The 140,904-nt window shown below is 33.5% G+C and overlaps 9 protein-coding genes across 9 annotated transcripts in view; 5 read left to right on the forward strand and 4 right to left on the reverse strand.

Moving 5' to 3' along the window:
• Positions 1-1,215, forward strand: part of LOC114327120 (ankyrin-3-like) — a 29,970-nt gene extending 28,755 nt beyond the window's left edge. The window contains exon 4 of the mRNA XM_028275623.2: positions 1-1,215. This exon is cut by the window's left edge and continues 1,468 nt beyond it. The gene's annotated coding sequence lies outside the window, so the exon portion shown is untranslated.
• Positions 1,216-8,102: 6,887 nt separating this feature from the next.
• LOC114327147 (uncharacterized) lies at positions 8,103-10,181 on the forward strand. Its single transcript, XM_028275667.2, has 2 exons — positions 8,103-9,800; positions 9,900-10,181. The coding sequence occupies exons 1-2, from the start codon at positions 8,947-8,949 to the stop codon at positions 10,072-10,074; spliced, it is 1,029 nt and encodes a 342-aa protein (XP_028131468.2). The 5' UTR covers positions 8,103-8,946; the 3' UTR covers positions 10,075-10,181.
• A 1,722-nt stretch (positions 10,182-11,903) lies between these two features.
• Positions 11,904-18,720, reverse strand: LOC114327149 (tumor suppressor candidate 3). Its single transcript, XM_028275669.2, has 6 exons — positions 18,520-18,720; positions 16,948-17,238; positions 14,982-15,122; positions 14,140-14,431; positions 12,322-12,487; positions 11,904-11,987 (listed from the first exon to the last, which is right to left on the reverse strand). Exons 1-6 carry the CDS (start codon positions 18,592-18,594, stop codon positions 11,972-11,974), a joined length of 981 nt encoding a protein of 326 aa, XP_028131470.1. The 5' UTR covers positions 18,595-18,720; the 3' UTR covers positions 11,904-11,971.
• Positions 18,721-18,813: 93 nt separating this feature from the next.
• LOC114327148 (phosphatidylinositol-binding clathrin assembly protein LAP-like) lies at positions 18,814-56,086 on the forward strand. Its single transcript, XM_028275668.2, has 3 exons — positions 18,814-20,181; positions 35,745-36,292; positions 43,428-56,086. Exons 1-3 carry the CDS (start codon positions 19,148-19,150, stop codon positions 43,742-43,744), a joined length of 1,899 nt encoding a protein of 632 aa, XP_028131469.1. The 5' UTR covers positions 18,814-19,147; the 3' UTR covers positions 43,745-56,086.
• A 15,841-nt stretch (positions 56,087-71,927) lies between these two features.
• On the reverse strand, positions 71,928-82,002 carry LOC114327151 (ATP synthase subunit g, mitochondrial). Its single transcript, XM_028275672.2, has 2 exons — positions 81,829-82,002; positions 71,928-72,257 (listed from the first exon to the last, which is right to left on the reverse strand). The coding sequence occupies exons 1-2, from the start codon at positions 81,866-81,868 to the stop codon at positions 71,998-72,000; spliced, it is 300 nt and encodes a 99-aa protein (XP_028131473.1). The 5' UTR covers positions 81,869-82,002; the 3' UTR covers positions 71,928-71,997.
• Positions 82,003-96,041: 14,039 nt separating this feature from the next.
• LOC126881741 (synapse-associated protein of 47 kDa-like) lies at positions 96,042-96,878 on the reverse strand. The gene has a single exon (XM_050646210.1). It carries the CDS (start codon positions 96,876-96,878, stop codon positions 96,042-96,044), a length of 837 nt encoding a protein of 278 aa, XP_050502167.1.
• Positions 96,879-100,022: 3,144 nt separating this feature from the next.
• On the forward strand, positions 100,023-100,686 carry LOC114327150 (uncharacterized). The gene is made up of 2 exons (XM_050646211.1): positions 100,023-100,032; positions 100,160-100,686. Exons 1-2 carry the CDS (start codon positions 100,023-100,025, stop codon positions 100,684-100,686), a joined length of 537 nt encoding a protein of 178 aa, XP_050502168.1.
• Positions 100,672-104,865, reverse strand: LOC114327152 (protein C12orf4 homolog). The gene has a single exon (XM_028275673.2). It carries the CDS (start codon positions 104,605-104,607, stop codon positions 103,048-103,050), a length of 1,560 nt encoding a protein of 519 aa, XP_028131474.1. The 5' UTR covers positions 104,608-104,865; the 3' UTR covers positions 100,672-103,047.
• A 212-nt stretch (positions 104,866-105,077) lies between these two features.
• Positions 105,078-118,765, forward strand: LOC114327153 (mitochondrial import receptor subunit TOM70-like). Its single transcript, XM_028275674.2, has 4 exons — positions 105,078-105,849; positions 111,971-112,294; positions 114,760-115,228; positions 118,478-118,765. Exons 1-4 carry the CDS (start codon positions 105,177-105,179, stop codon positions 118,641-118,643), a joined length of 1,632 nt encoding a protein of 543 aa, XP_028131475.1. The 5' UTR covers positions 105,078-105,176; the 3' UTR covers positions 118,644-118,765.
• Positions 118,766-140,904: the final 22,139 nt, after the last annotated feature.

Raw genomic sequence — 140,904 nt, forward strand, 5'->3', positions numbered from 1 at the left:
TTATGACTATTTTGTGTAATATCTGTGTATTGTGTGTTGCATATGTATTGTGTATAAGATTGTATGTGCTATTTTTCAGACTTCCTATTACTCCGCTATTGTTGGTGTTTTTGTTATTGACTTCTACTTTTAGTATTAGCAATCAAAGTTTGCTATATTACGCAGATATTAGGTTTGCTACACATTTTTCTGCGTTAAGTACATAGGATGAGGGCTTCTTTCCTTCTTTGACTTTTCTTTTTAATAATTATTGATGTATCTTTCCATTGTACTTTGTGCTCGTTGTCTCAGGCATGTTTGCATATCTAAGATTTCTTTAAGTCATTTTTCTTTATGTATGTTTCATACTCGTTTATCCTGACACTTTGAGTCTTGCGGTTTTTCCCACATAGAAATTGTGGAGTTTTGACTAAAAATGACTACCGATTGTCATTTATAAACAAGGAATTCCACAAGCTTGAAGACAGGAAACAACAAAATAACACAAGCCATCCAGAAACATCCGCAAGAAGGGACTCAAAGATGACAACAATACTATATTTATGTAAAAGGCTTATCAGAAAAATTGAAAAGTATAGGAAACAATTACAACATCTAGGCCATCCTGTCCAAAACCAAACTCAATAACAAACAAGAAAGTTAAAAAACTGCATCTAAAAAATACCCTGTGAATGCAACAATAGCTATGTGAGAGAAACAGCAAGACAATGAAAAGATGCATCAATAATCGTGAAAGAAACATTAGTGAAGAAGAGAAAAGTCAAAGAAGCTTTCAACGAAGAAAATTGTGTAGCAAACCGTAAACCTATTAGCAGAATCTAGCAAGCTTTGATTGTCGATATTAAAAGAAGAAGTCAATAACAATAATATACCAACAATAGGTACATATGCAATACACAAACACAAATCTACGTTACACAACTACGATACAGATTACACAAACATATAACAAATCAATCAAAATTTGATATTCCTAGGGTGAAAGCACCACCCTCAGATTTTTTTCAACCATATGCATGCTGTTGTGTACAAGATCGAGGCCAAGTATATCAGTATTTCAACATTTTTTTTAAAATAATCTTTTTTGGGAGCTACTTCCGAAGCAGAAATAGAAATATTAGTTAGTTTAAAATGTAATTTTATTACAATCAATAATTACGAATTTATTTTTGTACTTTTTATATACCGTGTAACCGCATTGAACATTATGTTAAATATTTTTATATTAATAAGCAATAAAGTTTTGTATTAAAGAGTGTTGATACTTTAATATACACTCACCGGCACAAAATTCCGCCACTCAAAATTTTTGATTAAGTTTGACAATTTATAACTTTATTATTTGTACCCCGATTTTCAAGATTCTTACATCAGTTTGTAGGTACATATATTGATGTTGTTTGTTATTATTCCGGTAACAAAAAATGTTTGCTTATGATATTATACGGGGGGTGAATGAAAGCGTTTTCTCCCAACTTTAAAAAATTCTGTGGAAAAATTGGAGGGCTGATTTTGTTTCATACTCCTTTGTCTTATCATATCTCTTTTCTCGTAAAAGCTGTAAATAAAAACACTGCTTTGAAGGTTTATTTAATTAAAAATATCAAACGCACTAAAATTAACAACAAAAAAAAACAATTCAATAGCGGGTATGGTTTGTTCAACAGTAAATGGTTGAGTGCAATTAGTGCGGTCGTAAATATTATTAAATTTATCTGACCTGGCCCATTGTTAAGACCCACCCGGAGCGATAAGCAATCGAGGTAGACAGAGTTGGTCTTTTGACAATTAACACTGACTAGACGGTACTCCCATAATAAAGCAAAAGAAATTTTACCAGAAAACATTTAAATTTTACCTGAAACCGGGCCTTTTATACTATTATCGGTTAATCCAAGATGTTTATAGTGGTAACTAATTGAACTCAACCATTTACTGTTAAACATACCATATGTCCACCTCTCATAGCAACGACTACTCGCAATCTGTTTGGCATCGAATAAAGATGTGTTAAACTTGCCTGGGGAATAGCCGGATATTCCTCTACCAGGGCCACAACCGTACCATATACCAAATTTTCTGGATGCCTGGGATGACGGCGAATAGCTTTTTTTGATTCATGCCATAAATGCTCAATAGGATTGTGATCTGGGCTGCATGCGGGCCCTTCTAATCTTATCAATCCAACCTCTATTTAAGATATTTATGTTTATGAGTCAATCAGTGTTTTTATTTACAAAAAATTGTACAGCTCTTACAAGAACAGATATATTCGGATAATTCAAAAATCAAAATGTTAGTAATGCCCCCGGGATAATATGACAAGACTATGAAACAAAATCACCTCTTCAATTTTTCCACAGAATTTGTTAAAATTAGGAGAAAATACAATGCTTCCATTCATCCGCGTATAATGCCATGTAAGCAAAATTTTTTTGTTACCGGAATAACAACAAACGATATCAATACATGTGCCTACCAACTAATGCAAGAATTTTGAAAATCGGAGTACAAATAAATAATAAGTTATAAATTGTCAAACTTAATTAAACATTTTTAGTCGCGAAATTTTGTGCCGGTGAGTGTATTTTCCTTGTTATCCATATTTTCTAAGTTTGGACGATGATAATTTGAGTTAAGACCGACAATAAGTATACAAAGTTGTTTATTACTTTTATACCTACCTTTGGGGACGGACCTTTGGAATCTATTCTACTCATTATTGTGCAATTTTCTCAAGGAATCTGAGATTTTCTTTTAATGGACGATAATTCCTTTCCTCACTGTTCTCAGACAATTAGTCAAATTGTAGAGTCCTATCGAATTCGTAAGGCAATATTAATCAACTAAAAGATCTAGCAATAAAAGAAAAAGTACAAACATGTTTGAAAGAAGAAACCTTGATTCGTACAGAATAAGATATATGACACATCGAGAAATACACACACCGGCAAAATTAGCCGAACATCTTAAAAATGTGACATGTTTGATGTCTCGAATTTCCTAAACCTGTAGACTTAGGCTTTCTTAACATTTTCTTTTTCGATTCATTCGCTTAGGTTGGAAAATAAAAAAGGTTATGTGCTTTAACAACTAGCCATGTTTTTTATCAATAAATCCTCATAGTAGGGGAGGAAAGTATGCTAAATTTGGAGTTACTCGAGCGTTATGGGGACCTATTGGATTGTGAAGAGTGGATAGTGGATGCTAAAACCAAAAAAAGTTAAGCTAAGTTTTCCATAAAGTGTGGGACTCTCCATTTTTTAATTTAATTTTCCATTACCACCAATCGTTTTTTCCGATTATAGCGCCATCTATCCATAATTGGAAAAAATGTTGCGAATAAAACTTGCTTATTTTTACGTCATTGGAAGGAATAATCAGGAAAAGCAGAATAAACATGCAAGAAACGATATTTAAAAACGGCCACCAATGCATAGCATTTGCAGATGATCTGACGCTATTAGCAACAAGCAAAAAAGAACTACAAAAGTTAATGAAAAACATAACAGAAGCCAAAAAATTCGGACTTAAAATAAATGAAAAAAAGACAAAGTATATAATAATGGGAGAGATCCAAAAAGAAAAAGAGAATAACATCATAGTACAAATAGATGGAGAAAAAACATACTCGTTCAAAAGAGCCAAAGAAATTATTTACCTGGGAGCCAAAATAGATGAAAATGGTCATGAAGAAGGGGAGATAAAGGCAAGCATAGCTAAAGGAAATAAAAAATATGGAGCATTAACGCACATTATTGAAATCCAAATATGTACGTATCAAGAAAAACAAAAATAAGAATTTATAAGACTGTTATCAGACCTACAGTAACATACGCATGCGAAACATGGGTGTTCAAAAAGTCAGAAACAGACCTTTTAGAAAGATGGGAGAGAAAAATGCAAAGGAGCAATATATGGAAGTGTGAAAATAGAAGGTCAGTGGAGAAGAAGAACCAATCAAGAATTGGAAGAACTATATCAAGAGCCGACGATCAAAGCACAGAGAATACGATACTTAGGGCACATCGAGAGAATGGGAAGTAAACGAATGCCAAAAATGGTACTCTCACGAAAACCAATACAAAAGAGGAGGAAAGGCAGGCCAAGGAAAAGATGGAAGGACAGTGTGTATGAAGACTTGAAGAAAAGTAACATTGAGAGATGGAAATAACTAGCATTGGACAGAAGGAGATGGAGGGAGGTGGTGAAGGAGTGTATAAAAATACTGAAGTGTAATTAAATAAAATTTATAAGTTATGTAAGTTATATTAAGTTATTTATTAGATATATTATTTATGTAATCAGGAATGTAAACATTTTAGCCCTAGGCCTACTGGGCCTGTTGCGCTTAATAAATAAATATTTTTACGTCAAGGATCCAAATCTGCAATAAAAATTGGGGGCTCCTATTTAAGATTTTAAAGTACCCCCCACCCCACCTCCGTGAGGGGTCGTGTTTGGTGCCACTCGGTAGATGTTTGAAAAATATTTAATAGGTGTATTTTGCAGTTTTACGATCTGATGTTCATTTCGCGAAATATCGCAGGGTTCGTATTTAAAAATTTTAATTTACCCCCACCCCTCTCCGTGGGGTGTCACGAGCCTCCACGGAGGTGGGGTGGGGGATTTAATTTAAAATCTTAAATAGGAGCCCCCAATTTTTATTGCAGAATTGGATTCTTTACGTAAAAATAAGCAACTTTTATTCGACACATTTTTTCGAATTATGGATAGACAGCGCTATAATCGGCGAAAAATGATTGTTTCAAATGGAAAATTAAATTAAAAAATGAAAAGTCCCTCACTTTATGGTAAACTTAACTTAACCTTTTTCTGATTTTAGCACATACTCTTCACAATCCAATAGGTCCCCATAACGCTCGAGTAACTGCCAATTTAGTATACTTTCCTCCCCTACTACTATGAGGATTTATTGATGAAAAACATGGATAGCTGTTAACGCTCATAACTTTTTTATTATCTCACATAAGTAAATGAATCAAAAAGGAAAATGTTAAGAAAGTCTAAGTCTACAATCGAGTATTAATTTTAATATTTTACATATGCTAGAATATTCCACAGGATATTTCAAACTTTAAGAAAAAGACACAGTATGATTGGTACACCCGGTATAAAATGATATTTACCTGTCTAGCAACAATATTATTACAACAATATTCTTAAATAATAAGGTTATAACATACTAAAAGAATCACTCAAATCTGACCACTGGTTTATGAATTCGAGACATCAAACATGTCCCATTTTTAAGGTGTTCGGCTAATTTTGCCGGTGTGTGTATTTAAGTAGATATGTACCTTGTAGATAATCAAATAATGAAGAAAAAGGAACAACTAATTGAGGAAATTTTGAATATGCAGGAAAAACAACTGAAGGATAAGAATAAGAGTAATAATAATATCGTATGGCATTTTCGCCGGGGAGATCCTTTCGGAGAGATTCCGGCGCCAATTACATCTTTAACCCTGCTTCAAGTAAGTGTCGATGTACACACTAGCCGAGGGGGACCGACGGCTCAACGTGCTCTCCGACGCTTGGTGAAACGGCTCGTATATATCATTTTTAGAAATGAAAAATTGATTGTCGTTGGCGGAGTTCGAACCCGTGTGCTCTAACGTATGAGGCCAGTGATCATGCCGTTGATCTACGGCCGTTCAGAGTAAATATAACAAAATAGTTTATCATCATCAATGGTGCTACACCCTGAGTTGAACCTCGAGCTTCCCCAGTTGTTTCTGTTCATCGTTAAGCGTTGCCAGTTTGCAGCTCCAATCGTCCTCGTCCACACACCGTCCCTCCATTTCAGTCTTTGTCTACCTCTACTGCTCCTATTTCATGCCACTAATAGGGTTCGTTTTGTGGGGAATTTTCATTTGCTCTTGACACATGTCCAGTCTATCGAAGACATCCATTTTATGAAAGATATATCTCTTCATTTGGGGTGCTCCCACATAACAATGATGTTCGTATCATGTTCTAAGCATATACTACCAACATTCGTCAGAGTATATTCTTTTTAGTATATGCGTAGTACAAGCATAGCATGTACCTTAAAAAACATTCTAAATTTCATGTTCTTTGCACATACTTTAAAGTATATTCTCGTACCGAATATACTGAGTACATTCGTGTACGTAGTAACTCGGAATATTCGTAAAAGTTTATTCTTAGAATGTACCTTTACCGAATATTCTTAGCACATACTTATAAGTACATTCTTAACACATACTTATAAGTAGATACTATTCTCAGAATATACTTTTACCGAATATTCTTAGCACATACTTATAAGTACATACTTAACACATACTTATAAGTAGATACTTTTAAAATATCTTAAAAATAATATATATGTATGTAAAGGAAGAATAATGTTAGCCTATAGATTATCAACTTCGTTAAGAATAATTAATGAAATTTAAAAATTTATGTATGTAGGTACTATTAATTAAACTACCGAATTCATTATTTAAAATTGTTTTAATTGTATGGTAAAAATGTTTAAGAATTAATTGTATTAACGAAAAAGGAGAAATTGTCGTTTCGCTTTCATAACTGAAATGCATTTACTATTTTGATTAAGTTTATTGAGTATTCTTATGAAGAATTTTATTTTTACATGGAATTGACATTCAGGTAAGCTGTGTGGCTGAGCCAAAACCCACAACCGGCACAAACAAAGCGGAAACGACCGCTGCATACCTGCATAGGGGTTAGCGGGTAGGGGGTTGGGAACAAAGGAAAAATACAAAATATGAAAATAGTTACTGAATAGGCATTTGGCATTTGTGTCTACACTTAACACTAACAATGTCTATGCTGTGTTGTGAGGAAGACCAAGTATTTCAACCAGGAATAGGAACATGCATAATTAAACGTTTTATTTTGTTTGCGGTCAACTTACAAATAAAAAATTCATTTTGGTACTTCAATATTACTTAAATAGTAAGTATGTATATAGGTACATATAAGCAACATATAAATTTTAGTTATTTACATACATATGTTACATAATATTTATTTGGGTACGATAGGTATATGAATATGAATATATAAATTTATATATTCAGCATTTTTATTTTTATATGCACATAATAACTAAATATATATACCTACTTACCTATATAATATTGATATAACTAACTAAAATTTATATAATATTTTATATTTACTTTTTAAGTAATATTGTAGAATGTACTAACTACATTCTCATATATGTAATATGTAAATTTAGTAGAAAGTAGAACCTAGGATGAGATTCGGTGATGCTGAAAACATGCTTCTGAGCAATATAGCACTTCCTTGTAATATTCTTCCCATATACTAAAAAGTACATTCTTCCTATATACTAAAAGATGTGAGGTAGTACATTCTAAGTATATAAATAGAAGGTTTATAGCACCTTCTTAGAATATCCTAAAAAGTATATTCTTGGTATATACTGAGAAGAAGTGCGGTAGTACATTCTAAGTATATACATAGAACGTTTAAGTACTGTAATGTAGTATATACTCAGTATGTGCTCTGCACATTCGCAATGGTAATTACGCATATTCTTAGTATATACTTTTTCTGAAAAGTATGTTCTATGAATCTACTAAGAACATGAAATTGTTATGTGGGCTTTTGCAGATACTCTTCTGACCTCTGCTCTAGCTTTGGTTTTTTCAGTGGCAGAATATTGTGCACCAGTATGGCTAAATAGTGCACATACAAACAAAATCGATGTCCATTAATCAAACCATGAGAATAATCACTGGAACAATAAAATCAACCCCAGTGAGATGGCTGCCTACTTTGAGCAAGATTGCTCCACCAGATCTACGCCGTACAGCAGCATTAGTGAGAGAGTACCAGAAAATTGTAGCCAACATACAATTACCAATCTCAAAACATACCAGACATATCAAAAGAGCGCCAGCGACTGAGGTCTAGAAATCCTCCAATCAGATCTGCCCGAACAATTGGTGATTCCTATGATATACAAAGGCAATGGTCCACATGGATGCCAAAAATAGCAGCAGACTATATTCAGATATCCACCCCAACCCAGGCAAGGGCGCCCCCAGGGAGGGGCCATCGCCCCCCCTGAGAATTTGGCGAAAGCGTGTAAAAAATATTTAGCTCTCTCTTACTTTATATTATAAAATAAATTCCATATTAATCATAATCGCTCACGAGATATGCCAGTTTAAATGTATTTTTTCTCAATCCCTTATCCCTTCTGACTGAGACGCATATGTTTGGATGGAACCGCATCGTTTTCGGTGCGCATGCCGCATGCACTGATGATGTCCGGTCTAGGCTTATCCAGTTGAGAAATGAAATAGGTGGGCTGAACGGCCGATCTGATACGTCTAGTAGTACGGTAGTGCTCACAATTTATATACTGTTATTCATAGAACTTATATTAACGTGTTAAAAGTGTTTTTTGTGCAACGTGTAAGTATTATATAATATACTTTATTTCTCACTTGACCTTAAATAAAATAGGCTTATTTTTACGAGGTAGTTATCTATTGTGTGTAAAGGTAAAAAATACTTTTTTATGAATTAAAATAACATCATTTGCGTCTATGAAGTACAATTACAATATTTATTTCAAAAATTGTGCTTGAAGTAATAACATTTTTTATAAGTACCCTTCCTACTTTAAGAAAATAAGTTATTCCTGTATCGCAGTTGAGATATTCAACTGTGCAAGGTAGGTATTTTAATCTACAAATTTTAATTAACTTAGATGAATTTTTTACTTCTCTAAAAGGTTTTAAAAATATTTTTCAATGCAACTAAATTATCCATTTGGTCTTATTCTGTCCATTTATCGGCCTACTCCCCGGTTAAATGCGTTAATTTATTTGACACCTAACACTTAGCTGATTGAATGCATCAATTTAATTAGCCTACTGTATTTGTAGAAAAATGGACATAAGGAAGTTCTTTAACAAGCCAAACAAGCGGCTGAAAATTGATGATGGATCTGACATACCGAACAGTACCGAAAACAGTAGTATAGTATGCAGTCAAAATGATTTAGCTGTAGCAGGGCCATCTAGCTTGGAGTCAGCTGTATCCGCCTCTCAAAGAGAAACTAACGTTGTAACGGCCACCGCATCGGATAATTTTGCGATTGTTGAAGACAGTTTAAATTTGGATGTTGGGAACTACCTTGATACTAATAAAATGTGTAGCTTGAACGATCGCTTGAAATTTACTTTGTTAACAAACCCATGGAAGCCAGATAAATGTTACAATTTCAAGTATGATATTGACGATGGCAAACGACCATTTATCCATGAATGGTTAAATACGTACCCCTGGTTAGCTTATTCAAAAGAAGTTAAAGGTGGGCTATGCAAGTTGTGTGTACTGTTTAGGCCCCGCGTAACCCATGGTAGTTATCAAAGCGGCTTTATAAATCGCCCATTCACCAATTTCAGAAAGTTTCATGAAAATGCGAAATCGCATATGAACTCTGAATGGCACAGACAAGCATCTGAAAACTCAAGTAACTTTATATCTGTCATGAAAAATGAAAAGAAAAATGTTGAATGTCTTGCAAATTATGGTTTGGCCAAGCAAATTGAATCGAACAGAGCGAAACTGTGGTTCGACCTTTGGAAAAACACGGAGATAGATGCCAAAGCCTTGGAAAAACTGAACTTAATAGAGGTTCTTGAGCATGAGCATGCCTGCTTTTTGCCGTCAGTAGCAAAAGCCATCCAAATAGCTCTTTATCTGCCACCAACAACTTGCACCATCGAGCGATCATTCAGGTAACTAACTATAATTTTATTACGTTATATTCTTATCCATGTGTTTCAGTTCTTCTAAAACTTACATTACAATATAACAACCTCGATACTTTTTTACAGCACTCTCAAACGTGTGAAGACCTGGATAAGGAATACGATGTCGAACAATCGTCTAAGTGGGCTATGCCTGTTATCTGTACACAGAAGAAAAATAAAAGAAAATATAGAAAACTTCATGCAGAAAGTAATTGATTTATTGGCGATGGACACCAGAATTCAATTATTATTTAAGTAACATTTTACTGACACTAACCGTGTTGCGTTTTAAACAGCAAAACAATTTTTCTTGTATTTTTTGTTTCAATACCCTTTGCCCCCCCCTGAGGAAATATCCTGTGGGCGCCCTTGAACCCAGGGTTTCATCGGATCGGGTCTGCCCCGGTTCACCTGGGCGAGGCTTAATCGCATACATACCGGACATGGTAAATGTGCTGATTCTCTGTTGTCAACAGTGCGATTGCGGATCACCTAGACAGACCATAAGTCATTGTGTTTCAGATTGTCTAAATCGTGCTTACCGTGGAAACCTCCAGGACTTTGTGGAATGCCCCCCAGAAGCAATTGAATGGCTGTGTAAATTGCACATTAATATTTAGACTCATTCGTTATATTTTAGTGTTTGAATAATATATTATATTTGTGTATTTATCGTACTGTGAAAGTCCATATGCTAAATAAATAAAATCACATGTCCGAGATATTACATTTCTACGTTTACTATTTCTGTAGGTATACTTCTCGTACAATTCGAAATTATATCGCCTTCTTTAAATACCATACTCACAGATAGCGCCCAAAATTCTTCTTAGTGTCTTCCTTTCAAAGACAATCGGACGATTTTTGCGTCTTTTTTGCAGATGGTCCATGTTTCTGACTCATACGTTAGCACTGGTAGGATGGGTGTTCTATATACTGTTAGTTTGGCTTTTTGCTTAAATTTCTGTTTTTTATGTGCTTGTTTAGCCTAAAATAACATTTGTTCGCTAGCAATGTTCTTATTTTCCTTCTTCAGATGTGTCATTGTCGCTTGTTATAAGCGAACCCAGATAAGTAAACTTATTTGCTATATCAAAATATAATGGTCTCTATGCTGAAGTTTTGTTCGGTGTTTCTAGCTCTATCTTGGAACTGAGGTAGAAAACGGAAAGGAAAACGTAGTTTATATATATACCTACTGGACAAAATATTTTGTCTTACGTTTTGCATGACCTACAAAACGTATTTTGAAAACCGGCCTTAAGACCGATGATATTTCTTATATTAATATTACATTTTTGTGATTTTTTTAATGTTGTTCTGAAGCTATTTCCTTGTGACATTTTTGTGATTAACTATTTTTATGGGAAATAAGCCAAAATTAAATTGAAAAAAATAATTTTTTTTTCATAAATATTGGCAATATCATTTTAAAGTCTTCTACTTTAAAATGTTTAATATATGTATGTCTGAATTGCCAATATAAATGAGTCAGATTAAATAAATTATTAGAAGAATATTTAACTTAGCAACAACATTTTTATTTTAGTAGTATTTTGTATTTTGACAACGACACCCGATTTGGGCGTCGAAACGTTAATAAAATTATTTTTTTCAATTTAATTGTGGCTTATTTCCCATAAAAATTTTTTTAATATCAAGATTATACCAATTAAGTAAGTATACAGTTTTTTTGCAATTTTTGCCACTAACCCCCATTTTTTTCGTCCACGTAGAGCACTTTCAGGTTTTCATCGACCCTTTGGGGTCAATGTAGACCCCCACTTGAGGGTCGATGTAGACGATGTGTACCCCCATGTAGTTGAGTGTATAGCGATTCCACTGGGAATTACTACTATTCTAGACTCAACGTATGTATATATCCCGAGTCTCTTTCTGATGTCCTCATGTTGTATAGAGGCCATCCTATGTACAGAAAGCAACAGATAAAACCACAAGAAGCAGTATTTATTTTTTTATGCAGATTTGATTTTTTACTTTTTTATCGTACTACTAAAGTATATATGTATCAATATTTTTGGTATTGCAACAAGACAATAAAATTGGGAAATAAAAAATATTACTAAACTGTTTTAACAAAACTTTATTCAATCTATAACATCATACAATGACATTTAAATTCCTTCTTTTTAAATTTATTTAAAAAGGAAGCTGAAACAAAAAATATCAATAATTATAAATTTAAATAGAAATATATTAATTGTATGTAGGAAAGGAAAAGTCAAACAATAAGCAATGCACGTAATTTTCCCCTTGTTGCCATATTCTAAATTTAAAAAAAAAATATGACACAGCTGCCAAAGGCCATAAAAGAAGAAGTTTCCTGTTAGACCTAACGGTAGCGAAAAAACTAATATATGAGGAAAAATTTGTTGAATTTGTTTGTCGTCAAGTTTGTACTGGTGGGTTATGAAGTCATTAAATCTATGATGTGCATTCCTAATTGTTCGACTTTCAGTTTATAAAATTATATAAAAATTTTTACCTGTAAGGGTAGCCTTGAGTTTTTGTTCTAAATACAGACAACAATAGAGAGAAGAAAACTGATAGCAGCACTAAGCCAGAGACAGCAAAGATTTTACGCTTTTTGGGGTCGCCTTTGCCTCTTGCTGATTCAGTTAGCAGAATCATTCCCAGTACAACAGCTCCATCTGTGATTATGTTAAGGAAAATTAATCTAAAAGCTGGTAATAGATATGTGTCCAACCCGCTATTTTGATGTAGCAGTTGCTTCTGCTGCTACCAAATGAAAATAGCAATTAAAAATATCTACTTTCATTTCATAACAGTTGACTTTTTAGCATTATTCAACAGTTTCATGATGATGTAAATAAAAAAAACAATCATATTCGTTTGTGTTTCAATAAGCATTTTCGTTAAAAGAACACATCTAAGTACAAACATTTTTTAAATGACAAAAAAATTGTAAGAAACAAAATACATAGTGGTGGTAATTTATAGTATTTATTCAAATTAACAGTCAAAGTGACTGTGTAACCTTATCTGACACTATTACGTCACCTGTTATGACTATTTGAGAAGCCTACATCCATTTATTTCCTCCCTTCAAATTTCACTATAAACACAACATTAAAATTAACAACCAAAGTGATAACAAACAAATTGAATGAAATTATAACATAAGCAGAAGAACAACAAGGTTTTAGGTCGGGAAGGCCATGCACTGGCGCTATATTTATAATGAGGCAAGTTCAAGAGAAATCGTTGGAATACAACAAAACAGCATATTTATGTTTCGTGGACCTTAAGAAAGCATTTGACAGGGTCACATTAAAGAACGTTAATAAAAGTAAAATTGGACGATGAATTAACTGACCCAATTGAAGCCGACAATGGGATAAGACAGGGGGATTCCTTGAGTCCTTTATTGTTCAACCTGATCATAGACGAAATAATAAAAAAAGTAAGAACTAAAAAAGGATACCAAATGGGAGAAAAACAACTTAAAATAATCTGCTATGCGGACGATGCAACAGTAATCTCTCAAAGTGAAGACGATTTACAACGTATGCTGCACCAATTCGACATAATCCCCAGAAAATTCAACATGTTAATTTCCTCACAAAAGACAAAATGCATGGTTGTAACAGCAGATCCAATAAGATGTAAATTGGAGATGGAAGGTCAGATAATAGAACAAGTGATGGAGTTTAAATACCTAGACATCACACTATCTAGCTACGGAAGGCTCGAAACAGAAGTGGAAGATCAAGTGAATAGAGCAAACAGAGTCGCAGGTTGCCTGAATGACATAATATGAGAAATAAAAATATCGGAAAAGAAATGAAAGGCAGAATTTACAAAGCAGTCATCAGACCAATAATGACATACGCGGCAGAAACACGACCCGACACAGATAGGACAAAAAGATTGCTCAAAATAGAGGAGATGAAATCCCTTGGAAAAATCGATGGTAAGACTATGGGACAGAGCTAGAAGTACAGATATACGACAGAGATGCAAGGTGTATAACATTAATAACTGGGTAAGAAACAGAAGAATAGAATGGAATGACCACATAAGCAGAATGACAACAAATAGGATAGTCAGGACAGCGAGAGACGGAATGACAACTTACTAGAGACACATTGAAAAAACAGGCATAATCATGTCTATACAGAAAGAAGAAGAAATTTCACTATTATAAGAATAACCGTTCAAATGATACGAGGGGGAGAGGACTTTTAACTAGCACTGTATGTATTTTCCTGTCCTGTTATTTCTAGTTTACTGTACCTGTATATTAAGTAACATTTTTTTATAAATATTTTAAAAAGGATACTCAAAAACATAACAATGTATGTCTCAAACACAAACTGTCCTTGCGATGATCCATGTATGTAAGCAATTTGACCATTTCCAGTTTTATGTATGAAAGGGGGTCCTCTAATGTGGTTCCACATTTGTCCTGAAGTCATAGCGAAACAGAAAAAGAGAGCTCCTAGTCCCCACATCGTCTTGTTGTACAAAAATTCTAGGTTGTTTCTGCGCAGGTATAAGAATGCAGCGACAATGGCAAAAAGAATAATCAGTGCAAAGGTTCCAGAGTAGTTGGGAGGTCTGAATACTCTGATCTGAAACAAAAAAGTGGATAAAACATGTATTCATAAGAACTAAAAAAAAAGGAAAACAGTAGTTTCTGTGTATGAATGTGATTTGGGAATGTTAGCGTGGAATATTTCAAATCAATTAAATTTTCTTCACGATCTTTAGAAGAAAAATTAAAAGTGCCCGACTTCCTAAACTTTCTCCTTCTAGTGCTGACTTCACTAACGAAGGTTGACTATAACCATTGCAAACTAAACGTAAACCAAATTCGTTAATTACGAATGTAACAAAATGCAAAAGTCAGAATTATAAATGATCATCATATAAACGGTTATGCTTTAGTTTAGTTCGATCGGTTTAGAAGTGCGATTCTCTCATTTGGTCTCCTTCATATAATAGTAACATCTAAAGTATCGAGAGAGTTCAAAATAAATTTTTGAGAGTATGTGCTTAGAATTAGAAAATTGGTTTTATTTGACAGAAATACACATATAACAAATACATATTTATCATGTGTATCTCCTAGTTGTAAATTTTGTAGTATTTTAGTAAGAAGCAACATAGAGACATGCTTACCTGGTTATCAGTTCTTTCTGCTATCCATTTAGCAATGGTTTCTGCACCAAAACCTATCCTTTGAATATCCATGGTATCTGCATTCTTTGGTTTTCCTTTAGGTGGGAAGTGAATAAATACTGGGGCAGTATTCAGTCTTAACTTAAAATGATATAATATTAATATGTCTCAATATAAAAGATATTTTGCAAAAAGAATCGATAAAAACCTGTAGTAATTTATAGTCTAGCAAACCAAAAATGAAATTAGTATAGTAAAATAAAAAAAATTGTGAATTGCATCATTGGCGGAGTGTGTGAAAATATGTTTCCTTGCTAGTCATTTTACACGTTTACGAGAACTTTTCACATTTATGCTCTCCTTTCTAGTACTAGCTTCTTCCATTTTTATTGAATTAAACAATATTTAACAAAAGCAATATATCGTTAAAAATAAAGGCACCTGTATACAACACACAATATAAGTACATACAGTGGAACCTCGATAACTCGGATTAATCGGGACCGCGGCCGATCCGGGTTATCGAAAATCCGGGTTAGCCGGAGAATATAGTAAAAATTAATAAATAACCTCCATTACAATTACAAAAACATGAAACACATATGCACAGTACACATCTAAATTACGTATAGTTGAGTTTTGTTCATTTCTTGGTAAAAAACTCAGTCATACTGTAGAGATGTACCGACACCATAATATGGTAGGTCTGGATCCTGCGTACAAAAAAAAATTGATAAATAGCAAGCTGAAAATTTGTTATTAGCTTAAGGGTGTCTAGTCGGACAAACATTAATATATGGGAACACTGGAACAGGGGAAGTTTTAACTGTGGAACAGGTTAAAAATTTGGAACGGTCAGACCACGAAAACGGCACATGTATTTTTTCCGACAGAACAGACTTAAACTCTCCGAACAGAGATTAAACTCTCATGCAAAAATCAGACTGCTATTTATCACCAAATTGGCGTTTTAATGAGTGGAACATGTAGAATATGTCAAATGACAGGAATTATGACAGGTGATAAATAGCAGTCTGATTTTTGCATGAGAGTTTAATCTCTGTTCGGAGAGTTTATGTCTGTTCTGTCGGACAAAACAAATGTGCCATTTTCGTGTTCTGACCGTTCCAAATTTTTGACCTGTTCCACAATTAAAACTGCCCCTGTTCCAGTGTTCTCATATATCAAAGTTTATCCGACTAGACACCCTTAAGCTATTAATAAATTTTTAGCTTGCTATTAATCAACTTTTTTTTCATACGCGGGATCCAGACCTATGGTAGCATAATATCATATTATGATGCTGCAATAAATTTATTTTAAAGATTCGTCTTTATCAATCCTACCTAATGTTTCTAGTTTCTTTTCCATTGTCACTGCAACATTTTTACGTTTTGTTACCATTACGTAGACAAAGCAAACACAATCTGAAGCACGATTACATTACAGAACGGAAGTGATTAATAGGCTGTACTACACACAATACAAGAATTTTTAAATAGTCACGTCTTTTTTAAACAATGCTAAGACAGTTTGACATAAATAAAGAAAAAGGAATACAGACAGGTGTCTGTTCTTTCCGATAAGCTGAGACGGTCGCTCTGGCTGCCACCGTGTGCATGAATCATTTTTACTATTGTACTTATGTGTTCAAATTACACAAATACACATTATCTCTGAAATATTATTTGGCCTACATACATTTTTATTTGATAAAATTGTTAAATTGTTTATTTGTTAAATTTTTGTCTGATGAAAATCGGTCCGGGTTAGCCGGACTTCCGGGTTATCGGGGGCCGACTTATCGGGGTTCCACTGTACTTATAACTCTGAGAAAACTAATATCCTGACCATATACCCATCCTTTCTCTGCTACTGACATGTCTTGTGGTAAAAGTATGATAAATGGAAGTGATCATGCTTCATTTCATTTTTTATTTGCTGGAGTATAGTACAAGGTACTTACCATCTGAAACACATCTGATCCTTCATCAAAATCAACTACAGCAAAGAATAATTTATTCGAATAACTCTGTGAGTATCTATAAGAGTTTGCCACAATGGCAAACTCTTCACTAGCATGTCTACACACTTGGCATTGCCTTTGAGGAGCCATTGCTGTGAACATGATGATTACTGAATAGTTCCTTGGTGAGGCTTTTACGAAATCTCTAAACTTATTAGCATTAAATCTCAAAACTGGTCGTTTATTAGCCATGTCCGTTAGTTGCTGGACACGCTCAGCCATGGTATGGGGCTGAAAAATACAATCATAATGTTTTCATTTAAAATAAAACTCAAATACTACTACTTATTTATGCATAGATTTTTTAAACTACATTCCATTTGAGATATAATTATAGTACACTAGAACCCTGATTAACTATGTGCAGATTATTCGTGCTATTATTTTCCATTACTCAATTGCATTTTTGAGGTTCTATCTACTTGCGAGCTAGTTTTATTTCATTGCCAACTAGAGAAGAGTCACTACTCTTCTATATACTTAACATGTGTTTCCTTAATGCTAATAACTAGTGTTAAACACACACTAAATAAATATTGGACAATCAGACAAAAACTAGTGATGTGCAGAACAGAAGTGAAAGAGATGAATGTGTCGTATCATTATCACGAATCTATGAAGTTGGCAAGCAAACAATACACCATGTCAATAAATACAATGTGAATCTACAAAATTTTATATATCAGTCTGACTCTTTTAAGAACATATCTGTACGAAAATCATTGAAAGGGTTCAACAACTAGATGAAGCACTTTCTAACCAAGTGGTTTCTGCAGTAAATATCATAGGGTATAATAATCTCTGGGGTAATGTGTGCTAACTGCAAATTAATCCAGTGTACCCAAAGATTTTTCACAAACACTTGAAAATTAAAGAACATTTCAAACTAATTTGAGTCAAAATAAAGAAAGTGATGGGAAAGTATCAATCAAAAGAGTAACCAAGCAAGAGGCTGAGGAATCTGCCAATATTCTACAAGACTATTTTGAGCAACGAGAACCGTCAGACCTTGTCGATATTTTAAACTTGAGCAGATTTTAAAAAAATCAAAGAGTGAAAAAGTGACTGACTTTTTTCAATTCTGTTTTTTTCTGTTATGTATCTTTTTGGGCACACATTTATAACCAAATATCGGATGGAGTGAAGAGGAGAGGCAGGCTCAGAGCACCATTTAAGGACCAGGTGGAAGACAACTTACAGGTATTAAAAGAGTATGAAATTGGACAACCCTGATTTTAGAACAGGCCAAGAGCCACCATAGGTTGTAGATCCAATTATGATTGATGATCTTTTTGTGCAAGTTAAAAGTTATTTTAAACTTGTGAGATTTTCTTTTTGTGTTGTCTTTTCTGGTAGATAGGTAAGTGTGTAAATATGCATTTATAAAAAATAAATGTTTTTTAGATTGTCTGGTTCCTTGGAGCAAGGATAATCAGGGCTCTACTGTATTTCACTATTTTAAACACAGATTCCATTTTAAAATTATCAATTAAAAACGAGTATTTTCTTTACCTGTCTCTTTTGTTGGCCATAAACATTAACTATAGCTACTAAATTTAAAAATAATAATAAATATAAGTACTTCATCTTTATTTCTTTAATTTCCGAAAGACCGAAAATACACCTCTTTAAATTCTAACCATTCACCTACGGCCAACACATCAGTAAAAAGTCACGTCAAGATAAATATTCAACCATTTGCCATTTGTCAATAAACTGACATCCACATCCAGCCAACATCTGTCACTGTCACTTTCTTCTGTTATTTTTGTTCTTCAACTGTACTGACTGCCTTTACTATTGAGAAAACCATCACCTCGATTACATTTTTGTTTGCATTCTTCATCCTGATAACAGTTGAAAATAATATTTAACATAAGATCATTAGGATATTGATAAGAAACAATGAAGCTTTTTAATAATATTTTTTGTGGTTTATCTGAAAACACAATCAACCTTGACATATTTTCTATTCTTAAGGTTGAATGCACTGCTAGTTTTGAATTTTGTTTTATTGATCGCTGTCACCGGTCTCACTTCTTACTTCATACATGATCGACCTAGTGTAAATTTTTTGAGTGATTATTTTTAGAGTTTCAAAAAAATATCGTGAATATAGTGCAATATTTATATAGGAAAAATGGCGGGGCAAACAATTAATGATCGTCTTTTAGCAGCGAAACACAGTTTAGCGGGGCAGGGTCTCGCAAAGTCAGTATGTAAAGCTACAACTGAGGAAATGTTAGGACCTAAGAAAAAACATTTGGACTATCTAATCCATTGTACTAATGAACCCAATGTATCTATACCGCAAATGGCTAATTTATTGATAGAGAGATCACAGAATACCAGTTGGATAGTGGTGTTTAAGGCTTTGATTACAACACATCATATTATGTGCTATGGCAATGAAAGATTTACTCAATACTTAGCATCAAGCAACGTTTCCTTCCAACTTTCAAATTTTGTTGATAAGACAGGTGTTCAAAGTGCTGTAGGAGCCCGTACTGGCTATGATATGTCCCCATTTATTAGAAGGTATGCTAAATACTTAAATGAAAAAGCTTTATCATATAGATCAGTTGCTTTTGATTTTTGTAAAGTAAAAAGAGGAAAGGAGGAGGGTACTCTTAGAACAATGAATACCGAAAATCTCTTAAAAACCTTACCTATTTTACAAAATCAATTAGACGCTCTTCTTGAATTTGACTGTACTGCTAATGATCTCACTAACGGAGTAATAAACATGTGTTTCATGTTGCTGTTTCGTGATCTCATCAGACTTTTTGCCTGTTACAATGATGGAGTAATCAATCTATTAGAAAAATATTTTGAAATGAATAAAAAACAATGTAGAGAAGCTTTAGATTTGTATAAAAAGTTTTTGATAAGGATGGACAGAGTTGCGGAGTTTCTTAAAGTAGCTGAAAATATAGGAATTGACAAAGGTGACATTCCAGACCTCACCAGAGCTCCAAACAGTCTTTTAGATGCTCTGGAACAACATTTAGCATCTTTGGAAGGAAATACACCTACAGCTGCTGCAGCCCAAAAGAATGTCAAGTCTGGTGTGTCTGCATTGTCAAACACAAGCAATGCCTTCGGTACTGCAGTTGATGACTCGTTTAAGCAAGCTGCAGTGGCTGAAGAGGAGGCAGCACTAAATCACTATAGGTAAGTTGATGTTATTTCAAATTTATTCAAAAATATGTGTGTACAACATTTTACATTTAGATCCTATATTATTAGTGTCGACTGACTCAGCACCATGCCTAGGCAAGAGTTGCCTGTTTTGCACTGTACTATGTCAATCGAAACTGTATCAATTGTACATAAAAGTAGTATTACGGTTGGAACTAAGAAGTAACATACCTAACTATTGAAGAGATAATGCAACAGAACAAGATAGACGGTAAACCTCTTTAGCTGCTGAATACTTTGTTAATTATAATACCAATATACACCCAATTTTACTCTGATTATGCTGTCGTTCATACATTAAGACATTGCGTCCAAAAATAATTGTAAGTGGGTTTTTAGATAGGTTTTTATGTATTTTTTAAATTTAAATAATTTAGGTTCTTGTTTGATATGTATAGGAATTATGTTATAAAATTTAGGTCCAAAGAACATCAGGGATCTTTGTGTTACTGATTTTTTGAACTGCTGAATACTAATATCCATATTTGTTACTGATCGAGTTAATCGGTTGTTTTGAAATTTAAATTTGTTTGAGTTTATATAAACATTTAAAACACAGTTGTAGATGTAGAGGGTTTTAACACTAAATATCTTGGATTCATCATATAATTTTTTTGTTGGATACGGTTTTCTTTTTTTTTTTTAATTATTTTTAATAGAGTATTTTGAACTGTTTCTAAAATGTTAAGAGTTTTGTTAAATGCGCCACCCCATGCTACAATACAATATCTTAAGACTGATTCTGTAAGTGAGTTATAAACCATGATTAATTTTTTCCTGGGTAGAATATCTCTCAAGATATAAAATTTATGCATTAGAGCCCTTATTCATTTACTGACATGAGTGATATGGTCTGACCAATGTAAATGTTGATCTATGAAGACACCTAAATACTTTATAGAGAAAACTTTTTCTATTGAAGAACAGTCACAATTTTGTCCTTGACATTTTGCGTTATGCAATTTTATATGAAAATTTGTAGGTTGGTCAACAATTGTTGGGCTGAAGGCGATATATTTTGTTTTATTAATATTTAATGTCAGTTTGTTAAATTTTAGCCATAAGTTTAGCTGTTTTAGGTTCATTTCAGAGCTGGTTTTAACCTCCTCCCATGTTTTCCCCATAAATAATATTGCCGTGTCATCGGCATAACAAACAATATGGCCATTGAAACTATTACTTCTTGTGATATTGTTCAGATAAATATTAAATAAAAGTGGTCCTAATACTGTTCCTTGTGGTACTCCGAATTTTATTATAGATTCAGAACTCAATTCTGGGCCAATTTTTACTCGTTGAGCTCTTTCCGACAAATAATCTGCTATTAGATTTAGTGCAATTCCCCTAACCCCATAATTACTTAGTTTATCTAAGAGAATTTTATGAGAGACCGTGTCAAACGCCTTAGCTAAATCAAGGAAAACCACTAAGCATTTCAATGATTCATCCACAGCTCCTATCACTTTCTCCAGTAGGTTATATTGCAATCATTCCAAATAAAAATAGTAGTACAGTTGGTGGTACTGTAGACTAGCACGAAGCTTCATACTATGTTTTCTTTATTTTTAAATAATATTTTTAAAATATAATAAAGAAATGTTATTATTTATTTATTATTGTTTTTAATTAATTCTGTGGCAGTGCTAACTTTGAACAAAAACCATGGTTTAATTTGTACCCATCTATTGTCTGACTACACATAAATGTCAACAATTTCGAATTTTACATAAATTGTTCTTCAATTAATCCAGCATTTTGCAAATATTATATTGATTCTGCATTGTTTGTGTAATCAATCATAGCAAACACTGCCATTTTGTCAGAATAAAAAAATATAAATTAAAGAAACATTTAAATTTTTGTTTCACATTGTGAAAAATTTGTAGATCATTTAAAATATTTGAAACTTACTACAAAAATTAGCAACCTCACACAGATGCTTTCATAGTTCAAAGCAAATGTCATAATAAAGAGAGCAAAATAGATTATTTTGGAGAATATCAACCACTATTTCATTATAATCCAGTATTCTAATAAAAATTATGAAATATTCCGCATTAATATGATATAAATAAAAGGTTAGTAGAAATACATAGGTTTGTTTTATAAATAAATGAAATGTTTACATTAGTATAATGGACTTCCCTTGTTGAGTAAATTCACTCTTCAATTTGTGTGACTGGTTTGGTCATCATGATTTTTCATTTTACTATAGAGAAAAATGAATGCCACTATAAAAGCTTCACTTTAAAAGTCACTGCATGAAATGTCTGAAAATGCAAATTAATATAATATAGTAAATAGTATTGTCCCTTTGTTAACAATATCCTTTGTCACTGCCAACTTTGCATGATTAGACTACACATTTTAACACTGGAGACTATTCTTTCTTAGTCATTTATTATTTACTTCTTCGTCTTCTTTAGCCCATTTCTATCCAACTTTGGACATAGGCCTTCCATATCTGTCTGTCCTTGGCTGCGCTTTTCTAGTGGGTTCCTGCAGCTCTTACAATATTGTCCTTCCATTGCATCTGAGGTCTTCCTATCCACAGTCTCCACTTTTGTATTTCAGCATTCCATCTTTTATCTTCCTGTCTCATATTGTGGCCTGCAAATCTGCACTTTAGCCCTGTTATATGTTCAGTTATATTTTTTACTTTTGTTTTCTCTCTGATCCATTTGTTTGTCCAAGCAAACAAACAAATGGATTATTAATTACTCCTCTCCAGATATTCATTTTGTTTTTAAATTTTTGTTGATTGATTATTGGTTAGTTGAATTATTTCTTTATTTCCAAGTATTAATAACAATTTATTAAGTAACAATCCAGAAGATTTTTCTCATGACACTGACCTAGCCCAGACACACAACAGTTGTTTTGAGTCGTATGGACCGCCATAACAAGAACCTATATGTTTCCTGCAGTCAATTTTTTCTACTTAATTAGCTATTAACAAATTAAGGTCAAAAAACAGTATATTTTCACTTTTTTTGTCGATCAGAAAAAAGTGTAGCATTTAAAGCAAATTTTAGAGTAAGAAACTTATAATAATTATACATCGTACAAAAATCTTCAGAATATAGCCCGATCAAAGAACAATCTGACCCAAAAAAAATTAAGGAAGGATGAAAATTTGGGAATAGGTAGTTGAAATTGTCTATTATTATATAAGAAAAAGTTTACAATTCTACATCCCCTCCATTTTACAAAAATGGAATAGGTACCCCCCTCTCGAAGATGAAAAAAATACATTTAAAATAAGACCGGAATTGGTAAAATGACTAATTCTAAACAACTTTTCTTCTATAGTTTTTGAAGTTATACTTCTTTACCGGCGATAGAGGGTGATTTTTTATATGTTAAAACCTATCAGCCCGGCGCATGCGCATTATAACTTTGTTCTGATTGGATGTTCAAATGACATGTCAAAAATTATCCGATATGGCAGCTGTAGGACAGCTGTGGTTTGGAGGTAAAGGTAAAGGTAAACAAATGTATAATATATTAGTTTTATTGTTGTGAGGACAGAAACAAAAAAGTTTATAATATTGTAGTGACTTTTAAATAGTTTTTAAAAGCAACAGGTACGTAATAATTGTTAATGTATCATGGGTATAAACCTACCTATTTGATCTGCCAAAATACATACACACACCGGCAAAATTAGCCGAACACGTTAAAAATGGGACATGTTTGATGTCTCGTATTTCATAAACCAGCGGTCCGATTTGAGTGATTCTTTTAGCATGTTATAGCCTTATTATTTAAGAATATCGGCGTAATAATATTGTTGCTAGACAGGTAAATGTCATTTTATACCGGGTGTAAAAAGCATGCTGTGTTTTTTTCTTAAAGTTCGGAACACCCTGTGGAATATTCCAGCATATATAAAATATTAAAATTAAAACTAGATTGTAGAATTATGCTTTCTTAACATTTTCTTTTTTGATTCATTTGCTTATGTTGGAAAATAAAAAAGTTATGTGCTTTAACAACTAACCATGTTTTTTATCAATAAATCCTCATAGTAGGGGAGAAAAGTATGCTAAATTTGCAATTATTCGAGCTTTCTTGGGACCTGGAGTGGATTGTGAAGAGTGGGTGCTACAACCAAAAAAAGTTAAGTTAGGGTTTCCATAAAGTGTGGGACTCTCCATTTTTCAATTTAATTTTCCATTTCCACCAATCGTTTTCTCCGATTATAGCACCATTTATCCATAATAGGAAAAAATGTTGTGAATAAAAGTTGCTTATTTTTACGTCAAGGATCCAAATCTGCAATAAAAATTGGGGGCTCCTATTTAATATTTTATTGTAACCCCCCACCCCACCTCCGTGGGGGGTCGTGTTTGGCGCCATTCGGTAGATTTTTGAAAAATATTGAATATGTGTATTTTGCAGTTTTACGATCTGATGTTCATTTCGCAAAATATCGCAGGGTTCGTATTTATAATTTTTAATTTACCACCACCCCTCTCCGTGGGGTGTCACGAGCCCCCACGGAGGTGGGGTGGGGGATTTAATTTAAAATCTTAAATAGGGGCCCCCAATTTTTATTGCAGATTTGGATCCTTTACGTAAAAATAAGCAACTTTTATTCGACATATTTTTTCGAATTATGGATAGATAGCGCTATAATCGGAGAAAAATGATTGTTTCAAATGGAAAATTAAATTAAAAAATGAAAAGTCCCCCACTTTATGGAAAACTTAACTTAACCTTTTTCTGATTTTATCACATACTCTTCACAATCCAATAGGTCCCCATAACGCTCGAGTAACTGCAAATTTAGTATACTTTCCTCCCCTACTATGAGGATTTATTGATGAAAAACATGGATAGTTGTTAACGCACATGACTTTTTTATTATCTCACATAAGTAAATGAATCGAAAAGGAAAATGTTAAGCAAGCCTAAGTCTACAATCGAGTATTAATTCTAATATTTTACATATGCTAGAATATTCCACAATGTGTTCCAAACTTTAAGAAAAAAACACAGTATGATTGGTACACCCGGTATAAAATGGTATTTACCTGTCTAGCAACAATATTATTACAACGATATTTTTAAATAATAAGGCTATAACATACTAAAAGAATCACTCAAATCGGACCACTGGTTTATGAAATACGAGACATCAAACATGTCCCATTTTTAACGTGTTCGGCTAATTTTGCCGGTGTGTGTAGTATGTAATACTTTTATTTATATAATTTGATTACCATCAAAATTTCTATCAATATTCACCTAATATATTGTTTTCTTACTCTATGTTTTGTTGTATTTTTTCAATTCTAAATCATTTCAATTCAAAATTAAAATAATTTGATCAATTTTCAAAATATCAAAATATCACAAGTTTAATCCGTTTAGTTAGTCGATCTTCGTAAATAATGACACATAGTGTCTGTGGCTAAGCGTAGAAGGCGAATGAATTCCAATACCAACCGCGCTTATCAGCGCTGGTTCGAGTCCCAATAGAAACTTTCTTTTTTGTTTTTTTTTTAATACATTTTATGATTGTAAGTATATTTATTATATAATTGTATTTTCAGAAAATAAGTATTTAGTTAAAAAAAATTTCGACAATTAATGTTCAGACATCATTTGTGGCTTGTTTAATGTGTTTGTGTGTGTTTTATTCTTTTATTATTTTAATTTTTGGCACTGTTCTAATAAAAATGTTTGAGAAGTAGTAAGTATAAATTAGTTTAATATTTAAACAAAATATAAATAAAAAGTATATTAATTTCGTTTAAATCATATAATAGAAGTATAACTTCTTACATGCGTACAAAGTACACACACATTCTTTTTTTTTTTTTCACTAAGTCAATACTTTGCGAGTGAATATGTTCATGTTTAACAAAATAAAACATGTTTTTGGACGGTTTTCCGGAGATAGCTCAAAAAGAAAGTATTTTATCAAAAAGAATATTCTTAGCAAAAATATAGCCCATAAAAAATTGAAAAAAATGGTGTATACATGAGGTCTGTAGACCCAGTAGAAGCAGAGTTGCAGCTAATGAAAAGTAGGTTCTTCTTCGTCAAATTCAAAATCGAATATTTCAATGTGAAATAACCCAAAAACGGAACACTTTTAGGGAAAAATTCATTTTAACTTTTTTAAAGTGTTTGAAAAAGGTTTATTTTGTTTTTTAAAAAAACTTGCAATATTAAAAGTAAGTGAATTAGGCTCAAAATATTGTTCGTCCCTTTTATTTTTTGGTAAAAAAATCGCGAAAATCACCCCCTAATTAGGATCACATATATATTTTAACATTACCACTTCACAAGTTACTTTGTCTATGTATTCTTTATATGATCTGTAAGTTTCATCGGTTCAAAGTGCTTCGTTTTGAAAAAGCTGTAGTTAAAATGGCTTGAACGAGTAACTAATCACAAGTTTAGTCAAATTTTGAACAGCCATAGCATAACCAATTTTTGTCTAACAAGAAAACAAAAAATCAAAAATATTCGGAAAAGCAAAACGTACATTTTTTTACTCTTTGAGATTTTTGGTATTCCTAATTGTTTTTAAGTTAATTCCAAAAACAATTACGATTTTTTTCAAAATAAAAAAAAAATGTTTTATTTTAAACCCAATTTTTTTCAAAACTGAGCACTTTGAACCAATGAAACTTATAGATAATATAAACAATACATAAGTAAAGTAACTTGTAAAGCGGTAACAATTAATTTTATTTGAGAAGCTAATTAAGGGGTGATTTTCGCCATTTTTTGCCAAAAAATAAAATGGACCAACAATATTTTGAGCGTAACTCACTTGCCTTGTAATGTTAGAAGTTTTTTTAAAAAACAAAAATAAACCTTTTTTAGACACTTTAAAAAAGTTGTAATAAATTTTCCCCTAAAAGTGCTCCGTTTTTTGGTTATTTCACATTGAAATATTCGATTTGGAATTTGACGAAGAAGAACCTCCATTTCATTAGCTGCAACTCTGATTCTACTGGGTCTACAGACCTCACGCATACACCATTTTTTTTTCAATTTTTTATAAGCTATGTTTTTACTAAGAATATTTTTTTCGCTAATATTCTTACTTTTTGAGTTACAGTAGACGCCCTCTTAACCGACCTCTCTTTAACCCACTGTCGGCTTAACCGACCGACCCTACTCCTTTTTGGATGATACTATTTTTAGATTAGAGGTCATACAAGTTTCATAATAATTTGTCTTGTGAGTAATATTGTTAATTACATATGTATATATACATCGACGTTCGTTTCACTTTATGTTTTGACTTTATTTGTTTGAAATGAATCGTGACCCATGGGAAAAGTTATAGCGTGTAATGTTATAATGTAACACGTGGTAGGGTTCTTAGGTTAACCTGGAGGAGAGGATATAATGAAACAACTTGTATCTATCGTGTCTAGATTCAGAATGGTTTTATTTCCGCTTCACTGTCCTTGTCACTGTCACGTCACTCTTACAATATTACCAACTTGAGTGCGTTCCGAATACTACCTATTTGCATACATCACATCCCCCTCTTTTTATAATGACAAAATAAACATAACTTTCTTTAACAAATCTTCAAATAAACATTTATAAATTTCCACAATTGTTTCATTCACCCTTTACCCCCTTTTATTTTATAATAAAATTACTTATAAATCTAGTCTATCAGGTTTTTTAACAATTCGACCTGAAGAGGTTTGTGGAGGTAAGTTTATTGGAGAGTGATGATCAGAATGGTTATCAGAGACACTTTCAAAATTTTGTGACTCACTAGTTTCAGATTCGTTATCTGAATGTTCATCGTCAGAAGTTGCAGGAATGCGAACTAAAAATTGTCTATTTCTTGCAATTTCTGACCCAGAATCTCTTAATTTAATCGAGTAGGTTTTATCTCTTAATTTATGTGTGATAAGACCTTCTCTCAATTTGTTTTTATCTTTAATATAAACTTTTTCATTATTTTTAAGCGGTTTTAAATTTATTGTCCCTCTATCATAATAAGCTTTTTGACTGTTTTGTCTTTTCTGAAAATCGCTGATTACTATTTTAGAATTACATAATTTTGGTTTTAGAATTTTGTCAGTGGTGGGAATCTGAGTTCTAAGTACTCGTGACATTAAAAGTTGAGATGGTGATGGTAAATTTGAATCAATTGGTGTATTTCTAAGTTGTAGCAATGTTAAATATGTATATATATACATCTCCAATATCTCTAAGAGATTTTCTTAGCGCTTTTTTGTAGGTTTGAATATATCTTTCACTTAGACCATTAGATCTATGATTTTCTGGGCTTGACTTTATGCTTTTAAATTCCCATTCTTGACAAAATTTAACAAATACATTGGCTGTGTATTGTGGTCCACCATCAGAGTAAAATATTTTTGGTATTCCATGACGAGCAAATATCGATTTTAAATGTGTAATTATAGTTGAACTGGTTGTATCGTTCAACAGACAAATTTCTGGATATTTACTGTAATAATCTACCACCATTAAATAACTTTTTTGACCTATGTAAAATATATCAGAGCCAACTTCCTCCCAGGGGAGTTCTGGGATATTGTGTGGAGTCAAAGGTTCTCTCTTTGCATTTTCAAATTGTGGGCAAATTGGACAACCTTTAACTTCATTCTCAATGTCAACTGTCATGGAAGGCCAATATAATGATTGTCTAGCTAACATTTTACATTTATTTATTCCTTGATGGCCATAGTGAATTCTTTTTAACATTTCTTTTCTCATTACATGAGGAATTATAATTTGACTATTCCTCATCAACAAACTATCAAAGAAGGTTATTTCATCTTTAATCTTAAAAAATGCTTTTAAATCTTTATGTACATTATTTAATTCTTTTGGCCAACCTTTTTTTATGAAAGTCTTTAGATCAATTAAAGTTTTGTCTTTGCTAGTCTCTTCTTTGATTTTTTGCAGTTGATTGTTTGAAACATTAATGTTTAATCTTACTAAACAAATTTGTGATTCTAGTTCAATATCTAAATCATTCTTTATTACAGGCAATTCCGAACAACATCTCGATAGCGTATCAGCTATATATAGTTCTTTACCTTTTTTATACATCAGATTATAGTCATACCTCTGCAATTTAAATAACATTCTTTGAAGTCGTGGTGGCGCATTCATTAAGGGTTTCTTTACTATGGATATCAATGGTTTGTGATCAGTTTCTATATCAAACTTGGAAGCATATATATAATTATGAAATTTCTCACATGCCACCAGAACTCCAAGAAGTTCTTTTTCAATTTGTGCATAATTTTGTTGTGTTAAAGTTAAAGCCTTTGATATGTAAGCTACTGGTTGACCTTTTTGTAAGAGTACAGCTCCTATTGAGTCTTTTGAACAGTCAACCGATATTAAACACTTTTCATTTATATCAAAATGTCTTAATACTGGGCTTTTTGAAATTATTTCCTTAATTTTACTAAAACATTCATCATGTTTATGTGACCAATGCCATTCTACATTTTCTTTAATTAATTCCCTAAGAGGTGCGGTTAAGTCTGACAAATTTTTTATGTGTTTAGACAAATACGTTATCATTCCTAATAATCTCTGTATGTCTTTTTTATTTTCTGGCTTTTTCATATCTTGAATGGCTTTAATTTTATCACTATCAACACTTTGACCATCTTTATTGTAATTAAATCCTAAAAATTTTACATTTTTTACACCAAAACTACATTTTTCATAATTTAATTTGACATTATTTATCCTAGCTCTTTCTAAAACTTGATATAAACATTTATCATGTTGTTGTTTTGATGAGCCATAAACAATTAAATCATCAATATATGTTTCTACACCCTCCATATTAAATATTTTACTGAATCTTTTGTGAAACACTTCACTTGCTGAACTAATGCCATAAGGCAGTCTTAAAAATTTATATCTACCGTAGCAAGTGTTAAAAGTACATAATTTACTACTTTCTTCATCAAGCTTTATGCTCCAAAATGCTTTTGAGGCATCAAGCTTGCTGAAATAAACGTTACCTTTTAAATTTGCAGCTATTTCATCAATCGTAGGGAGTTGAAAGTGCTCTCTTTTGATAGCTTTATTCAAGTCTCTAGGATCTATACAAACTCTTATGGAATTACTTTTTGGTTTTCTTACCAAGACTATCGAGTTGATCCAATCTGTGGGTTCATCAACCTTCTCAATTATTCCATTTTTCTCCATTTCAGCTAATTCAAGTTTTAGTTTCTCCTTTAATTGTAGTGGAATCTTTCTTGGAGGATGTATAACTGGTTGTGCAGTTTCATTTAGCATGATTTTGTATGGCTCATCCAAGCAGCCTATACCTGAAAAAACTTCTTTAAATATTTTTTTCACATCAGAGTAATCATTTTTAAATGTAACTTCTCTAGAATTCAAATTATTTTCAATTTTTTCTATAGTATTGATTCTTTTTAAAATATTTAAAGCTTTACATGTAGGAAGACCTAATACCGTTGGTGAATTAATTTCTACCACATAAAACATTATGTTGTACATGTTATCTTTATACTTGCATTCTAAACTACATTTTCCAATGACCCTAAGTGTTTCATCCGAAAATGTCGTTAACCTGCAGTTTGTTTTCTGTAGTTCAACATTAACTTCTAGAGAATTTAACTTATTTATTGATATTACGTTTGCCATTGCCCCTGTATCTAATCTACAGCTTAATTTACGCTTGTTAACTTCAAAATTTATCATGAAATCATCATCAAAACTGCTATTTTTAGTATTTACCAAGCCTATAAACAAATCATCTGATTCTGAATCATCTACATCTACATACTTAATTTGTTTTTGAAAACATTTTTTTGCATAATGCCCTATTTTATTACATAAATTACACTTAGCTTTATATGCTTTGCATGGTTGGCCTCTGTGCTCCATTCCGCACCTACTGCACCCTGAACTGCTTCCAGATTTACCATTGAACTGGCCGTCTTGGGACTTTGAATGAGTTGGATTCACTCTTCTGTCTTCCCACTGTTCTCTATTTACATATTTCTTATTGAAGTTTCTTTTCTTTATGTAGTGCACCTCCTCTGACTTCATTTTTTCAGACTGGATTTTCGAACTTTCTATACTTTTACACAGATTGATTGTTTTTTCCAAGCTCATCTCATCTTCTTCTAATAGTCTCTGTCTCATCGTTTCATCTGCTACCCCACAAGTTATGCAAGTCTTAATCAGACTGTCCTCCAAATTCTCTAGCTCACAATTTTTTGCCTTGTTTATAATATCTGTTATAAATTTGTCTACTGACTCACCTTCTTCTTGTTTTCTGGTGAACAGGCAATACCTTGCATTTGACACGTTGCTTTTTGGCTTGAAATGTGCTTCAAATTTTTTTATTAACAGTTCTAACTTGTCTTTTTCTTCTGTTGAGAACTTAAACGTGTTATATATTTTGAACCCTTCGTCCCCTATCAACTGTAATAGCTGTGCACACTGGGTTATTTCAGGTTTCTTTGTTAATTCTGTAGCTTGTAAATAGTTTTTGAATCTTTGTATGAAGAATTTCCAATTTTCATACAAGTTACCTGACATTTGCATCGAGTTTATAGCTGCCTTGAATTCCATTGCACTTATATCTTTTCTTAACGTATTCGATCTTGTTCGGCACCATGTAATGTTATAATGTAACACGTGGTAGGGTTCTTAGGTTAACCTTGGAGGATAGGTTATAATGAAACAACTTGTATCTATCGTGTCTAGATTCAGAATGGTTTTATTTCCGCTTCACTGTCCTTGTCACTGTCACGTCACTCTTACAATATTACCAACTTGAGTGCGTTCCGAATACTACCTATTTGCATACATCACATAGCGGACGGACTATATGTACATACTACTTTTTTGTTTATAGATCATAAAATACATATATACACACACCGGCAAAATTAGTCGAACACGTTAAAAATGGGACATGTTTGATGTCTCGTATTTCATAAACCAGTGGTCCGATTTGAGTGATTCTTTTAGTATGTTATAGCGTTATTATTTAAGAATATCGGTGTAATATTATTGTTGCTAGACAGGTAAATGTCATTTTATACCGGGTGTAACAAGCATACTGTGTTTTTTTCTTAAAGTTCGGAACACCCTGTGGAATATTCCAGCATATATAAACTATTAAAATGAAAACTCGATTGTAGAATTATGCTTTCTTAACATTTTCTTTTTTGATTCATTTGCTTATGTTGGAAAATAAAAAAGTTATGTGCTTTAACAACTAACCATGTTTTTTATCAATAAATCCTCATAGTAGGGGAGAAAAGTATGCTAAATTTGCAATTACTCGAGCGTTCTTGGGACCTGGAGTGGATTGTGAAGAGTGGGTGCTACAACCAAAAAAACTTAAGTTAAGTTTTCCATAAAGTATGGGACTCTCCATTTTTCAATTTAATTTTCCATTTTCACCAGTCGTTTTTTTCCGATTATAGCGCTATTTATCAATAATAGGAAAAAATGTTGCGAATAAAAGTTGCTTATTTTTACGTCAAGGATCCAAATCTGCAATAAAAATTGGGGGCTCCTATTTAATATTTTAATGTAACCCCCACCCCACCTCCGTGGGGGGTCGTGTTTGGTGCCATTCGGTAGATTTTTGAAAAATATTGAATAGGTGTATTTTTCAGTTTTACGACCTGATGTTCATTTCGCAAAATATCGCAGGGTTCGTATTTATAATTTTTAATTTACCCCCACCCCTCTCCGTGGGGTGTCACGAGCCCCACGGTGGTGGGGTGGGGGATTTAATTTAAAATCTTAAATATTAGCCCCCAATTTTTATTGCAGATTTGGATTCTTTACGTAAAAATAAGCAACTTTTATTCGACATATTTTTTCGAATTATGGATAGATAGCGCTATAATCGGAAAAAAATGATTGTTTCAAATGGAAAATTAAATTTAAAAATGAAAAGTCCCCCACTTTATGGAAAACTTAACTTAACCTTTTTCTGATTTTAGCACATACTCTTCACAATCCAATAGGTCCCCATAACGCTCGAGTAACTGCAAATTTAGTATACTTTCCTCTCCTACTATGAGGATTTATTGATGAAAAACATGGATAGTTGTTAACGCACATAATTTTTTTATTATCTCACATAAGTAAATGAATCGAAAAGGAAAATGTTAAGCAAGCCCAAGTCTACAATCGAGTGTTAATTCTAATATTTTACATATGTTAGAATATTCCACAGGGCGTTCCAAACTTTAAGAAAAAAACACAGTATGATTGGTACACCCGGTATAAAATGGTATTTACCTGTATAGCAACAATATTATTACACCGATATTTTTAAATAATAAGGCTATAACATACTAAAAGAATCACTCAAATCGGACCACTGGTTTATGAAATACGAGACATCAAACATGTCCCATTTTTAACGTGTTCGGCTAATTTTACCGGTGTGTGTATATTTTTAATATAGTTACATATGTAATGTCTTTCTGAGGGTGGTTTTAAAGATTTTCGGTTTAACCGACTTTTTGATTATCCGACCTATGGGCAGGTCCCGTCATGGTCGGTTAAGAGGGCGTCTACTGTATCTCAGAGAAACCGTCCAAAAACATTTTTTTTGGTTAAAAATGAGAACACATTCACTTGCAAATAACTCGAAAAGTATTGACTTAGTAAAAAAACTCTATAGAACAAAAGTTACTTGAATTAGTCATTTTATCCAATTCCAGACTTATTTTGAACGTATATTTTTTCACCCCCAAGAAAAAATTTTTCACCCCGTATTTTCCAATTTTTGTAAAATGGAGGGGATGTAGAATTGTAAACTTTTTCTTATACAGTGTGTCCATGAATTGGGTGCCCAAGAGGAAAAACTTCTTTATTTTCAATTTTAGCGAAAAATATTATTCTTGATAAAAAGTTTTGCTCGTTTTAAAATCTCATAAAACGAAATAAAATTCAAGCTTTTCAAAACCTGCTTAATTTTGTAGCCAATTTTATGTAAATTCCTATACATTTTTGCACTAAGTTCGAAATCGTAACAATAATCTAGTGTTGCTAAGCTACAATGTAGCCTAGTAACTGTCAACTACGAAAAATAATATGCGAATTGTCATTTTTTTCAACAAAAATTTTAAATTTTTATTTAAAAAATGACAGATAAATTCTTTGTTGAACGTTTAACATTGTCGAAAAAAAATGGCAGTTGGCAAATTATTTATCGGAGTTGACATTTACTAAGCTACATTGTAGCTTAGCAACACTATGGTTTGTTTTTAAATCAAGAGGAGTGATTCAAATTTACCGCGCTGCAATGCTTGTTTGTAATTGGTCCAACCGCAGGCAAATTTACTCAACTGTTATAAAATTTTGACACTAATGAAATTTATCAATTTATCAAAAAAGAAGATTTATTTGGTAATTATTCTAGTGACTTTCTTGGGTGTGAATCTGTCTTTTTAGTTTACTCCTCCTGGTTAAAAAATAAACCATAGATTGTTGTTACGATTTCGAACTTTGTTGTTTTTATGAAAAAATTTATAGGGATTTACATAAAATTGGTTACAAAATTAAGCAGGTTTTGAAAAACTTTAATTTTGTTTCCTTTTATGGAGTTTTAAGACAAGCAAAACTTTTTATCAAGAATGACATTTTTCGCTAAAATTGAAAATAAAAAAGTTTTTCCTCATGGGCACCCCATCCGTGGACACACTGTATAATAATAGACAATTTCAACTACATATTCCCAAATTTTCATCCTTCCTTTATTTTTTTGGAGGTTTTCGTAAAATTTTGCGTTCTCTGATCGGGCTAATAGTGTTTAAGTATTTTCTGCTTAAAAAATTGCAAAATATGTCAGCAATTTCAGTTGTTTATAAATGTTAATAACTATTTTAAACATGAACTTAGAATCTTCATATTACATGCAATGTTGGGTGTGTTGGTGCCCAAAATATGCTCAAAATTTCAAAGAGATAGGTTATAAGTTTATAACATAGTTTATAAGTTATTTAATTTGTTCATTTCAAATTAATTTTTTTGCAAGTTACAGTAATTCTATGGGTAGCTTACGAAAGAAGGTTTATTCTATCAATGATATTAAAAAAATATTATTCTGAAGGTTTTTATATGACTTATAAGTTGCTTACTCTAAAATTGTTTCAAATGCTTCACTTTTTGCTAATTGCCAAATAAAGCAAAAATTGACTGTTTTTGACCTTACTTTGTTAACCCTTCACCACTGACATGCAGTATGACTTACCGCACCGAAAATATATTTTCTTGTAAGACCTGTTTTATAAAATATTCCTAGAACACCATATGTGTTCATTCAAGTGGTGTGTAATTGTATCTGCTCTCAACTGCTGTAGTTTTAGTATGGTTTAGTGTTTGAGCTACGTTGATGTAGTTTTTTGGCAGTATCATGTACCACATCTCAGTGTTTACATTTCTATAGTTAAAAGCAGTCCAGTGTATTCTTTCGCTATTGGTATGGCAGAAACATCATCCAGTTTCCAGATAATACTTTGAAGGGAAATATCTTTATTTTACAGAGCATCTGTGGGCTCTCCATCAGCAGCAAGTACAAATCCCTTCCTCAGTGATGAACCAACAGTGACTGGTGAACCAATCTTGGACCTCTTCTCCAGTGGTCCTGCTCCAGAGGCTGCTAGGCCGGCTCAATCTTCCAATGCCCTTGATGATCTCCTTTCCCTTGGAGGTAATCCTTTTGCTGACTTTTCTGCAGCCCCTGTAACAACAACAGCAGCACCTCTAGGCCAAGATGCTTTTGGATCGACTGCCACAACTACTGACAATAACATGTGGGGTACCAATGGTTTCGGTGGGAACAATCTATTTCAAGCACAGCAGCCTATTCAAGCTCAGCCTTTCGGAAATGCCAATGATCTTAGTGGGTTGTTCAATACAAATGAGCCGTCAGTGTTTGATCCGTTAGGTGACTCTAAAACCATGAGTGCCCAAATCATACAGCAGCAGCCAGTTGCAGCTCAGCCTCCAAAAGCTGTGCCTGCGAAACTGCTTACTGGAGATTTGGAGTCCAGTTTAACATCATTAGTTGACAATTTGACAATGGATTCAGGTAAGACTTATAATGATAAAATTATTAGTTTCAATTTCAATGATGCTAATCGTTGGGCTGAAAAGTTCATAGGCTAACATAGAACGTAATATTTTTTTAAATAAAATTTGATTTTATTATTCAATATAGTTACCTTCGAAGGCGATACAACGATTATAGTGGTCATACAACTTTTCAATATCATTTTTATAATACAATTTGTCTTTAACCTCAAAATAAGCCTCAGTTTCGGCGATTACCTCTTCATTGGTGCTAAATTTCTTTCCAGCGAGCATTCTCTTGAGGTCAGTGAACAGGTGGTAGTCGCTGGGAGCCATATCTGGTGAATACGGTGGCTGTGGAAACAATTCGAAGTCCAATTCATGAAATTTTGCCATCGTTTTCATTTATTTGTGACACGGTGCGTTGTCTTGATGAAATATTTATTTATTAACGTGCATTGCCCACTTTTGGTACAATAATTTACAGTTTAAAAACCTCAATAGAATTAATGTTGTTCTGAAGCTATTTCCTTGTGGCATTTTTATGATTAATTATTTATATGGGAAATAAGCCACAATTAAAATGAAAAAAATAATTTTATTAACGTTTCGACGCCCAAATCGGGTGCCGTTGTCAAAATACAAAATATTACTAAAATAAACTAAAGTGTTGTTGCTAAGCAAAAAAATTCTTCTAATAATTTATTTAATCTCACTCATTTATATTGGCAATTCAGACATATATTATACATTTTAAAGTAGAAGACTTTAAAATGATATTGCCAATATTTATGAGTTGCGTTCCTGGGACGACTTACTGAAAGATAGTTCATTCGATTACATGAAATTAACCCCAACTCAAGAATATCCGTCATAAAAAATTATAGCATGTATAATAGAATTAGTCAAATAATAAAATCTTAATATAAAAACAATCTAAATACAGTCTAAAAGTGCTTAGAAAATAAAGTTAAAGTTAAAATAATAAAACAATACAACATTGATATATAAAACTGACAGGTACAAAATCATTAATTACACGTTATTACAATATACATATCACAATATATCACATTTAAAAATTTATATCAAAATTTGCTTTAACAGGCTCACAAATTTACTATAGCTTTCATTAAAAAAAATCCAAACTATCAGGATAACAGTTATCCATTCGTGACACTCTAGGTTTATAAGAATTAAGGCCAACATTGGTTTTCCTAAATGGCTGATGAAATACGTTAACTGATCTGGTGTTTCTTAATGGAACTGAAAACAACATTGTGGAAATCAATGAAGGACAGTCAATCATGCTATTAATGAGTTTAAAAAATATTTTGAGATCTGCCTGATCCCTCCTCACTTTCAAAGTAGGCAGCAGTGGCGGCTGGTCTGTAAGTGAAGGGGGAGGTCATATTCGGTGGTTCAAGATTTTTTTGGAAAAACAAGACCTACAAATCCCATTTTAAATCATTTCTTATTCCATCATCTGTATTGGTTTCTTATAACTTATTTTGCAATATGTTGTTTAAATTTAAGCGGATCTTTATTTGACAAGTAAATATGAAATAAGTAAAAGGAACAAGTCTTCATTACTAATTGTCAAATAAATCAGATAAATAGTATGATATAATATGTAACTATAACAGCCAGAATATCAACAAACTACTTAAACTCAAAACCTAAAATAAATAAAAACTTACATTTTTATGCGGATTTAAAAAGTAAATCGATTCTTCTGGCCTTAGATTTTGCGAAATGATCGATCACTTGCTCGTTGAAATTTGTGATCGTTCGAATACCTACCGCTCAACAACGAAAACGATACCTACGGTCTACGGTCAATGATCACGATTTAGTACCAACTTGCATATAAGTGCGTATTTTCGTGAACGTTCGGATTCAAAGTGCTGTATTCTCACAGTGAGGTCAAATAAATTTCTTGACCATCGTGAATGTTCGTATTTAGCTGTTTAAGAGTAATATTGCGGTAGTTTCAGTCAAAGATAAATTTGGCTATTCGGTACCGTCAAACAGCTCGTATTTCATGTTTATTTATCGGTAATATTTTGTCGGCATCTTTGTCGCTATATTTTACAACAACAAAATGACTGAAAAGTCAATACAATAAAAGCAAAATTTAACTTTGAACGATACTATTGTATTCCGAACATTTTTAATACAGAAAATTTTCTTTTTTTAAGGAAATAATTACATTATAATCGTTTGATTGTACAATTATTACAGGGAGGTCATTGACGTAGCCGAGTGGTAGTGTGCTAGGCTAGCGTGCCGGTGGTCCGGAGTTCAAATCCTACCGCCGGCAAGAACAACTAGACATTTTTAAAATGTTTATAGGCCCCAGGTCGACTCAGCCTGAATAAAATGAGTACCTTGGGTAAAACCAGGGGTAATAATAGGCGGTTGAAGCGTAGCACTGGCCCTGTTACCTTTCTTGTATACCGTAGGCCCTAGATATAGCAGACTACCCTGCTATACTCCCAAAGCCACGTGAGCGGTATAAAACGGGAGACTATTATTATAGGTCATTGACCAATTGACCTAAAGGGATAACCGCCACTGGTAGGCAGGGAAAATGTATCTTGTAATAATGCAAAATCATATGAAAATTCATTTACACGAGGTATGTTGGATTTATATGCTAGGTACCTAAAGAATTTTCTCTGCACCTGTTCAATTCTGTGAATGTGTGAAGTATAATGGGGGCTCCAAACTGAAGAACAATATTCCAATAAAGGCCTGACAAGACTACAGTACAGTACTCTAATAGCATTAATACTCCTAAAGTCATGTGTGCTTCTCTTAATGAATCCAAGCATCCTAAGTGCTCTAGAAACTATGATGTCAATGTGATTGACAAAAAAGAGTGTGGAGGCCATTGTGACTCCAAGGTCCCTAATAGATCTTGGGACAATGGTGTTCCTTTAATACTATATTCAAAATTAATTTTATTAAGTTTTTTGGTAAAAGTTATGGAGTTGCACTTAGTGATGTTTAGATCCATGGCATTACTCTCACACCACTCATCCATCCAGTCTGGCCAGATCTGATTGAAGTTTAAGACAGTCCTCTGGGGAGGATATTTTGAGGTAGCATTTCAGGTCATCTGAACAAAGACAAATGATAACAAATTTATGACTATGAATCTGCAATCAATCACAAACAAGTCTGGCTAATTGGCTCTGCCAAAGCTATTTTTCAAAAAGAAAAAAAAAAGGAAAATGTTTGGAGGAAAAATGGACAATGGCTTTGGATCAAAAGAACAAATGAAGATTTGAGTGAGAGAGTTATATGGGAAGCCCAGCATATAGCAACTAGAGCTAATAAGAACCCAACAACTAAGATGGCTAGGACACATACAGAAGATGCCAGAGAGTAGACTACAGAAAATGGTACCTACTGTCAAGTACAATAAGAGGACGTCACAGAAGAGGTTGATTCATGACAAGGTGGAAAATGGTTGTAGAAGATGATCGAAAAAGACTCAATGTCACAAATTAGAGGATGAAAGCAACGAACAAGAAGGGATGGAGGAGAATGGTCAATCAAGCCATGGACCTATTAGGCTTAACGCGCTTATTATTATTAATAGAATTTTGTAAATTATTTTGCCCTTTTATAATACATTAGGTACATTTGATGTTTTGTTGCTGATTTTAAAATGACTCAACAAATTACTAGATTCCAATATAGATTTATTAAAAGTCGATATATGTCGATTACAAAAACATTTAAGTTAATTGGGAATAATATTTTGTGTTAAATATTGACCTTGAACCACTTTTCATTTGTCATGCATACGCCCGATATTTGATTACATAAAAAAGTGATAGTATATTAACTGAACTAGATTGTAAATAAAATTATTTTGTTAAACTTTTGAAGAAAATTTTTGTCTATTGTATTGATTCTTTTAAGATTTCCGTTATACAGGGTGTCCCGAAAAGATTGGTTATAAATTATACCACAGATCCTGGGGTCAAAAATAAGTTGATTGAACTTCACTTACCTATATACAATAGGGCACACAAAAAAAGTTACAGTCCTTTGAAGTTACCAAAACACAATCGATTTTTTTTATATATCGAAAACTCTTAGAATTTTTTTATTGAAAATGGACATGTGGCAGGAACATCTTAAAAAAACAGTGAAATTTGTACACCCCATAAAAATTTTATGGAGATTTTGTTCCCTTAAACCCCCCCCCCCCCGCCCCCAACTTTTGTGTGCGTTCCAATTAAATTATTATTGTGGTACCATTCGTTAAACACATTATTTTTAAAACTTTTTTGCCTTCTAGTATTTTTTCGATCAGCCAGTTTTTATCAAGATGCGACTTCTTTTTTAATATGTTTACATAAAAATTTTATGGGGGTTTCGTTCCTTTAAACCCCATAAATGTTTCTGTACGTTCCAATTAAACTATTATTGCGGTACCCTTAGTTAAACACAGTGTTTTTAAAACTTTTTGTCTCTTAGTATTTTTTCGATAAGGCACCTTTTATCGAGATGTGGCTTCTTGTTTAATATAGTTCAGAATATACCTAAAAATGTAAATCTATATAAATAAAAGTGAATGTTTGTATGTATGTATGTACCCTATAGACTCACAAACCATGCATTTGATCGTAAAATGACCATAATCAAAGTTGTGCATGAACCCGGGATGGTTTCTGAAGTGGTACTATCTACCTAAGTGAGAAGGGGGCGTGCCCCCCCGAAATTTTTTTAAATTTTTTTTGATCAAACTCTTTTTTCTTAATTTTATACGATGTAGAACCAAAATATACATACAATCCTAAATTTTCACTTTTTTATCTTCAACCGTTATTTTTTAATAGCCATTTAAATATTTAACATCTATATATGTAAAATTCTCTTTCGCAGCGTTTGTTGCCATACTCCTCCGAAACTACTTGACCGATTTTTATGAAATTTGGCAGTTAGACTCCTTGCTGAATTGGCTATCTAACGGTATATAAATCATTATATATTAAAACGGTATATAAAAATTGAACAGTGTGGTCCTTCTCAGAGGCATTTTTCAGTATGTCACAAGTGACCGCAAAAAAGGTAAGTCCGTGATAATACACATTTATAATATGAAAAGGGTATTGAAGTTTAACCTTTTAAGTTGCAATTTGGTATAAAAACAAATCAATTGTGTTTATTGCATTTATAAAATGGTATTTTCTTTGATTTGTATAGTCTTATAAATTGTACAGATTATAGTCGTATATATAATTCGTAAATCATTTTTTGTTCGATTATAGCGCCATCTATCAACAATTAGTGATCACTTTTTTCTGTCACTTCCAACTTAATGCGTTAGAAAGAAATCGAAAAACTGTGATGCACTGAAAGATGCCTCTGAGAACGAGTATCCACCAACAAGTGGCAAACAACCAAAAAATGGTCATAGAAGATATAGAGATAGTGTTGATAGGTTATTGCGTTTAATAAACAATTATTATGAACCACAAATTAATATCTGTGATTATATACGTGGAATATCACATAATTTGTCCTATTAAATGTACCTCTCTTATATACCTACAAATTTTGCATTATTGTGAATAAATATTTGGACATATAATTTTCTTTTTTATTCGAGCAATTTGTATTTCGATCAATTTTTATATCGAGCAATTCATTTTCGAGCAGTTGATTTTGAGATATTGATCTCTAGCAATTGCGTTCGACCAACTGATCTAAAATTAAAATTATTCCACATTATCTAATTATGACACATTATCTAAGGTGCAACGAAGTTCACCGGGTCAGCTAGTTATAAATAAATTTTCATATTACCACCAGGTCTCTAATTGTACTTAACCGTATACAAATATGTGGTGGATGTGACAAATATTCAAAATATCTCGACAAAAACTGCCTTTTCGAGAAAGTACTAAGAGGCAGAAAAGTTTTAAAAACATTGTGTTTAACTAATAGTACTACAATACTAATTTAATAGGAACATACACAAAAGTTTAGGAGGTTTAAGGGAACAAAACCCCCATAAAATTTTTATGGGGTGCACAAATTTCACTGTTGTGTTTTTAAAGATGCTCCTGCCATAAGAATGCCACATGTCCATTTTTAATAAAAAATCTCTAATAGTTTTCGATATATTGGAAAAAATTGATTTTCATTTTAAATTTCAAAGGGCTGTAACTTTTTTTATGTGCACATTTGTACTAAGGTAAATTAGGTTCAATCAACCTATTTTTGACCCCAGAATCTGTGGTATAATTTATGACCAATCTTTTCGGGACACCCTGTATACAGGTGTCCGGAAACTCTCCCGACAAACGAAGACCGGAGATCCCTCATATAATTTTAAAACAATTTAACTCATTTCACTTAGTACCAAATGGTTCCTAAGGGAGCTAGAGCTCTGTAAAGGTGGCATCTTGTAAATAGTTTTTTAAACTACCTCCAGAACGCTTCTATGTACAGAAACGAAAACTGGGTAGAACTATGAGCATTGAATTGGACCAACTATTAGGCAGGTGTCCTCTGGTGTAAATAGTATTGAAAAAGGGAGTTTTTTTGCCTTTGGGCTCAAGTGCCCATTCAGCCAGTAGCAAATGTGTAACCTATTCTAACTAAACTAACTACACTATTATTCTGGAAATAAAAAGGGAGTTACAACCCTAAAAAAATTCTAATATTTCTAAGCTTGTGTATTTTACTTGGAATGTCGTCAGGATCTGTCGCTTTGTCATTTTTTTGCGGTCTTCAGATTTATCTTAATTTCCTTCATTTTTGTCGATTTTTCCCACTGTTCGTTTAAATTTTCACCCAAACCACAAAAGTTTATAAACTACGGTTGGATAAGTGTCTTCTTCTTCTTTACGTGCCATCTCCGTGACGAAGGTTGGCTATCATCATTGCTATTTTAACTTTTGATACTACAGCTCGAAAGAGTTCAGTTGAGCTGCATCCAAAACATTCTCTGAGATTTCTCAGCGAGGACATTTTTCTTCTACCTATGCTGCGCCTTCCTTGACTCTTTCCCTGCTTTATCAATTTTAGGAGGGTAAGTGTCTGTTGATCGGTAAACCAAGGAGAATAACCGAATAATTTGCTCGAGACATAATCATTTGACATTTCAATGTATTCAAATTCAACAGGTAGTAGAGGTCCTCAATGGAATTCCCCAAAGAACCAAGCAAAGCCAGCTGGTGGCTGGCCAGCTCAGCCGATGACAGCACCCGGGTACCGACCAGTCGGACAAGCGATGGGCCAACCCATGATGGCTCAACAACCGATGATGGGACAAGGAATGATGGGCCAACCCGTCATGGGTCAAACGATGCAGCCGATGATGGGGCAAGTGAACCAGTTCGCGGCCATGCAACAGCCCGTGATGGGCAGCCCTAAGATGAACGCCGGACCTCCACAGCAGCAGCAACAAGAGGTAACTTTTGATCCTTTTGGCGCTCTGTAATGTAAAAACTATTAAAGTATATGTGTAATATGGCAAATGTAAAATTTTAGCAACTCTGATAAGACGATTTATTTTTATTTATTTGTAAAGAGATTGAGAACAATGAACAAATATTTGCCGAACTTGTTTAGAGAACGTTCCTATATTTATATTTTAAGATGAACTAATTTATTTTTAGATTATATCTAATCTTACTATGATTTTTAACTTTTTTAAGTAAAAGGTATTTTATTGAAATAGAAATCATATCTATCTTTGGAGAATGTGGGTAAGACTAAAAAGCGCAGTGTTCAAAAAATAATTCTTTAAAATTGCTCACTCAGTAAAAGACGAAAGAAAGAAACAAATAAAAACAAGGTAAAAGATCAGTAAGTACGTATATGGTCCCTATGAGGCGAAAAAAATCATAAAGATTAGAAACAGACAGATAGACTGATTTCTCACACAGAGAGGAACTTTTAAAGTGAAATCTGCTACATGGGCGAGGTTAACTCAGTTTACTCACACTGTCACTTAACGTGGATACTGTTAATGTTAGTTACGTATCACATAGTACGAAAACTGTTGTATTGGAATGGCGTGTTTTCAAAATAACTATTATCTATTCGTTAATCATCATAATCATCATCAACAGCTGTTCCTTTCATCGTTGGATGTAAGTCTCCCTTAGGTGTGTCCATTCATATCTGTTTGCTGTTTTTTGCATCCATTCGCTTGATGTCATCAGTCCATCTTGTTTGAGGTCTGTCTCTACTTCTTTTGCTTGTCCTTGGTCGCCATCCGAGGATATTTGAGGATATTCGAGGTCACCATTCGTCACAGATAGGCACACCAAAAAGAAGAATTCACTAATTCAACTATGTAAAAAACGATCTCTTTATTTTAATGAGGTTAATATTTAAGATCTCCATTTTTGGAAGTAGCTTTGTAAGTCTTAAGGCATCATTTCTACTTCTCTTAGGACTTCATTTAATTTGTTTGATATTTGTCTGCAATATTATAGGCTAAACACCAATGGTGCAAGTACAGATCCTTGAGGCATACTATAATAGTAAGCTATTTTTTATCGATATTGATATGAATACGAGAGAAATTTATTCCGTATGCAACAGGCACCCTTTCTACATTTATAACATTAATAAAACAATTTTCGGGCTTAAATAATGTTCTTTCTTTTTCTTTAACTGAGTTTCTACCTAAAATAACCATAATATTTTAGAATAACTTTAGAGTAAATTATAATACGTACTAGTCTCATACCTCCTAGTATTACCCTCCATGTTAACGGGCCAATAGTGTCCAATTTTAAAATCATTAATAAGATTGTCCCTATTGGGCCAATTTAAATTCTTGATCGACTGCATAATCTAATGGGCATTGGAAGATTTATTCAATAATTAGTCAAATTGGCTCTGCATAATATAGTTGATCGTTGAAGGTTTATTCTAGAATGAATAAAATTGGCCCGTAGAAGCCTATTTTATAAGTGATAATGGACCTTGGAAAGATTTGTTTATTCGATAATTAATAAAATTGTCTCTCTATAATATAATGGATCTTGGAAGATTTATTCGATAATGAATAAAATTGGCTCCTACGGTCCAATGTTATGAAAGTGTTTTGGCCCCTACGAGCCAATTTTATAAGTAATAATGGACCTTGGAAGATTTGTTCGATAATTAGTAAAATTGGTCCTGCGTAATTCAATGGACCTTGGAAGGTTTATTCGATAATGAATAAAATTGTCTCTCCATAATATAATGGATCTTGGAAGGTTTATTCGATAATGAATAAAATTGGTTCCTACGGGCCAATAATAAATAAAGTGTTTTATAAAATTGGCTCGTCGGAGTCAATTTTATGAGTGATTTTTAATGCTGAAAAATATATATGTATAATGCACGACCAATCAAATTATCAAATGTGATTTTTTAAACATGTTTTTTTGTCGATTTTAACTTATTCTTTATACAAGTTAACAATTAATAATTATTCTAGTAGTGATATTTATCTAAGACTTTTAACCTAAGTACTGAATATTTGTTGATTGTTCCAATAATGTACAGGGTGAAGAAAATCCTTCGTTTGAAGATAGTTCTAGAATACAAAAGTTGCTTGAACTTTCTTCATGCGAGAGATAACTCGTCTGAATTCACTCTGGAGTGTCAAAATATTGTTTGACAGAGCTGTTCGAACTATGAAAAATCATTTACAATACTGGGTGCTACTTCGGCCAAATTATTCTTGAGTAAGCTACACCTGTCAAGTGTTATGTAGTAGTTTAACATTATTTTATTAACAGTTCTGTTCAGGTTTAATTGTTATGAGGACACGGAAGCATTACACAAACTTGGATGTTCCAGATTTTTCAGAATCAGCATCACAAAGGATATCTATTTGGAATCTTGTGGATATCGGTCATTACAGCTTGTTCACGTGAAGGTTTTTCCTGCTTCCTCTTTTTGGTTGTTCTTAATAAATAATATTGTCACTGTATGAACCAATATTTTGGTTGGTATATGTTTTTCGTCTTCTGTTTGTGCCACTAGTCTAGACATCAGAGACGAAAATTCCACTTAACCTCTAAAAATCTAAAGAACAAGCTGAATTTTGCTGGGAGTGTCAATTTTGGAACCCCAACCCTAAAACCCCCCCTCGTACAAGAGGAAAACGGAAAACATTGATTTACCAAGAATCTATGTCGCAGAAAAAAATGTTTCAAACAAGAAATGTAGCTGAGATAATTTTGAACAACAATCTTTGCTAGCGCTTTTTTGTAGAATTAACCGTTCTCTCAGAAACAACGCTTGAAGCGACCGGTGATTTTGAATGTCAGTTACGCGCGCGAAATCAATTTTTTAAATAAAATTGGTATCAACACGACGACGCACGGTAAAAATTCGATATCTTTTGATGAGTGTCCTATCGACAAAAATCAAAATGCAAGTTAAAGGTGAAGAATGCAGCTTTTGTATGCATTTTTTGCATTTTACTGCAAATGAGATCAGTTTCTATAAAGTTGTTAAAAAAATGTAGCGCGATTTTTGCCATTTTTAATGATTCTCATAAGATTAATAAAATTTATTACTTCCATTAACCGGTCGCTATGAAATTTCCATTGTTAGAGCCTAATCTTCAAATTCTATAACATGAAATTTCGATTTTGATTTTTGGCAACAAATATGAGGCATTTGAAATATGCCTAAAAAACGCTGAATTTAAACTTTCACGTTACAAACGATGTAAAATATTTAAAACTGACTATTTCCTATGAAAGTCTAAATTCAGCGTTTTTTAGACATATTTCTATAGCGGTACGCTTTAATTACTATTTTTGCTAATTTTATTTTCTTAATTTTTGATAACTTTTCTCAAAACGAAACGGCATTGGTCATTTAAAATCCACATGTGATATACAAACCATATGCCGTTGATTTCGAGAACGAAATAGTATCCCTTAAACAGATTGTGTAAGATTAATGTTTCTTTCAAGGAAACACTAATAGGTTACGATGCCCCAGATCGCCACACTCTTTATGTCAACTTCTTAAAATACCAAAAAGCTTCTCATCTCTTAAAAGGCAGAGGCAGTAATTTATGGGCCATTATCTCAAAACCGCAAAGCCAGTTGACATAAAAGTGGTGGTCCGGAGGCCAGTCACTACACAGCATGCAAACGATGCAGACAAACCCTCGGCTCGCTGGCAATCAACTCTCGTTCGAGATATAAGCAAACACACCGCTTGTTCACCCTAAATAAATAAATATATTACTGTTCGTCGTTACACTTATTTTTATTATTTTTAATTCCGTCAACTCACCTACCGGAATATTTCAAATGTCTCACATTTGTTGCCAAAACCGAAAATCTAAATTTCATATTATAGGTTTTGAACGTTAGCCTCTAACAATGAAAATTCCATAGCGACAAATTCGATGGAACTGACAAATTTTGTTAATATCATGACTCATGAGAACCGTAAAAATAGCAAAAATCGCTCAACATTGTATTTAAAATCTTTATAGAAACTGACATCATTTGCGACAAATTGCAAAAAGTGCACAGGGCCGCAATCAGGGGTATGTGACTCATAACAATACGTTATTCTTTATGGAATCGATTTGAGCTTCCTTGAACATTTTCTTTGACATTTTTTACATATATTAAAGATTGTTTTGTTCGATGTAGCGCCCAGTGTTTTGTTGATGTGCTTTGTGATATTTTTTTTCTCAAAATATATTATGAATGTTGGGATACATATGCGATCTCATTGTTTATTTATTTTTATAGTGTTCTTACTATTTTATTTATATTTTTAAATTGAATTGTTATTTGTCACAGACGGCACGTTATTGTATTGTAATATATTTTATCGAATATCAGGAAGGTTTTGTGCACAATCAACTCAAATGCTTTCGTTTTGTTTGGCTAGTTTTTAATGCGTATGTAAACATCGTCTTTCAAGACACGTATCCATTGTGTTGGTGCTCCGCGCCCCTGCAACTGCTCCACGTAGTGGATACGTTGGCGCTCCCACAGTGCGCGATCCACCTCGGTGCTTTAATCGGTGGCGGTTTATACGTAGGGGAGCGCATGCCGTATCGATTGGAGCAGTTGCACGGAGCGCGGAGCACCAACATAATGAATACGTGCCTTTACTGAATTCGGTAAGGGATACCGGAAATATGTGAACTACAAATGATAATTAAACGTTTTAGGGGTTGTTTCTAACACATTATACAGTGCTAGCCAAAAGTCCTCTCACCTCTCGTATCTTTTGAACCGTTATACTTACATATTGAAATTTGGAGGGAGTAAATTAATAACCGGACGTAAGCTTCTCAAATAGTCATAATAGGTAACGTCATAGTGGCAGATGACGTTACAGAGCCAATTTGGCCGATAATTTTTAATGGAACCGTATGGCAAGTGATGTCTCTTTTGAAAATATTGAAAATACCTGTTCAATCGTACCAATTTTGTTTGGGTTTACTTGATTTTGATGAATAAAGTAAATAAATACTAAAATTGTAGTTTTGCATTTAATTAATAAAGATTTAAACGTCCGGTTATGGTTATTTGTCAAATAAGTTGACATTGACGTAAAAACAACTAGACCAACACCATAGGCGGACGTTTGAATCTTTATTAATTAAATGCGAAACTACAATTATTTAGTACATATCTATTCAATTTATTCATCAAAACCTTACACTTAAACCAAAACAAAATTAGTATGATTGAATAGGTGTGTCAATACCTTTCAAACGAGATATCATTTGCCATAAGGTCCTATTTAAAATTATCGGTCAAAGTGGCTCTGTACGATATCTATCACTATTACGTCACTTGTTATGATTAGTTAAGAAGCCTATTTCCTCCCTCCAAATTCCACTATTATAAGTATAACCGTTCAAAAGATACGAGGGGGAGGGGACTTTTGACTGGCACTGTACGTATTCGATACAATACCAAGTTTAGTATCTGTTGATGTTAACATCATTGGAAGATTCTAAGATTAAGATTTTATTGAATAATAGAACCGAAATCAGATACTAAAAACTGTCTGAAATAGTCGTTACGCAATTCATCATCCTCAGATGGCGCTATTCTCTTAAAACGTACTTCCATATCTAGTACATACCTGTATTCTCCATTCTTAAGTTAAGAATGTGAGCTTAAGTTTTCTCAGTAAGCTTAAGCCGTCCCTTTTCCGTCCGCAGCTTCAATGGACTCAAAATGGTTCCTTTTAGTGCAAATGCGACCTTAAGACACACGTAAAAATGCATGGTGCAAAATCCGGCAAACGAGGTGGATGTTATAACACTAGAATGCTGTATTTGTCGACCAGGCGTAGCATTTTGATAAACATAGTCGAATTTCGACTTTTATTAGAGAATCACATAGAGTCTTTTGATTTTTTCGAAAGAATTTCTGGCCTGTACTATTTTCGATCTTATTTCTAGATCAGGATTTAGGCTGCTATTGATCCAACACCCCAGGTAATTAAATTTATTGACCTCTTCTAAAATGTGCAAGGTTGAAGTACATTTTGGTTTTTTAAGGTTGACATCACTTTGGTTTATTTTAATACCAAATTGCTCACAAACTGAGTTGGTCCTGTCGATGAGTCGATATACCCAAGTCAGAATCCGCAATCAATACCGTATCATCGGCGAATCTGATACTGTTGATATTTACTCCATTAAAAAATCCAGGAGGAAAATAAACTTCCTGTAGCTGGCTGTATACCATAAATCACAAAAATACCAAGTTTCTTGTAAAAGGTATATATTAAAATACCCTAAATAAGGGTCACAATACAAAACGTTTTCGGATTAAGGAATCCATCATCAGTGTTTAAAAGCCCTAAAATTAAGTATAACCTAATTAAATGAGATAAAAGTTAAAATTGACAGAGGTTTTCAAGAACAAGAGGTCATACTTACAAAATTTGCATGCCTGAGCCACCAAAATGTATCGGGTAAAAACCCTTTAAATGTAAATAATAATTAATTACTTAATTAATACTCCATTCACCTTAATTCCATCCTTGGACTCCTCCAGTGCCTCTTTAAATAGAAACTCGGAATAAAGATTAAATAGCAGGGGTGACAAAACGCATCCTTGTGTTAACTTCTTTCGTAATTTCTACTTATGCGGACGTGTAACCTTAGATCTTAACTCTGGTGTTTTGGTTCCAGTATAAATGTTTTAGTAATTTGATGTCCTTCCCATCGAAACCGACTTCTTGCAAACGTTCTAATAGTAGTTCGTGTCTTACTCTATCAATTGCTTTTTCGAAGTCTATGAAGACTTCTCTCGTTTCCATTCTGGCTCTGAATCCAAACTGTTCGTCTCCGATGATTGTTTCACATTTTTATAAATTCGGTTATGTACGACTTTTAATAGGACTTTTACTGCATGAATATTTTTAAATAAAAACCAAAAATGCATCTTAGTCATGCTTACACTAAAATGTACAATAAAGACACAAGTTTACAGTGTATTCGAACAGTTTAAGGGCTGGTATTTTATGTCCCGGTTAACCCTCGGTTAGCTAACCGGGGTTTAATCGGGACAGAAATATATGCATAACATAGGCATAAACGCAATTATACTTATTATTATAATCATAAATAATTATAATAATAATTATAATTGCATTTATTACAACGCAAGAGACCCTAACAGGTATTTTTACCTAACCGGGGTTTAATCGGGACATAAAGTACCGGCCCTAAGAATACGAATAGTTCTAGTAGATTTTTCAAGGTTAACGTTAATTCTGCGCATTAGTTTATAGCGCAGACAGATGACAGCTGTCATCAAAGTGACTGTAATTGCATATAATACACTTTTATTTTGTTAAAGCTAATACATACAGCAATACAATCTTAATCTTACAGACTCTATGGATATTCTAGACAAGTGTGTTAGATTCTCCCCTTAAGACTACTCGTGAACCGAGGAGACTGACGGAGAAAAAGGCCAGAAACTTGAGATATTATTTTGATAATACGGTATCCTTACATTCCCGTTTATTGAATATGTATAAATAATATAAATTGTTGAAAAGTGCTTCAGATTTTAATATCATCTAATGAAAATATCCGTAGTTTTACATGAAATAAAAGTACGTAGTGAAATATGTAAAATAAGGATTTAAAGTAATCAGTAAACATTATGTTTGAGGTAATTTTGTAAAATATATTGAAGGTTTTGTTTGATCAAGGTGGATATAAACTATATTAAGCATATATCACAGATTATAAATGGGGCTGAACGACCCATATATAGATTTCCACATAAGTGTAGGGCCAACATTTCTTTGAAACGCATAGACTAGAAAATTATATAGTTATTGGAAGAATTTCCTTTTTTAAACTGACTTATGCATCTTTTTGTTAAGAAGCCTTTCCGGTACAGATGTTTGTGACTAATATTGCTATTTTCGCTGATTTGCTGCTACTCCAAATATTCCAGAAAACCACTTCTTCCAAGGGATAGACCCATACACGGACTCTTCTTCCTTATACTTATACTTGTTACTTCTAATATAATCTGCAGTAGGCCATAGCGCCGTTGATTTCTTATTAAGTGACTCACATATTCTGTAGGCCTTGCATGCTAGCTGTGAAGATTATTGTGTCGCCTGTATATCTGAAATTGTTCAGACGTTCTTCATTTATCACTACTTCCTCGTGTATGTCTTTCAGGGCTGGTTTACATATCTTCGAAGTAGGGGCGATAAGACGCATCCCTGTCTGACACCTCTCTTTATTACAACGCCTTCCTTAGTTGGGTGTCTGGTTATGTATACAGGTTACTGATTATTCTAAGACCTGTCTATTGTTTTAGTTTGTTTTACTTCGAACACTGTTTTCTTACATTAGCTTTTTTGTAAAAGTTGTATTTTTTAGAAGTTCTAACGTCCAAATTATTGGTGTTATTATTAGTTTTTTTTTATTTCGTAAAAATCAGTAAACTTTGCATATTTTTCTTCATCGTTACAGCAACAAACTCTTTTTGTTGACTCGTTGAGAAAACTTGTTGTGTATTACTTCTAAAACAAACAGAAATTATCAAATCTGGACAGGAAATATTATCAATTAGGTAAAGCTGTGTTGTTGTTTTGTTTTCGATGTGACGACATAAAAATAGATATTGTATATTGTTCTGACTGTTTTTATCACATTTCTGGTTTGTGTTTATCATAATTTGTGTAATTTAACGTACGTACACGGTGGCCGAAAAAATTTTAAAGTATGTAATTTGGAAATAATAGGGAGCTTGCATAAAATTTTAAATTCGAAAAAAATGTTATAAATCACAACAGAACATAATTTAAAACATGTATCAAAGATAAAAAAGTTTTTGTTTGTTTTTCGTTTGGCCCCTAAAGACGATTAAAAATTCAAATTATACCAGCTAGCCCAAAACGCGTCGTGACGTCATCGGGCTATATGTTTACATTCTGAACCAACAAAATAAACAAAATTGTATATAATTTTAAATTAGACATTATAAACGTCAGTAGAAAATGCAGTTATGTGACGTTACAAGTGTTTTTGATCGTTTGAACTATTCATAGAAAATTTGTTCTTTTACAAAATGGTTTTATTTTCCATAGTAAACCTTCTTTCCTTTCCTTCAGTAACTATATCAAACTCCAATCTCAACAAACTGGTATATATTATTACAATGACATACGATAAATGTCATTAGAATATAAATATTTTTCCTTTATTCCGCGACGACGAGCTGGCCAAATACCCAAGTAGGTGGAGGCCAATAAACTAAAGAAGAAGAAGAATATACCTCAATATAACCATAAACGGAACCATATAGTTAAACTATGTGACGTCACGGGTCGTTTGAACTATTTTAAGATACATAAGACTTTAAATTTGTACTTCTAAGTTATTATGAGTTTTTGAAGCGTGAAATTTTGGAAATCTCATTTTTATACAAAATTGAACATTATTATATAATAAAAAAAATGTGCAAGTTCCCTATCGGTTAAAAGGAACAATTTCTTTGTGGTCGAATAGAGGTTATATCCTTACTAGCAAATCGATTTTGCGATTATTCGTTCACTGCATTTTGGAGGTGTCTTGCTGTTTCTTCGAATGTTTCACTGACTGCTAGTATTGCAGTGTCGTCTGCAAATGGGACCAGTTTAATATGTTCTGTAACAGGGTTGTTACAGGTATATAACAAATATAGTATAGGTCCCAGAACACTGCCCTGTGGGATTCCTGCTTTGATTGGTTATAGTTCTGAATATTCGCCTTACTATTTAACTCTAAAAGTTCTGTCTTCACAATTTAAGATGTAGAATACCTCACAATTTAATAATACAGTGTCAAAAATGCTTAAGAATTAAAGACAAAAAAGTTATGCGATAAAATAACCGTTGTCCTGCCCAAAACGGACGCCTATGATCGGTACTAAAAATTCGCAATGGATGGAATAGATTTATCTCTGGAAGATAAATAAACGTACCAATTTTTGTTTTTCTATATAGAAGCGTTCTGGAGGTATTTAAGAAAAACTCATTACAAGACGCCATCTTCAAAGAGCTCTAGCTCCCTTAGGAAGCATTTTCGGACTAAGTGAATAGGGTTAAATTGTCTTAGAATTATCAGAAGAATCTTCTGTCTTCGTTTGTCGGTAGAGTTTCTGGACACCCTGTATAGTACCCAAAAAATCCATTTGCAACCTAGCTGCTCAAGTGTCCCGACAAAAACCTTATTTCTCTGGACTAGTTGCTATGTCTAGGAAAATAGCTGAGCATATTTTATTCTCTTCTAGAGATCTCTCTATAATATTTGTTAGGCGATGTATTTGGTCTGTTGAGTGTTTATTGCGGAATCCAAAGTAGTGGGAAGGAATAATTTCTTTGTGGTAGAGTATAGGTTATATTCTTATTAGCAATATATTTTCAAATAATTTGGCCCATCTTACTTAATGTTATATTTTATAATTTTTGAAGACAGACATACGTAATATAAATAAAACCGGATGGTTCCCGAAAGTTGGCTGTATACCATCTAGTTAAGTAACTTTTAACGTGAAGTAAAAACTCTCTGGTGTAGTTGGTATAAAAGTTAATTAAGAATTAAAATTTTAAATATCCAAAAAGGATTACATTCATTGTTCAGAACGAACGTTTTCGGACTTAACAGTCCATCATCAGTGAACTACGTGTCCTTGGAAAATTGCCAGAATGCCAAACACTAGTTGGATTAAATGTTCAATCTACATTATTGGTGTGAGTTTTTATTGAATCTCACCCCAACAGTGGCGAAAAGGGTTTAATTATTACCTTTTGCTAATTGGACATAGGTGAATATTTTAGGACCACACGCATATGTCCCAAAGCAGGGAGTCCTTCGATATTAACAAACTAGTGAACTTTTAGAGCGACTGGTTCTGAGAATTTATTTGGTCTGGTTTTATAGTTACTAATTAACACGATATGAAGGGTTGTGCATACGAGAAATAAAAGTGACAAGCGACAAAAACATTTATTAACAACAACGAGTTTGACAAATAAGCGGCTTAACGATAAATTGTCTTAGTAGCGAAAGAGAGAGAAAGAGTCTATTATACAAATTTCCGTGTTGACAATTAGCGAGAGGGGTAATTATTGCGAGAGCGTAACGTATTTTCACGACGAAAAGAGGAGCACACATTAACACCTCGCCTTAGAGAGGCTGGCGACAGACTACTCAGTAGTACTCAGTTTTTATTCTAAAACTGCAATATTTTGTTTAATGCTAAGAATGTCACTTAACAAGAGCGTATCCATGGCATCCACACATGTTTATACCCTTGCGACCACCGAAGACGCCAAAGCAGCAACCGTATGTCCGTTATCTTTTGTACCCTAACACAACACTAACACTCAAGTTTTCAGAGAATTAAATCTTTCAAACACAATACAGATTGTCCCAACATATTTACATAAATGCGAAATAATTTAACTGTTGTTTTCACAACAATTATAAATACAAGAAAATAACGTGACTTAAAGTCGAGGGCAATGGATTGCCTCCAGAAACATGTGAGTACTCTACTTTTACGTAGTTTTTACGTCTGCTTTTTACCACGCAGACTAGCGTGGTCTAAAGGTCTGCCAAAGACTAGCTAGTCTTTGGCAGAATAGCGTGTTCCAAAGCAGACGTGAAAACTATGTAAAAGTAGAGTACTCGCATGTTTCTGGAGTCAATCCATTGCCCTCGATTTTAAGTCGTTATTTTCTTGTATTTATAATGTAGATTGAACATTTTTAATCCAATCAGTGTTTGGCATTGTGGCTATTTTGCAAGGACACGGAGTTAACTGATGATGGACTGATAAGTCCAAAAACGTTTGTTCTGAACAATGAATGTAATCCTTTTTGGATTTTTAAAATTTTTATTCTTAATTAAATTTTATACCAACTACACCAGGGAGTTTTCAGTTCACGTTAAAAGTTACATAAGTAATAGTTTATATCCACACATTGATTTTTGTATAATATTTTTGCTAGCGGCAAACTGTACTCTAGTCATTTAGATGTAAAATGTGAACGTATTGCAATTCGATTCCGAATCATTTCATGCAGTATTGTAAAAAAAATAACCCGACAGAACAATAATGTAGCGGTGTTAGAGATGTTTATAATATGTGTAAAGTACTAACATAACATAGTTTCCTTAGATAAATAATTGTGGTATACTGTTGAATACATTACACGGTTTTTGATTCTCGAAGCCGCAAAGTTGATTAGATAACTATTTTTTGGTTTTGTAAACACTTCCTATATGAAATTAATAAAGATCTTTAATGAACGAGTACTTGTAATCATTGTGTAGATTTTGTTGATTCATTGTACCACAAACTTTTGCGGTTAGAAAATACGTTTCTATTTCTCAATTACTAGCTATTTCCATTGGGTATTTTTGTGGTTGCGTACGAGGAGCTTTGGTAAATAGACAAGGGCGGATCTGTGAAAAAAATGTGGCTCAAAATGAGTCTTGTAGACAGTTATCTGAATGTTGCACTGAAGTACTCAAACAATTCAATGATGAAGTAAAAATATTCCTAAAAAGTATACAAAAGCCAAAATAAAAACATTTCCACGGTATTGTTGAGGATCTTCTTCTTTAAGTGTCATCTCCACGACGGAGATCGGCAATCATCATAGCTATTCGGACTTTAGAGACGGCTGCTCTGAACTGTTCATTTGATGTACATCCGCACCATTCTCTCAGGTTGCGTAGCCACGATATTCTGCGTCTTCCTACGCTTCTTTTTCTTGAATCTTTCCCTGCATAATCAATTGGAGTAAGTTGTATCTCTCTCCACGTGTAATATGTCTGAGATATTCTAATTTTCTTATTTTGATGGTATTTAAAATTCCCATTTCTTTATTCATCTTTCTCAGAAACTCTTTGTTTATGGCGTGTTCTGTCCACGATATTTTCAGAATTCTTCTGTACACCCACAGCTCAAATGATTCTAGTTTTTTCATTCAAAGTCCAAGCTTCCATTCCATAAAATAAAGTCGAGAAAACTTAGCACTTAGCCAACTTAGCTCCAACTACAAATCTCGTGTGCAGAACACTTTTCTCATTTTGTTAAAATTTGCTGTAACCTTTCCTATTCTGACTTTGATCTCCTGGAAGTAATCACCTGTGGAGTTAATCATTGTTCCAAGATATGCATATTGGTCGACCCGTTCGAGATTGGATCCGTTTATGAGGAGATTCTCGCTATTTCTTTGAGTTTTCAATATTCTCATAAATTTTGTCTTCTTGAAGTTCATTGTTAGACCATATTCTTATCCAAATTCCGCTATTCTGGTCACCAGCCTCTGAACTGAAGATCCTCAATATTTTCGGCTAAAATGACAGTGTCAGGATTGTTGTGGATACAGGAGAACAAAGGTCAAAAAGAAATCAAAGATTCAATAATAAGAGAAAGACAGATGATTAATTATTTATATGGGAAATAAGCCACAATTAAAATGAAAAAAATAATTTTATTAACGTTTCGACGCCCAAATCGGGTGCCGTTGTGAAAATACAAAATATTACTAATAAACAAAAGTGTTGTTGCTAAGCAAAAAAATTCTTCTAATAATTTATTTAATCTCACTCATTTATATTGGCAATTCAGACATATATTATACATTTTAAAGTAGAAGACTTTAAAATGATATTGCCAATATTTATGAGTTGCGTTCCTGGGACGACTTACTGAAAGATAGTTCATTCGATTACATGAAATTAACCCCAACTCAAGAATATCCGTCATAAAAAATTATAGCATGTAATATGTCTTTAAAAAGACAACCAAATGCAACGACAGTAAAATTCTCGAGTTAGAGACTTCATAGTAAATCACAAGGGAAAACCAGGAAAAACCCTGTGATACTATCCCGACATCGTAAGTATTTGGTCTTACATTAATTTACTCTCAAAAAATAATACCAAATTCTGACTTGTAATATGTTTAAATTATAAATAATATTAATAATACTAGATATATATAATACTAAAATATAAAATATGTACTAGCTCGATATTATTGACTTATTAATCTTGGTATTTTCTTTCTATTGACTTCCTCTTTCAGTATGGGTAACCACATCCTACTGCATTCTACCGAGGAATTTGCGACACAATTGGTTTCATTTAGCATAATTAGAGCCGCTTCTTTGATTTTTCTCTTTTTACTATCTGATTCTTTCAGGACTATACTTGAATCTCTCCACTGAACTCTATGTTCATTATCCCATGCGTGTTGACATATTTGAGATCTCTCAAATTCTCTATTTTTAATATAAGATTGATGTTCACTTATTCTAACGTCTAATGGTCTTGATGTCTCACCTAAATAAAATTGTTCGCATTCACAAGGTATTTTATAAATGCAATTCTTTGTTCTTTCTTGATCATTGTTAGGTTTAGTTTTAGATAGAATAGATCTCAATGTGTTTGTTGTTTTGAATGTTGTTGAAATGTTGAATTTATTTCCTATTGTTTTAAGTTTCTCGGATAGTCCTTTTATATATGGTATTGATATTTTCCTCGTATTATTTCTGGTGAATGTTGTAGGATCCCGTTCTAAGTTGTTCTGTTCCATTCGATCCAATCTTGACAATTCCTTATTTATAAACGATAAAGGATAATCATTGTTTAATAAAACAGATGTTAACAATTGTTTTTCTGCTAAAAAGGAATTTTCGTTAGAACAAGTAATTTTGGCTCTATCATATAAGGATTTAATGATTCCCTTTTTAACGTTGATGTTGTGATTTGACTTGTAATTGAGATATCTGTTGGTGTGGGTTGGTTTTCTATACACTTGAGTCTCATATCCAATATCCTTCTTTGAGATCAAAACATCGAGGAAAGGTAGGCTGTTATTGTATTCCTTTTCCATTGTAAATTTTATTGTCTCTTCTTGATCGTTTATAATATTCAGGAACGTATCCAACAATTCTGATCTATGAGGCCATATTGAAAACACATCATCTACATATCTCCACCATACTGTGGGTTTTAAATTTTGTTTAGAAATAATATTAGTTTCGAAATCCTCCATAAATATATTAGCCAATAATGGAGATAAAGAAGAGCCCATTGCTAGACCAAAATTTTGTTTATAGAATTCATTGTTTAGTTGAAAATAGGTATTATGGGTACATAATGTCAATAACTCCATTATAGCTGATACATTTAGTCTTGTCCTAGTTGCCAATGTATTATCATTCTCTAATTTCGTTTTGATTATGTTTAAAGTTTTATCTAATGGTACATTTGTAAATAAACTGTTTATGTCAAAACTTAAATAAACAGTTTATTTACAAATGTACCATTAGATAAAACTTTAAACATAATCAAAACGAAATTAGAGAATGATAATACATTGGCAACTAGGACAAGACTAAATGTATCAGCTATAATGGAGTTATTGACATTATGTACCCATAATACCTATTTTCAACTAAACAATGAATTCTATAAACAAAATTTTGGTCTAGCAATGGGCTCTTCTTTATCTCCATTATTGGCTAATATATTTATGGAGGATTTCGAAACTAATATTATTTCTAAACAAAATTTAAAACCCACAGTATGGTGGAGATATGTAGATGATGTGTTTTCAATATGGCCTCATAGATCAGAATTGTTGGATACGTTCCTGAATATTATAAACGATCAAGAAGAGACAATAAAATTTACAATGGAAAAGGAATACAATAACAGCCTACCTTTCCTCGATGTTTTGATCTCAAAGAAGGATATTGGATATGAGACTCAAGTGTATAGAAAACCAACACACACCAACAGATATCTCAATTACAAGTCAAATCACAACATCAACGTTAAAAAGGGAATCATTAAATCCTTATATGATAGAGCCAAAATTACTTGTTCTAACGAAAATTCCTTTTTAGCAGAAAAACAATTGTTAACATCTGTTTTATTAAAAAATGATTATCCTTTATCGTTTATAAATAAGGAATTGTCAAGATTGGATCGAATGGAAAAGAACAACTTAGAACGGGATCCTACAACATTCACCAGAAATAATACGAGGAAAATATCAATACCATATATAAAAGGACTATCCGAGAAACTTAAAACAATAGGAAATAAATTCAACATTTCAACAACATTCAAAACAACAAACACATTGAGATCTATTCTATCTAAAACTAAACCTAACAATGATCAAGAAAGAACAAAGAATTGCATTTATAAAATACCTTGTGAATGCGAACAATTTTATTTAGGTGAGACATCAAGACCATTAGACGTTAGAATAAGTGAACATCAATCTTATATTAAAAATAGAGAATTTGAGAGATCTCAAATATGTCAACACGCATGGGATAATGAACATAGAGTTCAGTGGAGAGATTCAAGTATAGTCCTGAAAGAATCAGATAGTAAAAAGAGAAAAATCAAAGAAGCGGCTCTAATTATGCTAAATGAAACCAATTGTGTCGCAAATTCCTCGGTAGAATGCAGTAGGATGTGGTTACCCATACTGAAAGAGGAAGTCAATAGAAAGAAAATACCAAGATTAATAAGTCAATAATATCGAGCTAGTACATATTTTATATTTTAGTATTATATATATATCTAGTATTATTAATATTATTTATAATTTAAACATATTACAAGTCAGAATTTGGTATTATTTTTTGAGAGTAAATTAATGTAAGACCAAATACTTACGATGTCGGGATAGTATCACAGGGTTTTTCCTGGTTTTCCCTTGTGATTTACTATGAAGTCTCTAACTCGAGAATTTTACTGTCGTTGCATTTGGTTGTCTTTTTAAAGACATATCACATGCTATAATTTTTTATGACGGATATTCTTGAGTTGGGGTTAATTTCATGTAATCGAATGAACTATCTTTCAGTAAGTCGTCCCAGGAACGCAACTCATAAATATTGGCAATATCATTTTAAAGTCTTCTACTTTAAAATGTATAATATATGTCTGAATTGCCAATATAAATGAGTGAGATTAAATAAATTATTAGAAGAATTTTTTTGCTTAGCAACAACACTTTTGTTTATTAGTAATATTTTGTATTTTGACAACGGCACCCGATTTGGGCGTCGAAACGTTAATAAAATTATTTTTTTCATTTTAATTGTGGCTTATTTCCCATATAAATAATTAATCATAAAAAAAATGCCACAAGGAAATAGCTTCAGAACAACATTAAGAAAGACAGATGGCAGTACACCACGACTTCACAAGATAAAACCAGCTTAAATATCTCTATGTAGTGACCAAAATTTAAACACAATAATTATCACTTAACAAAGGAATCTAACAGCTGATAATATTAAAGATCACTCTTTGTGATCTTTACTAGATCACAAAGAAAAAAAGAAAAAAAAACTCCTAACAGGAGCAATACTAAAAAACTTTAGTTAGAGTCACGGAAAACCCCAGAAATAACAAATTTAATAATTACAGTCATCCTGCTAAAATATGCTCCTGCGGATTGAAAGGAGTGTAACAGTTCTTTTTGGAGATAACAGCATCAGTAAAGTGTTAAAACGTCACTTAAGTTCCAAGATTGCGCTGAAAAGTTAGAAATGAGAAGATGCCCGTTCATAGGAAATTATTAGTCTATGTACAAATACTACTAACACCAGTGTGGATATTTGGTAGTCTTCACTAGGCTTGTAGCAAAGCTAGTAATATGGATGTCATCCAAATATTTCAGATTATAGGACTTATCAGACTATAGAAATATCATTTATGCTCCTTAGTGTATACTTAACAATGCTACCTCGGTAATGAGACTTTGGATCCATGAAAATATGTAATCCAGAAAACTGCAACAAGTAGCAGAGATTCCATTACAATGTGAATTTTAAGGCAATGCAGCCCCTTGAGATTACTTAAATAAAAATACGACTTATAGGGCAAAACGCTTCCAGTTAGTTTATATGATAATATAAAAGCAGAAATTACACCATTTAGAAGCCCTGCGCACAACATGGGGCATCGGCATCCACACCATAGTGTTCAGGCTTAGCTCTTGTTTATTCTGTAGCTGAATATTGCGCACATATATGGATCAACAGTGCCCACGTTCAAAAGATTGATGTCCAGCTAAACAAAACCATGAGAATGATCATTGGAGTAATCAAGTCCTCACCAACACATTGGTTACCAATGCGCTCCTGAAAATCTCCCATACAAACCGAAGAATCGGCCGCCGCCCCCGGGTTCAACATGATCGCCAAATGGATCCATGAATGGTCGGTAGCTCAACCAAATGCAACTAGATATGTAGACACTTCAGCACACTTTGACCTTTGGATGCCAAGCGCCAGCCGCTGCTTAACCATACTCGCAACCGTTTTGGCGCACATGTCGCATATATTTGACTTATTTTTAAGGACTTTATTTACGGGACAAGTGAGCAATTGTCATGAATAATATTAACTATCATAAACCGTTTTAAAAGTTTATTAATAAGTGGAATATAACTGCAGAGATTGCGGTGGGCAGGGCACGTGGTCCACATGTATGAGAATAGAATCCCCAGAAAATTGCTAAATGCAAGAATGACCAAAAAAGATATGGGAAGGCGAAGTAGATGAGGATGCCAAAAACGCGTTTATGGAGAAGAACAGCAGTAAATCGAAGTGATTGGAGAAGATTCTTGAAGGAGGCGAAGGCCCGATTTGGGCTGTAGTGCTATTGGATGGAATAATACAGATCACTATTAAATCGGAATGATAAGTGACAAAAAAACCAATGTTGTGAGAGGTGGACTAATACTTCAGTAGGTATGGGGCAGGTAGACACTTCACAGAACTTTGATCTTTGGACCATTCAGCGTATTCAGTAACACGTATCCAACATGACGTAATTATTATGGTCCAATAAAATAGAAATTGTAGTGTCAGGTCTACTAATACAACCTGATAAATCCTAGCTTGTCCTGACAATATAGAAGTAGAATAACAAAGTAAATATGAAGTATATTGAGAATTGTTTAATTTAAACGAATTGTTCAAAATTGTGTCGACGATACGTCTAAAGGTGGGAAACTATCAATATAATGTAAATTTTATAGGTTTCTCATTAGCGCGCTCATCACTGTATTAGCTGATTTAAGCAGTTATATGAAAACGATGTAGTAATTTTCTTGAATATTCATTAAAACTAGCGTTACCGCAATTTGAGGCTTTTATTATCAAAAAATGTACTGCATAATGTATAATGAACTGACAATACTGTCTTATTAGGTAAGTTTTTGTGAAAATGTGATCTAATTCAATTTATATACTTAAATATATTAATGTTAGATATTGTTGTAGACTTACTAGATAGTTTACGGTTAGAAATGAACCGCCCGTCTTATCATATCGAATAAATAATGACCAAAGAGCGTTTTAGATAAGCAAATAAGAAAAGCAAAGAGTTGGCAAAATACACAGGAGAATCATCAGGACATTCAACATCTAAACCAAAGTTGTCATTACTCTAGGAAGCATTTGGTAAATTATAATCACCACACAGTAGTGAGTTTTCAAACTTCTCCATAACATATTCAACTGAACTGCAATGCAATGTGTACACATTTAGGTCGGATGACGGAGAAATAACTCCATAAATTTGTTTTACTTCAATAATTTAATAAGTGGAAACCAAAAAGTTTTAAAAAAAGATTTGTGGATGCACAAGCTTATGTGTTCTTGCTAGAATTGCAGAAGTTCAGTCTCTCTTTACATGGTAACAAGGTTCCCCATCTCTGGTCTCTCCCTCTCTCCTATGGCGCTACAGCACAAGTCGGGCCCTGGCCTCCTCCAGCATCCGCCTCCAAGTATCTCTGTCTCTGGCTGATCTCCTCCAGTTGTCCACCCTCAATATCTCTTTAACATTGGTTCTCACTTCGACTATCCACTTCTTCCTTGGCCTTCCTACTGGCCGACGTTCGACCATATAGAGGTCACTCTGTAACATTGGTATAACTCGTGGTTGAACCTTATTCTCCATATGCCATTGTCGCAAAGGGGTATCCTCCTTAATATATTTCTTTCAAAAGTATCAATAAGGTCTATTGTCTTTTCTGTCATGATCCACGTTTCTACACCTTATGTTGCTATTGGCCGTATGATGGTTTTATATATTTTAAACTTTACTTGCCTATGGATGTATTTGGATCCAAACACCTGCGACAGAGAGAAGTATGCTTTCTTAGTAAGCATTATCCGTTTCCGTATTTCTTCCTCCTCGCTGCCATTCTCAGTTATCTGTACACCCAAGTATGTAAGCTGTTCTACTACTTCTATATTAGCGTCGTCTATTGTTAAATTCTGCAAGTTTCGTTGGTTCCTTGCTTGTATTAGAGCTTTAGTTTTATCTACGTTGACGGTCAGCCCTATTTCTTTCGCATTTTCTTCAAGCTCCACATATAGTTCTGTGACGTCTCTTGCGGTTCTTCCCATCAAGTTTACATCATCTGCATACATTGCAATCTGCTTAGACTTATTAAACAGTAATTTTTTTGGTTTTACGGACATTTTTCTGATTACATATTCCATATATATATTAAATAGAGTCGGTACCAGCCCATCTCCCTGTTTTAGCCCTTTAGTTATCTGGAAGGGATCTGTCAATTCATTTTGAACTCGTACTTGCGCTTCTGTATGAGTCATGGTGGCTTGAACTAACTTTACAATTTCCTTGGTATACCAAGTTCTTGCATAATTACATATATTTTATTTATCTCTATGTATCTTGTCGTAGGCTTGTCGAAAATCAGCAAAGATTTGGTAGATATCTATGTCGTGCTCCCAGGCTTTTAGCTAATATTTGTTTCACGTTGAACAGCTGGTCATTAGTAGACCGTCCTGGTCTGAATCCGACCTGGTATTCTATTATTTGTTCTGTGAAGTGGCTTCGGTTTATGATCCACGTAAACACCTTATAACTCATACAGATTAGGGATATGCCTCTATAATTTTTGTAGCTCAGTCTGTCTCCATTCTTGTGGACTGGGCTTATAATTGCTCTTTTCCAGCTTATTATTTTTCAGTGCTTTAATGGCATCCAATATCTCTTGCCTTGTGGATGGGTTTGTCAGTTCATTATTTTGGTTCTGATCTGCTATCTCGATATCAGGTACTGCATAGGCTGTGCTTGTTTGTGCTTGCTCTATAAGCAGATCCTCGAAATATTTTTTCCAACCTACTTTTATTGCTGCGTCGTCACTGATAATTTGGTGTCTGGCCTACTTAAATAAAATTCCACCACGTCAGTATCTGGTTTTTTACCTTCGATATCATCACCATCTTAAGTCACGTCAATATTGATCTCCTTCACAATTTCTGCTCTAAGAGCTCTAAGAGAAACAAGACACAAGATGCCTTGTTCATCTCATTTTAGGTCTTCCTCTTCTATTTTTTTTTTCGTCAATACTTCGTATTGAGATTATCATTTTCACCACTCGCTTTCTTCCATTTCCCAATTAGTGTTCCTATTGTTTAAATATTTTTTTTAAGTTTATATCAAAAATTTTTTAAATAAAGATGTTGGAATGGGAATAACTGCGTTAGACTAAAAATAAAGATTGTTTGCTTCTCTTAAGCTATTAGATATGTCACAATATTGACATTAGTAAATAAAATTGAAAATTGGAATCGAATTGCAGTATATTTGAGCAAAATACTCGAAAACACTCGTTATCAATTTATTAGTTAAGAGCTTTTTATTTAAGACAACAACTAGCACTGATTCCGGAGACTTAGCTGATAGTTAGAGTTACAAATTTTTGTTCATCCAGCAATATTTTCTTGTGAATGTAATTAAAAAAAAACGATTTTCATAACTGATACTCATAATAGTGTTCGCTGTTGTTGTATTTGATGAGTATTGTTGGTTATATGGCTCTTTGGAAGTATACCCTCTTCTTCAAGTGCCATTTCCGCGACGGAGGTTGGCAATCATCATAGCTATTCAGACTTATAGAGACGGCCGTTCTGAAACGTTCATTTGATGTACATTGATAGCATTCTTTCAGGTTGCGCAGAGCCATGATCTTCTACGTCTCCCTATGCTTCGTTTTCCTTGAATCTTTCCCGGCATAATCAGTTGGAGCAAGTTGTATCTCTATTCACGTCAGGGGCGTGCGGTCCATGGAAGCATTGCTTCCCTAGGTTTCCATAGTAGGTAATACCGTACCAACTTTGTAACTCAGATTATTAAAAAATATGTACAAATACATAAGCAGGATTTAAGGTTGCATACGACAAAATAATTATATAGTAGGATCAGCAACTAACCAGAAAAGACAAACGTATTTTACTCTATTTTTGTCATACAGTAAATAACAAAGCGATGAAATACTCGTAAGCAGCGCTGCATGCTGCTTCTAGCTTTCCTTGTAATACGCGGACCGGCGGACTCATGATCGTCTTTTTGCGGTGGTACTCGGAGTTACGTCGGCATAATAATCCGATTTCAAATTTGCTTCTCCCCAGCCTATGTAAAAAGCACCGGGGTTACACGCTGAATAGCGAGGTTAAATTTCGGGCATATCTATCCTATATAAGCCATTCTGTCCATTGCATACATGAAGATATTTTAGTGAATTTAAATAGGATTTACTAGCACTTGACGATGGTGGGTTCGTCGACTGATTTTGTGGAATTATGAAGATTGATTTTATTGAATTATTTATATAAATATTAAATATTTATATAAGTATATAAATATTAGTGTTTTGGAGAATGGTGAACCTGGGATACAGAAAGCATAATAAAGAGCTCGAGAGGATTTTTGGATAGTTTAAAAAATGATTTTAATTTTGATTTTGTAATCTTGCTTTTTTCTGAAATATGTCCATTCTCAGATAATTTATTTAATGTATTGCAAAGCAAGATAAACGAGATTAGTTTCTGTGTAAAAAAATTACAAATTTAAAGATTTTATTAAAAAAAAAGAGAGATGAATTTAAAAAATGCTGGAATATGATGGCAAGTTTCGAGTCTAAATGGAAACACATACATACTGCTAATGTTGGAGATGTTGAATCGTGCTACCGCCGACTATACTATCAGATTTTAGATCAAATATTCCAACAAATTGAATGAAAAAATAATGCCAGTGCGTTACTAATGTTTTAAAACCAACTTCTTTGGACAAAGCATATTCGGAGGTAGTGAAATTATCTGAGTTAGTACTGACCATTCCAACTACTAGTGCCTCTGTAGAACGTGGTTTTTCAACTCTAAAACAACTAAAGACTTATTTGCGAAACTCGACAGGACCAGATCGACTCTCTAATTTTTCCCTTTTAGCAATTTACAATAATCTGGTTAAAAAAATGTCACAATATCCACGTTTGTACACTGAAGTTATAGACCAGTTTGCGAAAAATGGCAGGAGAGTTAAATTACATTATAAGTGAGTTTTTACAATTTTTTATAAACTGCTTCCCTGGGTTCAAATTTCACCGCACGCCCCTGATTCACGTGTAATATGGATTTCCATTTCTTTATTCATCATTCTCAGAACCTCTTTGTTCGTGAAATGTTCTGTCCACGACATATTCAGAATTCTTCTATACACCCATAACTCGAATGATTCCATTCTTTCGTTAATGTCGCATTCAAGGCCCAAGCTTCCATTCAATAAAACAAAATCAGTAAAACTTAGCACCTCGCCAACCTAACTTTTAACTTCAACTTTAAATCTCTTGTGCAGAGCACTATTATCATTTTGTTAAAATTTGCTCTAGCCGTTTCTATTCTGATTTTGGTTTCCTGGAAGTAATCATTTGTGGAGTTAATCATTGTTCCAAGATATGCATAATTGTCCACTCGTTCGATATTGGTTCAAATCTAAGTTGAAACTTCGATATTCTTATAAATTTTGTCTTCTTGACGTTTATTGCTAGACCGATTTCTTTTCCATACTCCGCTACTCTGGTCACCAGTCTCTGAAGATCTTCAATAGTTTCGGCTAGGATGACAGTGTCATCTGCATATTTAATGTTGTTAATGGGAACTTCATTTACCTTTATCCCAGCTGTTTCACCCTCGAGAGCTTTTTTAGGATCTCGTCCTAGTAGACACTAAAAAGAATTGGTAACAATACGCATCCCTGCCTCGCCCCAAGGTTAATTTCATTGACAGATGTGCGTTAACACATACTTTTGCTCGCTGCTACTAAAATAAGTGTGTAAACGGGATATATAGATACTAAATTCTAAGCTGTTGGACCTATGTGATTACGATATTTTTGTGAACGGCCGTAGCTCAACGGCATGATCACTGGTCTCATACGCCCATAGCACGCGGGTTCGAGCCCTGCCAACGACAATCAATTTTTCATTTCTACAAATGATACGAGCCGTTTCACCGTGCCTCGGAGATCATGTTAAGCCGTCGGTCCCCTGGGCTAGTGTACATCGACACTATGTACTTGAATTGAAACAGGGTTAAAGATGTAAATGGCGCCGGAACAATCCGAAAGGATCTCCCCGGAAAAAATGCCATAAGATATTATTATTATTATTACAGCTTTAGGAGCATAATGAATATTACGAAGGTTGGTGTCTTCGTTTAAAGTAAAACCGGTAATAAACCAATTAAATTTTTTTTTTTTTCAAATAGCTTATGTATATTTCGAATCTATTAACGTCCTCTAAATATATCTCATTCTCATACATTGTAAAACTCTACAGCTATCAGCGTGGAATCCAAACGAATTATTTATTGCAACAAAACATAGGTTATATTTTTTTAATAACGCAGGAAATGATATTATGGTTGTAGCGCCGAAATTACCAAAGCAAAAAAATATAATGAACTGTATTTATATAAGAAATTAAACACAAGAATATTCTACTTACCTCTTCGAAGGTTTTTGTTGCATAAGCAGTGCATTCCATTGTTCAACGATAAACAATTGTATAAATATTAGAATGTGTATGAAAATAATGTAATATGTAGTAAAATCAATAGTTAAAATATATTTTGTTTTATTTTGCCTCTTGGATATCAAAACCTAATCCCTGACATAGTTTCAAACTTAAAGGAATAATTTTCTTGGCATTTGCCAGTTTTGTATATTTGGTGTTCTCTTAATGGTAGGGGAGCCCAAGCAGGGATTTTTGCAGTTACTCGCGCGTCAGATTATTACATGGGGGGAAACCTTGTACCCTGAAAATGTACCTCTATCATATTATTATATTGGCTCTTAATGCAGGGGAGTTCGTTTAATGGGGCTGAAAAAAAATATCTATCCTTATAAAAACTCGAAATCGTCAGATTAAGATAAGGTAAGTTAAGTACATGCAAAACAGTGTATATTTAAAAAATCTGATGATTTGAGCGGGGTGTAAGGAAATGGGTGAGTCCCAAAGTTTCACAAGAAAAAAGCGAATATTTCGCGAAATGAATGACAGATCGAAAAACTAAAAAATATGTACTCAATATTTTTCAAAAATCTATCGAATGATACCAAACACGACTTCCCATGGAGAGGGGTGGGGGGTAAATTTAATATTTTAAATACGAATCCCGCGATATTTCGCGAAATGAACATCAGATCGAAAAACTGAAAAATACACTTATTCAATATTTTTGAAAGATCTATCGAATGGTACCAAACACGATCCCCCACGGAGGTGGGGTGGGGGTTACTTTTAAAATTTTAAATGGAAGCCCCCATTTATTGCAGATTTGGATTCCTTACGTAAAAATAAGTAACTTTTATTCGAGACATTTTTTCGAATTATGGATAGATGATGGTGCTATAATTGAAAAAAAAACGATTGTTGGAAATGGAAAATTAAATTAAAAAATGGAAAGGCCCCACTAAAATGGAAAACTTTACTTAACTTTTTTTGGTTTTAGGACCTACTCTTCACAACCTAATAAGTCCCCAAAGCGCTCGAGTGACTGCACATTTAGCATACTTTGCTCCCCTACAATAATACAAAATATTAAAGATTTTCCAAATGTCGGAAATACTTAACAGGCTAATCCTATAGTTTTCTGCTTTTATGATGCAAAATATTAGAAATTTTGTATTTTCAGATATTTTTCATATTTTCATGCTGTAACTATTTGGCGGACTATAATCTGTTTGCTTTTCTGCTATTCTGATGCAAAATAGTAAAAAATGATAACCTACTCCGAACTATGCAGGACAGCGTGAGGCCCTTTAGTCCCAGTACCTGTAGTAACTTATCATCGAGCTGTACTGCTTGCCCAGGCACCTACCCATATAGCACACAACGTCCGATGTACGTCCATATAACGTACATTTAAAGTCCAAACGTCCATGGACCAAAACTGGACGTACTATGTACGTACATTACGGGACGTCCATTGGACATCCATTTGTGGTCCATGGATATTTTACGCGACTATTATATTAAGTCCCAATACAAACTAAATGAGAATCTTCTTGACAACGTTGTCGCTCTTCGCGCTATCGGTCGTGAAAGGTAGTATTATTAGGCAGGTACTTTTAGGGAATTATCGCTGTTAATTGTTGTGGAATACTGAAGGATGGTTTATTTATGATAATTCACAGAATGGCAAACGCGCTTGTAATATACAACAACGGTACTGACTCTAAAAATAGTTTGGAACAGAAACAGAACAGAGATTAAACCTCTTTTAATGTGCATGCTTCCTAGGGCGTCATTATCTGAATCTCGTCTTTATGAAAATACATCCTGTGATATATTTGTGTTTTCTGTTTATCGTGCAAGTGCAGTCGTGCATTAATGAAGTTCCTAGTTCCTATAATAAAGTATATATATTATAATGAAGTTATAGTAAAGAGAAATAAAAAGGTCTTTTGTGTAATATTTTTAAGTATAAGTTTAGTATTATAAGGAACTATTTCCTATAAAGGCTGTTTGCTATGTATTCACAAAATTATGGATACTAGATTTCTTTCTGAAAAGTGCCCTACAAATGTCCATAAGACGTACTTTGAATGTACATAAGGTGTACACTGAAAGCTTCAATACAACGTACAATGTACGTTTGTAGCGGACGTTCTATGGACGTCCAATTTTGTGAACTCTGGACATTCGTTGGACGTCCATCGGATGTCCATTGTACCTTAGCGGGACGTCCATTGGACGTTCCAATGTACACAGATGTACGTCCATTGGATGTCCATAAAACGTACTTGTGCTATCTGGGTAGTTACCGCTCTAGGCTAGGCCCAATTCGGCAACTCACTCGAGGATGGGGGCTCCCAAAAATTTTCCGTTATTTTTATAATCAGGTAACTAAGGGTTAAACTTTGGTAGTATATGTGGAAAATTGGGTAACACAACATATTATTTTGTTATGTACAGTGGGCAAACTGGGGGTTAAATTCTTAATTTGTTATTAACTAAAATAAGGTCCCAATGACCTTTGTGGACTGTATTTATTTATGCTTTCATTCAAAATCACACCCCATAAAGAGGTGGTAAAAAGTTTTATCTAATCCTTTAAGTAAAATTAAAATAATAAGTAGAGTTGATTAAGTAAAGGTTTAAGAGGTTTAATTATTCTAAAGCAAAAGCGTTACAATAATTAAACAATTGAATTAAAGAGAAGAACCTATTGAAAAGTCTATTGATTATGGAATAAATTAAATGTCTATGGATGTAAATTTCTTCGAAAAAGTCTATAATAAACTAAACATTTGGGTGACAATTTTCTATTCACTCCTGTATAAAACTAAAGGAGTTAAGATACAATTATTCCAACACTTATTCAAAACAAAATACGAATTTAACGTATGGTTGACAAATTTTCAACCACACGTGTGTACAACTCTAATTGAGCCAGGGTACTGCCTTTTTAACAAGGCGACAACTCAAAGACAATTTCTTGAGCGTCATGCTGATAAAAATGGACTTTATGAACCGGCAATTTCTGTATCTGGAGCGCTAATATTTGATTTCAATTTTAAACCACGCATTTTCGGAAAAACTAGGTAATATGCTGTATTAAATAAATATAATTAAATGATAATTATATAATTAGCTCTAGTTATTGGATTCATCAGATACAGTCATGAATTATTACACAGGCATATATGAAAAAATAAGAATGATACATTTACAAACAATCCATTTAAATTTAAGGAGAGAAAATAAATTTACTAAATATAGAGACATTAATTAGTTATCTATTGAACAAAGAATATTCTACAAAAAGTTAAATAAACCTAAATATGATTTAAACATCATATCCAACAATGTGACGTTTTCCAATGCATTCTCCAACATAGAACCAACATAAAACTTCGATACCGACAAGGGTGTTCAACCAAGCCTCTTTTACAGATTGATTTTTCCAGGCACCAGTTCTTGCTGATGTGATAAGTCGGCCAATGCCAGCTCTGATTTGAGGAATGTCTGCTGGTGTGGGAGGTGATAATTCTACTCGTGCATATTTCATGAAGGTATTAAACTTTGGTCGTCCTTCTTGTACAAGTCCTACAATAAAAATTTATTAGGAATTATTTAGTTTGGAAATTCAGATTAAGTTTTCATTATTTAAAAAGTTCAACACCCCTTGAAGGCCTAGGGCTACAAATACAATTGATATAATATAATAATATAATACTAATATTACAACACTTGTATTAGGGGAGTGCAATTAGAACGAAAACATGCATTGTTTCGGAAAAATTCAAACAAGCTTATATTTTTCTAAAACTTTTTTTGTTAGTTTATATACATGTTAAAGTAAAAAGTTCTACTCGCGGATTTGGCCGCTAATTGTTTATTAATTGTTTAAACAATAACAATTGTTTTGTATTAATAATTTTAAAAATATCGTTAAATTCATCATTTTACTTTGATCAAATATGTTTATATTTTGTTTTTGATTATACTGAATCCGAAAATGGCATTGCAATTTGAAAATTCTTATACAGAAGCTCTTATACAGTATGTCTACGTAACTAGGAACCACATGTAAAACTTTTTTATTATCAATTTTACGAAAAAAAGTTATTCTTCATAAAATGCTCTGGATAGTCAAAAATCTAAAACTCAACCATCAGATATCCAATTTTATAAATTTTATATGAGTTATGTCAAAAATATGAATTTCGTTAAAAAGTAAAGTACCTTTTTATTTCAGAATATCAAAAAATGTTATTATGAAAAGTTGTTTGAAATTAAAAACTATTTTAAATATATAATTAAGTACATTATTCTAATCAAAAAAAATTTTTCAATTTTTTCTCAAATTACGGATACTCATCATCATTTTATTACAATTATGATAACTATTTTATTTATATGTAGATAAGGACACACCCTTAAACTTGATAAAAATAATAAACTTAAAGATAAAATCCATAACTAAATTAAAATTCATGGTGACGTTTCAATTATTACTTTAATCATCGTCAGAATAATAAGCTTCTTGAGCGGATGCTTTTAAATAATTTTAAAGGAACAAACATAATTAATGAAAACGTAAAAAATGACATTGACAATCATTGGGTTAAGTTAATAATTTCAAACACGCCATGTCTTGTTGCGTGTTTAAGGGTGGCTTCAAAAGAAATATGGATAATGCCTCCTTGATGCTGAGTTCTGTTGGAGAACTTGCATGACCAATGATTGAGAAGTCCTTACGACTAATAGGGTGGTCAGAATCAGTCATATGTTGGAATACTGCTGAATTTGGAACTGTTCTTGATCGTCTTCCTAAGTGAGGAGTGATATCTAAGTGTTCGCAACATCTGACATTAAAGTGACGTCGAGTCTTCCCGACGTACGTAGCTGCACAGCTACTACATTTGAATTGGTATATAATGTTAGATGCGAGATCACTAGGAATCATGTCTTTCACATGGAAACGAGATCCTATCCTTTCCAAAGTCGTGAAAGCAAATCTTAATTCTATAGAGGGAAATGCTTTTTTAATTATTCTACGGATGTTGCGTCGGATTTGTAAGCTGTGGTAACCAGTATATGGAAGTTTGATATAGATCTTTTCTTTGATTTCTTCTACTTTGTTGTTTGGTTGGAATTTGTTATTGAAAAAACGTCTGATGTATCTTTCTAAGAAGTTCAACGAAAAACCATTTTTACTTAAGATCATCTTTATGTTTTCTAATTCTTCATGTAGGAATTGCCAGGTTGAACAGATAGTGAAAGCGCGGTGGACAAGTATATTGATTAAACTTGTTTTGTATTTGTTGGGAATGAAGCTATCTGCGTTTATATACAGGCCGGTGAAGGTTGGTTTCCTGTATATTGAAGTGGAAAAACCTGAAGGTGATCTGAATATGTTAATTCCTAAGAAGGGCAGATTTCCATTGATTTCAATTTCACTAGTAAATTTCATATTGTGGTGTTTCTGGTTGAGATAATCTAAAAAATGTTGAATGTGATCGGTATGTTTGAAGATGAGAAAAATATCATCCACGTATCGTCTATAAAGAAGTGGCTTAAAATCAATTGGACAGTCAGCTAACCATGTTTTCTCATGGTGACATAGAAAAGTGTTCGCGAAAACTGGTCCTAAAGGAGAGCCCATTGCAACGCCATCTATTTGTCTATACACTTTTCCGTCAAAACTGAATAGACATTCTTTGGCAGCTAATGTCAGTAGATCTTTAAATTTTGACTTCTTCATTCCTAAAAAGCTTGAATTGGAACTTGGAAAAAGTGAATTTATTATTATGTTGATGGTTTCATCTAAGGGAACGTTTGTAAACAGACTTTCAACGTCGAAACTGACCATAATTCCATCTTTGTGTCTGTCTTGATTGGTAATTTCCTTCGCAAATGAAAATGTATCTTTTACTGTGAATTCGTTTTCAGTTAGTATTTGAAGGTGTGGGACAAGATATTTAGCTAACAGATAGTTTGGAGTATTGATGGAGCTGAGAATCGGTCTTAGAGGGCCACCAGTTTTGTGCACTTTTGGGACTCCGTATAAACGTCCAAGTTGTGAACCAGTGGGAGCAGTTTCTTTGAATATCTTGGAAGAACAATTTTTAAGTTTTTTCCGGAAATTGTCTTCAAATGATAACATTAATTTAAATAGGTTATTAAATGGTATGTTAATAAATTTTGTGTTATCCGATAGAATGTTGTTTAATTTTTCTACGTAATTTAAGCGATCTAAAATGACTATTCCGTTGCCTTTATCAGGCCGGATAATGATAATGTTTTTATTTTTTTGTAAATTACGTAAGGCAATAAATTCTTCTTTAGTGAGGTTTGACTGTGGGGGCTTAAAATAGTTTAAAGAATTCAGCGCTATATCTTTAAGGCGGGCTGTTATGCCATCTAGTGTTATTCCACAGTTAGGTTGTAAACAGGTATTTGGGTGTTGATTGGCATAATTGTGGAGGTGGCGTGCTGTATACTCCATCGGTACTGCGAAGTTCATTTTATTCATTCTTTGGGGAGCTAAAGCATAATTTAAGCCTTTGGATAAAACACATTTCTCAGTTTCATTAAGTACATATGTGGAAAAGTTAAAAATTACTTCTTCAGCGGAAGAATTATTATTATTAATTATTATTATTAATTATAAAAAATTACTTCAACTATTTTATTATCACTTTTACGAAAAATAGTTATTCTTCATAAAATGCTCTCCCTGGTCTAAAATCTAAGATACAACCATCACATATTAAACTTTTTTAATTTTATACGAGGTATGTAAAAAATATGAATTTTTCTTAAGAGTTAAGTGCCTTTATTACTCACAATATTTTAATTAGTAGGATGTAATTGAACACTAAAACAATTTTTTTAATTCCAAACAACTTTTCTTAAGAGGCAACAGTAGCCATCAACAGGTAGCAAAAACGCGTTCCAAGATTGCGGCTGTAATTTTGAATATTTTTTCGAGATATTTGGCACACGTATTCGTAATATAATAAAGAATGGCGGTACAGAGCCCAATTTGAAAAATATTTAATATGTGGAAATTACTCTGTAATTAATAATGATATTAAAAAAAGAGTCAGAACCGCCATTAAGAAGAACAAAAAAATACACTTTCTTCAAATAAACTTTTTTATCCGATGCCTAGATTTTGTGTCATTTTGGAACTACTAAAATTTTTTATTTCATTAGTAGTTCCAAAATGACACAAAATCTAGACATCGAATAAAAAAGTTTATTTGAAGAAAGTGTATTTTTTTGTTCTTCTTAATGGCGGTACAGGCTCGTTTTTTTAAATATTGTATTTAATTACAGAGTAATTTCCACATATTAATATATTTTTCAAATTGGGCTCTGTACCGCCATTCTTTATTATATTACGAATACGTGTGCCAAAATATCTCGAGAAAATATTCAAAATTACAGCCGCAATCTTGGAACGCGTTTTCGCTACCTGTTGGTCGCTACTGTTTCCTCTTAATAATAATTTTCGATATTGTGAAATTTAACGATACTTTACCCTTGAGTGAAATTCATATTTTTTTACATACCTCGTATAAAATTCATTAAATTTGATATTTGATGATTGCATCTTAGATTATATACGATGCAGAGTATTTTATAAAGAATAACTTTTTTTCGTAAAACTGATAATAAAAAAGTTATCAATAGGTTTCAATTTACGCAGACATACTGTATAAGTAAAAAAATTTTTTTTGCTGAACATTTATTATTGTTGAAGTTTATTATTAAATGTATTTTAGGTAAGTTTTACAGAAAAAAGTTTTGATCACTTTATATAAACATTTTTAGCTGGTAATTTTCGGTTTTTGTATTACATTTTTGTTATCTTTCTTAATTTTCTCAAAAAGAAATAGCCTATTTCATTTCTAAAGTAAATTAATTTAGTGCATTTTAAAGATTGCATCTTAAGCTTTAAAAAGGCGCTTATAAAACTGTAATAGATCTGTTCAAACTTGAGTAATACCGTCTTAAAGTGGTGGCAATTCTATAAAACTACGAAGATTTCAAAAATTACATTTTATTAAGATGTCATATCATTTGAATTAAATTTTTGAGATTTTTTTGAATGAAACATCATTTAGTACGATGCTCGAAAGGTAATTTGTGCAAAATTGAGGGTTTTATAAGAAAAATTGTATTAGTTACACATTTTTAAACAAAATTCATGTAAGGCTCACTTTCCGCCCCCACCGTACTTATGCCCATACATTTTATTTCTTTTTATTATAACCATAAGATAGCTTAATTATTCTTCTTTTAGGTTCAATTTGTAAAATTTCATTTGATCAATTAGTTAAAGAATTACATTAAAATAACTCAACTGTGCACTTCGCTGTACCCTAGTTTACAGTGTGCCAATGTTTGTGAGAAGGGTGACTTTAGCGTTATAAATAAAAAATTATAGAAGATACAGATTTAATTTTAGAAAATTATTTATATAAGGTTTTTTTTGTAAAATTTTCTGAATTTTTCAATGGTCAAATCAGTTTTTTCTAAAATTTATATTTTCGGAGATATTCAAAAAAACATCTAATTTCATAGTTCATTTGTTTAATAAAAAATGAAGCACCCACTTCTCGAGTAGAACTTTTTGATATGTTGTTTATTAAACATTTCTTAATGAAATTACAAAAAGTTCTATCTTGTTTGTTTTTTTCCGAAGTGAAAATCTATATGCACTCCCCTATATCAAATGGGGTGGCTTCTTGTCCAATCATACTCCTTGTCTACTAAACTGACTTACAATTCTCCTCCATTCGTCCCTGTTTGTTACTCTTTCTTCTCAACCAATAATTCCCCCATTTCGGAGATCTTCCTTTACACTATCAAACCATCTTTATCTGGGTCTTCCTTTCCTCCTTTTCGCGATTGGACCCCTTTTTAGGATCATCTCTGGCATCCTCTTCCTTTCCATTCTCACCACGTGTCCCATGCATCTCACTGTCTGTGCTTTTATAAAGCAACTGATGCTTGGTTCGTTAAATTTTTATTATTACGGACAACCAACATGGATTTGTAGGCGGACGTTCTACTCTCACTAACCTCTTTTTGTATATCGATAGTATAGGTACAGCAATGGATGAGGGTTACGAGGTGCACTCTATATACACCGATTTCAGTAAGGCCTTATACCTACTAGATCATAATGTCTTAATTACAAAGCTGAGAAACTTTGGTATCACTGGTTCTTTATTAGCTTGGTTTACTTCGTATTTGCAAGGAAGAACATTGCAAGTAAGATCAGCAGGATGTGTTTCTAATGGATTTGAAGCCGTGTCAGGGGTTCCACAGGGTTCCCATTTGGGTCCTAAGCTTTTTCTGTTGTTGGTAAATGATATTGGTAGGAACTTTAAATCTGAATATCTGATATTTGCAGACGACTTGAAGATATTTAAATGCATTAGGTCAGAATCTGATTGTGAGGGTTTGCAGAGAGACTTGGATTCTTTAGTACATTGGTGCCAGGAAAATAATCTTAGATTGAATGCTTCGAAATGCTCATATATTATTTTTTCACGTAATAAGACCACCAGTGATTTTAAATACAAGATAGGAGATGTGGATTTATCTAAGGTTCAGGTAATTAAGGATTTAGGTGTGTTGCTGGATAGTAAGCTAAGTTTCGTGGACCATTATGATGCCATTATTGCGCATGCTAATCAGACATTAGGGTTAGTCATCAGAATGTCATATGATTTTAATAATTTGTTTGTAATTGTGAGATTGTTTTTGAGTTATGTTCGTTCATTACTAGAGTATTGTTCAGTGATTTGGAGTCCAAGTTATGAGAATCACAAATATCAAATTGAATCGATTCAAAATAAATTCATTAGATATCTGCGGTATAGATTAGGTACTAGAGGAATGCAATTGAATTCCAGTCAGGTCATGCAGATGTTTCATTTGCACCGTCTAGAGGATCGCAGGCGATACTTTGACCTTAATTTCGTATTTAAGGTGTTAAATGGTATTATTGTTGCACCTAGCATTCTGGGTCGAATAGATTTTTATGTTCCAGCTAGGAATTTGAGAAGATGTCCCTTGCTATCCGCTAGATCGTGCAATACACGTCATGCAGAAAATATGCCTTTAAATAGAATTGTTTCTAGTGTAAATGAGTTTCCAAATATAGACTTTATGGGAGTCACACTAAATGCTTTTAAAAGGACTATTTCACGTGAATTATTTTAATTTGATTTTAATTTTTTGATGTCGTTAGTTTAATTGTAAGTAATGTAAGTTAACTTGTGTTCAATGTTTAATTTTGACTTTTAATTTTAATTGTAAAATGGAGTTTTCCGTCAATAAATATTAAATTAATTTAATTTAATTTAAAAATAGTTCCTGTAATTCCCTGTTCCTCTAATTCGTCACACCCAACCTTCCTCTGTGTTTTTACCTCCATATATAGTTCTAAGCATTTTCCTTTCCCATCTTTCCAATTTCTCTGTATTTGCTTTTTTCATTGTCCATATTTCGCTACCATACGTCACTGTGGGTCTTATTACCGTTTTTTATATCCTTAGCTTTGTTTTTCTCAATACATATTTGGATTCTATCAGTGGTCTTTTTATTTCCTTTTGCTAATCTGGCATTCAGTTCACATTCTTCCTGACCTTTCTCATCTATAATAATTCCCAGATACGTAAAATAAACCATTCTCTCGAAAGTATATCCCTTTGCTTCAGTAGATATGAAAGTAAACTACCCCTCTTCTTTTTTCTTCTGTATTTCCAAGTATCATGTACTTTTAGTAACAAAAATTGATCCAAAAGATGGCATAACCCAGACATCCAAAGTGAAAGTTATCCTCCAACACCAAATTGTTCTATATTATGGTCCACATAATGTTCAGAAAAAAGTCACACCATTTTGAGAGTCGGGTTTGGAAATCAGTAAATTTGTAGTTTTTTATGTTTTTCGTCAATATTTCTAAAACTATGCGGTTTAGCCTGAACAACCTTCTATACCAAAAAGGTTCTACATTAAATTTGAAATAAAAAAGGCCCTATGCATAATCCTAAAATGAACGGTTCCAAAGTTATGGAGGTAGTAGAGTATTATTGGTCCAAAAAAAGGCCTAACCTAGACATCCAAAGTAAAAGTTTTCCTCCAACACCAAATTGTTCTATATGGTCCACATATTGTTTATTAAAAAGTTACACCATTTTGATCGTCCGGTTTGGGGGGGAGATGGGGGAGAAATCAGTAAATTAGTAGTTTTTCGTTACGGTTTTCGATACTTTTTATATTTTTTGGGCAATAATTGATGAAGAGTTTGGGTGGTGAGGTTGACATTTCTTCAAGGGCTTATCACTAACATACCATCAGCCACTGAAATGGCAAATTTTATTTATAAAACACAATCCTGTTAAAAAAATTTCTTTCTCATCAGTAATAATATTGTAATTTGCCCAATAAATATAAAAAGTGTCGAAAACCTCCACTTTTCACCCTCCGTAACTCTGGAACCGTTGATTTTTTAAGAATTATGTATAGGACCTTTTTTGTTTTATGTAGAACATTGTTTATGCTAAAGCATGGTTTTAGAAATATTGACGAAAAAGGTAAAAAAACTACTAATTTACCAACTTCTCTCCCATCTCCCCCCCAAACCGGACGCTCAAAATGGTGTAACTTTTTACTGAGCAATATGTGAACCATATAGAACAATTTGATGTTGGAGGAAAACTTTTACTTTGGATGTTTGGGTTAGGCTTTCTTTTGGACCAATTACTACCTCCGTAACTTTGGGACCGTTCATTTTAGAAGGATTATGCATATGGCCTTTTTTATTTCAAATTTAATGTAGAACACTTTTGTATGGAAGGTTGTTCATGCTAAACTGCATAGTTTTTGAAATATTCGTAACTATGACGTAACGAAAAACGTAAAAACTATGAATTTACTGATTTCTTCCCCCCCCCCCCACCCGACGCTCAACTTTTTGAACTTTTGACTTTTTTCTGAACATTATGTGGACCCTATAGAACAATTTGGTATTGGAGGATAACTTTCACTTTGGATGTCTGGGTTTGGGTCTAGTTATACCATAACTATTTGACTTTTCATGGTTTATTTCTAGATCAAAACATTTTGCCTCCTTTTCTAATCTTTTCATAACGTTTTTAATTCTTTTCTTGTATAGATATTATTCAAGGGTCATAGCTATATTGTAGGCCGTAATTTTTACGGCACCACGGACCCAATCGCAATATATGGTTCGGTGCTTAACATGTTAAAAGTCCTAATCAATTCAAAATACGTTCCAGACAAGGCAAACTCTGAATATCGATGGCTTAGTGTGAAAACCTCGTATCTCATTTTACAGGAGAGACTTTAAACTGAATTTCTGCATACTCAAACCTAAAATATATGTAAACACTTATGTGTAATGATCTGAATGTGTTCAAAATCAAAAACTCGTAAAGTTTTTAAGTTAGAGTATGCAGAAATTCAGTTTAAAGTTTCTCCTATGAAATGGGATACTATGTTTTCATACTAAGCCGTAGATATATAAAACAGTAATTAGACTCACTGTAACATACGCCTGTGAGGCATGTACATTAAATAAGAAAGAAGGGGATACTGGAGATGAGTATTCGGAGGAAGGAAGACAGAAAAGAGAAAACAACCAACAACGAATCAATGGCATTGTACAAAGAACCTACCCTCACTAGGTTTGTCAAGTCACAAAGGATTTGATGGTTGGGACATGTAGAAAGAATGTCAGTGAAAGGAGTGTTTAAGTTTAAACTAGTTATGACCAGATCACTAACAGGTTTTAAGAGGAAGACCCAGCACGAGGTGAATTAATGAAGTGGAGGAAGACCTTAACAAGTGAAGGTGAGGGACTGGATAAGTAAAGCACAAAACAGAAGTAAATGGAGAAATATTGTTCATCAGGTCCCTTGGAGTAGTTAAGAATTTATATAATTTAAGTTTAGAGTTTTGTTTAAAATTATTGTAATTAGTTAATCTTATAATTGTGTTTTACAAAAACGCCATACTTAATGGCCTGTTGTACATTAAATTTAAATATAATATTTAGTTTGAGTTTGGATGATGAAGTAGGGTTAGAGGTGAGTTACATAATAGTAGTATCTTAAAGTATACTTACTTCCGGCCAATACTGGAATTGAGGCTACTAATTTGGACATTTTGACGGGTTGTTATTAAATCTTTTTCCACTAATTATTTAATTTAATAAAAAAGACTCCTTCTAGCTTGCACCCTCACCTCACGTCAGATTTTTGTCAAATGTCAAGTCAAAGTCAAAGTTAATGTATGTTTTTGACATTAGATTACAGACATGACAGAGAACACGAAATAAAATGACATCTAAAATTGAAATATTTTTTAAGTTGGACTCTCAAAAAATTGCCTAATCACTAAATTCTTGTACTATTTTAAAAAAATGCAAATATCAAAAGTTAAATAAAATTTCTAATTTCTGGTTCATTAACTAATAACAAAAACAATATTGCAAATGATTAGATAACCTTGTTGACATTAGTTTATCTGTATTTAAGCCTCTAGTGTTATTTATCGTGGTTTTATATTCTTTTTACATTTTATATATAAAGTACTTCGTCTGCAGTATTTGGCGTTTTACAATGTCACAAGTAACTGCAGATTTTGAACAATATTTGGAGAGATACTTACAGGGCTCCTCGAAACTTGCAATTTTGCTAGATTATGATGGTACCTTGACACCTATCGTGGCTCATCCAGATCTAGCAGTAATTCCCCCAGAAGCAAAAAATGTTCTTGAAATATTGTCGCAAATCCCAGAAATATTTGTTGCTATTATATCGGGTAGAGGGGTAACGAATGTTAAAAAATTGGTTGGTATTGACTCTATTACATATGCTGGAAATCATGGTTAGTAAGTATATTATATCATCTATACTAAAATCACAATAAAGATGCACTAAAAATAAACATACCAAGACAAATTGAATGTTGGAGGAGCACTCATAAACCATTAAAGTATATACATTGTAAATCATGATTCGGGAGTGCTTTTTGTAACATTCAAATAAGGTTTTATAAGCTTAGTTTGCAGGCTGGGAAGCAAAGGGCTCCCATTGGCTTGCTGAGATATTCTCCAGTGACAAGACCACTTTAACCGTTTCTCAGGTCAGCTGGCCAGATCCGTTTAAGTCTCCTATTGATTGGCATGATGTTCTATTAGAGGTCGGAGTAGGGGGTTACTGTGTGATTCCAGTCCTTCATGGTGCTTCTTGGTATATTTAGTGATCACATACTGTATGAACGGGATGCTTAGGTCTTCATGAACCGTCAGGTTTGACACATAGCAGGGTGCATCAGTTCGTTCTCAGTATTTTCGATTGGCTTCTTTGAATTACAGCTGTATTTGCCTTGCTTGTACATCCCCAAAGTTGGATTTGATAGGTCCAGATAATCTTTATGACATCTTTGTAGCGAATTTTATTTTCTAGGGTCATTTTCAATTTCATTCCGACTAGCCAGTTTACATCTTCCATTCTTAGGTCAATTGGTTTCCACTTCTTAAGAATATGTTCTTTCCAATTGAGTTTTGAGTCAAGATGTATTCCTAGGTATTTGGTGCTGAGCTAATGGGTTGAGGAATATTGGATTTGGAGGAGTATTGAAGGCTGGATATTGTTAAGTGAAACTAAAAGACATATCAGTCTCTTCTCAAGATGGAAGTCACTTGGACTGATTCTCTTTCCTTCATTTTAATTCTCCCCTTGTTTGACCATGTCTTAATTTCATTCAGTTGTACCTGTAGAATGTTAGATGCTATACTTGGATTTTCGTTGACTGCAAGGATGACAGCATCATCTGCAAATGTACCAGTGATGGTTTCATTATATGGAGGGTAAATTGGCTGTGTATAACAGGTATAATATTGGTGCAACAACACTGCCCTGTGGGACACCTTTTATAGGAAAATTAGGTGATGGGAAATATTTCTTGATTTTGAAAATCGGGCCTGTATGCCAAACCTTGTCAAAGGCTTGATTAACGTCTAGAAAGGCAGCTGTGCAGTACTGTTTGCTTTCCATTGCAGAACTTATTGTGTATACTAATATTTGAATCTGCTGTATCGTTCAGTGTTCTTTCTGAAAGCCAAATTGGTGGTTGGGTATCCATTGGGGTCTGAGTTAATTTTTTGTAACAGTAATCTCTTAAGTGGCTAAGAAACGCAAGAGCGCCCAATACTCCATAAGGAGGAAAGGCGATAGAGAGAAAATCTATTAAGTATTTTGGATAATATTGGAAGTAGGCTTATTGGTCTATAGTCTATATGATGAAAATATAATCTAGTATGTTCTCTAGTTGATAGTTCCAATATTGTTATAGTCATGTCTCAGGTAGTAGTCCAGGAACCGAAGCTTTTCACCTCGCAATTTTTAGAGAATGGATCGATTTGCTTGAAAATTTGAGAATAAGTAGTGGATAGACCAAGGATCAAAATCTATATGATTCCGAAAAGTGCTTTTACCATGGATGTGGTTGCCACTCCATCTAGAGGGTGAAATTTTTTTATTACATTTTGACCGCAAAATTTGATAAAAACATTCATTCTAAGCAAAAACTGTTCTATACATTTTTTTGATAAAATTAATAGTTTTCGATTTATTCTCTATCGAAAGTGTTTTGTATAGAAAAAATCAATGTTTTTCGATATTACGATTCACTCAATATTTGCCGTAGAAATTTTTTTTTTCAAACCAAATTCTTGGGAATTAAATAACCTAGAATTTTATATTGAAACATTTTTTCGTATCTCTGACGCTAATCTTTCTATTCTGAAGAAAATGGCATTTTTACCAAACTACACAAATTCGTTATTCGCTTTTAATTCCAGTTTTTTAAAAACTAATCATTCTAAGCCGGTCAAACTTCTAGAACCTATTAATAATACATAAGTAAAAAAGACCAAATAAGGTTAATGACTAATTTTAATTAAGGTGGTGATTAGACGCAGTGGCGGCTCGTCAGAGGAGGCAAGGGAGGCTCAGCCTCCCCATAAATTTTTTACACACTCTACACTGTTTTGTTTATCATGAATCGCGAAAATAACAAGCACTCTCACTATTATACAACGTGTAAATTCCATATTATCACTAATTATCCATACGTACGGAGCATAGCATTAGAATGCATGATCGCGTCTCAGTTTTATTACATATTATTGTAGGCAGGACCCTGGGTTATCCCGAGATGCATGAACGGAGCACGGAGCCGAGAAGCCCAGCAGTCTCCTTTGCTAATGCTCCGTGCAGCGCAGCAGGCCTTTAAGGAGACCCGGTCTCCTAACAGTGGCATCTACGGTGCCATCACACGCTGCCCGGAGATATACCAAGGGAGGCAGAATAGCTTCTCGGCTCCGTTGCGTGGTTGCGTGCGTCTCAGGACAACGAATTTTAGGGTCCTGACTAAAAATAATGAAAAATCTAAAAGTGAGAATTTTGTTATGAAATTTGGTATGTGGGGTTATAATAATATTTAGAACAACTTGCTCAAATAACTTTTTCCGATATATCTCCAACTCGAAGCAAAATATCGATAATTTATGGTGTTTTGAATTCGCAGTAGGCCGCGTTTAGAATTAAAAAATTCAGTTGAGTATCTTAAAAAATTTGAAGCTTCATTATGTATGGACTGCAAAACTTCAAATCTGTATTTATTTTGATATGCGAGGTATATATTTACAAATAGATGGAATTGTTAACAAATAAACGACACAAACTTTGGTATTAAACTTTTACAATTAGACTAACTATTTTTAAAATGATATGATATTGTCACGGTCCCAGGCCGGCTCTGTCCACAACAGAAGCTGTCGCGACGAACTGTCTGCGGGTGAGAGAAGCGTGTCTACCTAATTTGATTTATGATGTTCCATCCTTTTCTGGTATATTCCATTTCAACATAACAATTGCTTTCCAAATAATGTTTACCTTTTTTTGATGTTTCTGGAAATCAGTAGAAATTGTATGTAACTATATAAACAGACATTTTTAGAATTAGGAGTCAGTTAATATATTCGACGCGATATATTGTTTTATTGTTTGATCGGGTTGCTGAAATGTATGTATTTTTAAAGTAGATAAGTCGTATTTGTAAATAAATTAAATGTTAGAAAGTGTAAAATAAATTAGATATTGTTGTTAAATAAGTGTTAATTATAAGTGTTATAAATAAACAATTTCAAGTAAGTCTTTTATTTATTTAATAATAATTAAAAGTCAATTCGCGTAATATTTCCTAAAAACGTAACAAAATGGTGCAGAAGTGAGGATACTTGAAATACATAAATTTAACGTAAATTTTCGGTTTAAATAGAGTGTGGAACTTTTAAAAATAAATAAAATATAAATCGTAATAAATAAAGTGTGTGACAATGTCTTCACAACATAAGAAAATCACTGAATTGATCGTTAAGGAGCTCCGCAACCAGTTAGAAGAGAGAGACATGGACACTACTGGGAAAAAGGCTGATCTAGTCGAACGTCTAAAGAACGCTCTTCAAGAAGAGGGTCAAGATCCAGAAACCTATTTGTTTGAAGACAAGCATGCTGCTGTGATCTCGTCGATTTCGAAGGTTTCGACAGACATTACATCGTTGGAGAACAAAGTTTCAACAGAGATTACATCGTTAGAGAACAAAGTCTCTAGTGAAATCTCCCAAGTTTCGACAGACATTGCATCGTTAGAGAACAAAGTTTCCGGAGACATTACATCATTAGAAAAAAAAGTTTCTAGTGACATTTCGAAAGTTTCGGGTGATATTTCATCCCTTGAAAGCAAGATGACTAACGAGATCTCTGCTAGCATCTCTAAAGTTACCTCCGATTTTGATGACAAGATATCATCCCTAAAATCTACTTTTGAAGAAAAGATCAAGGAAATAGAAAAGAAAATGGAGGAAACGGAAAAAGTAGACAAAGTGATGGAACCCATCTTAACAGATATTAAAGATGATGAAACCAAATACAAATTGGAGCCACGGTCGATAGTTGAAGGGAGTGTAGGTCATGCTCGTGTTAAGGTGCCAAATTTCGACGGAAAGTCATCATGGAACAACTACATGAAACAGTTCGAATCGGCGGCCAGAGCGAACGGATGGTCCGAAAAAGAAAAAGCTGTAAACCTCACTATTGCTCTTCGAGGCGACGCTTTGGATGTCCTCCAGACCATAGCCGTAGAGGAGACAGATGACTTCGAGCAGCTTAAAAAGAGACTGAATATGCGATACGGGCACGAACATTTAGAGCATGTCTATCAGTCGCAGTTTAAAAATCGAAGACAAAAGAAAGATGAAGCTCTTCAAGAATACGAGGTCGATATTGCCAGGTTGGTACGATATGCATATCCAACAGCTCCCGAAGACATGATGGAAAAGTTGGCTGTTCAAACATTTATTGATGGCCTTCGTGATCATGAAATGCAAAGAACACTGCGATTAGCTCGTCACAAGACGCTGGTCGATGTCTTGTCTGCCGCCCTCGAATACGAATCAGCTACCCAGGCCTCTGGTGGGTACAGTAAAGTGAGGACTGTGAAAGAGGAACAGGATGAGGACAAACTTGACCAGCTTGTTAATATGATGAAAGACATTGCATCCAGGAAAACGAAGACCATAAGGTGCTGGAACTGTGGTGAAATGGGACACGTACGGGGTTCATGTAAGTACCCTAGGTACAATAACAATCAAGAGACTCACCAGCAGGAAAACTAGAACGGGTCGGCCTTAGGGGGGCAGCTTCGACCCGCAACTTTTCCAAAGACCCTCTCATACTAATAGCTTCTTTGAAATGTCGTGAAGATAGTGTATATGTGGATGGAGAAATAAATGGTAAAAAGTATACATTGTTGGTGGATACCGGAGCGACCAGGACCATTATACGACCGTCAGTTTTAAACAGCCGTAAAAAACTCTTACCAACGAGGTTGCGACTGCGGACTGCCACAGGTGAAAACGCCAACACCCATGGAGAAATCCAGATACAATTAGGGATTGGAGCAGAAAAGTTCGTCCATACTGTCATAGTTGCAGACATCGAAGAAGATGTTATATTAGGAATGGACGTAATGAATTTGCATGGATTTCAATTGGATTTTAAGAATAGGGTAATCAAAGTTGGCAACGAGGAGGTATTTCTTCATCCACACGATGACAGCACTGTGCTAGAAGCCATTAAAGAAGATACAGTTGTGCCTGCGAGGAGTGAAACGATCATCGTAGCGCGGCTACAGGGAATTGTGGAAGAAGGAACACCTGTTATGATGGAGCCATGGAACCACGACGAGGAGGTTGGCCGAGGAATCATAATTGGAAAGGAATTGGTTACTTCTGCTAAAGAAATTCCCGTGAGATTGATTAATGTCAATGACTACCCAGTGACCATCAAGAAGGAGACAAAAGTAGGAACTTGTGTACCCGTGACGTCCATAATCCGTCAGACAACAACATCAGATAATTCCAACGACAAGTTCGACCAAATGGTTGCAGTTGCAGGCCAATCTCTAAATCAAGTGGAGAAAAGGAAATTAAGGGAATTTCTTCGGCAATATCGTGACATATTCGTACCGAAAGGAGGAAAGACAGGAAGAACGACAGTTGTCAAACATAAAATTGACACTGGTACCGCTAGGCCAATTCGTCAAACAGCACGACGATTACCACAGGCGAAGAGAGAGGAAGCTGAAAGGATTGTTCAAGAAATGAGGAAAGACGGGGTGATAGAACCTTCTACGAGCCCATGGGTCTCTCCAGTGGTCCTGGTCAAGAAGAAAGATGGAACCACGAGGTTCTGTGTGGACTACCGTTTGTTGAATAATGTTACCAAGAAAGATAGTTATCCTCTGCCTCGGATCGACGACACGTTGGACACATTGGCTGGAAGTAAATTGTTTTCTACGTTGGACTTGAAGTCTGGATATTGGCAGGTAGAAATGGATCCAGTGGACAAGGAGAAGACGGCCTTCACGACAGGATCTGGATTATGGGAATTCAACGTTATGCCGTTTGGACTCTGTAATGCTCCTGCGACATTTGAAAGGCTTATGGAAAATGTGTTGAGAGGGTTATCTTGGAAGACGTGCCTGGTGTATTTAGACGACATAATCGTTTTGGGGGAGACGTTTGAAGACCACCTGAAGAATTTAGAAGACGTTTTTAATCGACTTAAAGCTGCCCAGTTAATGTTAAACCCCAAGAAATGCCAGCTATTTCAAAGTAAAGTCAATTATTTAGGCCATATAGTCAGCAAAGAAGGAGTGGCGGTGGATAAAGGAAAAATCGATTCCATTAAGGAATGGCCTGAACCAACTGATAAACATCAAGTGAGAAGTTTTCTGGGACTATGTACTTACTACCGGAGATTCATTAAGAAGTTTGCAGATATTGCTAAGCCATTAACGCGACTTACAGAGGAAGCAAGGGATTATTGCTGGGATGGAGACTGCCAAACGGCCTTTGAAACTTTGAAGAGGCATTTAATTACAGCGCCAATATTAGGGTATCCACTGCCAGAAGGAGAGTTCATCTTAGATACGGATGCAAGCAATGTGGGAATTGGAGGAGTGCTGTCGCAGATCCAAGGATGACAGGAACGAGTCCTTGGATATTTTAGTAAAGTGCTTTCAAAACCTGAACGAAATTATTGCGTCACGAGAAGAGAACTTCTAGCAGTAGTAAAATCAGTGGAACACTTCTATCAATACCTCTACGGAAGGAAGTTTCTAATCCGAACCGACCATGCCGCCCTTAAATGGTTAATGCAGTTTAAGAATCCAGAGGGTCAGATAGCCAGATGGATTGAACGACTTCAAGAATATGATTTCAAGATCGAGCATCGGGCCGGAGTTAGCCACAGAAACGCTGATTCTCTATCTAGAAGACCGTGTCCAGCAGAATGTTCCCATTGCAACAAAACAGAGTCGAAGGAAGCAGCAGTACTAAGAACAACAGTGGTCAACGACGAGTGGACGCCTACCAAGATCAAGGAAGAACAAGAAAAAGATCCAGTTTTACAGAAGATTCGAAAATGGAAAGAAGAAAATCGTCGACCATCTTGGCAAGAAATATCAAGCCTAGGCTCAGTAGTTAAGACGTATTGGGCCCAGTGGGACTCATTTATCTTGGAAGACAGCTTGCTTAAACGAGTAATAGAAAATGATGATGGTTCGGTGAGGAGAACACAGTTGGTGATTCCAAAGAGCAGGGTAGCCGAAGTACTTCGTCAGTTACACGACAGTCCATCAGGAGGGCATTTTGGTGTAAAGAAGACCCTTCAGAGAATTCGGGAACGATTTTATTGGATGAAGAGTTCCGACGATGTGAAGGACTGGTGTAAGAAATGTACTACCTGTGCTACAAGTAACGGGCCCTACCGGAAAAGAAAGGCTCCTATGAGACAGTACAATGTTGGAAGTCCGTTTGAAAGAATAGCTTTGGATATTGCCGGGCCATTTCCAGAAAGTGACAATGGATGCAAATACATGTTGGTGGTAATGGATTACTTCACGAAGTGGGACGAGATCTTCGCAATTCCAGACCAGAAGGCCGCCACTATTGCAGATGTGTTAATCAAAGACTGCATCAGCCGATTTGGAGTACCTCTGGAGATCCATAGTGACCAAGGAAGGAACTTTGAGAGCGATCTATTTCAAGGAATCTGTGATAAACTAGGCATGAAGAAGACAAGAACCACGGCCTATCACCCGCAATCGGATGGAATGGTGGAGCGTATGAATAGGACAGTTGGCAAGTATTTGACAAAGATGGTGTCCAATCATCAACGAGACTGGGACCAGTACCTTCCGTTCTTCGCAATGGCCTATAGATCTGCTGTTAATGAATCAACTGGCGAAACACCAGCAAAAGTCCTATTTGGACGTGAGATGCGTCTACCCTGTGATCTAGAGTTTGGATGTCGACCTGGAGAAGATGTTGCTGGTGAGGATTACGTGAATGAATTGCGAAGAAGAATGGACGATATACATGAGTTGGTCCGTTCTAATCTTCATATCGCTAGCGACCGAATGAAGAAACGATACGATACCCAAGCCGAGAGGGGATGTTTCAAGGAGAACGACAAAGTCTGGCTTTATAATCCAAAGAAGCGAACAGGTTGCTCTCCCAAGTTGCAGCAGTTCTGGGAAGGTCCGTACCTCATTGTCAAGAAAATCAATGACGTTATCTACCGAATAAGCAAGATTCCTAGGGGAAAGCCGATGATAGTCCACCATAACCGGTTGGCGCCGTACGAGGGAGACCACGACGTAGATGAAGAAGTGGAAGTCAACCAAGTTCGAGAAATACCTGACCTTACCTTTGAAGAGTTCATGGGTGTCTACGGAGGTACCGGTAAAGCAAGACATGGTGTTACCAATGAAGAAAAGCGAGATCTACTCGCACTTCCCGATGACTATTCACTGGCCCATACCATCCCGGCCAGTATCAAAGACGCACGAGGGTTGGCATTCGCCTTCCGAAGGAAGTTTGGTCGAGTTGCAGAACTTCAATGCCAACTGCCAGCTCCTGGCAAAGCATTGAAACTCCAAGATGCATCACGTTACCTATTCTATTTGGTAACAAAAGACACTGTCCATGACCAACCTACCTACCAAGATGTATGGGATGCATTAATTCAATTGAGAGAGCACGTGTTGGAGTCCGACGTGCAAAAGTTAGCCATGCCAAAGTTAGAATGCCGCCAATTAGACTGGAGAGTTATCCGAAATATGGTAGAAGAAATTTTTAAAGACACCGAGGTCCGGGTGTTAGTCTGTTGCAATCCGCATAGTTACTGGTGCGGAGCGAAGACCGTCCCCTGTCACTTTTATACAACTGGGAGTTGTAAAAGAGGGTCCAGTTGCAGATACCAGCATCCAGTTCCAGTCCCGACAAGGTTCCAGGAGGAACCATCTTTTGAGGAGGGGGCAATGTCACGGTCCCAGGCCGGCTCTGTCCACAACAGAAGCTGTCGCGACGAACTGTCTGCGGGTGAGAGAAGCGTGTCTACCTAATTTGATTTATGATGTTCCATCCTTTTCTGGTATATTCCATTTCAACATAACAATTGCTTTCCAAATAATGTTTACCTTTTTTTGATGTTTCTGGAAATCAGTAGAAATTGTATGTAACTATATAAACAGACATTTTTAGAATTAGGAGTCAGTTAATATATTCGACGCGATATATTGTTTTATTGTTTGATCGGGTTGCTCAAAATGTATGTATTTTTAAAGTAGATAAGTCGTATTTGTAAATAAATTAAATGTTAGAAAGTGTAAAATAAATTAGATATTGTTGTTAAATAAGTGTTAATTGTAAGTGTTATAAATAAACAATTTCAAGTAAGTCTTTTATTTATTTAATAATAATTAAAAGTCAATTCGCGTAATATTTCCTAAAAACGTAACAATATCATGAAATTATGAATTAGGATGATATTATGAAATGTAAATAAAAAATGGTAAAAAAATGGGGCCTTAAATTATATTTTTTGTCGCATTTTTTTGCTAGTGCAAATTTGTCTAGATATTTTACAGTTAGGTATAGCCTCCCCTATTGTAAAAATCACGAGCCGCCACTGATTAGACGGTTGCTTGCGATCACTGTTTCGCTGAAAAAAAATGGGGACTGGGGAAATGGGGTTCTTTTCATATAAGTCACTTAATTTTTGAGGTAGAGACTTTTTTTAATTTCTGGTGATAGATATTTTTAAGTCCTTTAAATTAGTTTGAACAAGTTTTCCTCGAAAAATGCATAGTTTTCCCGTCTTTTGACTTTGGAACTACAATATTTAGCATTTAACGAAGAAGAGCCAACATATAATAAAGTATAGCTCGATTACTGTTGGTCCTAAAGAAAATTTAAAAAATTGGTTTTGTTTATTTTTTTAAAAGGTACATTTTTGTTAAGTTGTTTTGATAAAACGAAAACTTTTGGAGTTATTAATAGAAAACTTATTAAAAACATTGATTTTTTCGATATCTTTCGATAGCGAATAAATCGAAAACTATCGATTTTATCAAAAAAATGTATAGAACATTTTTGAAGTTATACTTCTTTAGGCGCGATTGAGGGTGAAATTTTATTAATCTGCGCGCATGCGCACACAGACAATAAGGAGTTCGTTACTAAATGTTTTAATTTATGTATGTATCAGTCCAGAAAAGGTGTGGAAAGGATATATTAGTGTTTTTAAATATATTTTTCTATAAAAGTGTTAAAAATGCAATTTATAGCACTCCATAGGAGCGTTAAAAATGCTACTTTAAAGCACCAGTGCTTTAAAAATTTTAAGGCACTGCAGTTAAAAGTGAATTGTCAAATTGTGAAACGTCAAAATATTTATATTTCATTTATTAACAGTAATATTAATAATACAACTTGCGCAATTTGAAAAAGCAATTGCATTTTTAATACGTTTGTAGAAAAAAAAACTATTAAAATTTGTTAGAATATACAAAAATAAAAGTAGATGTTATTCTATAGTTGTTATGATTTACGTATTGACAGTATAGGCAGTTTTGATGTAATGTCAAGAAAAATATAAAAATGGAATGTCAGTCAAGTTCAAGTAAAAGTTTTTGTAGGTATTGTCCTGTAATTGAGAATGAATAAATTATAATTGTTGATATATAAGACGTTTGTAGAAAAAAATATTGTATGATATAAGTGTTAAAAAGTACATTTTTAAGGCACTCATGTGAATTATTGCAGAAATGAGCGAAGCGAATCTTTCACATACGTGCCTTAAAATTGTGCTTTTAACATTTATATCATAAATAACTGTTATTATAATTTTTGTGTATTTGGACTTGTCTACCTCGGGAATAAGATAATAAGTAATATTTAAAGTATTTTATAATTCACTTCGTATGTTTGTCACTATGTCTGAGAAATCTTGTAGCGCCTCTCGGCATGATATAGATTTTGATCCTTGGACTATCCACTACTTATTCTCAAATTTTCAAGCAAATCGATCCATTCTGTAAAAATTGCGAGGTTTTGTCCGATTTTAAGCTTCATTACTTGGATTATAGATACTTTCTAGTTTTTCATCATCATCAATGGCGCTGTGAGTATTTGCTATGTTTACTATTCGCACAATTAAATTCCAACATAGGGCGCTCAAAATTTCAAAGATGGACGACAACTCTAGGAAAACAATTCATTTTGTCATTTGAATTCACAGTTCTAAAACGTTAAATTAAAATCATTTACAGGAGTGTTTTGCCAAAGTAACCACTGATGCCCGATTTCACCAACGTTACCTAAATATTTAAGAATTACCTAAGTGGGTTTAGGTACTTCCTAACTCTAAAACGGATTTCACCATACGATAAGAATTGCCTAAACCGCTTAAGCATTACCTTACGTTAGGATACGGATTTCGATCTCCCTAAACTTTAGGTATTACTTATCGTTGACAGTCAGGTTATATTTTTACAATTTTGACTAATGTACTTGTGACGTTTGTCAATAATTGCCTTCTTACCTTAATTTTTCTGTTATTCTGTAATATTAGGTATATTAGTTGTAATTTTGTATTTTATTTTATATTATTAATATAATATGTGTTGGAAAATATAGAAAATCCCTTGGAGTTTTACAGGTCTGTTGACAAAATTATGTAGTCTACCTACTACCTAACAAACTAGTGTTGTGTTTGAAAAACCCATTCATGATATAACTAAAAGTGTGTCATTAAAAAATTAATAATAAAAAGCAATTTTCAACATATTATTTATTTTAAAATTATTTCATTAATGACAATTCCACTAACTTCAATTTTTCGTCATATGTGAAATTTAAAACTCTTTTCTTTTCTTCCATTTCACTGTATATATACAAATAACATACAAGACTATATTTTATTATAATATACAAACTTAATGCACAAATAACTAACTACAATAACTAAAACAGTACAAAACTGAATAAAACCAAATTGGCAAACAAACAATAATGACAAATAATCAAAAAAGTAAGGAAATGTCATCTTATTCTTATTTTTATTTATCAAAAATAGTTCAAACGTACCCTAGGTAATACCTAGGTAAGCATTTCCTAGATAAGCAGTTCTTTTAGTTGTGAAATGCGATTGTTCCTAAGTATTGACTTAAGAAGATCCTATCGATAAGAATTACTTAATAAGGCAACTGTTTAGGTATCGTTGGTGAAATCGGGTATAAGTTTTGCAACTAAGACATCTTATAAGTTAAAGACGACCCAAAATTATGTTTAATCTGTATGCATTCATTAAAATCTGATGCTAACTACTGATTTGTTTTTACCTTTTTTTCATAAAAAAATCTGGCCCCCCGATAATCACACAGCGTTCTAAAAATTATTAATCTATCTTAGGATTTCTAATTTTGTTTTTAATTTAATTAATAGGTGCACTACAGTTTATTTTACACCAACAGATAACAATTTTTAATTAAATAAAAACTGGAAACTTGGAAACTAAGTAGGTGAATTTATTTTATAATAATTGTGTTCTGGAAATTACGAAGTGGTCGGGATACTTTGCATAACAATGTACATTATATGTACAGAATATATACTACATTTTATTTATTTATTTAATTTTGCAGTCGCTTAAACATTAAAAAATACTACGTTTAATACAAACGTTAAATTAAGAAAATGTGTGATTTGGCATTGGTTAATTTAGGTCATTACGTAGAGTATAATAGGAATGAATACTGAGGAACACTGCAATAGTTTTTTAAGTCGAAATTATTGTTAATTACAACATAAACTGACCGCAAATATGTACACAATTTAATGGCAAAGTCAATGTTTTCCTTGAGTTGATGCTTTTCAAATTCGCCACCAGGCGTCGCCCACTTTGCGGTTCCTCGCCAATTGTCTTCCATGTTTGCTGATCCTGTGCCACTATTTCCCATTGTATCACTCCCATTTTCCCCAGATTCCCTCCGATTGCATCTTTCCCCTTTTTTTAGGTTACAGACCTTTTTCCATCTACTCTTTCCGAATTTACTTCTCTTTTTAACATCCATGTTTCACTTCCATACACGACTTCTGGTCATACAAATGACCAGTAACCTGCAAACAGGCGGAAAGCCTTCTGCAAGCCTGAAGCAAAATAGAGTGGGGAAGGTTCACACTCAACTAGGGCTGTGTAACAAGTAGCACTGCTGTACTGAAATCAGCAGTCTAGGAAAAAAAGTTTATTTTGTAATTTTTAAATAATATCTATTAAATTAACAATTCTATGAAATTTAAAAAATATAAAGAACTTTTTCTATATTTTACAAAATTGTTATAACTTTGAATCAGCAATATTTTCAGTCTAATCCAACACCAAAATCGGTCTCCGAAACCCCGTTATCTTCTAAAAGAGATGTACTAATCTGATTCGTGTCAACTACAGGATTACATAAAGTTTTTTCCTCATCTAATTTATCAAACTCCTCATTTGCTTGGCATAGCAGATTCACACGATAAAAATAATTTCTCCAGAAATTTTCTTCTGATATCGCTTTAGGTACAAGTTTATAACGAATTTTTTCAAGATCGGGATCTTCGTTCATAACGGCCAATGCAGTAGGGTAACAAGCTTTATAATTGAATTGAAAATCCACACTAGATGGTGGGCTACACAGAAAATGTCTGAGATCAGAGGATAAACTAAGGCAGTTTTCTTTTAAAACGTGTTCATTGGGACACCCTACCCAAGGGGGCAAAGGTAAAGCTAAGTCATCTTGTTGATTTTGAATAAATCGATCCTGTTCCTTATTGAACTCACTTAGCATGTTTTTATTTAGAACGGATTCTTTTAATTTTGACACTGTATCTTTTACTACCATCACTACAGAAGAAATTGCGTTACTAAACACTTCAGGACTAACTAAGGTGTCCACAGAATAATGTTCACTTGGCTTAATACAAGAGTCGGATTCTGATCTACTGTTTTGTTCAGATGTGGATGATTCTTTGGAAGCGGAAGGTGTGCTTTCAGTATTTTCAGTTTGTTCCGACTTTGATACTCCGGGAAATTCATTATTTTGAAAAAGATGTGACTCTACACTTTTGTCCTCTGCTGGGATTGTAATAGTAGTTTCTTCTTCATTATTAAAACTTTCAACCCAAGATGAGACTTTACTTATTATCTCTCCAAACATTATAATGAAGTAGATGTTAAACGATTATGTCATATAACTGACAGTAAATACTTTGTTTCATAATTATTACATACAGTGATGATGTTTGAGCTTGCATAGATTTATTATCTCGAGAATGGGCAAATTTGAAGAGAAATCCTCAGACAGGTCGATTTTTATTTTTAAATTAGGACTTTTTGACATGTATATAATAATAGTGACGTCATCCATTTGGGCGTGATGACATAATCGATGATTTTTTTTAAATGAGAGTAGGGGTCGTGTGATAACTCATTTGAAAGATTATTTAATTCTATATTCAGTAATATAAACGTTAACATAATTGTTTTATACGTCCAAACATTTTTTATTTGAATTAAATTAATTAATACAAAAAGAAGAATGTATGTAATTCATTTATTTCAAAATACATTTGAATGCTTTCAGAAAACAGAAAGAAATGTTTATAGACCAGGAAGATCTGTTTTTAGGTGGATGTGAGAGGTGGCATTTGGATTTTTGCGGATAAACTTAGGTGATAACTTCGTTAATAATAATTGACTTATGGTCCTTCTCAAATATGCCCGGAACATTAATAAAAAAAAAATATTTAAAAATTTCAAAAAATTTCGTTTTTTTCGACTTTCTTTGCTTATAACTTTAAAACGATTCATTTTGGAACAAAGTCGAACAGGAATAAAACAAAGATATTTTCTATCAGATACGATTGGTTAAAAATGTCTTAATTTAACACCCTTGCTGCAAAATAGCAATAAATATAAAATAAGGTGGCAAAACAAGCCTGTCCTTATTCAATGTTTTTCCATCACTTAGGTTACACTTGGAACATTCCTCTAATTCGCTTAGAAAATTTTTGTAATGTGCTAAAACCGTCCACCAAATTTCATTAAAATTGACTTACTAGATTTTGCATAATAATTTTGCAATCTAAACTTTTTTAAAAAAATAAAAATTTTTAAAATCTTGCACAACAAAAACTAGAACATACAAAGATTTGTCAATTTTTTTACATATAAAGAAGCACTCCACCTATCTAATGCACTTTACAGAATTGAAATCGGATTATTTAAGCAGCCTCAGCAATGTTTTAAAGTTCTAAACAATTTTTTGGCTTATAAACAAATTAGTGCTACGGGTGCTTAATTAGGGAGGGGGTGCTACGGGCTCCTTTATTTAGATGGACTTACCCAAGTTTTTTATGTAATTTGACCCGTAGAACACGAATTTTTTGGGTTACAGTTGATCCGGATGTCGATAAGATTGTTATAAACAAAGAACTTGAGGATTTACATAACATCGATTTTTCGCAAAATAAAACAGTTTTTTGTATTTCTTGGGTAATTCTAAGCAAAAAAATGTTCTTACAAATTTTTTCGTAGGATGTATAGTTTTCGAGATAAACGCGGTGGAACATTCAAAAAATCTAAAAATTGCAATTTTTGAACGAGAATAAGTTTTGATTAAAAAATAAAATAGCAATTCTGCTGACAGCATTTGAAAGTTTAAGTCAAATTATACCGGTTTTAATTATTTGCATTACTAAAAATTAATTTTTTTATTATTAAACAAAGCTATTTGTTTATAAGCCAAAAAATTGTTTGTAATTTTAAAACATTGCTGAGGCCCCTTAAATAATCCGATTTTAATTCTGTAAAGTGTATTAGATAGGTAGAGCAGCTCTTTATATGTAAAAAAATTAGCCAACTTCTAAATGATCTACTTTTTATCCAGAAAGATTTTAAAAAATTTGAACTTTTTTAAAAACATTTATATTGCAAATTTATTATGCAAAATCTATTAGGTCGATTTTAATGAAATTTGGTAGACCATTTAAGTAAGTTATAGGAATTTTCTAAGCGGATTACTAAGGTTCTAAGTGCCACGAAAGTGGTTAAGAAACATCGAATAACAACAGGAGTATTTTGCCCCCTTATTTTGTATTTATTGCTATATTGCAGAAAAGGTAATAGGACCTACCTTAAGACATTTTTGACCAGTCGTATATCATACAAAATTCAATTATCTTGATTTTATTTCTTTACGACTTTGTTACAAAACGAACCGTTAAAAATTTTGAAATATTTTAATTTTTTTATTAATGTTCCGGGCATATTTGAGAAGGAGCATAAGTCAATTATTATTACTGAAGGTGTCACCTAACTTTATCTGCAAAATCCGAATGCCACCTCTCACATCCAAAAATACACGTTTTTTTACAGATTATTCCTGGTCTATTATTTGACAAATAAACTTTGTTTTTCGCTTAAATTCAATGTTACTATAACTGCCACCCAACTGTCTCTTAGCAGTTTGAACATTGAATTTAAGTGAAAAGCAATGTTTATTTGTGAAATAAACATTATTACCTGTTTTTCTGACAGCAGTAAAATGTATTTTGAATTAAATAAATTGCTTAAATTCTTCTTTTTGTGTAAATTAAAATTTTTTTTTGGCCACCCTGTATAAATAATTAGGTTTTTGTTTATATTGCTGAATACAGAATTGAATTAGAGATGGATGACATCACTAGTATTATATATATATGCCAAAAAGTCCTAATTTAAAAATAAAAATCGACCTGTCTGAGGATTTCTCTGCAATTTTGCCCATTCTCGAGATAATGAATTTATGCAAACTCAAACGTCCTCACTGTATATGTATATTTTTCATCAAATGGTTACTAAATAAATAAATTGGTTTCCATTTTTAATAAAATTTAAATTTACAATTAAAAAAGCGATTTTTGTGAAACTGGACTGGCTCTCATGGCTGAGTTCAGTCAGGAAAAACTGTTCATTTGATTTATTCTCTCCTATGGCGATACAGCCCAAGTCGGGCCCTGGCCTCTCCCGGCATCTGCCTCCAAGTATCTCTGTATCTGGCTACTCTCCTCCAGTTATCTCAATATCTCTTTAGCATCAGTTCTCACTTCGTCTATCCACCTCTTCCTTGGTGTTCCTACTGGCCGACGTCCCACCATAGTTCCGCTAAGTATTCTACCAGGTGTTCCGTCGTTATCCATTCTTATAAGGTGACCTGCCCAGCGCAATCTTTGTATTTTTGCATAATTTGCTATAGAGGGTTCTCTGTAATATTGGTATAACTTGTGGTTGAACCTTATTCTCCATATACCCATTGTCGCAAATGAGTACCAGTATAATCCAGTCTTTCTTTCAAAAGTATTAAATTTGATTTATTACCGTTTTAAAACTTCATTATAACGGAAATTAATATTTCTTGTCCTTTGTTCAGAGCATTATTCTTATATTTACTTGTTATAGGACTGGAAGTCATCTATCCAGACGGTTCCAAATACGACCACCAACTTCCATCTAATTTCGAGGACCAAGTTAAAGAACTAATAGCCAAGTTACAAGAAAAACTGGTAAGAGAAGGTGCTTGGATAGAAAACAAAGGTGCCAGTCTAACTTTTCATTTTAGAGAAGCACCAGCACACTTAAGGGAAGAAATGGAAAGAGAAGCTACCAAAATTATAGAGGCAGCAAATTTCAAATCTTCAAAGGCACATATGGCTGTAGAGGCAAGACCAAAAGTTGATTGGAATAAGGGAAGCGTGGCGCTCTTGCTTTTGGAGCAGAAATACAGAAAGAACTGGAACAAAGAGGCCAAGGTGATATTTGTTGGTGATGATACAACTGATGAAGATGCTATGAAGGCTTTGAAAGGGAATGCGGCTTTGTTTAGAATTGCTAAGCCTTGTGCTGATACAAATGCTGATAAAATTATTTCGTCTACTGAAGATACACTAAAAATACTGAAAATAGTTCAAAAACATTTTAAGAAATAATATATTTCATTAATGTATACATATATGTAATTACAATAATATATATGTACATTTTTAATGTATTATAAATATACCTAATCATAAAATAATATAATATATTTGAAATAAATATTTAATAGAAAAAATTAGATGTTTCGTTTATAACATGAATGAAAGGAAATAATAATTGCAATAATGTATAAAATTATAAACACAATTATAGTTAATTTTTGTATAGTTTTAAATATATTTATAGATATTCTCATTTTAAATCCAGTACATGAATTAGTTTTTATCTAGGCACTTATACCTTATAACCCAATACTTATACAGAGTTGGGATAAAGTATGGAACCAAGCAAATATCTTTGAAACGAGAAGAACGATATTTATGAAACTTTGGTATTTGCTGCCATATTTTTTGTTACTACTCCACTTCCGGTTTCACCGGAAATACCCTTAACTTATTTACTTTAAATGGGACACCCTGTATATTTTTGCAGATTTTAAAAGAACTTGTTATTTTTAATTCACATACTAAGTTTGGAAGAAAAAACTATTAAAACAAGAAGTAAGTAAATCTCTTTACAGTTAAAAAATAGGTTAATTTATTTACGTTAGACCAATATGATATTAAAAATAAAAAAAAATAATTTCAAATGTTGAAAATGTTTGCTGTTCACCTCCTGACAACGTGCAAGCCTATAAATAAATTCGTGAGTCACTTTTTGCAAGATTTCTCCACGTATTAGTTCACATTCATCAATTATTATTCTTTGTCTCAAATCCTGCAAGCATGTTGGTCGCCTAACGTAAACACGTGATTTTAGATAACCCCAAAGTAAAGAATCGTAACAGATTGAGGTCCGGAGAACGAGCGGGCCACTCTATGAATCCTCTACGTCCAATCCATTGATTTGTAAAATTCACTTCCAAAAAATGAAATTTCACCATAACTGATTATCATTAATATTTCAAGTTTACAGTTTTACCTACTATTCGCGGTGTGCAAGTACTTGGAAAGGGAAACGAGAAACGACCCTGCGCGAGTCGCGGAGAAATATTGCAACTATCTTAAATAATTCATATTGTCAATTGAAATTGTCAAATTGACGTATATTTCATACCTTCTGTCAATGAAGCAGAAAAATTACATATTGCTCCACAATATTGATATGATATGCAATTATTATATAAAGGTAAATTTAATTAATTGTATTTTGCTTGCAGTACTGCATTTTAATAACTAATTTTATTTACTACATACAATTGTTGATGTTTTCATAACATAACCTGAATCTTATTTTTTCTTCTTATTATTTTTTTTGGACTATGGCCTTGACAATTATCCAGTAACCAGGACTAATATAATTGGCCAATATAATTAAAAGTGCGAATAATAGTACAGAGCGTAGAAATAGGGGTCGCTTTGCCGAACTTGCACGGTCCCAATACTAAATTCAAATAAGTCATGCAGTGCATGTAAACAACAATTTTAGTCTAGTCTACAGTATAGATGGTACTCATTTATTTCCTACTACGTTGTATTAATACAAAAAATTATCTACAGACACTTTTTAACAAATTTTTTCCACCAAATTTTGTATGTATGAATTAAAAATAACAAGTTCTTTTAAAATCCACCAAAATATACAGGGTGTCCCATTTAAATTAAATAAGTTAAGGGTATTTCCGGTGAAATCGGAAGTGGAGTAGTAACAAAAAATATGGCAACAGATGTCTTTTGCATCACTGTACTTGCATGCAAAGTTTCATAAATATTGTTCTTTTCGTTTCAAAGATATTTGCTTGGTTCCACACTTTTCCCAACCAGATATGTAAAAAAATAAAATACAGATTTTTGAAGTTTGTGAAAGGCAAATGAGTAGAAGCTGATGATAAATACTTGAAGACCGGTTTGGATAATGAGGCTGAAACGACCTTATCTCAAAATGATGAATTATTTTTGAAAGAAAAATTCTTAGTAAGATTTTTGAGGTCGTAAATGAAAATGGGCTAGGGCGTAGGACTTTGAACTATATCAGTTATACACCGATCCAAATATGTATTATGAAATTCATTAAATTGCAGACTTAGATGGGCTAGACACATTGCTAGGATGTCAGATCATGAATACATGAAGAGATTAATATCTTCAAAACCAGAGGGCACTAGAAGTAGAGGACGACCACAAAGAAGATGGATTGGTGATGTGGAAGAAGAACTAAAGATTCTGATTCTAGGGGTCAGAAGATTGAGGGAAGTTGCCAGGAATCGACAGGAGTGACAACTTCTTTGCGAGCAGGCCAAGATCCACAACGGATTGTCAAGCCACTTATGAAAATGATGAAATACTTAAAGACATACAGCACATTTTGCTCACCTATTGTAAAACTTTGGGATTGGAAACTTTAAAAATTCTAGGAAGCATCTCTGTAAGTGACTGAAAAACTTGACTGGATATGCCTTGGGGTACCATAAACTGTAAATTCTTTAGATCTGACCCACCCCAGGAGGCCATTTCTATCATAAACCCTTTCACACATTTAAAAACCAGTTCTGCACGTTTTTCACACCAAGAAATTGTCATGTCCTCAGTCATCTCATATTGTAATAATAAAGGAATTGTAAGGGAAGTAATGTCATTCGAACACGCAGTTTTAAGAATATTTCTTAAACCAAGTACCACTGGGTGTCTACTATTTATATCGTTACCTCTTAGACTATCATCTGACACCATGTGAAAAATTACATGAACTTGAGCTAAATTGGAGTGTCTCGTAATGTAAAAATCTCCAGGCTGAAGCAATTCACTGTTAGAATTTCGACTCTCGCTCTTATGGTCACTTTTTAAATATTTCTGAGCTATATTTGATATCTTATCCAGCTGGTCTTCTATATGAGGAAAATGAAACTCTGTAGACTTTTGACAGATTTCTTGAAACTCTTGTGTCCATCTTGAACCAATTTTATTATCAGCTAATAAAACAAGTCCTGATAAATCATTAGAGTAAAGTGCTAGTGCTGTCTGTAGTAATTGTGGTTTGGGTTCAGAAGATTGTTTAGTATCTTCAACTGCACATAGATCCATTACATTTGCTGATAAAATTCTAATATTGTGCATCTGCTTTAATTGAGAACCTAAATGAATAGTAAAACTTTCTTCTAAAATGGGCACATCTTGTTCTCTTTCCACATTATTAGACAAAATTGGCATTTCAGGAGGTGTTAGAGGAGAGTTGGGTGTTGGTAAGGAACTATTCGTTTGGTTTTGTTCAAGCATTTGCATTAACCACTCTCTATATTCTCTCCGCTGGGCTTCCTTTAAAGTATCTAGTTCACTACTCAACTTCGCCTGAAGTAAAGCATGTGTTTCATAATGTCTTGCTACTAATTCATTGATCTTTGTTTCTGTCATATCTTTTTCTAACCTATCAACAGCATTATTCATTTCTTGACTCTGCTGTTCGGATAATTTCTGAACTGATCTCTTTTTTTCTTCTGTCTTTTGTCTAACAGTTTTTGAATACATATGTTCTAGCTGAAGCATAGTTTCTAATGCTGGGGAATGAACCATTTTGTGATAAGCTGTTGCGAATAGCTCATCATCTGAAGCGCACCGTCGTTCACCATACTCAGCCATTTCTTCCTTTAACACTTTCTCCCATTCTTTAGTAATTTCTTCCAGGTTTATTTTGTTTTCTCTTGTCTCGTTAATTAGGTTGGTGGATTCATCATTAAAATATTCTGTACTTCTTTCTTTAATGAAGTGTTCCAGATCTTCAGTTAATTCGTTTACAACATAAACAGGAAGATTATGTTTGATCATCAAAATGTGGACTAATTCACTTACAGGATCATCGCAAGGAATTGACACATTCTGTTCAATTCCGTAATTTGTATTGATATAAATATACGACTTCTTTGGATGTAATTTTTCCATTCTAATTTATCTAGAAGAGTTTTTACGGTTTTTACAATAAAATTAATGAGAAACTGACTGAGTACCGAGTTACCTTTTCAAAATTTGACACATTGATCATATGGTATGTGTCAAAACAAATGGTAGCATGGACATGCAAACAGGACCAGCAAAAATGTTAGGCATATTTTCATTCGCAGTCATTTGTTTCAAGTTTCCGTGTATATTAATAATTCTACAATATATGACAGAAGCTCGAAACAGATGACAATCGATGAAAAGCCCTATTGAAAATATACAGTGATGTGGGAGAGAAACACCCTCCCACATCACTGAAAATATATCATTTCAACAACCTTGTGACTTGTGATGTCATCAATGGTCGTAACCGACACTCACAGCGCAGGATTTGTCAAAAGTCATGTTCCACCAATCACGATGCTGAAATCAGCGCCTCGCACAAATTGGAAAGAAACCAAATACAATACGATTACATTTACATTTTTTTACTAGAGTGCGCGGGGCATGGTCTGTCACACATTATGATCATTATATTTATTTTATATGATTAACTTATAAAATTAAGAATAATGCCATCATTAAAATGGCAAATTGCTTTTGGTCTCGGAGCAGCCGGTGCTTTGGGTTTAGCTTATTGGTATTTAAGAGCCAGCAAGAAAGAAACGTTGCAGACACTTAATGCTGCAATTGAAAATGATAAGGAAAATACCCCATTTCAAGAAGCACAAAAGTATAAGACACAAGGCAACGAATTTTTCAAAAGGGGCAAGTATGATGAGGCTATCGCCTGTTATAATAGTGCAATAGAGACAATACCGGAAGAACACAAATTAGATCTTGCTACATACTATCAAAATCGTGCTGCTGCATATGAACAGCTAAAAAAATGGAGTTCAGTCATATCGGATTGCACAAAAGCGATTGAACTTAATAATAGATATGAAAAAGCACTTTTCAGAAGAGCCAAGGCTGAGGAAATGCTGAAAGATTGGGTAAATGCATTGGATGACATTACCACAGTATGCTTATTACAGAATTTTCAAAATCAAGCTACCATGCTTATGGCTGATAGGGTATTAAAGGAATTGGGTAAACAAAATGCAGCAGAAGCTATAAAAAATAGAATACCTGTAATACCCTCGCGTAGTTTTATTAAGACATATTTTTCTTCGTTCTCTGAAGATCCAGTATTTAAAAAGTTACAAGAAATATCTGAACCACTAGGACTAGGTGACTTAAAAGGTAAGTTAATGATCTTTCTAGAGTTCTATCATGGAGGTATATCTAGAAGCTGCTCACTAGCGTTACCAGGTGTCCCGATTTGCGCAGAACGTCTCAATTTTCAGGGGGCTGGGGACGTGTACTGATTTGTACCTGATCAGGACACTAAATGTCCCGATTTTCACTCACGAAAACCAATTTCAGGAGGACTTGCAGTGAATTTTATAACTATGTTATAAAAACAAGGCACTCCTAAAAGCGGTCAAATCGAATAAAAATAGAATTTTAATAAAAAATAAATAATTTACTTAATCTACGATTTTTTTTTGAATTTTTGTCGGATTATTATTATAATAGGATTAAATACATATTATAGAAACACCTTGTAGTCCAGTGATACCAGGAAATACAGCAATACCATGTAATTTTCAGGATCAACTCCGAATTGCATGAAAATTTGGACGGCTTGTGCCGTTGGTTGCTTTTACTCTGGGGGTGACAGTAACCCCCAGTCAGGGGTGAAAATCCGCGCGTTTAAAATAAGTCCGGAGATGGATAAATTGACTAATTCTAAGCAATTTTAGTTCTATGGAATTTTAACTTTTTGAGATATTTACGATTGAAAATGTTTATTTTTCAACAAAAAAATCACTTCTTCTCGCGATTTTCACAAATATCTCAAAAAGTAAGTATTTGATCGAAATACAGTGAAACGTGGATAATTCGAATCTCAGGGGACCGTTAAAAAAATTCGAATTAAAAAATAAATCTACAAAAACAAGGATTAGCTACAAAAACATCTGCAAATGGTAAATATCTGTAGTTGATCAGCAAAAAAACAGTAGTTGATCATTTTTATTGCTTGGAAATGTTTTTGTTCCTATTCTTGCCTGAGTTTTGTCAACCTAAAAAAATGGGCTAACAAAATTCGGCCAAAAATACCAATTAAAACATTTGCAAGCTATAAAAAAGAACGACTTTATTTTTTTTCAAACAGATCCGAAATTTTTTGCTCCTTTTAGAATTTAGCTTCTCAGTAATGACAAAAGATTCTAAGATATTCAGAAAAGATAGCAGAAAAGTTCGAATTATCCAAAATATATCCGAAATTTTTTGCTCCTTTTAGAATTTAGCTTCTCAGTAATGACAAAAGATTCTAAGATATTCAGAAAAGATAGCAGAAAAGTTCGAATTATCCAAAATATAATTCGAATTATTCACGACTTTTTACCATTACTTATATAGGAAATGCTAGGGACCAAAATAAAAATTCGAATTATGGAAGTTCGAATTAAGCAGGTTCCAATGTAATATTCTTAGCAAAAATGTAGCATAGTATAAAAAGATGAAAAAAATTGTGAACTCGTAAAGTCTATAGACCCAGCAAAAGCACAGTTGTAGCTCATGAAAAATACATTCTTATTCGTCAAATTCCAAATCAAATATTTCAACGTGAAATAACCAAAAAATGAAGCACTTTTCGGGAAAAACCAATTAAGACTTTCTTAATAAAGGTTTATTTTTATGTTTTAAAAAAGTTTCTAGCATCAAAACTAAGCGAGTTATGCTCAAAATCAAGTTGACTCCTTTTTTTTTGGTAAAAAAATCGTGAAAGTCTCCCCCTACTTAGCACCCCAAATGAAATTAATTGTTACCGCTTTACAAACAATTTACTTTACTTATGTATTTTTTACATGATTAACCCTCCGTTACTCGCACACGGTGTGGGAGACCGGGCCTGTAAAAAAATTCCTGTAACTCTGCTTGTAGTGGGGATTTTGAATGGCTACTTCGTATACCCATTCAGTGGTCAATCAACTGTGGGTAAAGTCAGTTCGCAGTGTAAAAAATAGTACTGTCCTTTTGTTATTACGCAACACGGTCCCGTACACCGTGTGCGAGTATTTGTGCACCAATTTTTGTGTTTGGATCACACATCGATATTTTTAATTAGTAAGGTAATTTAAGATCTTTTCCTTATTTTCAATGTTTATAGATTAGTTTATTTATATTTATATATATAAATATAAATATATAACTTACCCAGAACCATCAGAATGAGGTTTAGGGAGATATGTGGTTTACCAACAGAACAAGTACCAGTCGTAACACCAGGAACTTCAGATCGCTGTGCTGTTTGTGATTGGAAGAAAAATAGAAAAACAAAGTTTTACTGCCAAATATGCTCAAAATATCTGTGTTTGGAACACCATTGTTCCAATGAATGTGACACCATTGTGTATTTCATGTTTTAAAAACGTTAATTAATTTTTATAACTTTTTTTGTTACTACAATTACTCTTTATTTTTAATTTTTTTGTGTATTGAATTAAGATCTAAAGTTCTTAGTAAACAAATTTAACCATATTCAATTTTTTTTTCACTTCCAAAGTTTTTGTATATACATATAAATGGATAACAATGAAAATTATTAAATTTTTGATTAAAGTAATATAATGTGAACACAAACGCATATCTACAAAATTATATGATCATATATTCATTAAATAATTTAATCGTACACAATTTTGCAAAAAAAAATAATTTTAAAACACTGCTGACCCATATTTTTGGGCCCGGTCTCCTGCACCGTGCGCGAGTATCCGATCACAAAAAGTTGGCGCGAGTAACGAAAGGTTAAAAGGACCTGAACCAGTCACTACTCACAAATGTATGCAAAATATGAACAGCCATATTTTAACCAATTTTTGTCTTACAGAAAAACAAAATGAATCTATCATATTTATAAATGTATCATATTTATAAAATATAGCTTTTGAACAATATTATATTTATAAAAGCAAAACCTACCTACTTTTTACTCCTTGAGATTTTTAGTAGGTATCCCTAATACTTTTAAATTATTTTGAAAAAAGGCATTTTACAATATTTCAGGAATTTTTTTTTTACTATCAAACCAATTTTTTCAAAACTAAGCACTCCCAACCGGTAAGCCTTACAGATCGTATAAACAATACACATATAAAGTAAATGATAAAGCAGTGACAATTAATTTTATTTATGGTGCTAAATATGGGGAGATTCTCACGATTTTTTTTACCAAAAAAAGGGGCCAACTTTATTTTGAGCGTAACTCGCTTAGTTTTAATTTTTTTTTAATTATTTTGAATTTTTAATTTAAAATTCGATTTGGAATTTGACGAATAAGGATGTATTTTTGATAAGCTACAACTTTGCTTTTACTGGTTTTATAGACTTTCTGAACATACAATTTCTTTTTGCTTTTTTAAAAGCTACATTTTTGCTTTTTTAAAAGCTACATTTTTGCTAAGAATATTTTTTTCGATAAAATTACTTGAAAAATTAGTTTAAAAATTATATCGAACAAAAGTTGTTAGTCACTTGATTCATTTTGGGACTTACTTTAAACGCGCGTTTTTTTACTTCCGAGAAGAGTTAACTGTAACTGTCATCCCCAAGTAAAAGCAACCAACGGTACAAGTTCAACTTTGAAGAAGACAGTAAATAGAACCTAACACCAGATTTTCATGCAATTCGGAGTTGACTCTGAAAATTACACTCCAAAACGGTCATTTACTGACTATTGTTGTTTATTTGTCCCGATCTACAACCCTAAATCCCGATTTGTTTTTGCTTATGTACCGATAAAAACAAATCGGACCTGGCATGGCAACACTACTGCTCACATTGCCACATCATTGTCATCTCTTCCGTTTCATTATTTCTTTCAGTCAAGCAGATAAGATTGGCTTTAAAATGATTGTCAAGAAATATATGAGAAGTCTGCACTTTAATAATGATGGTAGTTGTTTCTTTTCACAATATTCCTTACTGTTTTTTCATTCAAGTAAACTTTATCAGCAATTTGTCTACTTTAAGGCATCACTTCAGCCAATGCACAGACCTGGGGTTCTTTAATTTCTCATTCTTGATTGATTTTCTTTTCACGAGATTGATCTGATTGGCTGAAGTTTCTACATCTGCCATTAGTACAGCAAAACTTTTCAAATTGATAAATAATGGTCAATACAGTTTATTTCTACAGATATTACTTATTTTGAAAAGCTGTAATAAATAATTTAAAAGTTTCTTGTACAGAATGTAGAAAGTACCATTGCACAGTATTGTGCGAATTAATGTGAACAGAGATCAAAATTCAGTTTTCATTGTTGGCATACCTGCTGTGCCTATTCTGTGTCTATTCTTTTGCATGATAGCAAACTTCATCCCAGAAAAACAAGTTATGACCTCCAGCAAGATTTAGAAAAGGCTGGAAAAAAATTCATGACTCAACGGTACGCAGACGTCTCTTAGAAGGAGGGAGAAGAGCCATGAGACCGCAGAAGAAACAACTTCTGACAGCGCCTATGATGAAAAAAAGACTAAATTGGGCAAAAAATATGCTCATTAGAGTGCAGAAGATTGGAGAAAAGTGTTATTTTCTGATGAAACCCACTTCCTAGTGCAGGGCCAGCAATCAAAATTCGTACGAAAGGCAGCCAATGAGTCACTTTCAGCTAGCCATATTAACCAAACAGTTAAACATCCCACCAAAAAAATGTTCTGGGGCTGTTTTTCATACTCGGGAACTGGCACTCTTATTCCTATTGAAGGTATGATGAACAGTGAAAAGTACAAAGCCATGCTAGGGCAACGCTTAGCTATAGAGCTTGACAAAGTACAGGCCGAAGGGACTGCAATTTTTCAACAAGATTCAGCTCCGTGCCATGTATCGAAGGTTATGATGAAATACTTCAAGGAGAATAATATTACCCTTCTTGATTGGCCTGGGAGTTCACCTGACCTTAATTCTATTAAAAATTTGTGGGCAGTATGTAAGGCTAAACTGCAAAAATTTGACTGTATGACAAAAACAAAACTGGTGGACTAAATAAATCATATTTACAAATTAATTCTGTTTGTTCACATTAATTCGCACAGTACTGTATGTACCATTGAATGTACAAAGTACCATTTTATTATCTGTACCCTTTCTGCAGTGGTTGGCATATTGAATTTTAAATTGTCAGCATATTGAATTTTTATTGTCACACCCAGTAGATATTTCTCAAATAAATGAGACATCTTATTTTAAACATTGTTATAATGTCAGTATAATGCTTCACTGTGGACATTGTTGCACAATGTGGAGGGGAGACTAGGGAGAAATATCTTTTTTATCTCCCTTTATTGACAATCGGATATAATACATCTATAAGTCAATTTGTTGGTTGTACAACATAATATAGTAAATTTATTATTGTATGTGTGGTGGAGTAGAGAGGTAAACATCCAGCGATGTTTCCTCAGTTGCCTTTTAGGTCGGATGGCCAGCTTCTTCTGAGTCTTCTATTGTGGACAGGTTGGAGTAGTGGATGCAGTAATGAATTAGGACCGTCTTCTAGTTTGTTGTGGTGTTTGTTTTTTGCTGTTTTCTCAAATGACTTTGTTTACATATGGAATTTTTTGGCCAGTGTGTATAGTTTGGTTTGATAGATACTAGTGCATTAACTATTGCTCAAAGTATCTTAGATTGTGCCCTCTGAATAATCACGGTATTGGATTTGCTAGAACAGCCCCACAGTTCAATGCCATAAGTCCAGATTGGCTTTCTCACTTCTTTATATATTAGCAATACATTTTCTATTGAAAGTTGGGATATTCTTCCCATGAGCCAGTAAAGTTCTTTGGTTTTTTTTTAGGTCAAGTCATGTTCTTTTCTTTGTATATGGTGTTTCCAGTTGAGTTTACTGTCAAAGTGAAGCCCTAGATATTTGACTTGATTACTTTGTGGTATTTTACTTATTTGATTGATAGTTACTGGTGGGCAGGTTTCTGTCCAGAGAGTGAATGTTTATGGGATGATTTTGTTTCATTTACCTTAAGCTTCCATTTATTCAGCCATATTTCAAGCGAGATTTGATGCTCTTGGAGATATTGGGTTGCTTAGGATTGTCATGCTTGGCAAAAATAGCAGTGTTGTCTGCGAATGTCCCACTCCCAGAGAAAATGTGATTTTGATCTTTGTCTATTAAGTGGAAACATAATGTTAGTATTTCTGTTAGTATCTCTCGCTAATTTTGTAATACTAACTATAAATATTTTCTGTATATTGAAATTTAATTTTTACATCAACTTTTAATCAGGTATCATATTTCAGGTTTTTTGAAAGCAAAATTAGCTTTTGCTACTGAAAGGTATGATGAAGTTATATCAGCATGCACAGAAGAGCTGAATCTTAGTGAGTCAGAATCACAGTACAAATTTGAAGCCTTATCTCTTAGAGCATCGTTTTATTTCCTCACTGGTCAGTTCAAAGAGGCTTTGGAAGACCTTACATTTATAATAGACTCGAAAGAAGCAGATCTTCTCATCAAGGTAAATTCTCTTATAAAGAGGTCTTCAATTTACATGCAGACAGAAAAAATCCAGGATTGTCTTGCTGATTTTGAAGCAGCTGCTGAATTAGGTCCTGAAGTATCAGGTAATTTTTTTTTATTTAGCTTAAATGCCTCAACAACTAAGACCATTGACAGTAAATTTCACAATCAGATTATAGTGTAATATGTAGTGTGTGTTAAGTAAAAGGCTCGTTACTTAGTAAATTGTCTTACTCGAGTAAATGGCTCGTTACTTAGTAAAAGTAGACTTCATTGTCTTTACAGACAGTAATTATACCCGAACTTCTATGGTCGCTCCGGTGAGTACTGCTATATTTTCAAAAAAACCTTTTTACCACATAGTGGTGTAAGGCGATTTATTAATTTTTAATAAAGAAAAAAATTTTCTACCCAGCTGGTATTCGAACTCACAATCTTTGGATCCAAAGGTAGGCTCTCTTACCACTGAGCTACAGAGGGGGTATCAGGTAATTAAAAATTAGATATATCGGGATATAAAAACCTATCATATAAAAAGTAAAAACATATAAATGTTTATCTGAAATATACCATAACCATAATATTAATCATATCTGAAAAACAATGGATTATAATAATATGTCATGTTTATGACAAAATTCTATTTTTATTTTAATCGCTCCAAGAAAATTAATTACACTATTATTAAAATAAATTTCTTATCATTTCTAGTATGTAAATATGCATTGCGTTAATGATAAACAAGGTTTTTAAAAATGAATCAGTATTATTAAACCAGGGCGGATCTGTGAAAAAATGACCACATTTTGGATGTGAGAGATGGCATTCTGATTTTTGTAAAGAAAAAGTTGTGTGATAACGTCAATAATAATAATTTTCTTTATCTCTCAAATTCAGGAAATTAAGGTCGGGAATATTAATTAAAAGAATTAAAATATTTAAATATAATTAAAAACATCTTAATTATCCTAATGTAAAATTATTTGTACAATCTTTGTTTATTTTATTTAATTCATGTAGAAAGTATCTTTTTTTTTCAATTTTCGTATAATTATTCGTCTATGCATTCTTTCTTGCGCTGTGGACTAAAAAGATCTTCTATTACTTCATCAAAATCTTTATTTTGAAGTTGAAAATTACTCCCTAAATTTTCATTAAATAATTTTTAATATCAGTTTGTAAATTTTTGCAATTTTGCCTGTGGCAGCTGGAGTAATAATCGTCAATCGGTATACTTCAAACCATGTTTAATGAAACCACACAACTTGGAATATTCTTCATCAGATTGCCATGCTTTACTGTATTCAATACTTTATGGTAATCGATGAAGCATGCATAGGTATGGCAGTTTATATCTCTACATTGTTGAAATAGCACTTTATGCTTTCTCGTACCCACTGCATTAGATTGGGAGGGGAGGCAGCATCAAATGACTACCTCTGTCTCCAGATTTGTCTCCTCTGGATTGTTCGCTCATAAATGCTTCGAAATGAGGAAAAAGTTTCTAACGAACCTTTATCATCGTATGGACGTTGAAGGTTATCAATTTCATCATTTGGTGAACTCAGAAAGAAGTAACCAGCTAAAAATATTAATTTTAAAATGTATTTTTTTTAATAAATCAACTGACTGAAGTACTGGACCGAATTTAAAAATATAAAGACTAATGTACAGGGTTTTCAAGCCATGTCTTATTTGACTCCCATTCCCATTAACACGTTGACGGACAGAACGTCTATAGACGTCTAATTTCCATTGATGTTATGTGACATAACGTCTATAGACGACATTTTTTAAATAACGAATTGTGCATCTACAAAATACATCTATAGATGCATATGAAATGTGACACGACATACATGGTCGTCGTCCAGATGTTTACAAAAAATGTTAAAAAAACTCATTGTTTCCATATACTAAAAGTGCTAAAAGAAATTCAACAATCGCCCTATTCTACTTTGCAAAATTCATATAGTGTCACAACACTTGCTGTTACGCCGTTTGACACACTATCCGTTAACGTGTTAAAAAATGTTAAGGTGAGTCTTACCCTGACTTAGTGCTGTTTCGTTTTAGACTGGCCACTCTGTATCTACTTGACTAGTTTTAACTAACATGTGATCCAAAATTATTATCACCATAGGTGACTCTGAATGACAGAGATAGCTATACAGTATTATTAATCAGATATACTTTCCAGTTTACGTCAACTTTCACAGATACTTGTCAGTGTACGTACGTCAACTTAAAAAACACTATAATTGAACATAAAACGTAGAAGAGGAAGCAAAATTTTAACTTTATACAAATTAAAAGGTCTTGAGATTGGGTATCTTTTCAATGTGTTTTCAATCTGTATTCTTTGTTTGGAAAAGTGATCATAACAACACTGAATATAGCCGAAGTTGGCCGTGACGTCACAGTCCGATGGTCTTTCAGATTAAAACAAGACATATGTAATTTTTTGCACAGATAGCTTTGATCCCAATAATTGTGGATCGCTCGTTATATTATATTCACCATATTAATCTGGTCAGTCACACAATATACCAAGTTATATTATTTTTAGATGTATTCCATCACAGGGGCCAAGTAAAACTGTTAATGGAGCAAATAGAAGACGCCAGAAAAGACTTTGAAAAGGCGGTGGCCTTGAATCCAGATTTTGCAGTCGCAGTCGTACAAAAATGCTACGCAGACTATCGTTACGCAATGCAAGTCAAAGATGTAACGCTCCTCATGCAAACAATGCACGATTTCCGTATGGCAATTGAGCGTTTCCCGAATTGTGCGGAAACCTACGTTTTATTCGCACAAGTGAAAACTGAAAAACAAGAGTTTCACGAAGCCGAGAAACTTTATCAAACCGCCATGGAAATCGATCCACATAACGCTTCTATTTATGTACATAGGGGGCTTTTGTTGTTGCAGTGGAAGGGAGAAATTGAAAATGCTGTGGAACTAATGAAGGAGGCTGTAAAAGTCGATGATAAGTCTGAATTTGCTTATGAAACGCTTGGAACGGTGGAAGTACAAAGGTAAAGTATATTTATTATTTTTTATTTATTAAGCGCAAGAGAGGCTTTGTAGACCTAGGGTTAAAATGTTTACATTTCTGATTACATAAATAATATAATAAATAACTTAATATAACTTACATAACTTATAAAACTTATAAATTTTATTTAATTACACTTCAGTCTTTTTATAAACTCCTTCACCACCTCTCTCCATCTCCGCCTGTCCAATGCTAGTTGTTTCCATCTCTCAATGTTACTTTTCTTCAAGTCTTCATACACACTGTCCTTCCATCTTTTCCTTGGCCTGCCTTTCCTCCTCTTGTATTGGTCTTCGTGAGAGTACCATTTTTGTCATTCGTTTACTTTCCATTCTCTCGATGTGCCCCAAGTATCGTATTCTCTGTGCTTTGATCGTCGTCGTGATCGTTGGCTCTTGATATAGTTCTTCCAGTTCTTTATTGGTTCTTCTTCTCCACTGACCTTCTATTTTCACACCTCTATATATTGCTCTTTGCATTTTTCTCTCCCATCTTTCTAAAAGGTCTGTTTCTGATTTTTTGAGCACCCATGTTTTGTATGCGTATGTTACCGTAGGTCTGATAACAGTCTTATAAATTCTTATTTTTGTTTTTCTTGATACGTATTTGGATTTCAATAATGTGCGTAATGCTCCATATTTTTTATTTCCTTTAGCTATTCTTGCCTTTATCTCCCCTTCTTCATTACCATTTTCATCTATTTTGGCTCCCAGGTAAATAATTTCTGTGGCTCTTTTGAACGAGTATGTTTTTTCTCCATCTATTTGTACTATGATGTTATTCTCTTTTTCAGTTATTCAGTTTGTTTTTAAATTAACTATGGAGTGTGGACAATTATTTAGTTCTTTTAACGAGTTTAAGAACATTTTAAAACAGTACGAAAAAGATAAGAGACTATAAATTAATATATATTTTTTTAGTTATAAATGAAATAGTATTACCGTCCAAGATTAAAATAAAAGGAAGACCTAAAGCTTTCACAATAATAATTAACTTGTTTTGAAGCTATTATCCTTGTGGAATTTTTGTAATCAACTATTCTAAATGAGAACGAAGCCACAATTTAACTAAAAAATTGATTTTATTAACGTTTCGACGTCTAAACCGGATGTCGTTGTCAAAATACAAAATATTATTAAATTAAACAAAAATGTTGTTGCTTAGTAAAAAATTTTTTCTAATAATTTATTTTCTATCTGACTAATTTACAATGACATCCGATTTGGACGTCGAAACGTAAATAAAATTATTTTTTTAGTTAAATTGTGGCTTATTTTGCATTTAGAATAGTTGATTATAATAATTCACTTACATATAATTATTTTGCTAACCAAGATATATACTTTCATATATATACATTGATTTATTACAATTAAGTTTGAAACATCTGAATAGTTCCGCTTCCCTTCCCTTAACAAATATTTTTCTATCAAACAAACACTAAACATATCAAAATAGCATGTACTAAAATGTATAGTCACTGCGCAAGCTAAATAATGACGTCACTGGCTTGATGAAGTTTAATTCGCGTCTACCTAACTTTTTTATTTGCGTACACGTTAGCGTGTACCTAGACACAGCGAAATATAACCATAATCAAAACTAATGCAAAACTATGTGACGTCACGGGCCGTTTGAACTATTTTATACCGTAGAAGACTTTAAATATGTATTTCCTAAGTTATTATGAGTTTTTGAAGAGTGAAATTTTGGAAATCTCATTTTTAAACAAAACTGAACATTATTATCTAATAAAAAAAATGTGTAAGTTCCCTATTAATATTTTTCTATTTCTATTTTCTACCATTTCAATTCAAGGAACTAAGAACAAAGTACCAAGAAAGCGATTCAGCACACGTGACCATTTATTAAGTATGAAAATTCTTATAGAACCATCAAATGAATACCACATATATAACATTCATAGATTTCGAAAAGGCTTTCGACAGTGTCGAACATTGGGCAGTGAAAAGTTCTTTGATTAACGGCAGAATTCAGCACAAATATACAGACCTTTTGATGTGCCTATCCGTGACGAATGTTGGCGATCATCATGGCAATCTTCACTTTATCTGCAGCAACGCGGAAAAGCTGCACAGATGTTGTGTTGAACCAGGTTCTCGGGTTCTTTAACCAGGATGTTCTTCCTGGACCTCGCTTTCCAAATATTTTTCCTTGCAGGATTGCTTGTAGGAGGGCATATCTGGATTCGTTTCGCATAATGTGTCCAAAGTATTCCAACTTTCGAGATTTGGTGGTGGTTAGTACCTCTCGGTTCTTCCCCATTCTTCTCAGACCTCCTCATTTGTGACCCGATGAGTCCATGGGATTTTAAGAATTCTCCGATATAGCCACATCTCAAATGCTTCCAATTTTTGGCACATATCTTCGTTCAAGGCCCATGATTCAACATCATAAAAAAGGACAGAGAAGACGTAGCATATCAGCATTCTTACTTTTATACCAAGAGAAAGATTGTGGCTCTTGAAAAATGCCCCCAAACGGTTGAAGGTTAATCTAGTTTTTCCGATGCGCGCTCTTATCTCTTGGTTGTTGGTCCATTCTTCAATTATTATGCTGCCGAGGTAGTAGTGCCTCACTCTACATATACAGACCTAATAGCTAATATTTGTAAGGAAGCCAAAACAACAATTATTAAAGTATATGCAGGAGCAAAACCAATATAGTCTGTTCGCTAAACTCAGACGCAACTTTCTAGATATTTTAGTCGGTAATTTTGCCAATTTTAGTAAAATTGGCAAAAAATAATTACTAAATAGCTAACAATCACTAAATAGTTAGTAATTTTGCCAAATTTTGCAAAATTGGCAAAAAACAAAATATCGACTAAAATATCTAGCCAGTTGCGTCTGAGTTTAGAACCGACTATACAAATAAATAGAGGCGTGAGACAGAATGAGACAATATTACCGAAACTTTTCAATCAGGCTCTGGAAGATATTTAATCTGGAATAATTGTAATTAATTCACGTCTCTATGATAACTAAACTTCCCACTCTTTATATTCACCACGTTTACGTCGGAAACCCGCGGCACCTCTATTTTGTCGTGGCAGCGTTGCCAAATCGTACCGTTTCACTGAATCGCCTTGTATTTAGTGTATTTTTTGTATATTTCGAATTTTTCGTGTACTTTTCGTGTATTTTTTATATTTTGTGCGTATTTGTGTCTTATTTCATTTAAATATACATTTATTTGTTATTTTCAGAGGTAATTTGGTACTCGCGATAGAACTGTTCAACAAAGCCATCGCCCTGGCAAGGTCGGAGATGGAAATGGTGCATTTATTCTCACTGAGAGACGCGGCATCTTCACAACTCAAAATAGCCTCGAAGATGGGTTTGGGACCAGATATTTTGAAAGGAGTGTCATAATGCTTGGAATTAATTTCATGTTAAAATTTCATTTGTAGTGGTTGATACAGTAGATTGTTAAGCATATTGTTGTTAAATGTATATACAGATCATTCCTAAATTAAACGTTTGTGATAGACCTATATTATGTCTTTCAGCTTATTTAAGGAAAAATTTTATGATGGATAGGGGGGTAATAATATCAGGGAGATATATTAACAGATGATACAGAAAAGAGATAATATCATGATGTTTCCACTTATTATTGCATTGCATGACATTTTAGTTAAATCTGACAGTTCTCAGAACAGTTTAGGCGATAAGGTATTGCCCTGTCGGACTCCTCTTACCGATTGGGATATGATCCATGTTTTTATGTAGCGTCACCGACATAAACTAAAAGTCAAACAATAAGGAATGCACGTAATTTTCCCCTTGTTGCCATATTCTAAATTTGAAAAACTATATAGGGAATAATCAGATTTTTTTGACATGCCATTCCTATTACAGCGAGAATTTTATTGGCTAGAAGTAGTGACGGTTATATATGACGTCATTCTTACATTTGGTCAGATGGTAAATGGTAACTGACGTCTGTTATAATACCGGGTGTCCAGTTATATTTTCCCCCATTTTAACTGCCTATAACTTCTAAACGACTCAAGATAGAAATATGCGGTTTTCGCTGAAATTTTTTATTTTAGTAAAAGTTTTGTTTAAATGGATTGAATTTTTTATATCGCTTTTAAATAAGAACTGGCGAATATTTGAAAAAAAAACGTTTGACTTTTTTATTGAAACACCCAGTATATTTTTTTTTGTAAATTTAAAGAACGGTTATTTACCTATTCAGCGATATAAAGTTTTTTAAAATCGGTTGTCAAATGACAGCAATTAATTTTTAAAATGAGAGATGCAATGTGGAAATCACATAACATAATATCAATTTGCTTAGTTATGTTACACTGAGGAGGAAAATTAACCGGACACCTTAAAAATGGGTAATTTTTGAGGTGTCCGGTCATTTCCTAAACCTGTTGTTCGATTTAAGTGATTTTTTAATATGTTATAGCCTTATTCGTTAATAATATCGCTGTAATAATATTATTGTTTAAACGGGTAAATTTTTATTGTATACCGGGTGTACCAATGAAACTGTGTTTTTTTCTCAAACTTCGCATCACCCTGTGGAATATTCTAGCATTTATAAAATACTGAAATTAAAACCGAACTATAGATTCATGTTTTCTCAACATCAACTAGCCATGTTTTTCATGAAGATAGGGTGTTTTTAACTAAGTGTGGCAAACTTCTAGGGGAAATTTCTACATGAAAAAGTAATGAGACAGTTTGCTTTATAAGCCTATGTCCGCAAATGCTTCGTTTCTGAGATAGAGGGTGTTGAAATTTTTCTTACAAACTGACGATTTATTTATTGCTTTAAATCCGCTTGAGATATGCAAATGAAATTTGGTGGGTTTTAAGACGTAGTTATTGTACATTTTTTAACATACAAGTAAGAATTTAATATTCACCATTGGCGCGCATACCGGTAATATGAGCGGTTATATTACACGCATGCGCGTCAATGGTGAATATTAAATACTTAATTGTATGTCAAAAAATGTGCAATAACTACGTCTTAAAACCGACCAAATTTCTTTTGCATATCTCAACCGGTTTTAAAGTAATAAATAAATCGTCATTTTGTAATAAAAATTTCAACACCCCCTATCTCGGAAACGGAGCATTTGCGGATATTCCGTTTATAAAGCAAACTCTCATTATTTTTTTATGCAGAATTTCCCCTTAAAGTTGGCCATACTTATTTAAAACACCCTGTATTGATGAAAAACATCAGTTGTTAAAGTACCTAACTTTTTTATGGTACAATGTAAGCGAATGAATCAAAAAACAAAATGTTGAGAAAACATGAGGCTATAGTTGGAATTTAATTTCAGTATTTTATAAATGCTAGAATGTTCCACAGGGTGATGCGAACTTTGAGAAAAAAAAAACACAGTTTGATTGATACACCGGTATACAATGACAATTTAACTGTTTAGCAACAATACTATTACAGCGATATTGTAAAGAATAAGGCTATAATATATTAAAAAAATCACTTAAATCGAACAACAGGTTTAGGAAATTCCAGACATAAAAAATGACCCATTTTTAAGGTGTCCGGTTAATTTTGCACCCCAGTGTATTTAGATATGTGATATACACGTTGCACCTCTCATTTTAAAAATTAATTACTTAGTCATTTGACAATCGATTTTAAAAAACTTTATATCGCTGGATAGGTGAAAGACAGTTCTTTCAATTTACAAAAAAATATACTGGGTGTTCCATTAAAAAAAAAGTCAACAAAGTTTTTTTTCAAAAATCCGCAATTTTTTTCCGTAATTTAAAGCGATATAAAAAACTCAATCCATTCAGACAAAACTTTTACTAAAATAAAACATTTCAGCGAAAACCGCATACTTTTATCTTGAGCCGGTTAGAATTTATAGGTAGTTAAAATAAGGGGAAAATGTAAGTGGACACCCGGTTTGTAGGTTAAATATAATGTCAAATTATTGTTTTCAAATTATATTTTATTTATTTAGTTTATATTTTAACAACAATTTATTTTTTCACCAACTTCACTTTCCCTGCCCTATCCTTGATTGGTCTTGTTGTATGGTAGGTTTAATTAGGCGTTAATTTTAAGAATTGTTCTCTAAATGGGCACAGCTCACAAAGGCAATAAAAGAACCCTAACCTTATATCGGACGATGTCAGTTTGACACTTGAGGGGTCTAAAAGCAAAACCAGCAATCTCCACTTTGACAAATTTTTCAGGAAATAGAATTTTTTAATAAAATTTTAGCGTTTTATTGAAGTTTGATTTTTTTTTGTTATTCATATTTATTTGTACATTGGCTTTAGTTATGCAAAAAAACTTAATTATTTACATTAAATTTTAAGTAATTTACAATTTAAGTTTGGAGATTTCTGATTTTGCTACAAACACAAAAAATTTTTAAACAATCAAATCTGAAATTTCATCACAAGCATCAGCTTCTCCTTCAATATGTTCAATATCTCCATTTTAAAATACCACAGAGGATAATACAGCCAAAACTATTTATTTCAATTCAAAGGCGATCAATTTAATAAATACGTACTAATTGTAACAAAATCTTAATAACACTCAAAGACGTTGCAATTTCGTCAAAGACTGAAGCATGTTATAGGCTGTGCGCTGTGATTGGTGAAAACGGAGATTGCTGTTTTTGATACTAATCCTATTTTTTGACGTTAAATATTCACAAGGTATTGGGGGTTTTGCTACATAATATTTTGTGAAGTTGTAGAAATGAACACAAAAATATAGATGGCAAATAACTCAATTTGATGAAAATGTGGAGATTGCTGGTTTTGCTTCTATACCCCTCACTTATACTGCCCTGCTAAGCTGAAAGGTCCTAACTGACAAAATCAGAGTTTTGTCCTAACGGTACCGAGTGGTAGTGAGAAGCATTCTTTATCTTTCTTTCAACGCTGAGCTGTCCTATGTAGCATTAAATAGCTGTTCTGAAGTGATGCTTGTTGTCCTAAGTTCAAACTAAAACCTGATTACTAAGCATTACGTCCTATCTGATCTTTACAAACCTGAATTGTCCTATTGTAACAGATAGGACAGTCAGTATTGCAATATGTTATGCAACCCAAAATCTAGCACGTCCTAAGTGACAGACAGGACAAATTCAGCATTGCACCTTAAAACAATATAACCTAAAAATCGAAAGTGCTTGTTTGCGATAATATCAGTTTTTAGTGTAGAGAATTTGATTTATACCTCGAAGTAAGTATACTAATAATCATTATTATTTATTGTGCTAGATAAAAGTACCTTTATGACTGTTTTAAGTGCATCTTATATTTATTTACGTTTTTATTTTCATTACATTTACTGTGATGGAACTGGAACTTATTGTAAATTTAACTACAAAATTTCCAACATACAAAACTCGCTTTACTTTAGATAACGCTACACTTTAGATATAATCCGTAAATTATTCTATTACTGATTAATTTAAGAACACGCTGCACATTATATAGGTACTCCTGTTTTAGCACTTTTAGTGTTTATGAAATTTAACCATGATTGCAGTAGTTAGGTTAGTTGTAGTTATTTAGTAACCTATTAAAAGTATATAAATATAAAGTATCGTTTTTTTTTATTTTAGTATGACCACCAACGCTTCCAGCAGCCGTGGCCGTCACATGGTTAGTCTTGCCTTAAATAAAAAATTAAGAGAACGTCTACATGCAAATAAAAGGCTTGTCAATACCAAAACTGTTAATAATGATCCCGACTACGATCCAAAGCAAGACGATTTTTGTAGCGAGTCCTCGCTTTCAGAAGAAGGCTGTATTAGTGATGAAAATGACGACTACTTGTCCCACACTCCAGCTATGTCTGATGAGGAAAGTTTAGTTAAAGAAGATGCGTCTGTTTATCAATTAGTGAAGTCTATGGTCGACTACATGGTCACTTCATCCATAGACATTGCTGAAAACAATCACGCTAACATGTACACCAAAAAGGGAACAATTAGAAAGAGAACAAAAAATGAGAAACCACCTGCTGAAAGAAAAAAGCAGAAATTATCATCTGTTGCTAGTGAGCACAAAATAAAACAATCCTGTAATAAAAACACATGCATGCTGAAGTGTTCAGAAGTGATAAATGAAGCGAGACGAGAAGATATTAACAGACAGTACTGGGAACTTAACAAGGAAGCTCAACGTTTGTTTGTGCACGGTAATGTTAAACAACTAAACAAGAGAAAAAATACTGTTGGAACTGATTCGCGTCGCAAATATTCCTACAAATATTACCTACGGGATGCTAACGGTTTAGATATGCAAGTATGTAAAACTTTTTTCCTCGCCACGTTAGGCTATGACAAAAGTAATGATCGATTTTTGAAAAATATTAGAGGAACTGGTAATATTGTTCCCAAACAAGACCAACGAGGGCACCGACCAGCTCTGAATTATATTGACAAACAACCGATCATTGAATATATAAAGTCTTTTCGACCTACCATATCTCATTATCGTCGGGAGCATGCTCCCAATCGTCTATACTTACCATCGGATGTTTCAATTACAATTACAAATTAAAGAATCCTTATTGTCAGGGTAGTTATGAGCTCTATCGTCAGCAAATTGCAAAACTCAACATATCGTTTGTACAACTTGGCTGTGAAGAGTGCTTCCAATGTGCATCATATGATCTCCATAAGACCGAAGCCAATCATATTAGTCCAATAGACAATTGTGTAGTGTGTGAAAACTATGTATCTCACAGAAATAAATATATTACTGCCAGAAAAGAGTATGAAAAAGATGCGGATTCACAACTAAAATCATCAGATCTCATAGTTTCAGCAGATCTTCAGAAAGTGATAATGCTTCCAAGAGCAGATATGTTTAAAGAAGTAATTTTTATTAGGCGCATAATTGCTTTTAACGAAAGTTTTGTTGCTGTCGGGAAGGGTAGAAACGTCCGTCCTTTAGGAATTCTGTGGCACGAAGGAATATCGGGAAGAAAAAAAGAAGATATAGTGTCTAGTTTCTACGCATTCTTCCTAAAAAACAGGGATAAAGAATCCATAACAATTTGGCTGGATAATTGCTCTGCGCAGAACAAGAATTGGTGTTTGTTCAGTTTTTTCATCTATATAGTAAATGCTACAGAAGTTAACCTGAAACAATTAACCATTAAATACTTTGAGCGCGGACACACGTTTATGTCTGCGGACCATTTTCACCACCAGGTAGAAAAATCATTAAAGAGGGCCAAAACTGTTTGGGATTTTAATGACTATGTTCAATGTGTTCTAAATTCAACAAAACAGACCGATGTTGCAGCACTAGAGATTATAAATTTCTATAAGTGGACAGATTTAAGTTCAAAATACAAATTACAAAAGTTAACACCACGCTGCTATCTCAATAATATTTCGCTCGCAATTTTTACGAGGGGCGAGAAAACGTTAAAATATAAAAACTCGTATGACGCAGAAGATTTGATAGAACTCAACTTTTTAACTGCGGGTGCATTTAAAACTTGTGTGACAATTCCACCCTCACGAACATCTAACCGAGGAATTAGTCAAGATAGAAAGCAACATTTGTTAAATAACTTGCAAGATATAATTCCAGGCAACAGGAGAAACTTTTGGGAAGAATTACCGGTAGGCGATGCAGCTGAAGAGGAAGAAAATGGAGAATTTTAAATTTTTTTACATTAGAGGGCTATATTAAGTTTTTTTTATATGTAAAACAATGTCTCGTTATAAGTTCAATAAAAGTTTGATATAAAAAATCTTGTCCTATCTGTGATTTTTAATTAAATCCTAAGCTAAACTGTCCTATCTATCAAAACTCATGTAAGCCTTAAACTAATTACTTCCGTGGATTATCCCATAAATTGTATATACATAGATCAAGTTCATTCAAAATTACAGCTTGATATCATTAATATTACAGATGGCGCAGCCAATTAAAGTTAATTGCATTTTTCTCAAAATACCTCAATTGGTAGATAGGACCTTTCAGCTTAGCAGGGCAGTATAGTAAAGATAGTATCTCTGTTTCGCACTCTTAAAGACAAATAGAAACTGCAGGCTGTAGCAGCTTGGTTTGGTAAATAAATATGTTTTTTATTTGGCAACAGCGCTGTCTTGCAACTTGACGGTAACGAAAAAACTAATATATTATGAGGAAAAATTTGTTGAATTTGTTTGCCGTTAAGTTTGTACTGGTGGGTTATAATGTCATTAAATCTATGACGTGCATTCCTAATTGTTTGACTTCTAGTTTAGTTGCGTTCTTGTATGTATTGTAAATGAACCTTGTGTATCGGTAGTCAATGCAGCATGCTTGTAGTGCTTCAAGGATTTTGTCCAATTCTACCGTGTCAAAGGCTTTATGGAAATCTACAAAAGCCAGAACGAGTGGTCGATTGTATGCGATAGTCTTTTCTATTACCGTTTTAATGCTCTATAGGTGATCAAATCCGGTACGAAATCCCGCTTGCTCTATTGGCCGGTAGAAATTAAGTTTTTTCTCAAGACGATTCGATACTATTCTTGTTTGTATAGGTGACTAAGAAGGCTTATAATAGGATAGGTCTGTAGTTTTCTAATTCATGGGATCTCCTTTTTTGTACATTAGAATTACCTCAGCATTGTGTCATTTGTCGGGTAGATTACTGTGCAAAAGGCACATGTTAAAAAGGTTTATTTTCTTACGTAGGTAAGTGCCTCCGATTTTGATTGCATCAGTAACTACACAATCTTCGCCTTGAGATTTGTTATTCTTAGCTTTTCTTACGTCTGCAGTGTAGTTGTGTAGCTGAGTCAAATCAACGCTGTCAGAAATCGCTTCTTAAGACATTCTCGATTAACTGAGCGCTGTGTGCCATAATTTGAAATCTGCTAGCGCAAATAGTATTCACCACCTTATATAGAAAGAAATAAAAAGCAATTTTTTTGGGGTTTAATATCATTATTGTTTTAATATACAATTATTTTTTAGAAAGGACGGTGCAGAATAAAATTATACAACACAGATATATATAAACTAAATAACAAAAATTTACATATTTGGAAGGCACTTTGAAAACGACAACCAATTGTATAATTAATCACTATTGGAAATATGTATATAAAAAATACTGTTCTAAAGGCTTAAACGTTGTTAATGTTAACAGCAAGCGGTGATTTGTTGATAACTAATTTTAAAATGACCTTGAAAAATACTAGCTAATACAAACATAGTGTTGATATGATTGGTTTATTATTCTAGTTAAAGGAGAGTTTGTGGTCTAATATGAGCAGTGGCGGATAGATGGGGAGCTAGCTAGGAAAATTAAAGGAAATTAATGTATATTATAAGATATTATTTATGTCTTTTATGTAGTTTGGGTTTATCTTTTTGTCTTTTGGTTGGTGTTTCATTGGAAGTTTCCCCTCCCCAAGGCAAATGTCTAGATCCGCCACTTAATAGAAGTTACTATAAATTGCGAAGAGATACTCAACAATACTACCATTTTCGTTTAACACATTAATCATGTCTATTCCCTACAGCTATCCCGTTATATCAATACAACGGGGAGTACGACAGGGATGCATATTGGTCCCCTTTTCTTTAATATATACTCAGAATAATGTTTTCAATATGCTGTAGATATGGACGAGAGAATTCTAGTGAACGAATGAAAATATCAAATATACAGACAATCAATAAATTGAAAAAGTCGAAAGCTATACATATATCTCTACTAATGTAAATACCGGGTGGATCTATTCTGTAAAGATACAATTTAAACGTCGACTTCAGGCTAACAACACAATTATAGATACAATTATAAATAGAGGCATTTGAAATGTGGTGCTATCGACGTATGAGACGGATGAAAAGAATATGAATCTGGGTATTTTTTTAGTGATATTATTGGGTGTGAATCTGTCTTTTGAGTTTACTCCTCATATTTAAAAAATGAACCATAGTTATCCGGAGATAAAAAGATCGGACCTTAGTGAATTTTCTGAAGTGTCTTTAAACTACAATTTTAAATACCTTTAAAGCAATGTTTTATTTTGATACAATTTCCTAGAGTGATTCATATGTAGTAAATAAACAGAATAAATAAATATAATAGTTAAATTATGTACCATTTGTAACCATCTACATACAGGTGGGTCGGGCATTTCTCTTATTTTCATGAGAAATAAGCCAGTAAAGAAAAAACTGAAAAAATCTATTACACGTTTTTGAAGGTTCTAAAAGGTATATATGAGGGATAGCTGATGACAAGTCATTAAAGACGTACAGCTGATTTTGCTTTGTTTTTTAACAAGCATAAAAAGTGAAAAATATCTTTGTTTTTTGCACAATGACATGTAATATAATTAAATGAAGTTAAAAACACAACCTTCAAAAAATAAAGAATTTTCTATGACTAATAGGAACTAAGATGGCAATTTTTTTTAAATTATTTTTCATTGTTTATTAACATTAAGAGCTGAGAAAAACTCTCATTAGAAACACAGAGGATATCGGAGCACCAATATTACGAGAAGAAGACGTATATGAAAAACGAAATTATACTCAACCAAACTTATATGGAATCATTATGTATTTGAAACCTGCAGCTTTTGGAAGCTATAGGTGTAAGTATTTTAGTTGAAACGATAAGAAGAAGAGTTACCGTGTCCAAGGACTATATAACAGGAGAAAGATGCCGGATCTCGAGTTAACCAGGCAACACAAGATCGATCTTCTGATTTTGTTATATCTGGCATTAAATCTGATCCTTGAATATACAGTGCTAGTCAAAAGTCCGTACCCCCCTTGTATCTTTTGAACGGTTATACCTATAATAGTCATATTTGGACGGAAGAAATAAACGGACGCAAGCTTCTTAACTAGTCATGAAAGGTGACGTAAAAGTGACAAATGACGTTACAGAGCCACTGTGACCGATAATTTTAAATGGGACCTTATGGCAAGTGATACATCGTTTGAAAGGTATTCAAAATACCTATTCAGTCATACTAATTTTTTTCGGTTTTAGTTGATTTTGATTTTGGTGAATAAATTAAATAAATATAATATTGTAGTTTTGCATTTAATTAATAAAAATTGAAATGTACGCCTATGGATTTTTTGACAAAAAAGTTGACGTTTTTCAATTCTCTAGTAGTTTTTACGTCAACGTCAACCTTTTTGACAAGTAATCATATGCGGAATTTTGAATTTTTATTGATTAAATGTGAAACTACAATTTTAATTTTATTTCATTAATTCATCAAAATTAGCTTACACTCAGACAAAATTAGTATGACTGAATAGGTATTTTCAATACCTTTCAAACGAGGTATCACTTGCCATAAGGTCCCATTTAAAATTATCTGTCACAGTGGCGCTGTAAAGTCATCTATCATAATTACGTCACCTGTCATGACTAGTTCAGAAGATTACGTCCGTTTATTTCTTCCCTCCAAATTTCACTATTATAGGTATAACCGTTCAAAAGATACGAGTGGGGTACGAACTTTTGACTAGCACTGTATAAACCTTTTATGTTATATCCTTGATATAACAAAATCAGAAATCAAAGAGGCTCTGAAGACAATGAAAAATAATCGAACCCCAGGCGAAGATGGAATAGTATCGGAAGCACTAAAAATTGGAGGAAATATACTACTTGAAAAAATTGAACTACTTTTCAATACCTGCCTTCACAACGCCAATATTCCAACAGACTGGAAAAACGCTACTATGATTATATTACACAAAGCAGGAGACAAAGCCAATTTAGAGAATTACAGACCGATTAGCCTCCTCAGCCATTTATATAAGTTATTTACGCGAATAATAGTTAAGAGAATGGAAAGAAAGTTAAAGACTTATCAACCAAGAGAACAGGCAGGATTACGAAATAGTTACGGAACAAATGACCTACAAAGTATAAAAACCCTAATAGAGAAAATAGTGGAATACAATAAACCTCTAGTTCTAGTTTTTATCGATTTTCATAAAGCCTTTGACACAGTTGAGCTTAGCAAAATATTACAGGCGCTTAAAGAATGCAGGCTAGATTATAGGTATACAAAATTATTACACAAAATATACTTACAGGCAACAACCACTGTCAAATTACATACTAACAGTAATCGCATAAAAATAGAACGGGGGGTTAGACAAGGAGACCCAATGTCATCTAAACTTTTTAATACGGTCTTAGAACATGCTTTCAAGAGTTTGGATTGGATGACAAAGGGAATAAAAATAGATGGAGAATACGTAAACAACTTACGCTTCGCCGATGATATAGTCATAGTAGCTGAGGATCTAGGTATGGCAAGAGAGATGGTACAAGAACTCGTTGTGGCTACAGAAAATGTAGGTTTAAATATAAAATCTCGAAAACAAAAATAATGACAAATTTGGTACCCACCCAGAACATCAGTATTGTTGGGAAGGACATAGAACTCGTAGATAGATATAAATACCTGGGACATGAAATTACGATTGGCAGGGATAACCAGACTCATGAACTGAAGAGAAGAATAGGTTTTGGGTGGGCAGCATTTGGAAAACTGAGAGAAACTTTTAAAAGTGAGTTGCCCACATGCCTAAAGAGAAAGGTATTTGATCAGTGCGTCCTCCCAGTCTTGACGTACGGATCAGAAACACTTACCTTAACTAAAGCCTCGGCTACCAAACTAAGAGTCACGCAGAGAAGAATGGAGCGGTCAATGTTAGGAATAACTCTGCGAGACAAAATCAGGAGAAGAACAAAGGTGACTGACGTCATCGAGAGGATAGCCAGTTGAAGTGGAGATGGGCAGGACACATAGCCAGAATGACAGATGGGCGATGGACGAAGCGGTTAATGGAATGGAGGCCAAGAGAAGACAAGAGGAGCGTCGGTCGACCGCCTGCAAGATGGACTGACGACTTAAGAAAGGTAAATAAAAACTGGATGAGAGCGGCGCAGGATAGATGGGGTTGGAAACGAGGGGAGGAGGCCTATGTTCAGCAGTGGACTTTTGAGGCTGGATGATGATGATGATGACAAGATTGATCACGTAAATTGGTGTCTTCAACACCAAAACTGGAACATTGGAAAAGTGTGCTATTTTCAAACGAAAGTAGTAGGTACATGTAAAATCAGATGATTAACGAATTCGTGTACTTAAACCACATTCAAATAGCAAATTCCCAAATATAAACAAACGCACGTGTTACTATTCGCCGTCTCATTCGTCAAGAGGCTGTTAAATGTAATTTATTGCCCTAAACGAGGCGAATTCTCATTTTACAGGTCCAGACTGGTAAGTCTGCAAATTCAAATTGTAGGTAGCGTGTTGCGTTTTAAGATACACTTCAGGACGACCCTGTTTAGCTTCCATGCGCGTTTGTTTACAGTTGGGAATCTGTAAAATGAATGGACTTTAGAGGGTGAGGAAGACAAGCAAGAACGGAAACTGCCAGATTTGTTCACGAATATAAAAGAGGAAGGGTCATGTTCTGGCAGGGGCGTCATTTGAAATTTTGATTGAGGGGGGGGGGGCAAGCATTATAATATATACAATACTATAGTAATAAAATTGATGTATTTTTTGTAAATTTCAGTCATTTTCAGGGGGGCAAAGGCCCCCCTGACCCTGTCAAAGGACGCCCCTGTGTTCTGGGAAGAAATTATGATCGGTAAAAAATCCTTTAATTTTCATCCAACCAACTTTAATAGCTCGCAGGTATGTTGAAATAAAAGAAAATTAATTTAGCGTTAATTCGCTTAAAAAAATAAAAAATATCAGATGATTCCATATAAGTTTGGTTGTGTATACAGGGTGAGGCAGATAACTGGCCTATTAGAAATATCTCGAGAACTAAAGGCAACAGAATCATGAAAATTGGAATAAGGGGGTTTTGAAGGATGATCTATTAAATGAAAATCTTTTCATCTCTTTGCAACTTCCGGTTATACCGGAAGTTGCTTATAACTTCGTTTTTTTAAATGGGACACCCTATATATTTTTACATTTTTGGATTCTCTTCGATGTCTTCTTTCTTAAAATATAAGGTTTTCTAATATTATACAGGGTATTTTAAAGATAATTACGTTTTTTTATTAATTTCGTAGCAACATTCACACCCTGTAGAATTGTAGTAGTTTGACATCTAAAACTCTACTTACCTTCAAATGATTTTTAATATACTCTACTATCGTTAAGAATCATTAGTATAGCTAAATTTTTAATTTTAGTATACAGGGTTGGTCGAAACTCGGAATGAGTATTTTCTGAGTTTTCTTAAATGGAACACCCTGTATTTTAGTATTGTAATGAAATGATATTTTATGGTACTTTTTTATTTCTTAAGCATTCCCTATACCTAACTGCTTTAATTTGTGCTTAATTGTTAATCGCACCAACAATCTTAACTAAGAAGGTATTTCGATAGCTAAACCATTATTGGTAATTTTAAGAACCAGTCTGGATTAATATGTATTTATTTCGGAAAAATTATTTGTGATTGAGTATTTTCACGGCCAACCTAATAAAATTTTACGTATTTTTTGTTGCAATTAATGTTTAGCTTGAATCACCAATAACTCGCAGATTAAAGCAGTTAGGTATAGGGAATGCTTAAGAAATAAAAAAGTACTATAAAATATCATTTCACTACAATACAAAAATACAGGGTGTTCCATTTAAGAAAACTCAGAAAATACTCATTCCGAGTTTCGACCAACCCTGTATACTAAAATTAAAAATTTAGCTATACTAATGATTCTTAACAATAGTAGAGTATATTTAAAATCATTTGAACGTAAGTAGAGTTTTAGATGTCAAACTACTACAATTCTACAGGGTTTGAATATTGCTACGAAATTAATAAAAAAACGTAATTATCTTTTAAAATACCCTGTATAATATTACAAAACCTTATATTTTAAGAAAGAAGACATCGAAGAGAATCCAAAAATGTAAAAATATACAGGGTGTCCCATTTAAAAAAACGAAGTTATAAGCAACTTTCGGTATAACCGGAAGTTGCAAAGAGATGAAAATATTTTCATTTAATAGATCATCCTTCAAAACCCCTTTATTCCAATTTTCATGATTCTGCTGCCTTTAGTTATCGAGATATTTCTAATAGGCCAGTTATCTGCCTCACCCTATATATATATATATATATATATATATATATATATATATATATATATATATATATATATATATATATATATATATATTAACCTAAGGCACATAAAATTATTTAATATTTGATTTAGCTTTTGATTCTGCTACCACTTGTTGATGGCTTAAACTAATATTACTAATATTAAAAAATGATCATGTCCCTGCCATTTAACAGTATATACAACAAGAACAAGAAATAAAACGGCCTACACACGTCCCGACTAAACCATCGCACTGTCGTGACCGACAACGTTGGGACTGACGGTTGGTATGTGTGTAGACTTGTTTGACATGACAAAAAAGTTGTACCCGACGGTCGGGCCGACTGATCGGGTTGTACAACCGCGGTATCCGACCGACTAACTGTAGTAATGGTCGGGACGTGCGTAGAGCCCACCCCAACAATGATGGTCGGGGGGTTCAGTCGTGTCGGATAGTACACTCGGGACGTGTGTAGGCCGTTTATGTTGTAAAATTCCATACGACCGACCTTTATGTAAAAATAATACGAGAATAAACTGTGTATATAAATAAAATATATTTACAAAAAGCTCTATACATTTTTAAATGCTAGGGTCAACAATAAGTTACAGTTAACTGTCAAATGTCTCTTTCTTTACAAATAGATAAATGCATCTGTTTAACGTTAAACATTTCTAAAAATAAAATGTTAAAATGTGCAACTTTTTACAACCTAACTTAAGGTGAATTAGTGAACTAAGATGAGAACAGCTATTCACAAAAAAAAATGGAATAATATCAACCGATGAGGTAATCGTGAACAAAGAAGTGATTGCCCAATTCTGTAATAATAATTTTCATTTATGACTCCACAATCAACCGTTTAAAATGACTTACGCGAAATAAAAATAGTACCAACAGGTTTTTTTCCAAATGCATTAGTACTTCATTAGAAAAACCAAGATTTTTTTGGTCACACTTCACGACAGAATAACATCATAAAAAATTTGTACTGAAAGGAAAACTGGAAGGACGCAGATCAAACCACTCTGTGAACTAATCAATAAACAATTTTATTACTAATTATTATTATATGGCACAAAACAGTGTTGCCAAACAGAGGGAAATTTCCCTTTTTGCGGGAATTTTTAACATAAAATGTGATAATAGGGAAAAAGTTAACTCAAAAGGAAATTTTTGCCCCAGTTCAAATTGTAAAATATTAAAAAAAAATGAAAATATTTGAAAATAATTCAACATATCTTCTCAGATTTTGTAAACAGGAGGGAATGTTTTCATAAAAGTGTGAACTTTTAAAGGTAAGTTGAGGGAAAAAGTTTGCTCGACGGTTGGCAACACTGGCACAAAACCAGAACAAAATGAAAAATACTTAGTATGTACTTATTCTTCAATACCTTTTCAATATGCGCCCCAAGATAAATTTTCTGTAGACTTATTTGCCTGAAGTTTTATGCAAGTATTATGCAGTTTGTACTGAGCAATTTTCTTTAAACATTCTTCTTAAGTCCAGTCAAGGATAATGAGTCTGAATACATTTTTTTTCGATACAAATGTTTATGTTTACGGTGGTAGAGAATTACATGCAGCAATAGAAAATGGCACTGGAAAACCTACATATTGGCCTAATAATAAAAATGAAACACCCGACTTCATTGACTTTTTCATTTCAAGAAAACTTTAGCAACAAATTTTATGAAAATAGAAACTGATGGTCCCAGTTCTGATCACTCTCTAGTACTACTAACAAAGAATATATACTCTCCTAGAAGAAGCTTTTAGATGGAACAGATGGTCACGTTTATTTACCACTTCAAAGCAAGCTTGTTGACGAGGGATGTTGCGGCCGCGGTGGAGAGGAGGTGAGGAGATCGCGTAAGGTCCGTAGTCGTTGTCACGTGGTTTCTACTCAGTGGGAACACAAATCCTATGCGTCATTCACATACGCTAGCACTTGTAGACTCCTATTAATAATGGTTCCCTTGGGGCAATGTTGAATAGAAGTCAGGATCGGCTATCTACCTATCGAAGTCCTATTTGTGTCTGGAAAATTCTTTATAGTTCTTCTACACTCTAACCTTTCACTCGACTGTTGGGAGGGTTGCTTTTAACGATTTCACTCCATCATCATCATCATCAATGGTGCTACAACTATTCGTGAGTCTTTGCCGCGTTTACTATTGCCTTCCATGTTTGTCGGTCCTGTGCCACTAATTCCCATTGTCGCACTCCCATTTTCTCTAGATCTTCTTTGACTGCATCTTTCCACCTTTTTCTAGGCCGCCCTACGGACCTTCTTCCATCTGGCCTTTCCCAGAACACATTGTTTATAAGGCGATTGTCGTTACTGCGTATCACATGCCCTGCCCATCCGAGTCTTCTTCTTCTTCGTCTAGCCATTCACGTCCACATCTGAACATAATCCTCTTCAAGTCTTCCTTTCCATTGTTTTTTGTTGTACGCTACTTGTAGCCAATTTTTTCCGGCAGTTCGTTTCAGATTATCTGTCCATCTCATAGGAGGTCTGCCTCTGGGTCTTTTGTGTTGGTATGGTCTCCAGGTTAGAATTGTTCTGAGTCTATTAGCCTTTATATATCTGACTAGATTTTCTTTTCCGAATAGAGACTCTAGCTCGTTATTGTATCTGCGCCTCCACTCGTTTGTCACGCTGTCTCTGCAAGGGCCATATATCATTCGAAGGATTTTACGTTCACACCAGCAATTTATTTACTTCTCTTTTTGTTAGCGTCCCTCTATTGGGATATTGAATTCTACAATGGCTTTTTATAGTGTGTTACTGTCTACACTGTCACAAACAAATGGTGAGTATCAACTACACACTCGCATGTTTTTCCAAAGATTGTTTAGGAAGAATATCGTTTGATGGATAGTTTGATTTTTGTTTGCGAAACTCACACTGGTATTTGCCTATTGTGTTTATATCCCGACAGTCGATCGTACAGAATGTAGACCAATATTTTGTAGGTCACGTTTAGGAGGGTAATTCCCCTGTAGTTATCACAAATTGTTTGATCTCCTTTCTTGTGAATATGTACAATTATACCTATTCTTCTGCTAGTTTTACCTGCTTTCAAATAAAGTAGCCTACTTATACAAGAGTTCAGATTTTTGCGCCATGATTTAAAAGCTTAGAAGGAATGCCATCTGCTCCAGGAGCTTTATTTTCTTTCAATTTTGGATAAAGGAAATGAAAATGTAGTATGTCAAAGTGTGTAAATAATTTATTTCTTTAGCTGAGCGCTTTCGACATAAACATCATCATCGGAGCTAATGGTCAAATAGTAAAAAAGTACCGCTACATTGAGGTGTAATCATGTGCATCTTATGAATATAAAAATGATTTTTGATTGTAAATGCTAACTGCTTTGTCCTCCGTACAACACCAAACAGTAAAAAATAGAAAAAAGAAAAAACGGCCACATACACATTGCACAAACACATAAAAACTTTTTTCATGGTATGGGTGTAGGTATCACCCATCCATTCTTGGCCTAGTAGAGGCAGCTAACTCTACTCTTCTCTACAGATCAGCTGTCTCTACTAGGCCAAGAAATGATGAGTGATACCTACACCCATACCATGAAAAAAGTTTTTATGTGTTTGTGCAACGTGTATGTGGCAGTTTTTTCTTTTTTTCTGTTTTTTACTGTTTGGTGTTGTACGGAGGACAAAGCAGTTAGCATTTGCAATCAAAAATCATATTTATATTCATAAGATGCACATGATTACACCTCAATGTAGCGGTACTTTTTTACTATTTGACCATTAGCTCCGATGATGAAGTTTATGTCGAAAGCGCTCAGCTAAAGAAATAAATTATTTACACACTTTGACATACTACATTTTCATTTCCTTTATTCATTCAAGTGTGTACAAACTTATCAGTCTTTCAACTATTTCAATTTTGGTATTGGTTTGATGACTTATTCCTCTGTTGGGATATTATCTTTCTCTCTTTTGTCTTCCATGCCTTTGAGTTGGATTTCTGCTTCTTGCAATCTCATCTTACTTCTAGTATATCCTCAAAATTTTCTGCCCGTCTTTCTAGTATCTGGTGCTGATCTCTTTCTAACTATTAATAATCTATGTAGGTTTGAATTCCTTTCAACCTCCCTGTAGACTTTTCGCGTTTCCATTTGTGTGTTATGCTTCTCTAGTTCTTTCAGTTGGTTTTCCATATGCTCCTTCTTTTTTTCAGTATTCGTTTTCCGTCTCGTCTCAGCTGCCTATACTCGTCATGTCTGATGTCCTATCTCTCTGTTGTTGTTAGATTCAAATCTCTTGTTAGCAACAACCAGACAATTAAAAATATCCAACAAATGAAACAGGGATGAGAGTATCCACTAGAAAAAACCTGTTTGGTACTATTCTTAACAGTTTTAAAAACAAACTTTTTAATAAAATCCGCAAAATATATTTGAATATGACTAAAACTAAAATATAAATTACCTAAGATCACTCATATTTGGCAGTACTTCTTCTGTGACTTATTACATGACACTAGTTAACAAAAACATCGATAAAATTTTGGAATAAGCGATCATTTCTCCTATCTCAGAGCTGAATAAGTTACTCAGTTGCTTTTTTATTACAAAGCTGCAAGTTCTATCAAAATTTATACAATATATTCCGAAAATTAGGGCTCAGTTCCAAGATACAGAAATCGGTTGGTTAAAGCTACATTTTAGCTGTTAATTAGCTATAAGGTACATTGTTACTTTAAAGCTACAGTGTAATATCAGTTTCGGTGCATTCGGTATATTACAAAATTGTTATGGGGGATGCCACACACTAAATATATCCAAATTTGTATGGTTTACGTGCTTATCATATTTACGAAATATAATTCGAAGATTAACAATTCCATTTTACACCCTGTAGATTACTCTAATTGTGAATTTTCCCATATTTTTAATATGAGGTTGTATCGTTTTATTCATAGTAGCGCAAAAAAAGAGCAAAAAAGACAGTACACAAAGAATTTAAACAAAAAATTAAAAAATATTGATCACACAGAATTACTGAGTCCAAGGACATAAACGTCCTGTGGAAAACTGCTCCCCTCTATATTTTCTGCTTCGTAGGGATGTAGTAACGTCATAGTAATTTAAAAATGAATAACCATTTTCAATTTCGTTGCAAAACGAAAATACAGCGCAACATATTCTAGTCCAATCAGAGAGTGCAGCAAGCACCTCTACCGGTTTCGAAACTTATTAGTCTCTCATCAGGAGGCACATATGCTGCTCTCTCTGACCCAACCAGGACAAACCCCGGCGTGCAGTCACGGATTGCAACGAATGAAATGGCATAGATGCCCTAGCGGCAACTGCTAGCAAAAGACTAAGTTTTCAATCTAATGGCATATAAAACAACATAATGTTATTCTACATCACACCAGATTGAAAACAATGGGAACCTTCTCTGGTTACACCTCCGAAGCTTCTACAATTTGCAAGCCATAACGGATGCTGATACTAAGGAAGATGAGGGAATTTTATAATTTAAGAGGGTGTTTGACTTTTCTTCCTCCTATAGTTGCTCCACCTTGCCATTCCTCAAAAACTTACGCATAATGTGTTACATATTGTATGTAACTAATTACGTAATGTATTACACTATACATATTGAATAGAATGGGGGATATTATGTATATAGTCCTTATTTATTCTCATTAGTTTTGGAACAGACAACAGCGAAATTACAGAGTAGCATTCCATGGTGCCTAATGTATGCTGATGATGTAGTGTTAATAGGAAATAGTGAAAGAGACTTAAAACAAAAATTGGAACAGTGGAGACAAGCTCTGGAGGAAAAAGATTTAAAACTTAGTAGGACAAAAACGGAGTATTTGGAATGTTCATTTAAAGATGGAGTTACTACAAATAAAATGGTATCTTTGGATGGTGAAATGATTGTGAAAAGCAATAGTTTTAAGTACCTAAGATCGGTATTACAGAGTAATGGAGAAATAGGAGATGCATGCAGTAGAATTAGGGCTGGATGGATGAAGTGGAAAGAAGCGAGTGGTGTGTTGTGTGACAGAAAAATTCCAATGAAGCTAAAGGGAAAATTCTATAAAACAGTTGGGCAGTGAAAAAGAAAGAGGATCAACGAATGCATGTGGCGGAAATGAGAATGCTTAGATGAATGTGTGGAGTGACAAAGAAGGATAAAATTAGAAATGAGTATATTAGGAGAAGTCTAGGTGTGGCACCAATTGATGCCAAAATGAGAGAGCATAGGTGAAAATGGTTTGGTCATGTTCAAAGTTGAGACGTTAATCACCCAATACGAAGAATAGCTGAAGTGCAGATTCCTGGAAGGAGTAGGAGAGGAAGACCAAAGAAGACCTTTGGAGAGACGATAAGGCAGGACATGTTGGTAAAGGGGATTAACATTGATATGACCCAAGATAGAATTGTGTGGAGAAATGCAATTAGGGAAACCAACCCCGCATAGGGATAAGGCAAAGAGAATGATGATGATGGGGGATATTATGCATCCCTGTCGAGCTTCAGATTTTAATTTAAAAGTTTTCGAAACCTATTAAAGAGCAAATGAACAAAGTAATAGAAAAACACCTAAAGGCAACATTTAGAAATAACAGACGCGAGTGGATAACAGAAGAAATTCTCAGAAAGTTAGAGAATACAAGACTAAATAAGAATAATAATTGGAATAACAATTTGTAATTCGGAAATAATTGAAGGAAACGACTTAAGTATTATTACTCGGAAGTTTTTGGGGTCGGCTGAACACGAATATCATGATGAAGATGGCACATGGTGCCCACAATGGGCCGCGTCTGAAGGTTTATAAATATTCGATACAAAATCACTGAGAATTCATTACGCAGGGTTTTTGGGGAAGCTGATTATGAATATAATAACGGCGATTATCTCCGACGCACCTGGTGACCAGGGCGGGCCTCGTCTTCTAGAGTTTTGTAGAAATTCGGTACAAAATCAGTGCAAATTCGTTAGTGGTGAGGTTTTTGGGATCTCTGAAAATGAATATTATGTCGAGACCGAGAAGTGTGTACAGCTATTAACAAAATTTTTGCAGATTTCTGCACTGGTAAGGGTAATGCCCATCAAAAAAAATGTCTTAATTTGTAGCGCTGAAATCAGTGTGATTTCTTCTACAGCTGTAGATATATTTAGTGCAACATCCCGTTATAAATATTTCATACAGAGCATATTTTTATAATAATATGTAACGCTATGATAACAAGAAGGAAAACAACAATCGGCACAACCAAAAAAACATAGTAGGTATTCAAATAAATGCAATAAACGAACCTATTTTTTCTAAAATTTCAACAGTACAACCAATACTTCAACTCAATTTTCTTAATAAAACAACCTTAACGATTAGTTACAATAAAAAGGAAGAATGGTGAATATAAATAAATAATTTAAAAACAACAGATAAAATGTATTTCGTTCAGATTACACTTTGACAAAACTTAATATATTTTAATAATAACAAACTATCAAAAAACAACAAAGATGGCACTATTTTAACGAAATATAACGTTCATATATAACAAAAAACAATTCGTCTACTACGAGTATGTGTTGTTTGGAATAGTTGAAACAAATTTTACACTCAAATGTGTATAAAAAGAACATATTTTTCAGCATATAAATTCAGACGAGGCCATAAATAATAATACGAAAAAAAAGACAAAAACTTAATATCTATAAAAAATTGTCATACAAAGTGATCAAGTTATACTGCAGGGTTCGATATCAAATTTTTCAGAAGTGACAGAAAAAGTCTTAAAAATTGTAGACATACTGAGCAGTTTCACGTTTTAAAATTATTTTCAAAAATACAGAGTGACCCATAGCACTAGCACAAATTAAAGTGATTTTTGTAATGGATCACACTGTATATTACATCGAATTTTTATTCAGCTTCACGTTAATCTTATGCGACCACACTTTTATTTCCTTTTCACGGAATTATCACCAAGATGAAGACATTTATCATATAATAGGACAATAACCTTTTTCATTCCGTAGTCGCACAAGTTTACCTCGTGATTTGACAGTTATTGCAACATGGTAGTTTTGAGGTTATGGTTATCGTGGCGCTGTGTGGAGAATAATCAAATTAACTGATTCCATCAAAATAATGTGACATCCAAATCTTCTGTAAAACTGACTACAGTATTCCATCGAGAAGTATAAAACTTAATGTTGGCATTTGCAGATGATATCGATCTAACAGGAAACACCAGACTAAGGATGAAGGAGACTTTCGTCAGGTTCAAGAAGGAAGCAGAGAAGATGGAGTTCATAATCAAAATCAATGAAACCAAAATTAAATATATGTATGTGTATGAGCCGCAATAATCGAAAGAGAGATAGAATGGGACAGAACATCACCATTGATGACTTTAACTTTGAGCGCGTCAGATAATTTAAGTATCTTGGAACAACAATAATTGAGGACTATAACAGATCACAAGAAATAAACAATAG

This window comes from Diabrotica virgifera, chromosome 3, assembly GCF_917563875.1.
Source record: "Diabrotica virgifera virgifera chromosome 3, PGI_DIABVI_V3a".
Classification (NCBI taxonomy): Eukaryota; Metazoa; Arthropoda; class Insecta; order Coleoptera; family Chrysomelidae; genus Diabrotica; species Diabrotica virgifera.

Excerpts from the sequence above, each read along its gene's own strand:
- LOC114327147 (XM_028275667.2), top strand. The coding sequence starts at position 8,947 with ATGGACATAAGGAAGTTCTTTAACAAGCCAAACAAGCGGCTGAAAATT. Across the intron at positions 9,801-9,899 it reads ACCATCGAGCGATCATTCAG|CACTCTCAAACGTGTGAAGA; the intron begins GTAACTAACTAT and ends ACTTTTTTACAG.
- LOC114327149 (XM_028275669.2), bottom strand. The coding sequence starts at position 18,594 with ATGAAGTACTTATATTTATTATTATTTTTAAATTTAGTAGCTATAGTT. Across the intron at positions 17,239-18,519 it reads ATGGCCAACAAAAGAGACAG|CCCCATACCATGGCTGAGCG; the intron begins GTAAAGAAAATA and ends TGTATTTTTCAG. Across the intron at positions 14,432-14,981 it reads CAGAAAGAACTGATAACCAG|ATCAGAGTATTCAGACCTCC; the intron begins GTAAGCATGTCT and ends TTTTTGTTTCAG.
- LOC114327148 (XM_028275668.2), top strand. The coding sequence starts at position 19,148 with ATGGCGGGGCAAACAATTAATGATCGTCTTTTAGCAGCGAAACACAGT. Across the intron at positions 20,182-35,744 it reads GCAGCACTAAATCACTATAG|AGCATCTGTGGGCTCTCCAT; the intron begins GTAAGTTGATGT and ends TTTATTTTACAG. Across the intron at positions 36,293-43,427 it reads CAATTTGACAATGGATTCAG|GTAGTAGAGGTCCTCAATGG; the intron begins GTAAGACTTATA and ends CAAATTCAACAG.
- LOC114327151 (XM_028275672.2), bottom strand. The coding sequence starts at position 81,868 with ATGTCCAAATTAGTAGCCTCAATTCCAGTATTGGCCGGAA. Across the intron at positions 72,258-81,828 it reads AATTCCAGTATTGGCCGGAA|GACTTGTACAAGAAGGACGA; the intron begins GTAAGTATACTT and ends TTTTTATTGTAG.
- LOC126881741 (XM_050646210.1), bottom strand. The coding sequence starts at position 96,878 with ATGTTTGGAGAGATAATAAGTAAAGTCTCATCTTGGGTTGAAAGTTTT.
- LOC114327152 (XM_028275673.2), bottom strand. The coding sequence starts at position 104,607 with ATGGAAAAATTACATCCAAAGAAGTCGTATATTTATATCAATACAAAT.
- LOC114327153 (XM_028275674.2), top strand. The coding sequence starts at position 105,177 with ATGCCATCATTAAAATGGCAAATTGCTTTTGGTCTCGGAGCAGCCGGT. Across the intron at positions 105,850-111,970 it reads AGGACTAGGTGACTTAAAAG|GTTTTTTGAAAGCAAAATTA; the intron begins GTAAGTTAATGA and ends ATCATATTTCAG. Across the intron at positions 115,229-118,477 it reads GGAACGGTGGAAGTACAAAG|AGGTAATTTGGTACTCGCGA; the intron begins GTAAAGTATATT and ends TGTTATTTTCAG.